General features: G+C 34.9%; 5 protein-coding genes across 40 annotated transcripts; 3 read left to right on the forward strand and 2 right to left on the reverse strand.

Moving 5' to 3' along the window:
- The first annotated feature begins 7309 nt into the window (after positions 1–7309).
- LOC18443996 (SH3 domain-containing protein) lies at positions 7310–25714 on the forward strand. Of its 5 annotated transcripts, none has more exons than XR_016051183.1 (11): positions 7310–8239; positions 14246–14362; positions 14520–14589; positions 14689–14837; positions 15635–15785; positions 22365–22466; positions 22577–22777; positions 23707–23769; positions 23878–24018; positions 24861–24935; positions 25338–25714. XR_016051183.1 is itself a non-coding variant. In XM_088860765.1 (10 exons), the coding sequence occupies exons 3-10, from the start codon at positions 14580–14582 to the stop codon at positions 25461–25463; spliced, it is 867 nt and encodes a 288-aa protein (XP_088716891.1). In that variant the 5' UTR covers positions 7310–8239; positions 9688–14362; positions 14520–14579; the 3' UTR covers positions 25464–25714. The 5 variants fall into 5 exon arrangements, 3 of the variants coding, with proteins under 3 accessions (XP_088716891.1, XP_006854237.1, XP_088716892.1); XR_016051184.1 differs by having other exon boundaries at positions 22365–22432; XM_088860765.1 differs by lacking the exon at positions 15635–15785 and having other exon boundaries at positions 9688–14362.
- A 5708-nt stretch (positions 25715–31422) lies between these two features.
- FEI1 (Leucine-rich repeat protein kinase family protein) lies at positions 31423–50872 on the forward strand. Of its 12 annotated transcripts, none has more exons than XM_088860768.1 (16): positions 31468–31646; positions 36748–36830; positions 37527–37769; positions 37861–37996; positions 38255–38326; positions 38569–38640; positions 39276–39347; positions 39941–40012; positions 40095–40166; positions 43478–43596; positions 43981–44154; positions 45125–45457; positions 47612–47857; positions 48094–48227; positions 50106–50354; positions 50463–50872. In XM_088860768.1, the coding sequence occupies exons 3-15, from the start codon at positions 37691–37693 to the stop codon at positions 50325–50327; spliced, it is 1803 nt and encodes a 600-aa protein (XP_088716894.1). In that variant the 5' UTR covers positions 31468–31646; positions 36748–36830; positions 37527–37690; the 3' UTR covers positions 50328–50354; positions 50463–50872. The 12 variants fall into 12 exon arrangements, with proteins under 12 accessions (XP_020528967.1, XP_020528968.1, XP_088716895.1 ...); XM_088860774.1 differs by having other exon boundaries at positions 50106–50276; XM_088860772.1 differs by having other exon boundaries at positions 43478–43572.
- A 4799-nt stretch (positions 50873–55671) lies between these two features.
- On the reverse strand, positions 55672–72212 carry LOC18443994 (putrescine-binding periplasmic protein-like protein). Of its 16 annotated transcripts, none has more exons than XR_016051193.1 (8): positions 71321–71943; positions 71064–71218; positions 60169–60417; positions 59593–59713; positions 59128–59207; positions 58761–58939; positions 58314–58475; positions 55672–56372 (listed from the first exon to the last, which is right to left on the reverse strand). XR_016051193.1 is itself a non-coding variant. In XM_006854173.4 (7 exons), the coding sequence occupies exons 1-7, from the start codon at positions 71721–71723 to the stop codon at positions 55956–55958; spliced, it is 1704 nt and encodes a 567-aa protein (XP_006854235.2). In that variant the 5' UTR covers positions 71724–72024; the 3' UTR covers positions 55672–55955. The 16 variants fall into 16 exon arrangements, 7 of the variants coding, with proteins under 7 accessions (XP_006854235.2, XP_020529033.1, XP_088716907.1 ...); XR_016051187.1 differs by having other exon boundaries at positions 59593–59727; XR_016051186.1 differs by having other exon boundaries at positions 58757–58939; positions 59593–59727.
- A 9614-nt stretch (positions 72213–81826) lies between these two features.
- Positions 81827–90816, forward strand: LOC18443993 (large ribosomal subunit protein uL30x). Of its 6 annotated transcripts, none has more exons than XM_088860783.1 (8): positions 81827–82062; positions 83929–84047; positions 87721–87910; positions 88075–88172; positions 89265–89322; positions 89396–89475; positions 89647–89748; positions 90383–90816. In XM_088860783.1, exon 8 carries the CDS (start codon positions 90434–90436, stop codon positions 90596–90598), a length of 165 nt encoding a protein of 54 aa, XP_088716909.1. In that variant the 5' UTR covers positions 81827–82062; positions 83929–84047; positions 87721–87910; positions 88075–88172; positions 89265–89322; positions 89396–89475; positions 89647–89748; positions 90383–90433; the 3' UTR covers positions 90599–90816. The 6 variants fall into 5 exon arrangements, with proteins under 6 accessions (XP_088716909.1, XP_011626987.2, XP_088716911.1 ...); XM_088860785.1 differs by lacking the exon at positions 83929–84047 and having other exon boundaries at positions 81827–82347; XM_011628686.3 differs by lacking the exon at positions 83929–84047.
- An 11901-nt stretch (positions 90817–102717) lies between these two features.
- KUF1 (KAR-UP F-box 1) lies at positions 102718–105757 on the reverse strand. The gene is made up of 2 exons (XM_020673426.2): positions 103836–105757; positions 102718–103205 (listed from the first exon to the last, which is right to left on the reverse strand). The coding sequence occupies exons 1-2, from the start codon at positions 105446–105448 to the stop codon at positions 103136–103138; spliced, it is 1683 nt and encodes a 560-aa protein (XP_020529085.2). The 5' UTR covers positions 105449–105757; the 3' UTR covers positions 102718–103135.
- Between the last annotated feature and the right edge of the window lie 38422 nt (positions 105758–144179).

Below are 144179 nucleotides of genomic sequence, written 5' to 3' on the forward strand. Positions count from 1 at the left end.
TATATATATATAGGAAGATGCTACAAAATGTCTATAGGCAAAAATGAACAGTGATTTCGCCTACCCTCATCACTGTCCAAAGTTCATCGTACGGTCACGATTTTCTAGTAGTGTTTCAGTTTTTTTTTTTAACAAATCGGAATGATATGAAATTTGGAGCATAGGTTCATAAAAACTAGGTGAATCCATAAAAAATATCAAAAAAATATTTTACATGAAATAAATTAATTAAAATACCCCCGAAAAGTTTTAGGGGTATTTTGATCAATTTATATTTTGCAAACAAAAATTTCATATTTTTAGTAGGTGCATATCACTATGATACATACACATTCCAAATTTTAGATCATTTCGATTTGTAAAAAAAAAAAAAATGAAAAATGAAACACTACTAGACAATCGTGACTGTGCGATGAACTTTGGACACTGATGAGGGTAGGCGAAATCACTGTTCATTTTCGCCTATAGGCTTTAAGAAGACTGGTCAATTAATATTTTACGAAATATTTTTCCATAATTTTATTAAGTGCACCTCACTAAGATGAACACACGATCCAAATTTCAGATCATTTTGATTTGTAGGAAAAAAAAAGAAAATTTAAACACTACCGTACAACTGTGACTATGCGATGAACTTTGGACAGAGATGAGCATAGGCGAAATCATTATTAATTTTCGCCTATAGGTGTTACGTAATATTTTCCTATATATATATATATATATATATAGGAAAATCTTCATGTTAGCCTAAGGGCTAACAGGAATATATGAGCCCAACGGCCAAGACTGAATTTTGGCCGATGTGACGATCACGGATGCCCAATAGTGTTTGAATTTTTTTTTTTTTTTTTCCACACATCCAAAGCACTTGAAATTTTAGGCATGTATTCATAAAAATTAGGCGAATCTTTGAAAAATATCAAAAAAATATTTTATATGAAATAAAATGACCAAAATACCCCTATAAAGTTTCAGGGGTATTTTGATCAATTTGTTTTTTCGGATTTTTTTTTATATTTTTATTAGGTGCGGCTTGATGAAAAGAACATATGCCTAGAATTTTAATTGATTTGGATTTTTAAAAAATAAAAAATAAAATTCAAACACGAAATGAGGTCGTGACGGTCAGATCGGCCTAAATTCAATCTGGGCCGTTGGGCTCATATCCTTCTTGTTAACCCTTGGGCTAACAGTAGTATCTTCCATATATATAGGAAAATCTTATATATATATATATATATATATATATATATATATATATATATATATATATATATAGCAATGATCCAATGCAACGGTTGTATCATAGTATAATGCAACGACACTTCTAGAAAATCATGTTTGTGGTATTTGTATGACCCCAAATTTTGCACACACACTCTTCATCTCAATAATCAATCTCCCCCCAAAAAAAAGTTCAATTTGAACAGTAGATATTGTCAAAATGAGTCCCCTCCGAAAAGGAATCTAGATCATTCATTTTGTAAATTTCAAGATCTTAGCCCTTATAAACTCAAAATCATTTTTTTACTTTTTAACATTGTTCATCTAATGATAATAAAGCCATTCAAAAAATTGAAAATGAAAAAAATCCTTCTAAATCCTAGATCTAAGCATCTCACCAAAATGAACGGCCTATGTTAATTGGGCTAAAAAAATACTTTCTAGGTTTTGTTTTCAATTTTTTCTTTTTTTGTGATTGTTTATTAGAATGAAAAGAGTGTATATTTTAAAATTTGGATCAAACAAATGGCCATAAGATGGTTTTTTAAGATTGTTGCATCATATTACTATACAATGGTTGTATGACATCATTACCCATATATATATATATATATATATATATATGAAAATTCTTTCCAATGCCTATAGACGAAAATGAGCAGTGATTTCGCTTACCCTCATCACCGTCTAAAGTTTATCGCATGGTCACGATTAGCCGGTAGTATTTTATTTTTCATTTTTTTTCTACAAATCGGAATTATCTGAAATTTGGAGTGTGTGTATATATTAGTGAGGCGTACCTAATAAAAATATATATAAAAAACAATTCGTGAAAAAAATTAATCAAAATACGCCCGAAATATTTTGGTCAATTGTTTTCATGTAAAAGTTTTTTGTGATATTTTTCGTAGATTTGCCTATTTCTATGAACACACGCTCCAAATTTCATGTCATTCTAATTTGTAGAAAAAAAAATTTAACAATGAAACACTACCAGACAATCATGATCGTACGATGAACTTTGGATGATGATGAGGGTAGGCGAAATCACCGTTCATTTTCGCCTATAGGCGTTTTGTAGTATCTTCCATATATATATATATGGAAAAAGTTTATGTAAGGTTGCAACCTTAAAATGTAGAATTCACGATGCACCTCAAAAATCCATTGAAAAGGGTTGTTTTAATGTTGAAAACCCTTTAATTGATCATCTCGACAATGAGATGTATGAATATGAAAAAAAAAAAAAAAAAGAGATTTTGAGTCCCACAAATAGTGCATCTTGCAACATATTATCTAGTCCGTCAGTTTTCAGGATTTTCATGTATTTATAGATTTACTAGATTTCACTATTATTGAAGTTTTAAATTTTATAATTAGATATAAAAATAGATTTTTTGGATAATCTTAAGAATTTTTTACACCAAAATTACATGTTATGATAAATTTTGGAGGTGGACCTTAATTAGATTGTTTAAAGTTGCAACTTTATAGAAACCACACCTTGGATTGTTTAAGGTTACAACCTTATAGAAACCACGTCCTATATGATTTTATGCAACGGTTGTATACTAATATAATGCAACAACCTTTAAAAACCATATTAGGCCCATTTGTTTGATCCAATTTTTGAAACATACACTCTTTTCATTCTAATGAACAATCACAAAAAATAAAAAATTGAAAACAGAATCTAGAAAGTATTTTTTGCACAATTAATATAGGGCATCTATTTTGATAAGAAGCTTAGATCTAGGCCTTAGAAGGATTTTTTCTCTTCCAATTTTTTTAGATGGCTTTATTATCATTAGATGAACAACATTTATAAGGAAAAAAATGATTTTGAGTATGTATACGTTAAGATTTTGAAATTTGCCGGATGAATGATCTAGATTCATAGTTGGAGGGGACTCATTTTGACCATATCTAGGGTCCAAATTGAATTCGTTTTTTTGGATAGATTATTGACATGGAGAGAGAGTGCACACAAAATTTTGGGTCATACAAATACCACAAACATGGTTTTCAAGAAATGTGGTTGCATCTTACTATGATACAATCGTTGTGCGCCCAAGTGCATACTGCTATAGTAAACGCCCACTGCCTAGATTGAATCTGGGCCGATCTGACGATCACGGATATCCAATAGTATTTGAATTTCAATTTTTTTTTTACAAATCAAAATCACTTGAAATCTTAGGCGTGTGCTCTTAAAAAATAAGCGAACATACCAAAAATATCAAAAAACAATTTTACACGAAATAAATTGATCAAAATACCCCTGAAAAGTTTAAAAGGTATTTTGGTTAATTTGTTTGCCGAATTATTTGTTTTATATTTTTATTAAGTACGCCTTGATGATAAAAATATACGGCTAAAATTTCAAGTGATTTGGATTTGTAAAAAAAAATTAAAATTCAAACACTATCAGACATTTGTAAGCGTCAGATTAGCCACATAATGGCCCAGATTCAATCTGGCCCATTCGTGTATGGGCGTATAGCAGTGACTCCCTATATATATAGAAGATGGCTAGGGTGAGCCCACTAGCTCATAGGAAAACATGAGCCCAACGACCCAGATTGAATTTGGGCCGATCTAAAGATCACGGGTGCCCGATAGTGTTTGAATTTTAATTTGTTTTCTACAAATCCAAATTATTTGAAATTTTAGATGTATGTTGATAAAAAATAGGTGAATATTCAAAAAATAGTAAGAAAATATTTTATATGAAAAAAATGATCAAAATACCCCCAAAAATTTTCGAGGACATTTTTGTCATTTTTCATTACGGATTATTTTTTTATATTTTTATTAGGTTCAGCTTGATGAGAAGAATATTAACCTAAAATTTCAAGTAATTTGGATTTGTAGAAAAAACATTAAAATTCAAACACTCTCGACTGTCAGATATTCTTGACTCTCAGATCGACCTAGATTCAATCTGGGCCATTGGGCTTATACTATTATGTGAGCTAGTGGGCTCACCCAAGATTTTTCCAGATATATAAAATATATTTCCAATGCCTATAGGAAAAAATGAACTGTAATTTTGCCTACTCTCTTCACGAGTTAAACTTCATCGTAATGTCATAGTTGTCTGGTAGTGTTTTACTTTTCATTTTTTTGCTACAAATACAAATTATTTAAAATTTAGAGTGTATGTACATATTAGTGAGGCGCATCTAATAAAAATAGAAAATTTTTTTTTCGTAAAATATAAATTGACCAAAATTCCTCTGAAAATTTATGGGGGTATTTTGGTCAATTTATATTTTACGAATTATTTTTTTCATATTTTTATTAGGTGCGCCTCACTAAGATGTACAGACGCTCCAAATTTCAGTTCATTCTAATTATTAATAAAAAATAAAAAATGAAACACTACTAGACAATTGTGACTTTACGATGAAGTTTGGATGGTGATGAAGATATGCAAAATCACCATTCATTTTCACCTGTAGGCATTGGGAAGAATTTTTCTCTCTCTAGATATATATATATATATATATATATATATATATATATATATATATATATAAAAAGAGAGAGAGTGAGAGAGAGATTACCCTGGTGAAAAACAACAAATGAATCAAAGTTGTTAGCACTTCTCTAGGGTATGAAGATTTCGAAGCAAAGGAGATTAGGGCAACCATATACAATTGAAGGAGATTTCTTAAATGTTATCAATTAGTGTAACAACAAATCTAGACCCGTTGCAGCTTAGGACTCAATGGATGTCTGTGATGGAGTTGGGCAATCAGTTGTATGTCTCCTATAGTTATGTGTATTGGGATATAAATAAAGTAGTTGATACACTTGCTAAGAGAGGTGTAGCGCTTCAATCCCTTCGAGTCTCTAATGTACTTTTTCTTTGAGTTTGTTGTAATTTATATTTAAACAATAAAATTTCAGTACTCTTGTCCAAAAAACAAAAAGATAGTGAGGAAGGGGGTTTGGGGGTGGGGGCTCCATTATTGCACTGCTAAGCTGGAGAAATGGATCTTTCTCTAGAAATATGCCATATCTTTTTATTTGTCTTTGGGTGCCACCCATAATTTCATGACTTTTATTTGACATAGACAATTTATTACTTCAATGGGACCGGACCATTACTGCTAATGACCTTAGCCAAAGCATCCAAAAAACAAATGAAAAGGAGAGCAAATCCTAAAGACTCTACAACTTCTGCCTATTTCAAACTCAATACATACCCAAGTAGGCTTGAAATTGAGAATTAATGGGAAGCTGGGAAAACTGCAATTCCAGTTCTGAAGGCACAAAACTTAAGTGACCATATACCTCAATTTTAATGAATAAAAATCTATCAAAATAACCTCTAAGCTGTATATTTAACTATTTAACTTGGGTAAATTTTAAAATCAATTCTGATGTGTTATTTGATAGGCTCTTTGAAATTTACTTAAATAATAATGGGGTATTTGCCATTAGATAAAAAAGTATGATTAAGGATTTCAAGTCCTATAATTGATCATCTCGACCTCGAGATTTATGGATATAGAAAAAAAGGATTTCAAGTCTTAAAAACTAGTTCATCTTGTAATACATTATCAATACCATCCATTTAAAGAAACGTGAAGTGTTTATAAATGGGGCAATGATTTCATGGAACAGTTGTATAGTAATATAATGCAATAATATTCAAAACCTATGTTAGAGCCATTTATGTGATCCAAATCTTAAAATATACACTCTTTTCATTCTAATGAATGATCACAAAAAAGAAAAAATTGAAAACCCTACTTAGAAAGTATTTTTTATTCTAATTAACTTAGGGCGTCTATTTTTGTGAGATGCATAGATCTAGACCTTAGAAGGATTTTTTTCTATTACAAAATTTTTAGATAGCTTTATTATCATTAGGTGAACAATGTTAAAAAAAAAAAAGAAAAAAAGATTATGAGTAGGTAAAGGCTAAGATCATGAAATTCACCAAATGAATAGTTCAAAAACATTCTTGGAGGAGATTCATTTTGACCATATCTAAGGTCCAAATTGAACTTTTATTTTTTTGAGATTGATTATTGAGATGAAGAGAGAGTGTGTGTAAAATTTTGAGTCATACAAATACCACAAATATGGTTTTCTTGAAGTATAGTTGTATTATACTATAATACAACTGGTGCATTAGATCACAGCCCTTATAAATGTGTTCAACCTACACCATTCTAGAGTTTTAAATTTTATATATAGGGATCAAAATATATCATAAGTCATATCAAGGGTTTTCAAAGGTGCCAGTGCTAGAAGTTAAAGGGCGGGGCCAGCCTTAGCCCTGGCCTTGTTAGGGCCAAGCTAGTGCTAGCCCTAGCCTGACCCTCAGGGCACAATTCGTGGCCCAGGTCCCACGTAGCTCATTGCGAGGGCTACTAAGTGTACATTTGAGTGTTTAATGCTGATGGGTATACAAACCGCACCCTGCAACCTCATGCTAGTCGTCCACCCAAAATGTGGTAAAGGGCAGAGTATATTATGATCCATGTGAATGAAGTTTTTATTGGGCGATGTTTTATGCAAATAAAATAAAGCCCCACGTCAAATCCTTATATGGAAAGCATTTTGGGAAACAGTGATCTCCAAAATGGATTTGAATCAATTTTGATAATAAATTTTGAAACTCAAAAAAAATGATACATATATTTTGAAACTCAAAAACAATGATACATATCTTGCGGATCTATAAACACTGCATTTTGGGCTGAAACGGACAGTCTAGTTAATTGATTACAATAGTAATGGGTCATAACCTTCCACAATTGGGGAGTACAAATGAACCCACGACATGCTTTATTGGGCCAACTTCCTCCATCTCCGTCAATCCCACTGACGGATGATGATAACCCTCATGTCTATAATGTTTCCATGATCATATGGAGCATAGAATCCTCTACCATCATTCTGTCGTGGAAGATTTCAACAAAAGACTAGGGGCAATATTGTCACCTATAGTTGGAATTTCTTCGTGGGAAATGAAAATTAAATGAAATTAAAAAGCTAACATTTCTTCCTCATTACTTTCCTACGCTCACTTTAAAAGTTCAAACAGTCTTTTGTTGTTGTTTTTTTGGGTGAGTGTCGAAACAGTCTTTAGATTCACGAACGGTCTTTCCTTTGCGCTCTGTTAAAAAAAATTCCGAATCCGGTGATCTGGGCTTCATAACTCTGCAATTTTTGAGAATATTCTCCAGTTTTGTTCTCAGAACAAAACATACTCGTGAATTATCATTTCGACCTTCAAGGAAAATGTTCAGTTTTTTATCTTCTTATGAGCTTTTTTGCTGATTACTCGATTCTCTTGGAGACCTAGACGGTGTCACCTGAACTAGTTTAATGATTGAAAATTTGGTTGAATTTTGTGACAATTTGTTTGGTTAATGAATTTCGTGGAGCTTTCAGGGTTTTATCTGAAATTTCGCTGATCTTTAGTGAAATTTGATTGAGCTATTTGATGAGTGTTGAAGTTGGAGGCATTCATGAATCTGTAGTCGAATATATAACTGAAATTGAGTTCATTTTTGTTGAATTTGATTGAGATATGACATTTGTGGAGATTTGCAGGATTTAATCTCATGATTACCTGAATTTTCTGTGGCTCAATGGAAATATTTGATGACTGGTTTAGGTTTCTGATAGTTGTAGAGATTTATTGGAGTTAATATGAATTTGTTTGTGGAGTTTTAACGGATATAATGTGAATTTTAGCTGGAGTTTCTGGAATTTCACTGAAATAATTGATGATTGGACATTCGTGGAGATTTACAGTAGTTGATGGACAATAACACAGACTATTCTAAATTTTTAGGCCAAGACTTGATTACTGGGTCGTGATTTGGACTATCATGAAACTTTACAGGATTTGACCTGTATTTGATCTGAATTTTGTAGAAATAATGATTGGTTCTGGTATGAGAGTTTGATTTGAGAGATCAACAAAATGGATACATTGAAGAGGCAAGCAAGCAAGTTCAGAGAGCAGGTGTCAAAGCAGCAGCAGGTATGCTTTTATTTATAAATTATAATGAATTTTTAATAGTGTTTAGCATAACTGTGATTTACTTTTACAAAGTTGGTTAGATATTATGGTTAATTGACAAAAACATCCTGGTTTCTAAGTTTTCGTTCTCACATTCATGTCTATTCCTTCTTTTGTTGGTCTCAGGGATCAAATCGACTTTTTGAACAGTCTTCTTTCAATGGCTCTTTTTGTAAAAAATAGTTTCAAATTTTGTCGTTATTGGTTGTAACTAGTCATGGTTTTATGGTTGGAAATGATATTTTGGATTAAAATTTCTTGTTATCAGATAATTTTCTTGTTTGAGCAGTTTCCCTTATTTTGGTTATAATTATCCAAATTTTTATGGATTTGGGGCATGAAGTCGCCTTTGAGATGAACTTATGATTTTTAGAGCAACGTAATTCTTGTAAAGTCCATGACAGTGCCAAGTGATTAATTTAATTGTAACTCGGAAATATGATTTTTTCTCTTGATCACCTGCTGTCTTTAATTTGTTTACTTGTAGTTTCTTGCTGGTTATGGATATTCAGGTTTCAGACTGATTTGTTCATCTCTAAGTAATTTCAACCTATAAATCATATATATATATATAGGATGTATTCGTTGGTTCGGTTGAAAATACATAATTCATAAAAGCTATATTCCAGCACCTCAATCTTTGTATCGGAGAACTCATTGAGCCATCTCCAATCAGCCATTGCCCTGTCAAGTTGTTCCTCCACTCCTGTGTCCAACCTGGCGATTGTCCCATGTCAAAGTTCTACCCCCATTTCCCGAATCCGTCAGGCTGCAATCCTATATAGCATAACAAAATTCCCTCATCTTCCTGGGATGTGGTGCATGTATCCCTCTTCTATTCCTCAATTGCAGTCACTAAAATCCCCAATTACAACCCATGGCAGGTTGTTTTGCTATGCCAAGGTTCTGAGGTGCTCCCATAGCTCCGTTCTCTCGATCTGTTAGATTACAACATACACAATAGGGCAGCACCATATATGCCATGAGATTCTCTCTGTAACTATGATAGTGAAAGACTATTTATGGCTGGATATGAGTTGCACATCCCATGCAACCCAGATTCTATCACCTGTGTCTGCATCATAGTTAAACATCCACCTGTATCCCTGTAACTCGGGCGCATTTGCATAGCCCTATTCTCCAAGGCCCTCGTTTCCGCCAGGACAATGATAGCTGGCGTATGTTCTTTCACCTTCTTCCTAAATTCCCCCCTCATCTCCGCTTTAACTAGTCCCCTAACATCCCAATAAAAAATCTTCATGAATTAACCGAGTTGGAATGGATGCTATCTTCTTGCCATTAGCCATTTTCTCCCCTCACAAATCTCGTGTTCCTGCCCTGCGTGGCCTTTTTCTGTTCTATTTTTTCTCTCCTCTGCCTGAGATCATGCCTTTTTTATTCTTGTGTAGAGCTATCATTGCTTGACTCTTCGTTGGTGGAAGCTGGAGGAGACAACAACAACTCACGAAGGCCCACACCATGGTGGCGTTTGAAAACAGGAGGCTGATCCGAAGATTGTGCTGAACGAACATCTATTCCATCTCCTGGGTCCTCTAATCTGTCCTTTTCTTCGTTGATCACATCCTCATGGGGCTCTACTGCCTGCGTGTTGACCACCTTCTCCTCCACTTGTTGAAAATCTCAAATCTCAGCTGAGATTCATGTTAGATTGGGGCTTATTTCCTCTCTCATCTTTGGGCCATGGTTTGGAGTATTCGTCAATTCTTTTCACATCGCAGTCCTATCTGGAGTGATCATTGATGCAGGCAATTGGGGGAGCGCCTCATCCAACAAGAGGCTGAAACCCTGCGGCTCCACACACTCCTGATCACGTGATGTGCACAGCAGGATCTTATCCGTAGATCCATCCCCAGTAGGTGGCGTGATCTTCACGAGAAGTGAGAGGCCTCCCCCATTGTATTTAAGGTTTTTGGGGGTATTCGTAACTTCTTCCCTATCTGGCCTTCCAAGCTGCCTTGTCTTTTGAATATCTGACATGGTGATCCCTATCCTTTCATTCACGTGTCACCGATCCCTATTCACCTTCCTTGCCGTAGGCACCAATAGCAATCAGGTCTAACTCCTATCGACTACTAGTCAGGATGGAGATAGAGATTCAATACCACACCACTGGAATACTGATCCCTGCTTTGGTACCATAGGAACTTGAGCAATGAGATATGACTCCTTATTAGATTGGTTCCTTCCTTACTCTATTTCTTGCAAGCTAGAGTCCACGAGCTGAAATAAAGTACCTTAGGAAGACTAAAAGAGAGGGTGTTACCCCTATTAAGTGGTTGTTGTGCCTCCTCCCTTTAATAGGACCTTGACTCCGGCTAGCCTAGCGCGAAAGTAATTGCGCTAACGTGGACTCGTTTTCTTGCTTTTCTTTGCTTGCTCGAAAGCCAACAAGCAATGGTTAGCGCGAAAGCCGTTGCACGTTAGTGCATCCATTTTCTTTCTTGTCTTTGGCTCAAAAGTCAACAAGCAATAGCTAGTGGGAAAGCTGTTACGTTAACGCTCATCCGTTTTCTTGCTTTTCTTCGCAGCTAGTGCGCCCCTACTAGTAAAGTAAAGAGTTTCTTCAGTCCCTTTTGCTCTTTTTTTTCTATTCGAAACTAGAACGAAAGGAAAGAAAGAGATTTGGTTCAAAAGCACAATCCCGTCTCTAAGAAAAGTAGCTTGAACTGTCAACATGAACGAGAGAAAAACAAACTCCGTGATCTAAGCCACTTGACTAAGAGAACTGGTCTTTCTATCTTAGCTGCTTTCCCTTCTACCGACACAAGAGGGACTTTTTCTCTAAAGGCTACGCCCTCTTTGTGATTTCCAAACCAATTTTGTGCTGGCACTGGAAGCCGCAGCTGACCTGGCCTATCTTTTTGATCCACTAGTACCGAACTGACCTGCCAAGCTTACGAAAAAGGGAATCTTTTTTTAAACTATCTACTCTCTTCCCGAAACTACCGTGAGTGACTGTTCTTTGTGTAGTGCCAACAGACCTCCTGGCTTATTGACTTGAACCACTGAACTTTAGAGCTAACGTAACGAACAAAAGGAACTTAACTAATGGCACCTGACAAACAGCAAACAACAAACAGCTTATCTCAACTACTTGACTTGAATCCCAGTATTAAAAGACGTAACTTCAGGAGTTGACTTTGGAAGGAAAAACTTTCTGAGCAAGGCCACTAGCACTTGCCCGAAGTATCGCTACCGCAAGACGAGAAATCAATCAATCGCTTCCCCTCTCTCCCTATAAAGCATAATAGGAGTTCAAAGCAATAAAAAGCGACAACAAATCCATTAAAGGTCCGAAGGACAGGGCACAAACGGGAAACCTTGGAGAATGAGCAGTGGCGGGAGACAGGGGGTGAAGGACAAACGGTAAAGGCGGCGCCGCTCTCCTTCATTGCCTGGAAGCAGTGAGCCTGCGAGGTTTCTATTAGCCCTTCCGGCTAGTTTAACGGCAAAGAAGAAGCTGTGAAACAAAGGCTTTGCTTTCTATTGTTCCCCGTGAGGGCTTGCTTCCGTCTAGAAAGAAGGGCCGACAATAGCTCTGCCCCTACTGCCAGCTTTCTTCCCGGCCTGCTGCTTATGAAAGAGAAGAGTTAAGTCTTCTATAGAATAGAATCAAATTGGCTCTGCCTCGCCTAAAAGGAGTAAAAGAAGAAGGGTAGGTTAGATGGTTCCTTCGCTATGCGATGTGAAGCACTTTCCGGCTGCCTGCCCACCTGGACCTTGATTCAACAACCGGCCTTTGCTCTTGCCCTACCCAGACTAGCCAATAAAAATGCCACTGCGCCCTGCTGAGACTGAATGCTAGACTGAGATTCTGCTATGTATATTAATTGAGATATCTTTTATAGGAGTGCGATGCCCCAACTGCCCACCCGCTCCCTGCCTTTCTTTCTGTGCTGATATAATAATCTGCATGTTATACTTGAATCTATTGAGAGAAGAAATCCTTACTTTTCCTTAATGCCCGAAGCTCCATCCCCGTTCCATCGAACTCCTAATGTAGTGAAGGGAGCCCTTCTTCACTTGTCAGCTCCTATCAGATCAGTAAAGGGTTCCAAAACTTCAGGCTCCCAATTCTCTGGCTGGAAGCAAGAATTGAAACCAGCAATCGCAATGGAATAATGGCCCTCTGCCTCCGTGTTATTCCATTTGTTCCGGGAGGGAAATAGGAAGCAAAGCAAGAGTTGGCCGGGGGACTTCTCTATCCCAGGCTGCCTGCCTTTCTTTTTTAGAGTTCACTACGCCCTTCTTCATTCATGAAAGGAGAAAGCGTATCTCAAAGGCTATTATAGGACTACATGCCCGCCTTTCTTCGATGGATGAAAGAAGAAAGTCTTCTCGCCACCTGAAATGCCCGAAGTGGTCGTGACCCCCTGTCCTTGTTAGTGAATGGGAGAGGGGATTGGCCACCATAGCCTCATAGACTTATGAGGGGAAAGCAGATGAGATCGGCCACATCATCCACCTTGTATCAGGCAGGAGCATGATTCAGTTAGGGCATCACATAGCCCTCCTTGTATAAGTCATCGGCTTAAGTCGCCTATAGACTCGTGCCGTGTAGCAAACTCCTCTCATTGGTTTGGTAGTTAGTTATAGGTTATTGAAGCGTTCGTCTACTTTAATAGGCATTGCATTGCAAGCTAATAGATAGCCCCCGTCCCCGTCACGAGCTTGTTGTAGTTGGAGAGCATACCAGTACCCATCGCGAGCTTTTTGTAGTTGGAGAGCATACCAACAGTTTGATTCATCGATAACAGACGATGATTAGCCCTTTCCTGTAGACAAAGTTAGGATTCTTAATTAACCTAGCTCATTCTGCTGCTTGGCTTGTTATTTGTAACAGAATTACCAACTCGCAAAACTCAAATTGTGCCTTCCAATTTCCAAATGTATAGTTCATCTGTATTCTAATAATATAACCTTATATTCTCCTGATTTTTAGAATATTTTAGTGTTATCTTTTGCTTGGATTGGTCTTACCCTTTGGTTTTGTTCTAAGCAAACCTGGGATGACGGATAGGGTAGACTGACCATTGCGCCAATCAAGGCAGGCCCTAGATTTCACCCTAGATTTTTTATATAAATTAGAAGAGATAAGTTTTTGATTGGATCATAGTTGCGGTGTCATTATGACACTGATGATGCTATGGGCTCTTTGAGGCTACATAATGATGTCATGTTGTAAGAGGAATAAATGGGCACAAATGCCATTATATGCAAGAATATGGATGTACATGCAATATTCACTTATACAGACATGTACATTTTGACTTCTAGACTCAATCTCAAGACAGAATGCCTCTAAATGGAAATAGGATCCTAACCCACTTTGCTTGGATTTGAAACTCATCCAAATTTGCAGTATTTACTATAGACTCTGTATAAATCTCTATGTACAAGATGCATGGCAATCCAATTTCGTGGAATCGAAAGGAGAAGCATTTCTAGCTGTAGCCTAATGTTTTTCTTATAGATCTTTGCGTGTGATATGCATGAACCTGTTTATTGGAATTGATAAGAGAAGCATTTCTATAATATCTTTCCCTGGCCTTTGATGTAACACAATCGGTTTGGAAGAGATCAGTCTATGATTTGAACTTCCCTCATGCAAGTCAAGCCAACCTTCCCAAAGAAAAGACAAATTTTTTGCAGTAGAGATAATGCAAGTCTTTGATGTCATCATGTGCTTTTCTTTAGATAGATGGTTGTGAACTCTAGTCACATATTTAAGTGATATCTGTATGGTTTTGGTGTGGCCATAAACTAGTTCTTCTTATTGTGATGCCTACTTTGATCCATGCTCTCTCTCTCTCTCTCCCTCTGTGTGTGTGTGTGTTTGTGTAAATAGGTGCACTTGGATATCCAAATTTGTAAATTTGTCTTCCTCTAGTGGCTCTTACATATTTCTTAAAATATTTAGTAAAACCTTTCTATGTGCTAGAGCAGGCTGTTTTGAGACAATTCTCCACACATGGTGGAAATGACACTGTCATCACTGATGAGGCTGAGGTTCGATGCCATAAAAAGCTGGAAAGCCTCTATATATCCACAAGAGCTGCAAAGGTATAGTGGTTGTTCTGCTTGGCCTTCCCCATGCTATAGTTGAGCTCCAAATACTTCTATTTTGAGTAATTTTGTTTTATGAATTCTTGAGGTTTAATTTGCCAGGATGTAATCTGAAACACCAAGTTTGAGACTTCTCTTTGAATTGTTTAAATAGCATTTTCAGAAAGATGTTGTTCGCAGTATTGAAGGTCTCATTTCTACTAGTTCAAAGCAGATGGAAATAGGTAAGGTTGGTTTCATACTCATATATTTGGATATTACTAGCATCGATTTGCATTTTTTAGTGACACTGTTTAAAATTGTTGGCCTCATGTTGTACCTAGCAACAAAGCTAGCAGATGATTGTTGCAAGTATGGGAATGAGAGCCACAGCTCAAATACTACTCTTGCAAGTGCATCACGTCAATTTGGGACTTCACGGAATTCCATGGAAAGTGAAAGAGAAAATTTGCGTAGGATCCTCAGTACTCAGGTGACATTTTGTTTTCAGTTTCCCTTTACTTATATAGGCTTTACAAAAAAGATATGCTTTCGGAGTCTGTCACAGAGAAACGCATGTTGTCGGCACATTTCTTTGAGGCATGTTGTAAGAACATTTCAGAATACTGATAACATGGTGAGGTTTTTGTTCTCTGCTAGTGGACATCTTATGTGCATTATCAGTAAAGCTTACATAATCTATTACTTTAAGGAATTTTGATAGATGTTCTTTTAAATAATTAGATCAAAGACATATAGTTTACATGGCCCAGATTCCAAGGAAAATCAAAATTTGTAAAAAGCTGCTAGGCAATACGTCTCCAAGGAGTTCCCAAATTCAGATATGTTGCTATGTTGGGGTACGGACTCAGCCTTGATTGGTTATGATCCTCTCCCCCCCCCCCCAAAAAAACAAAAGAAAAGAATAAGTAAAGACATTTTGTTGTGGATTTTTTCATCCTAGCAAAGCTGTCAATCACAAATACTGCAAAATTAGACTGGCCATATCCTTAGAAACATGTGCTTCTTAACCATGTTCAACGGGAACCACTAATTTGTGTATCATATTGTTTAGCAGAATGCTTGGAGATAATTTAAGGTTTTACATTGAAATCTTTGTGGGGAATCTTACAGCTGAAGGGCTCATATGGAAATTATAGTTCTTCTATGTTTCTCAAGTTGCTTCTTGAAGGATTCTAACTCCTATTGTAATACTGTATTTTGTTGCTTGAATCCTCAGCAGAACAGAGCTGAATGCGAATGATTGAACTTGACTTATATCACTTTTAGGTAAAAGGTACATGCAATAGGTTTTCATGTTCTGCAAACCTGCCCAAAAAACAAGCAGTCTGCAAATCTGTCCAAATAACAAGCAGGATGTGGAGTGGTCCTTCTTGTGCACTTTTGGGCACATCATGGGTTGGGATTCAGGAAGTTGCAGGTATTACAACCTCTTGCTCAGTTCTAGTCCTGAAGTGGTTTGTGTGGCACATGTTTTCTCATTTCCTAGAGGTTGGGAAATCAAACAAAATCAAACACACCATACTTGGGAAGCTTGGGCCTCCGTCCAGAACAGCAAGGTCACTGGCTGGGGCCATTAAAGTTACTAAAGGCTAAAACTTTAGTCCAAGGCTCAGTTAAGTTGTTCACATATTATTGTTGGCCCAATTTTGTGTGTGTGCGCTCAAATAAAAGCAAAACACACAACAAAAATGGGAAAACAGAACTTTTGAATATAATATAAAGCAAAAATGCTTGCAATTGTGTTTGGGTTCATAATCTCCCAGATCTGGTTAGCAGATCCTTTTAGGCCATCCGGCTTGTATCATGTCGGCAGAAGCCCCGACATATTTGGCTCTCTCTCTTTGCTAGGATTTTGGCTCAACCTTAGAGGTAGAGCTAAGTTTCTCTCTCTAAGGGAGTTCATCTCTCTAGTTTGTGTGTTCTCTCTCTCTCTAAGCTGCTTCCTGAAGTTTTCAACATCCAACCTTTATATGACCTAGGGCTGGGGTTTACATAGAATTGATACCTGGGTGGATAATCAGGTCAATAGATATTCTCAATTGGAATATCTCATATATGGATAATACACATTCCAATCCATGGGTGAATTCACAACTTTTTGTTCAGTCAGTTTCCCAAAGGCAAGGTTTTTGGAGTGATTTTGAAGAAAATATCACTTACTATCCTTGAAAACTTTGGGGATCCATATACCCATCAGATCCACTACTTATTTCGCTGTTTTTCCACTAGTATGTGGTCATTTTAGCTTTGTAGAGTCATAGAAAATTGATTTAGGACCATTTTGTCTCAAGTTTCACGTAAAAACTCCCAAGTATTGAGGGAGCTCTGAGCGTTTTTGTAGGTGTGGGTTGCAATTTCAGCAACATCAAAATTATAGCAGCAAATGGGCTTCAAAATCTCCCCCAATATTCAAATGACCTATGGCAAATTTTATATTGATGGAAAAAGGATTGAGTCAAGAGTTTGCACACCAAATTTCAGCTCAAGATTCGTCCCGGATTTGAGAAATCGTCCGTAGAGTGACCAGAAGTCATGCTGCCTGCAACAAGTGAAAATTTCCCAACATCTCTCTTCAAAATATACATATGGATGGAAAGCTCTCTTAACGAGGAACAACATATCAAAAAATCAGCCCATTTCACCATGGGATTTGGGAGAATGGCCAAAAAAAAAAATGGTGATTTTGTGTTGTTTTTGTTGCGTTTTGGGTGATGGTGAATAGTAACTCGAGTTAGCATATGAATAGTATGGTACAACGAAGTTCCTTAACTAAACGGTACTACATGATTTGGGATTGACCTCAAACTTTAAACTTAAGTTTTTGGAGGACTTTTATCATCCCTCAAAGTTTTAGCTCCGGGGGTCTCTTTTTAAATCGATCCATTTTTCCATGCCACTCAGTCCACCATCCATGCTACCAAGATTGTCTCTACTCTCTAGCACATATATTGGCCTGTCGATATTAGAATGCCCTAATTTTTGGGGGTTATCTTGGGGTTTCCTTAGATTAGATTTTCGTTCAGTTTGAGGTCTTCTGCATCAGTCTGGATAGGGTTTGACCCACGATCCTAACCAATCATGCATTTTGATTTGCAATTGATCCCAAAATTCATGACTCTTATTTGTGAGATCCCTTAACACAAAATATGAGGTCCTCCAAAATTGGCCTTGTGATCGTTTGGGAGCTTTCCTTTGACTTTCTGACTTTTTTGGGTGTTCCAGTGCATATGTTACTGGTTGCCTATGGGAGTGGACTATCATGTGCTGTCGCCAATGACAGGTCGCCTCTGATTGGGAACCATCATCCACCATGCCTTTTAAGGGTTTTTCGAGTCAGATGAGGCCAAATGCCCCCTTGGTTTTAAACCGATTGTTGGGAATGTATTGTACAATATGATCTAGTTCTGTACTCCATTTCTTCTGGAATTGGTGTTGGGGCTCTAATCGAAAACTACCCCCAAACAATTATCTGTTAGTTCCTTTCTTTTCTTTTGAAATACTAAAAATTTCATTTGAGAGCAATTTGGAAGTCTTGTTTTTTTAAATTTTCAACTGTAGCACTTTGCTACTCTTGCATTTGCTGATAATTGAGCATTTCTTTCTTAGTGAAAGGTAACATTTATCTGGAGTTATAATCGTTGAGAAGCATCCGTTACCTTGTTGGGGGAAAGTTGGTGCTTTGTGTTTTGTTTGGGCACATTTCCCATATCATTATAATTGACAATTATTAGTGCCCTACTTTAGTTTTCAACATTTTTTTTCCGTAAAAATTGATGACGATAAAAAGAAGTGTTTGTGATGACATTACTAAAAGGATAAAATCCTCTGAACAATATGTACCGTGAAGAATTCCTAACTATGGGACCTCCTTGAATACAAAACGGTCAATTAAGGCACCATGTTGCTCATCAGAAATGGAAGATCATTACAAATATTGCCCTTAGTTGTTGGGTTCTCCTACCATCGGTGGCGATATCGCTCTAGGAATCCCTTGCCTCTGGAGCACGATCGCAGTTTTGCCATGATCCCATGTTGGAGGGAGTGTGATGCCAATTCAATGTGGGTTGGTCAATAGGTCAACACACCCATATTCATTATATTTTAAAGGAAAAAAAGAATAGATGCATATCAAACAAAAAAAGAAAGCAATATATGCCAATAGATAAATAAATAAGTAAAAAATGCATATCAATAAAAAAAGTAATACGTATTCAAATCCATAAATTTTTCAAAGGGAAAGATTCTTACATCTGCACTGTTAAAAAGTAAAAGTTGTAAATGCAATGATCCTAAAATTGCATTTAATATAGGAAATGGTTGATCCAACTTTTGGCATATAGGAAATGGTAGACAAAGATTTAAAGGATATAGTAGTAGATGTCAAGAGAGTAGGTGATATGCTTTATTAATTAAAACTTGTGTTAAGAGAGGAGATAATCAATGTAATCAGTGCTTATGCACCACAATTAGAATTAGAGGATAGAATTAAAATACAATTTTGGGAGGGCATGGATGGACTATTCTAAGGAATACCTAATGGCGAGAGGACATTTTTAGGAGGAGACTTGAGTGATCATTTAGGAAAGATAGTAGAGGATATGATAGAGTACATGGAGGATATGGATTTGGGGAAAGAAATGAGATAGGTGATGCTATTCTTGAGTTTTTTCTATGGCTGACGATCTAACAATACACCTACTTTAAAAGCGATATGGACATTTAACAACTTAGTAAAGTGGATCACATAAAAGCCAGATAGACTTTTTTCTAGTTAAGAAGACAAAATGATCATCATGTAAAGATTGTAAGGTTATCTTACGAGAGAATTTGACCAAGCAACATAGGCTCATGGTTATGGATGTTTACACTAATAGATGAAAGAGGAATGATATTAATGGTTATAGGAACTAGGTGGTGGAACTTAAAAAGGGAGAAAATAGACTTAATTATGAATAAGTTGATGAAAATAAGGAAAATGGAATTTTGGGGACAAAGTTAATGTTACATGGAATGAGATGCTTGATTGTATTAAGAATGTAGAAAAAGAAGTTTTAGGAGAAAATAGAGGGAAAATTATTTGAGATAAAGAAATTTGGTGGTGGAATGATGAAATTCAAAAGACTATTAGCAAAAAACGATCATATTACAAAGCTTGATAAGGGAATAGCAATGATTAGAATCTAGAAGAATATAAAAATGGCAAGAGAAACGCCAAGAAAATAGTAAGGCTAAGTTTAAGGCATATGATGATCTATACAATAAATTAGAGACAAGAGAAGGTGAACAAATTGTCTGCAAACTAGCAAAAATGAGAGAGGAAATGTAGGGATCTAGATTATTTTAAATGCATTAAGAGTGAGGATCAAAGGGTGTTGGTGAAGGATGGCAAGGTCAATAAAAGGTGGAGGATCTATTTTCAGAAATTGTTAAATGACGTTCATTCTAGGAACTCAATATTAGGAGGAACCATTGAAATAAATGAGGTCAGAGGCCATATATACTTACATAGGATTAGGATATCTGAAGTGAAAGAAGCTCTGACAAAGATGAATATAAGAAAGGCTTTTGAACCTGATGGTATACCAATAGAGGTTTGGAAGTGCATGGGAGAAATTGGCATATTCTAGTTGACCAAGCTGTTCAACAAGATTTAAAGAACTATATGAATGGAGGAAAAGTATTGTAGTACCTATTTACAAGAATAAATGAGGCATACAGAGTTGTACAAACTAATGAGGGACCAAACTTATGCGCCACACTATGAAATTGTGAGATAAACTGATTGAGCAACGATTAAGACACGAAACGGGTGTGTATCAGAAAATTAGTTGGTATTTTTGCCAGGGAAGCCAACCATTGAGGCTATTTTTCTACTTAGGCAATTGTTCAGGGAGAAGAGAAAAGGCTTCCACATGGTTTTTATTGATTTAGAGAAGGCATACGATGGGGTACCTCCACATTATGAAGCTGTGGGAGGACTTATTGTGCAACAACTGTGACATGAAACAAGTATATTGAAAATCAGTATGGTTTTATGCTCGGGGGGAGGTCAACAATTGAGACTATCTTTTTACTTAGGCAATTGATTGAGAAGCTTAGGGAGAAGAGAAAAGACCTCCACATGGTCTTGATTTAGAGAAAGCATATGATATGTTACCTCGAGAAGTAATTTGTGGGTGTTAGAAAAGAAAGAAGTCTTTAAAGGATATATTGATATGGAGAGAGACATGTATAAGGGAGCACTAATTAGTGTGTGGACAATAAGTGGAGAAGTACCTAAAAAGATATTATTGTTTATATCTTAGGTCAATAATCCATGAAAAATGAGAGATTGAGGAAGTTGATGCTCATAGAATTAAAGCTGGATAAGTGAAGTGGAAATGCTTTTAGAATCTTATGTGATCGTCGCATGCCAATGAACTCAATACGATTGCTGGAAGACCAGCCATGCTTTATGGTATGGAATGTTGGACAGTCAAGAAACAATGTATCCATAGAACGACTGTAGCTAAGATGAGGAAGTTGCGATGGATAAGTCTCAAGACAAGGAATGATAGAATTGAATAATTTCGAGGGAACCTAGGATTAGCTCCAACAAGTGATAAAATAGGGGAAAGTACACTTAGGTGGTCTAGTCATATGCAGCGTCGACTTAGAACAACACCGTTTAGGAGGGGTGGTTCAAGTGGAAGGCTCCGAGAGGGCAAGGAAAAGGAGCCAAAGGACATGGATGGAAGTAATGAGAAAAGATATTGTGATTTATGTTTTGACTGAGCGTATGACCCTTGATAGAGCGGAACGACGGAACAAGATTCGTGTAACCTACCCAAATAGTTGGGATACGGCTTGGATAATGATGATGATCCATCATCTCTTCAAAAAATATGTTCAAGAGAGATCCATCATCTCTTCAAAAAATATGTACATCTCTCTCTCTCTCTCTCTCTCTCTCTCTCTTTGTCTCTCTCTCTGTGTCTTTCCATGTTTTTGCTCTCTGTACTTCACGCCTTTTCTTAAAAGAAATATTTAAATGAAGGGGCATATATGAAGAAAAACAGTTGGTCTTGTGTATCATTTGACCAAAATCCTTTGCTAACATTTACGAATGTTATATCTAATAAGTACCTTTAGCACATTATTTTCAAGGACTTATACATGAGAAGGCTCAAGTAAATATGATTTATTACTGTCAAATTTTATTTGATGAAATTTATTTGTAAGTAGAATAAGTATATCTTTAATTATTAATTTTTCATGAAAATATTATTTTTGAAAATTTGTGATGAATCCTTTATCTTTCAAATAATTAATTCTTTTTTATATATTTGTTGTAGAGGCACTCCCAAACTAGGGAATCCTAACATGCATCATTTGCACCAGCTCCCACCTTTTAACTACTATTATGCTACCTATATACTGAATCACAAAAGACTGACTAGCAATATACTACTTTGTTACACATAATGGATTATGTTTGTGGTTTTCTATGCTACTGTACTCATAACCATCTTTTTATCTTGGAGACTGTATCCCCTTTATGTGATGTGCTCAATTTACAAATACATCATGCTTATTCTTATTCTTATTGTGTTGCTGTTGTATGTACGTTTTCATATGTAAATATCATAAAAAACAAATAGGACATATTTGATTTGATTTGTTCCTCAGTGTATGGTTGGCCACTATCTTGAGTCTGCATCACTGTGGTAGGTCTTTAGAATCATTGATGATCAAGTACAACCTGGACATCGAGTTCCTCTGGTATCCATATTATTTTGGTTGTCATTTCATTGTCTGGATGTAGCAGTTCTAATACTTAATATTTTGATACTTAAATGTGCTTCCCAGTTTTAATATCAGTTTTAAAATAAGGAGACTTACTTAAGATGAGGAGTGCTTTTGAAAATTTTATTTCATAAAAACTTGTCTGGGTGGTCAATATTCTTCCATGGCCTCTAATTATGCTTGGTTTGTTAACTCATATGAATCTCTGTAGGTTTCTGAGCCATTAAGGGCAATGGTCATGGGGGCTCCTTTAGAAGATGCCCGCCTTTTGACACATAGGTATGACCGGATTTTTCAGGAGGTGGAAGCTCAGGTATCTTTTGAGGGTTATGTGATGTTTTTTAGTAGGATAAGTTTTGATATAAGATCGAGTTTCTTTTTCAGTTTATTTGATATAAGATTAAGTGAATATAGAATAACCAGGTAGCTGAAGTTGGAAGGCGTCAATTGAAGGCCAAGGAACCTGGGGCAAATGCAGACAGTGCATATAAACTACAAAATGCAGAGATGAAGCTATCAGAGCTTAAGTCCTCTTTGTCAGCTCTGGGGAAAGAAGCTACTGCTGCGATGATGTCTGTTGAGGCTCAACAACAACGCCTCACTTACCAAAGACTTATTACAATGGTATCACTCTCATATTAATACATGAATTTTTTGTGCATTAAAAGGACAACATTTTTTACGTATGTTAATGACTTGCATATTAACTTTTAGCATTACAGGGGCAGATTTAGTGTGTTGATAGCTTTTTTGTTATGCCTTCTCCCTTTTAGTTGCCTTACCTCTATTTGACTATTCCGGCTACGTTGTAAAATATCTAGAATTCTGGGGAATCATGTTTGCATACTCTCCAGCAGATAAAGGCTTTCAGGTTCATTTATCATTTGATTGTTGATCGACTCAATTTTCTTCCTTAAGCCTCTGCATTGGGATGGTAGTCTTTTTCACATACAAAGTCCCCTCATGGCAATTACTTATCGGTTTTGCACTTATCATGATGACCATCATCCTCATTGTCATCATCATGTCAAATATTATGTTGTATTGTTGTTATTGTTGTTACTTGTTCTAATATTTCATATTCATGGTAAACCAAAATATTGCATGCAAAGTCCAGAAGCCCTTGTCAATTTAGATGAGATTTACAAATACAGAATTATTGTTAGTGTTTGGAGTTAGTTTCTTTGAGATTTGATGTTTAGGGCTTGGACTTCCTGATTTCGGGTTCCAGATTATAGGTTTGGATTTTTAAGGCTTAGATTCAGATACAGATACAGTTCTCACAGGAGCGTGAAAAAATTGGATAAAAGACGTTATCTTCAATCAATGAATATTTATTTTCCCATATTGATATAATTGGTTAGTTGTCAGGCCTTTTGGATCTGAAAAAAAATCTCCCTCTCTCTGCTCAACTTTTAGCAGGTGATAGGGATGTTGAAATGTTTAAGCTTTTGTGGTTTCTTGTTATTTGATCCTATTGAGATTTCACTGGATGCCAAATTGATTTTTTATAAAGGTTTAGGGGCATATAGTTCTTACACTTTCTCCTTCAGGTTGAGGCGGAAAGGTCTTACCATAAAGCAGTTGCTGATAATCTAGATAAGCTCCATGCTAAGGTATGGCATCTAACCTTCGACTCATTTGGATTTTGTGGAGTGTGGGCTAGGTTCTTACACAGCTGGTTAAATTGTCTATCTTAAACTTTCCTGTTGATAACACGTCAGATGGTGGTGGAGAAGCAGCGTTATGAGTCAGGTGCTTTGGCAGATGTTTGTCTCTCTTCCCCGTCAAACAAAGACAAAACTGAGAATGGTTCTGGTGGCACTGCTAATGCTACTCAGAAAGCCATGTACTTTTTAGCAGAAGTAAGGGTCTTCCTTCAATCATAGTTTAGTTCAACTTGCATGAATTTTATTTTAAGTGTTTACCCTCTTTGAAGGATCTTACTTCAATCTTATGTTAGTTCTAGTATCTTGGCTTGAATTTTCTTGAGAATTTCTTTTTTTTTTCTGATTACACTCTTTTCTCGTCCTCCCACCCCACCACCGTCACCACCACCACCACACAAAAAAAAGAAAAAGAAAGGAAAAGAAAAGATCCGCTTATTGTTTTTTTCCACCATTTGTTATTTGTTCCTAATTTTGGGAATGTTCGTTGTGCTTGATGGTTCCTTTACTACTTTGTCCCCTCGCTGAATGAAGTGAGATAGTTCTACACTAAGGTGTGGAGTTCTTAAGAGGATTCAAGTGGAAAATATATCAAGCAAGGATGTCCAACGTCTATGCCTAGGGGTTAGGCAATGGATATCACCCTTTTCTTGAAGATGCCAAAAAAGCATCACGAGTCTCTATATAGAGAATGGTTTCTTATATATCGCTAAATTCAGCTTATATAAATGTTTTTCGTTTCTTTCTTTTTATTATTTATTTTTTCTTAGCCTTTTATAATTTTCCTATTTTCTACTTTTCGAGAATTTCACAAGGGAGTAAGAGTTTCGTAATATAAAAGGAATGTCGTCACTGTGAAATGCTAAAAAAAAGGAGATATAGAACTCTGGGAGCACGAATATTCACGGATTTTGGGAGCATGGAATTTGTAACACACTCATTTTCAACAGTTCGTGCAGCATGTCTAGGAAATTATGGTAAAGTTTTTGTATCAAACATTTTTTACATGTTCTCTCTTAAGAGATGCATTATATGTGCAGGTATTACATCCTTTTGATGCTCAGGCAGAGGGCGAGCTTAGTCTTTCTGTCGGTGACTATGTTGTGGTTCGCCAGGTACTTATTGTGGTTTTTACTCCTAGCCGTTTGATCTGACAGTTAAGGTTTCTGTTATTGTGACTCGCTATTTTAGAATCTATAACATGGGTTTGTTTCTAGACATGGTCACAAAACATGCACATGGTTGTGTGTTGTTTTTTATGTTTTCGGGGTTGGGTGGGGGGGGGGGGGGGGGGGTGGGTTGGGTTTGACAAGTTTGTCATTTATCAAGATGGTGCCAAAAAAGGTTTGTAAAGAACGAGTAGATTTTCTAGAGCTATTAGTTCTTCTACCGTGAACCTCCGAAAAGTGTGCCTGTGACTCTCTCTCTCTCTTTCATGGTCACTGTATGTGTGTGTGTGTGAGGGGGGGGGGGGGGTTTGTTTAATTGAAGTTGATGTAGTTCATTGCAATTAACAGGTTTCACCAGCTGGATGGTCGGAAGGCGAATGCAAAGGGAAGGCTGGCTGGTTCCCGTCGGCTTACATTGAATTGCGAGATAAGGCACCCGCAAGCAAGATATCTGACATTGACCCACAATCATGATTTAAGTTTCTGCTGTGGTAATTTTGTAGATCGGTACCTTGAAATGTAATTTTCTGGAAGAACCTACGGATTGTATTCGTTTTTTTTCTTTTTTTTTGATATTGTGAAAAGAGTGTGAAGATGTATGTTGTTGTTCTTGTTCTCCATTTTGCTTGTATCTGAACTTTTTCAGCTGCGCTTTCAGGTTGCCATTTTTCTCACAATTTGTATATTTGTAATTTGTGAAATATCAGTGATGTTCCATGTGTAAACATCTCTATATATATATATATATATATATATATATGTCTCTCTCTCTCTCCTTGAATAGGGGCATGCATTTGTTATCCCAACTGCTAGTCTCTCTGTACGTGTTGTCTCTTGAAAGGGTTGGCAATGGCAAGCTACGAATAGAGGTGAGAGCATCTTTCATGTGCCGTATTCACGGTTTTGCAGGGGGCTCCAAATTCCTTGACATAAACAACAAAAGACCAAAAGCTGGACAACTTTGCCTATGACTCTGGAATTGTGTTTGCAACGGTTTAATGTCCAACAAGGCCCCACTTCTATCCTTTTCTCGCCAAAACCTTTCCATGTGTTTGCCACAAAAACAACGCTCGAGGGGCCACTTTTTTTTCGTCCATCCTACTGATAATATCAGGATATTTTATTTGAGATGTGTTTTTTTTTTCTTTTTCTTTCTCTTTTACTGCACGCACTCGAGAAGCCCTTTCCCCAGGCTTTTTATGCGAGTTTAGCGGGGGATTTCCAATTCTAAACTTTGGATGGCAGAATAATAAAAATAGCTGTGTTTTTAAAATTTTGAAATACTATGCTTCAAAATTATAAGACCTGAAAATTAGTTAATTTTAGCCATTCATTAAAGTTGTCATTAATTATGATATTTCAAATTTTTTTTTTTTTTTTTATGCGTCAAAGTTGAGCTAAAATTTTGGGCTTCTTTACCCTCAAGAACCCATAAAAAATTTGTAAAAAAAATTTATGAAAAATATAAGGATTGAATACCATCGTCGACAGTATATTTGAATATTTCAGTTTTGTTTTATTTTTTGTACATCGGATTGAGCTAAATTTTTGGGCGTCTATACTTCCCCTGTACAAACACTAATAAGAAATATAAATATTATTAAATAAAATAAAATGATCAAAACACCCTTGAAACCCATACTATAGGTCACCTAAAATACTTTTAATCTCAACCGTCATATCTTTGATTAGACGGTCTAGAGCATGTCTGATTATTTTAATTTTAAGTTTTTATATATTGGATGGATCTAAAATTTTGAGTGTTTAGACGTCTAAATAACTCACACTTATAATATATATATTACAAATATTAAACGACCAATTTTCCCTTTAAACTTTTAGGGGTATTTTAGTTATTTTATTTTATATAAATTATTATTTTTGATATTTTTTTAAAGTACCCAATTTGGCGCACCTACCCTCCAACTTCCATCGGGATCCCATTAGAGAAAAAAAAAAAATCATTTGAAGTTTTGTGCACATATTCAAAATGATAAACATAGTAAAAATAATAATAATAAAAAAAAGCAAATCCACATTTCCTTTTTGACTAATATACTACTCCAAATATGGAGTGTTGAAAGTCCACATTTTGCATTTTTGAGAAATATAAACTTCCTTTCACTGCAACATTTCTAGTCGAAATGCTACAATTTTTCAGAAACTTGTGTCTGGCAACCAAAATTTTGGTTGCCAAACCGAGCCCTAGATGTAAGTTTGCACAAAGTTGAACAAAATCCATTATTGAATCCCATATACCTGTCACAATATTATTGTGTTAGCTGGAACTAACTACTGGCACTCCAATTGGAAAAAGTTCATATAAGGTTCAATCATATATCGTAGAAATAAGAAATCCACCCGAAAAGGTTGTTTGATGTCGAAAATATATAATTGATCATCTCGGTTTCAATATTTATGGATATAAAAAAAAAGATTTCAAGTTACAATAGCACACCTTGTAACATGTTATCTAAACTATCAATTTTTAAAAATTTGAAGTATTTATATATCTGTTCAATCTGCACTATTAGAACTTCAAATTTTTATAGTTAAGGCTAAAATAGTTGTTTAAGCTATTGTAAGGGTTTCTAACACCACAAAGTGCATCTTTTAGCAAGATTTAGAAGGTGCACTTTATTTTGATTATTTTAAAGAGTGCGTTTTGTATAGAGCCTAGGCTCTAAATAGTCAAATTAGAACCTACCTTCAAATAGTGTTGAGAAATATGGTTTCAATACTAAAAATCTTTGTGATAGCCTTAAAATATATTTATTTATTTATAAAGTTTAAAGCTTCAAAACTAGTGTACATCAACAGATCTAAAAAAACTTGAAAATCTTAAAAATTGACGGTCCAAAAATACGTTACAAAATACATTATTTTCAAAACTTGAAATCTATTTTTTTCTTATATCCATGCATCTTGATCTCGCGATGATCGATTTGAGGATATTTGAGCATTAAAACTACCTCTTCTAGTGAAATTTTTTATGTAAGCTCTAATTTGATGCTCTATATAAACTTTTCCTTTTTTTAAAGGGTTAGTATTTTGTGTGTCCCCGGTTTATTTATCTTTCGGTCTTCCCTTTCAAAATCCATCAACTTGGAGATGCACTTTGGATTCGAAAATTGGGGTCGCAAAAGGATCTGTGCTGGAGCCGACTTGGTCTAGTCACCATTGATTAGACTTAGACTGGGTCAAAATATGGAAAATTCCAAAAAAATACAGAGTAATGATACTATGAGACCATCCCACATCCATGTGAGTAAAACCCCAAATGATCACTATTAATTTTGACACAGATCTTTAGAAAACCCATACACCCAAGTCCCACATCCATGTCTTAACTTTTATAGAAATCTGTGTCAAAATTTAATGGTGATTCTTTAGGGTCCTACTCACATGGGTGTGGGAGGGTCTCATAGTGTCATTACTAAAAAAAATAGGGTGCGGTTTCTATAAGGTTGCAACCTTAAACAATCCAATTAAAGCGCACCTCCAAATTTGATCATAACATGCAATTTTGTTGTAAAAAATTATTAGGATTATCTTAAAATCTATTTTCTTATCTAATTAGAAGATTTTAAACTCTAAAAATAGTTAAAATCAAGGAGATCTATAAACATATGAAAATCATGAAAATGGACGGCCTAGATAATGTGTTTCAAGATGCACTATTTATGAGACTCCAAAACTTTGTTTTTTTATATTCATACATCTCGATGTCGAGATGATCAATTTTCAACATTAAAACAGCCTTTCCGATAGATTTTTGAGGTGCACCTGTAATTCTACATTTTAAAGTTTCAACCTTATATAAACTTTTCCCAAAGAAATATATTACATATATTTTGTAATAAAAAATACATGATTGTTAGTACGCAACAGTGAGCCAAGTAGCAATTAGGTTTCAGGTTGGACCAAACTTACCGACTCCCGGATCCATACTTTTGGACCTAAACCTGACCCGTTGGATCAAAAAAGTTGGACCCGAGTTGCTGAACTGTTCAATCCTCGGGTGGACCTAACCCAATGGCGGTCCTAACAAAAACCTACGGCCCTCAAAAATGTGAAAAAAAGTTAAAAATTTTAGGTTGCAACCTTAAATAATCTAATTAAGGTGCAGCTCCAATTTTTGTCATAACATGTAATTTTGGTGTAAAAAATTCTTAAAATTATCTCAAAATCTGTCTACATATTTAATTATATGATTTTAAACTCCAAAAATGGTTAAAATCAAGTAGATCTATACATATGAAAAATCTTGAAAATTGACGATCTAGATAATGTGTTGCAAGATGGACTATTTTTGGGACTCAAAATCTTTTTTTTTTTTTTCATATTCATACATCTCGTTGTTGAGATGATCTACTTGAGGGTTTTTCAACATTAAAACAACTTTTTCCGATGGATTTTTAGGTACATCTATAATTCTACATTTTAATATTGCAACCTTCTATAAATGTTTTCCTAAAAATATATAATTTTTTTATTTTTTTTTAGAAGTATTCATTTCAGTTCCGAAAATTATGAGACTTGCACAGGTTTTGGACCTCCAGGTTCATAAATCACAAGTCCCTGGCGAAAGATGCCACTCACTCATGAACGACTTTTCATTTTTCAATATTTCATATCCGCAAAGTTTAAAAAATAATTTAAAAGGTGTGGTTTTTATAATGCATAAGTGGCAATGGGGTTGAAGTCGTGGTAGCACCACTTGAGCCTCAACTAATGATCTAGGTTTTCATTCTCACTTATGTATTTGAAAATTGTTAATTATTTATTAAATTGTCAATTATTTTTTAAAAACGGGTACGGGACTGTATTCCCCATTGATCTAGTCAAAAAATAAGAAAAAAAGAAAAGAAAAAAGACCTTAAACAATTAAATTAAGATTTGCCTCTAAACCCCTAGAAGAAGGTCATATCAATACACAAATGTATAACTTCCCAGGAATTTCGATTGTGCTTACAATTAAATTAAGATTTGCCTCTAAACCCAAGAAAAAGGAAAACGGGACTATATTCCCCATTGATCTACTCAAAAAAAAAAAAAAAAGGAAAAAAGAAAGGACCTTAAACAATTAAATTAAGATTTGCCTCAAAACCCAAAAAAAAGGTTTTATCAATACACAAATATATAATTCCTAGGGAATTTCAATCGCGCGTACAATTAAATTAAGATTTGCCTCTAAACCCATGAAGAAAGAAACTAATTGGTGTATCAAGGGACACACTTTTATAATTACGTCCCCTGACGTACTCAACAGTCATCTTGTACATGGTTGTATATAAACAGTGGCCCCATATATACTTAAAGAGAAATGATCGTATAGGATATTCTCCTATTCATGTGTGTAAGGCCCCAAAGGATCACAATTAATGGCACGAATCTATACAAAAGTCAAGTCCCACACCCATGTGATAACTTTTCCAGATATTCGTATCAATTTTAATGGTGATCCTTTGGGGTCCTCCATATATGGATGGGGAGGGTCCTGTAGGATCATTACTCATATTTAAAACTAAGGGCTATATTAAAAAAGTCTATTTTCTTTTAGTATTCATAGTTATCATGGTTTAGATTTTTTATCTTTGATATTATAGATCCAAAACCCATCTCTAAGATAGATTTTGAAGAGATGTTTCATTTAAATAGGTGAGGTCGGTGACTAATAGAAATCTTGTCAATTTAAAAATATAATTCCAATACCAAAAGCTCTCACCCGAAAAAATATTATTACCAACCAATTATGAGATTTAAAGCTAAAAAAATGATCTAAATCAAGTAAATACATAAACACTTGAAAATCTTAAAAACAGATGGTCCAAATAATATGTTACAAGATATATTATTTTTAAGACTTGAACCTCATTTTTTCTCTCATATCTATATGTCTTGAGGTCGAGATGATCAATTCAAGCATTTTTCAGCATTGGAAAAACCTGATCCCTAGGGTTTTTGAAGTGCATCATGCTTTTATATATCCCTAGGGTTTTTGAAGTGCATCATGCTTTTATATTTATAATATAAGACTGACCGCCTTGTATAAAGTTTTTTTAATTTTAAATATATTGGTTATCACTTACGGAAAATAAAAGTTTGCAGTTAAGTATAAAATAAGGGAATTTTTATTTTGTTTAAATAAAAAGTAAAGGACTCGTTTTTCCATGATTTTCTCAAATTAAAATAACCACTCCAAATTAAGTTCGAATTTTAATTAAAAACCAAATATCAAAAGACAAAAAAAAAAGGATGTTATGGAGCGTGAAAACGACGGTGGCAAAGCGGCTGGCAAGAGAAAACGATTGGAGGGCATTATTGGCATTTTCGGAAAAAGGCAAGCACTTTTTAGTCATTGTACGCTCCAGCCAGCTCGTGAGCGAAGCAATCAGCCGCTCAATAATCCACACGCGTACTAACGCAACGTGTCCTGTAGGCATCCTTAACTCGTGCCGCCTCCTCCCATAAATACTGTCTTTAAAACACACACACACACTCGCTCTACTCTCTTCGAATCCCCTTTCCACAAATGGCAATAATCTAGGGTTCCTTCTCCGCCCTCAGAATCTAGGGTTTCGTAACCCCCTATATACCTGCAAAAAGAGGACAAACTCCATCTTCGGTATTGTGCCTTTCAGATCCGTTTTAGAGGTGCGTTTTTGCTTGTTTACTCTTTGCGTTTTTTGCTTGTTTACTCTTTGTTTCCCCATTTTTAACTGATTTTGCTATTCATTTTTGCTGGACATCAAGGTGTAGTGCAATGTAGTATGGAAAATTAGGTAGTGACGTTGAAGTAATGGAGTTGAAGTTCACGGTTTAGGATTTGAAGATGAATTTCGAATTTTTTTGGGATGAAAGTGAGGTTTTTGGGGTACATTTGTGAATTTTAGGGCTATTGAAGCTGAGGAGCTGAAGTTTTTAGAAGTAGAGGTTGAAAGTTGGATTCGGGGTGTCTTTTAAGTCTACTAGGTTTTTGAAATTTAGGGGATGGTTTTGAATTCATGTATGTTGAATTTCTCAAAATTTTCTGACTTCGAAAGTTGGCAAAATTGATACGGTGATGGTAATTGTGGGCATTGGTTGAGTAGATGTTGTGGTTTTTGGCTTCTCAGGTGGATTTATGTTCCTGCATTGAACTGTAGATATTGCAGTTATGGTAACTGCACTGTGGTCATTTACTTATAGACAGAAACTGTGCAGTGCTTTTTTAAGGAAATATTAATACATTATTGATAAAGAATGTGTCTTCTTTTACGAAGGTCCTTGACACTTTTAGACCTCAAAGATGTGATTCCAGCTTTTCTTTCAATGAGGATTCCTTTTTTTTGTTCCAAAAATATCCTGGGCTTCTATTGGCTTCCAAGAACTATAAGAACCTTACCTTACATTGTAATTTGGCAGCATATGTATTTCCTGTTATTTGGTAAACACAAGGAACAATGTTGAATGATAAGGTTTCAAGAAAGGCTTTCTTGTTTCACGAGAAACTCATAGATTTTCTGGTTTCCAGAAAAAACTTGCTTAAGATGGTGTCTGATCTCGTTCTTCAATCCAGTGAGCTCTGCTATTTTATACTGCTCAAGCCAACTGCACAGCGTATCAAAAATTTAGAAGTTCTATGTCCACTGTTCCTTCAGCAGAACAAGTGAGGAGACTGGTTCTCCCCAACATGTATCCTGCCCACTGTTCCTTGAGCGAAACTCAAGTTCTATGTCCAATCTGTATTCTCATGACAAACAAGAGGCAATATAGCTGCACTTGCAAAACATATGGTGATGTTAGGATACCCAGATATCCTGATTGGTGACCTAATTATATCAGAAAGTACCGTTCATGGATATCTCCTATACACACTCTATATTTTAGCATTAAAGGATTGGCAAAGCCTAAGATGTGCTTAGCTTACCACTTGCAAATAGTAGGCGCAATCCAAAAATTTGCATATAGATAAATATGTTTCAAAGAAGATTTTGTGTTGATTGTCACAAAAACTTGTTGTCAGGGCCGCACTGTAACAATCCAGCTAACAAGTCCTGCCCATTACCTATGTACCCCGAACTGTTTTTGCTTTGGAGTTAGGTGGGTATGCACCATCTGCTAGAGGTTTAGAGTCTTACTAGTCCACAACCTTTGTGATGCACAAGCTCAAATTATGTAATGAATAATTTTTGAGACCATTTATTTGAATTTTTTGGATGTCATTATTTAAGAAGTTGTAACAAAAATAAGTATTCAATTTGAGTATTTAGGATGAACGTATCAGAGATGAGGATGTTGAGAGAGATGAGTGGCAAGACAAGAAAGTATAGAATTCGGAATGAATACATATGAGGGAACTTAGGTGTGGCTTTAATAGGCGATAAGATGATGAAAGTAGACTTCGGTGGCTTGGCCATATATGGTGTAGACCTAATACAACACAACACCGGTTAGGAAGTATGATTTGGTTTAAATGAAAAGCGTTAAAGGGGAAGGGGATGGATAGAAGTACTGAGAAAGATAATGCAACTTTTGGTCGTACTGAGGGTATGGCCCTCGGTAGAGAAGAATGAAGGAACATCATTCATGTAGCCGACCCCAATTGGGATAAGGCTTGGATGATGATAACACAAATAAATAAAATATTCAATAATTAAAATATTAGAAAGTAATACCTCTTACTTAAATTGATGGAAAATATGTTTTAAACAGAAAGTTTGTAGTAAACAATTAACAAAGAAACTAATTTGGGAATTTATTTTCATCCTATTGATGTAAAGAAACCTTATAATTCGGAAGCTACTTTGTGAGGGTAAATTATTTTTCAAATCCGTTAAATCTAAATTATCAATATTTTTTTTAAAAGGATTTATAGTTACTATAATGTTATACCATTTAAAGGTAAATTATTTTTCAAATCCCTTAAAATCTAAATTATCAATGTTTTAAAACAAAAAGATTTATAGTTACTGTAATGTCAGACCATGTAATTTTATTTGCTAAATAAAAATATAAATTTCTATGAATCTTTTATATGCACGGAAATCATGTTTTTTAGGACTTTCTAAAGAGAGAATTTTTCAAACCATATGTTTAAATTACTAAAAGTAAAAATAAAACAGAATTAGTAATTAAAAATTTTTAAATTTAAAGAGTGTCATATTTTTGTACTTTTGTGATATATAATGAAAACAATTTTTATCTTAATCTTTTATGCACAAGGTTTGTAAATGGGCAAAAATATAAGCCCATTTTTGTAACCTCATTGTTAATCTATTGTAATCGGGCAGATTGATAAGCTCATTTTTTTACAAGGTCGGCTGATCTATTTTTAACCGAGAGATCCATCTAGTGGGTACTCTCGGATTAACCCAAACTGTATTCCTACTCTTTGCAGCAATACACAAGTAAACTTTTATCAAAAAAAATAAAAATAAATCTTGTATGCACAAGGGAACCTTATTTATTAGGACTCTATAAGGAGAGATCCTGCTTTCAAATAATAAAATAATCAGGAGAGGTTTTGCTTTGAATGGGAAAATATATAACCCATATATCAATTGCCCTCTTGATTAGGATTCTCATTAGCAACTAAATCTATACTCTCTCTCTAATAGGTTGAGCTATATGCTCCTCTTGATTCTCAACTGGCAACTAAATCTATACTCTCTCTCAATTCTCCTCTTGATTAAGCTATGAATCTTTTGTTTCAACGGATTTGATCAGATCGATTGAAATGAAAATCTATTATTGCATGATCGTGACAATGCATATACGTTTCAAGAATTTTATGATCTGTTGTATAGTTTGCCTTGAATTAGCATTTTCTTTGTTTTATTCAATGGAGTAGTGCCAAAAAAGACGAACAAACTTGTGGAAGATGTGTTTTAACTCCAATGAATTTAATTTTACTAATAGGATTGCGTAATTCTAATTTACAAAATGCTAATTTAGTAGTTATGCGATTCTAATTTTCAGATTAAACTTATAAGTCACAAGTAAATTTATGCATGTATACAGGAAAATGTACTTGTAACTTGAAACTTATATTAAAGAGTAACTTTCCAAAAAAAGAAGAAATATCATATATGCCATTTCTAGAGTGCACATGCCTTCAACAGAATATGATGCAATTTGTTGAAAGCCGCTCTCATACTGTGGGATGGAGTCATGGGTACTTCCCGTGTGATATGATTATGACATAGTTGTCATATGATCTTGAACTTTGTAAATTTAGGGTACCTAGCTTGATTATTGGCTACCTGTAAGTGATCTTTCTCTTTGTTTACTTGTGATGAAAAAGTTAGTAAGATTTGTGATTCACTAGTGTAGCTTAGATTGCAGTATAATGGAAGCTATTACCCATGAACAAGAGGTATTTTAGTAAAAGGCTGCTTAACAAATAATTCTTTGAAAGCCTCATTTCGAAGGATCAAATTTTGGGAACAGATTATTATTATTTTTTTCATGATAATCACCTTGCTAGGTCCACTCCTATATTCATGGGTGATGGACCGTTTGTAACCTTGCTTGTGATATTTCCGTCCAGGATCTTTATTTTCGTCCAGGATCTTGTAATAAATAGTGATATTTCCGTCCAGGATCTTTATTTTATAAGTTTTGTGTGTAAGTGACCTCATTGTCTCAAAAAATAATCCATTCTTTTTAAAAATAAAATGAAATAATTATTTCTGCTTATTATCATGAATTTTAGGCGCGATAAATTTTATGCGCACACGGCCTCATTATCTTGAAAAATAATCTTTTTAATAAAAATTGTGATATTTTATCTATGTTAGAAATTTTAAATGCTGTAAATTCTTAGAAAAATAAATTTATTTATTTTTCTTGTCTATTGTTAGAAAATTTTAGATACTATCAAATTATTAGAAATAAATGTGATATTTCTGCTTTTAGTAAAATTGTGATATTTCTTTCTACTGTTTTGAATATTTAGACATTGTAAAATTCATGTGCAAATGACTGCCTTATTATTTAAAAATTGACATTTTTGCAATTGATTATAGTATTGTTGTGAAATGTTTATTTGTGGATTGATATCCCATATATTGTGATAATTCCGTATTCTTGAATTTTTATAAGAGTTTTTCTATACATATTAAATTGGCAATTATGCTAGAATGGCTTTACAAACTGCTACCTTTCTAAATTTGAGCCCAAAATATTTGATTGGTTATTTTTGAAATGTTATAGAGAGTGACTGTTATTAATGGTTTAAGTGAAATTCATATTAATGATTTCAGTAATATGTTGAGTACATGATATTGCTGCTTTCGAATGTTTAAAGAGATTTAGAAATAATTTAAGTATGCAAGTGGACTCATCCGGTTCGCCGGTGAGGTATAAGTGGACCTATCTGGGACGCCGGTAGGGATTAAGTGGACTCATCCGGTACGCCGGTGAAGTATAAGTGGACCTGCAGGGATTAAGTGGATTTATCTGGGACGCCGATAGGGATTAAGTGGACTCATCAGGACGTTGATGGGGTATATAGGTGACCTACTTGGGACGCCAGTAGGGTATTTTGTGAAATCCTTTGAATTATGCACTGCCGTTAAAAGTGTTATAAGCATTTCAATTACTCGGATTATACTTAATTATGCATTTATTGAAAGTGAAACTGTTGATGCATTTCTGTTAATAGATCTCATTTTAAAAAATATTGATATCTTTCAATCATGATTATTTTTAGGATTATGATGATCACTTACTGAGTAGCCAAACTCATCAAACTATGGTAAACTTTTTTCAGGATAACTGCGGATTCATTTTGAGTGCTAGTCCAGATCAACCTTGGAAGATATTGTTGTTGTGCTAGCTTTCTTTTGTTACTTTGTAAGACCTCGCCACTGTAAATTTGTCCTATCAATAGATGTATATATGTTTTGTCTGTCACATCTCAGGAATAACAGTATTGTAAATTCTTGGGGTGTGACAAAGTAGGAATTGTTCCGCTCTCCAAATAGGGTCCAAGGCCTGTGTCTACATCTTAGTAGTCATATCAAAGAAATATTCCTAATTACCTTTATGGGAAATCCTGAAATCGGTCGCCTTAAGCACTCATAGTCATATTAAAGAAGTTCCTCGTTTTTGAGAATGGTGGAAAGCAATTTTTTCTTTTGTTAGTCTTACGGTTGTTTAAATGGTGCTTTGGCAATAGGCCAGGTTGCAAAAGATATGGTCTCCACTGCATGCGGTGGGCCAGTCTGGTACATGTAGCACTCTTAAATGTTTGTAACGGAAAACAGAGCTATTTATAGAACAATGTGCACCCAAATGGGATGTAAATTTATTCGCCATTTAAAACTTTAGATGCGCTGAAAAACATTGGGGTGCTCTAGTCTTGCCTCCCTTGTTTTTTCATACAGAAACTATGGCCAGCTTCACAGTTATCATCCTTGTAAAACAGAAAGCTTTTGGGTAGTTCCATAACTACTGAGTTAAAAATTCAAGAATTTTCAAAGATGCAAAATTTAGAGTTATGCAGAGATCTCGAACTTTGCTAATGCACTTCTTCAAATTTTTTTGCAGAGTAGTCCTTCAACTCCCTACTTTCTGGGAGTGGCATATTTCAAGCTCCATAATTCTTTCATATTGCGGTCTTTCTGATGTTTGGACAGCTAAGTAGTATTGCTTGTGGCCTATATGATATTTCCTCTAATCCTGGTGATGATCATCGATGAGCTTCTGTTCCAATGAAACCTTGCGAAGTCCTTTTTTCAATCATACTCATTTCTATTTTGACAAAAACAGGCCATTCGATGTCTCCTGATGGTATGAAATTTGTGGATGCACATTATCTGTTATTATTCTGTTATGTTTGGAGGTGATATCATTATGAATTCACCAATGTTTTGGTTAGCAGGTGAAGTGCTACTAAGTATTAAGTCAGCCATCACTGATACAGAAGGTGTACTTGCACAATGGAAAAGTGAGGATCCAGATCCATGTGGCTGGAAAGGAGTGAAATGTGACCCCAAATCCAAGAGTGTGGTGCATCTGTAAGTTTTATTAGGAACCATCCTGTTATGCTCTTTGTGTTCAAGGTGCAAATTGCTTTGTGGAATAAGAAAGCTCTGGGGCAATTAAGATTCTCGAGTCATTACTGAAAATATGTACACCCTTAGAGTTTGTACTTAGGAGACCTGCTGCATTTTGGATTTATTCTGCATCTTCTTGTCAGATTGCTTATGATTCTCCTTTCAATTTTTATGTGTGATAACTATTCTAAAACTTGGCCAACATGTCCTGCCTTACAGGGGCCTTGCATATCACAGATTACGTGGATATCTATCACCTGATATCGGGAAGCTTCGGCACCTAAAGATTCTGTATGTATTTATTATAAAATTTCATTGGGCTGAAGAGAACACTTGCTTCATGTCTTTGCTCAATTTTCTTCTCAAGGAACTAGAGCACATTGCTTTTGAAATTCAGTTGTTTGTCGGTGTTTTAATATTATCTATACTATTTATGTAATATAGAAATTTATTCATTCAGTCTGACCTAAAATATTGGGTCATAAACAGGTCATGGAATACATCATAATGCGTATATTGTTGCCCTGTTACAGAGCTCTTCATGATAACAATTTTTATGGAACGATTCCATCAGAATTGGGGAATTGCACAGCATTAAGAGCTTTGTAAGTGATCAATCAGCTTAGTTTTACAATTACAGGTGTTCTATCATTTCTTTATATGTTTCTCTAGCATTAGCATGTCATTTCTGCTTAAGATAGGGCTACAGTCATAGTTTGATATTTGCTTGGTGCATCTTCTTCGCAACATGTTTATCCTACCTAGCTGGCTATATTTTGCTTTAATGGATGCAGTGATATTGACCTGCTGCAGAAGGCATGCTCTATTCATCTTGTTTGTTTATTGGTTCACCTTCTGAGAAGGGTTGGAAAGAGGTCTTCCTCTGACATAAGCATCGTTTGTCAATTAACCGAGGGTGCATGCAATTGTTCAACAATGTACTCTTGATTAAGAACTTATTTCACTGACATGGTACTTCCAAAATATTGGGCTTGACTTTTTACCTGTGATATTGGGAAGGATTATTTTTGCCTCTCTTGACCTTTTGATTAATCGCTGACTCACAAAAACTGTCTGCTTTTGTGCATGTTTAATAGCATAACTCTAGTCTTTCATAGAAAAATTGAACATACATTTCAGCAACACTTTATTTTGTCCTGTGGAGTTTTATTTTAGTTTTATTCCTAATAAAATACTTATGCTTCTCTAAGTTGGAAACTATTTTATGTGAGTTTCGCAGATATCTGCAGGACAACTTTTTAAGTGGATTTATACCCAAGGAGTTTGGGCAGCTTTTGGAGCTTGAGATTCTGTGAGTCATATTTGCTGTAAAACACTTATATGTTAGTGTCTGGTATTGATGTAAACATTAGTTTGGTTGTATTCAAGATCATACTGAATAGGGAGTAATTAGAATTTGAGAAGCTTAGATATTCATATTTTTATGTACTTGCTGATATCATCTTTGGAACTGGAAAATTCATTCCATGTATGAGTCACTTGGATTTATTATACATCCCATTAAAAATAAAATGAGTTCTGTTTAACACCATTTCCATCTCATGTAAACTATCTCCAAACATGTACTTGGTCAATTTAGATTACGAGGAAATATTTTTTACTTGATTAGTGCTGTCTGAGATAAAATAAATGTGTAGCTTGGAGTTGCTTTAGTTTGACATCTGAGAATGATAAGGCTGCACATAATCTAAGTCACTTTGCTGGTTGGGAGTTGGGACTAATTTGACTATCTACACTAAATATGCTTTATCAAGTAAACAATTGAATAGAAATTCTTTGCTGAAGATGATTTTACTAGAAGATCTGTTGTCCTGAAAGATCATCATAGTACTTTGGCTAGATCCAACACCAAGGTCTCACTCTCTCCTCTTACTGATTTTCCAGGGATATTTCCAGCAACACTCTCAGTGGGACCATTCCTGTGTCCCTTGAACAGTTGACCAATCTTTCGACATTGTGAGTTCGTAAAGTCCAGTTGATTTCTTGCTGTTCCTTAAACATGACTTTATGTAATCCTTTTTTTTGTTTGTTTTTGAAGCAATGTTTCAACCAATTTTTTGGTTGGAAAGATACCCTCTGGAGGTGCTCTCAGTAAATTTACCGAGCAATCGTACGTACACTTTCCTCTTTGACTAGATGAAATTTCCGTCACCATAATGATTTTTTGTGGGTTGTTCCTGTTTTTTTTTTTCTTGTTCTTATTTTTTATTTGTGTTCTTTTGTCAAGTGTTATTCATATGGAAGTTTGAATTGCTAGTTGAACTTTTTCAGTTATGTGATATAATGTTTCCATAGCTTAATTATTTTTAGTTATAAATAAATTTGTGAATTACAAAAAGAATTTCTTATTTACTTGGCCTAAAAAAGTTGCTTTTTTAGTTTGAAATATTATGGTCTTCTGTTCTCCTGTGTTATAGTGATCATAGTTTTTGGGATCAGGATTGGGATTGGGAGCAGGGGATTGTGAAAGGCTAGAGCTCTCTATGGTTGGGAGTGCTGTCGTTACAATGCATATGTTAGGGATCAAGATCGCCAAATGTTTGTGATCTCGATCCCCTTTAGGTGACATTGGTCCCAATCTTTCGGGGATTTTGCTCCAAACCTTAAAGAGTATATATAGATTACGATTGCGTATACTCTTTGAAGTAGGGATCTTTTTATTTATAGCCAGCAAGCAATGCAACTATATTAAAAGTGTAGTTCTATAAATAAAGGAAATTATCTGTTTGGTTGTTATCTTGGTCTTTAAGGTGGGGACAGAGATGTCTAACTTGAAACTTAAAATCAAGATCTCTTGAAGACCCTTTCTCGAAGGGCTAGAAAGAGATTCTACAGTGGGATCGACACCAAGGTTGGAGATCCCAGTAACTAGGGCAGTGACACAGCAATAAGCAGGATACCTATTGTCACACCCCAAGAATTTACAATACTGTTATTCCTGAGATGTGACAGACAAAACATATATACATCTATTGATAGAACAAATTTACAGTGGCGAGGTCTTACAAAGTAACAAAAGTAAGCTAGCACAACAACAATATCTTCCAAGGTTGATCTTGACTAGCACTCAAAATGAATCCGCAGTTATCCTGAAAAATGTTTACCATAGTTTGATGAGTTTGGCTACTCAGTAAGTGATCATCATAATCCTAAAAATAATCATGATTGAAAGATATCAATATTTTCCAAAACGAGATCTATTAACAGAAATGCATCAACAGTTTTACTTTCCATAAATGCATAATTAAGTATAATCCGAATAATTGAAATGCTTATAACACTTTTAACGGCAGTGCATAATTCAAAGGATTTCACAAAATACCCTACTGGCGTCTCAAGTAGGTCACCTATATACCCCATCAGCGTCCTGATGGGTCTACTTAATCCCTATCGGCGTCCTAGATAGGTCCACTTAATCCCTGCAGGTCTACTTATACCTCACCGACGTACCGGATGAGTCCACTTAATCCCTACCGGCGTCCTAGATAGGTCCACTTATACCTCACCGGCGAATCGGATGAGTCCACTTGCATACTTAAATTATTTCTAAATCTCTTTAAACATTCGAAAGCAGCAATATCATGTACTCAACATATCACTGAAATCATTAATATGAATTTCACTTAAAGCATTAATAACAGTCACTCTCTATAACATTTCAAAAATAACCAATCAAATATTTTGGGCTCAAATTTAGAAAGGTAGCAGTTTGTAAAGGCATTCTAGCATAATTGCCAATTTAATATGTATAGAAAAACTCTTATAGAAATTCAAGAATACGGAATTATCACAATTTATGGGATATCAATCCACAAATAAACATTTCACAACAATACTATAATCAATTGCAAAAATGTCAATTTTTAAATAATAAGGCAGTCATTTGCACGTGAATTTTACAATGTCTAAATATTCAAAACAGTAGAAAGAAATATCATAATTTTACTAAAAGCAGAAATATCACATTTATTTCTAACAATAGACAAGAAAAGTAAATAAATTTATTTTTCTAAGAATTTACAGCATTCAAAATTTCTAACATAGATAAAATATCACAATTTTACTAAAAGCAGAAATATCACATTTATTTCTAATAATTTGATAGTATCTAAATTTTCTAACAATAGACTAGAAAAATAAATAAATTTATTTTTCTAAGAATTTACAGCATTTAAAATTTCTAACATAGATAAAATATCACAATTTTTATTAAAAAGATTATTTTTCAAGATAATGAGGTCGTGTGCGCATAAAATTTATCGCGCTTGAAATTCATGATAATAAGCAGAAATAATTATTTCATTTTATTTTTAAAAAGAATGGATTATTTTTCGAGACAATGAGGTCACTTACACACAAAACTTATAAAATAAAGTTCCTGGACGGAAATATCACTATTTATTAAAAACAAACTATTTTTCAGGAAGACGATGTCACTTACCCACAAATATTTGAGAGGGAGCTTCCGATAAAAATTCGGTTCGAGAGAGGAGTTCACTACGTTTCGACCAGAGAGTGAGAGATCTCAAAATTTTCTAGGGTGGGAGTGCTCACCTCCCCTATTTAAATTCTTATAACGTATTATTATATTATTTTATTAGGCTCTACCTCATACCTGAGGTGTCGCGTTAATAGTCTGTTTTTAACATATGAAAACCACGTCCACTAAAGGACGTGGCAAGCAGCAAGCAAAAGTTTAAACCAAGTAAAAACTTTTGAAAATAGTGATGGTCCCCAAGGACCATCATACTCAAACAGACCATCACCTATTTAAAAGTATCTTTTCTCTTTTCTTTTTTTTTGAAATTTTAGGATTGTTACACCTATCAAGTTTGGATAATATCCTAGATTGGGCCCCCTTCCAACCTTTGTGATTTGTTGAGCTCCAATAACAGATGCTGTAGAAAAATGACCAATTTAGAACAGAACTGCTAACCTCAAATCTCTAGTACATAGTTCTTTAAGCAGATTTGGCTATTTTAAACATCAGTCACTTTAACAATAAAAAGAAGACCAAATATTTTTGCCGGATTTAATCAAGGAACTTTTGTATCCTTACTTTCTGGATTTTGGATTACTTCATTCTTGATATGGATATTTATATTTGGGAGTGTGATTCGCATGTAAATTGCTAATAAAGAGTGTTCAGTATGTGCATGATAATCATCATCAAGATATTCATGTATACCAGTCATACCATTACGTTAGATTTACACCCTATATATGTTACAGATGGGCATTTATTTCCATGATTACTGTAATATACTATTAACAGAAATGTAATGGTGGATGTATATCTCTTCAATTTGTACACAAACATCTACCATTTAGGGACTTGGATGATGTGTATAGATGACCATAGATTTTATGAAAAGAATTCAGAATGTTCTTTAAGGTATTATCTACATTTTCATGTTTCAGCTTTGTTGGCAATCGTGGCTTGTGTGGGAAGCAAATCAATGTTATATGTAAAAGTGAGCTTGAAGGTCCGATCAATTCAGAATCTCCAGTTGCTGGTGGATATCCTTCTCCATATGGTGGTATTGTTTATGGCTTTAGTTTCAAATATTCATCAGGATTTACTTTGCCCTTGTATTTTCCTGAAATCTCTCTCTCTCTCTCTCTCTCTCTCTCTGCATGTGTCACATCAACTCTGAAATGTGCGCCCTACATTCAGTACATTTTCTCCATCAGGAAAAAATTCTAGGTTTTATTTTTTGAATTTCTTTTCACAATCTTGTTCATCGGATCCAAGAGTTTGTGGAAATTTGGCCCATGCTATGGTTTCAAGCTTGCTAGGACTTTGTAGCTGTCTTCTTATATATGGGCACACATTCTGAGCCCTTATTTTCTGACCTGCATTTGTAAAATAGCTGCCATCTGTAAACCTAATATGACACAGCATACATGTGACTATGTTTCAGTGATATACCAAGGGGCAAAGAAAAGGTCTGCGAGAAACTCAACTAAACTCCTGATAAGCGCTTTGGCAACAGTTGGTGCTTTACTTCTTGTAGCATTGATGTGCTTTTGGGGTTGTTTTCTTTACAAAAAATTTGGTAAAAATGACAAACCTCATGCAATGGATGTTAGTGAAGGTACTTAGTATCATTCCCGTTCATAAAACATGAAGTTATTTTAATATTTAAATTATTTTTGTTTCTGCTTTAATAGGAACCCGACTTATCTATGTGATTCCACTTTCGCATCGTCGTGATGGTGTTGTCATCTTGTACTTTCAAGAACTTTCCAATAAAGGTCACTTATCAATAAAAATGCAGTTAGTTTTATCTAGTAGTCCTGTTGAGATGTGACTTCCACATTAAATTAATCATCATTATCGTCATCATCATCATTTGAGCCTTATCCAAAGTCTTTGAGGTTGGCTACACGTATCTTTTCCGCCAGTCTACTCTACGAAAAGCCATATCCTCAATCATCTACATTATATTAATCAATGTTTAAAAAAACATCGGGTTAGATTGAAATCAGCTGATCGAATCCTAGAATCATTGGGACGGTCCTGGTTCCCTTAATATATCTGGAACTAGGCGGTTCTAGAAGGAACTAGCTGGTTCCTTGATAGAACTGATTCTAGCCAGCTCACCCAGTTCCTTAATGAATTTTTTTATTATTATATTTTTTTCTTTTTCTTTTTTTTTCTTTTTTATTTTTATTTTCCTATTGCTCTGGCCCACTTTGACATGTGCAAGTGGGGCCTTGAGCATGCGTTACTGTTTTCATTTTCAAAGGCATGCCACCCTTTTTATAGTCCCTTGGTTCCCCTTTCCTTCCCATATCTACGACGTGGGACTAAATTTTAACATCCTTTCTGGTGCTTTCTCTCAAAAAACAAAGAATTAAAACATTTTTTAATACTATTTCAAAATTTTTAAGGCCAGGTTGGGCCAATCCGCCAATCCGGACCGGTTTACAGGATGGGCGATCTAGGTCTCCAATCTGTTTTTTTAAACATTGATATTAATTATTTCAAGTTCCTTACTATGTGTTATCATTTTGTTGTCTTTTTGGGAGCCATACAACTAATACCAAGATCTATTGTTTCAGGTGCGTCTATTATAATGTTTCATGGCGATTTGCCCTACTCTTCGAAAGATATCATACGAAAAATAGAGGCTTTGAATGATGAAAACATTATAGGTTCTGGAGGCTTTGGAACAGTTTACAGACTTACAATGGATGATGGCAATGTATTTGCATTGAAAAGAATTGTAAAAACAAATGACGGCTTGGATCGATTCTTTGAAAGGGAGCTTGAAATACTTGGGAGCATAAAGCATAGATACTTGGTCAATTTGCGAGGATATTGCAATTCTCCTTCTTCTAAATTGCTGATCTATGATTTTTTACCCGGTGGAAATTTAGATGAAGTACTTCATGGTGAGTGTATTTCATCTTTTTAATACAATTTCTTTTTTCCTCCGATATAATCAAAATAAATAAATTCGATAAATGATATTTCTAGGGTCATCTGCTTTATGCATTTCCTTGTTCCTTATAGGTTTGTTCTTGACAAATAAAATTGGTGATTGATTTCAACGACATTTTTTAATGGAACTGATCTACTTTTACTTGCAAGCGTGCAGGCTTCTGGCCATGATTCAGGGGTCGGTGCTCACAGTTCTATAATGTTACATGGAACTTCAGATGCATCAGATCTCTTGTGTATCATTGCACTTCCTTTTAAATTGCTTCTCTACTGAAATGCCTCTCCATTCATGCTTTGAGTGTTTTGGTTAATGATGGAATCATGCATGAGACCTTCATTATAATATAAATGAAGCTTGTGCTTTGACGCCAAAACTTCTATGCAGTATGCCGAAGAAAGTACTACCATTTTGTCATGCCAAAATTTCTTGCATGTCGCATGCCAGAAATCTTGTAATCCATCACCAGGTGACCGTTGGATATTTTTCCTTGCCCAAGAAATGCCTTTGATAAGCTGTTGTGATGTTTCTAAGCGCTTGCTCATCTATGCAAATTTTGTGTGAAATATATATCAAGTAATGCCCATGATTCATTTCTTACCAGGACAATAAATGTATTGTGGTTTAGAAACCACAAGCATGAAGGATAGGATCATAAGTTCATTTATGCAAGGCTAATACTAGATTGGTGACCTCGAGGGATGCCCTTATGATGCCATTCTTCCACACTAGGCAAATGATAATTATAACAACAACAAGAATACCAACAACACCACCCATATTGATGATGGTTTTATTGACAATAAATGCACATTAGTATCGATATCATTAGCACATGTTGGGCACTTACCTAACCTACATTACTGAGGGACAATAAATAGGCGCCTGACTTTTGATTCTAAGTTATGTTTCTGTTTCCTCTTATTCTCCTAAAATTTCCCTCTATCCTATAATTAAATAGGTAAATGATCTAACAATTTTCATGTAAGAGTAGGTTAGTTGGAATGTGGAAACTGGTGCCAATCCTTTGAAAGTTGAAACATTTGGAACATTTACTTGCTATGAGCTTCTAGATTTTTTATCTAAAATTTACCTTAACATCTAGTCTTTCCTAAATTTCACATCTGGACACCCCTTTCCATATCCTACCCAAATAGACCTTATCCTAAATTTCTCTTTTCTGGATAATCTTTCTCCCTAAACTTTGACTATGTCCTTAGATTTCTCATGACAGCATATATCTAAATTTATCACAAAATTTGGTTATCTCATTCTTGGAATAGTCATTTGGAGAGGTTATATAGGATATTTCTTTCTTGAGTAATTAATTTGATATTCACCAAAATCCTACATTTAACCAAACAAACTCATAGACCGGAAGCCATAACCACATGGTGGCGAAGGACCCCGATCAGGAGATCTGAACACGGGCGAAGTTATATCGTGGTGCCATCATTTCCTTTCATCTTGTTAAAGAGTCAAGACAAGATATCGGCCGAAATGACCGCCGGAAAGGAATCAGTGGCAGCTTGGAAATCAAAGAAACGAGTTCCCTCAAAACCTTCAACCTACGAAGAGTGCATGTTTGGTTCAATGTGCTGCCAGTGGGCAACTATGTGTGCTCGGTCGGGGGGAGTGGAAAGCTTGGGCCTACTAGCAAGTTTATTTTATAATTAAATTTATTATTTTTCAATAGGAGATTTTTTTGGGTAAGTAATAGGAGATTATGTATTATTGCAGAAGCAATAATACATAACTTTTCAAAATAAAATAAAATAATATACTTAGTTTTTCATTTTAGAATAAATAACCCTATTAAAATAAATCCCCACTGACTTACCACTACTTACCCAAAAAAAACTCCATTAAAATAAATATAAAAATTACGTCTGATTTTCATGGCATCATGCAATGTATGTGCCATAAGCTAGTATAACATTTAGGATTAAGGGTGAAATGATCAAGCTTCCCTATATACATGATATTTCTATTCTGTACAGTACAATTTATTAATGTAAATAGACAAGCATATACCCTTGTACCATGTTTCTCGCCATTCCACTATGGTTTCCTTTTGTTAATACACTTGATGTGTTGTTTTCTGTAGAACGATCCGATCAGCTGGACTGGGATGCTCGTGTGAAAATCATTGTGGGAGCTGCAAAGGGGTTGGCATACCTGCACCACGATTGTTCCCCTCGAATCATACACCGCGACATAAAGTCTAGCAATATATTGCTCGATATGCATATGGACGCTCGTGTTTCTGATTTTGGGCTTGCCAAACTACTTGAGGATGAAGCATCTCATATCACTACTATAGTTGCCGGAACATTTGGTTACTTGGCCCCAGGTATCTTCTTCAAGAATGAACATATGAGCTAGTTAGACATTCTTGATGGTCTTATTTTTTTTGTGTAGTATTTTTTTGAAGGGAAGGTATAATTGTTAGGGCTCATGGGACATTCTTAATAGGTTTTACTTTTTGGATGAGTATTCTTCATGGAAAATATAACCAATAGTGCTCATTAGAAACTCTCAATACTTCGACAAGTTCTGAGCCTCCACATGCAATTTTTGTTATTGCAGAGTATATTAATAGTGGCAGAGCGACGGAGAAGTCCGACGTGTATAGTTTTGGAGTTCTTGTGCTTGAAGTTTTGAGTAGAAAGCGACCCACAGATTCATTGTTTATTGAGAAAGGCCTCAATATTGTTGGCTGGGTATGTTTTTCCCCACCTTTCTGTAGGTGTAAATTTATATGTTATCTTGTAGAGAACAGTGTGTCTGTCATGAGCTGTCTATTGTTGTGCAGTTTGGGTGTGATATTGTCATATGATGATAATTAGGGATGGAAGTGGGCCACCCAGTTAGGCCCGGCCTAGTTGTCCTGGGCCACAGAGGGCCAGGCTAGGTCGGCCCGGCTCGGTCCTCTTTTTCTTTTCTTTTTCTTTATTTGTTTTTGGTCCGGCCAATCTCGTTCCTAATGGGGCCTGGGCCAGTCCTAAAGGGACAAGAGTGAGGGTAGGGCCAAGGGTGTCCCAGCCCAGGCCTGGCCCATTGCAACCCTTAGTGGTAAAAAGAATCCACAAAATTGCTTTTACATACACCCCTTGAAAGAATGTGCTTATCACATTTTTGTTCAAGAAAAGCCCCTATCCATTTATTGGCAAAATATTTTGGGTATAGACATTGAAATAATTTTATAAAGTCAATGTTTAGCACATGTTCATGCTAAGCCACTTGTGTATTTGTCATTGCCCCTGGCAAATGAGCAACCCAAGAATGTCTTGGAACATGACTTTGTCAAAACAACTGGGGCATCTTTTCTTAAGGTAACCGCTTTAGAGGTGCATTATAGAAAATCCCATGGTCGTATGAAGTAGAATTTTGGGGAGTAGATGCAGTCAAGTCAAATTCTCTCTCTCGCGCCTGACATCAAACCTAACAACCGGAACTGGAGTGCACTGTTTGACTTGATCAATTCATCCCATGGGTTAATCATCAATAGAGTAGGATTCCAGGCTTTGTATGGAGCAAGCTTGTGCCACTTGTGTCTTTTTCATTCCCCCTGGCAAATGAGCGAACCATCTTTTACCCAAGAAAGTCTTGGAACATGACTGTCGAAACAGGCTTGCTCTAGTTCATGCCTGTGCCACTTGTGTATTTGTCATTGCCCCTGGCAAATGAGCGAACTTTCTCTTACCCAAGAATGCATTGGAACATGACTTTGTCAAAACAACTGGGGCAACCTTTCTTAAGGTAACCGCTGTAGAGTGCATTATAAAAAATCCCATGGTCGTATGAAGTAGAATTTTGGGGAGGTGATGCAGTCAAGTCAAATTCTCTCTCTCGCACCTGTGACATCAACCCTAACAACCGGAACTGGAGTGTACAGTTTGACTTGATCAATTCGTCCCATGGGTTAACCATCAACAGTGTGGGGTTCCAGGCTTGCTATGGAGTAGGCTTGTGAGCTAAGCAGCTCACAGATCTTCCGGAACACAACTTTGTCAAAACAAGTGGAGGACCTTTTTTCTAAGTCCACAATTGCAGAGGTGCATAACAGAATATATCTCATGGTTGTATGTGCATGTGGCGAAGAGTAAAGAACTGCCACAGATATTTACAAAACTGCATACCACAAGTTGCAAATATATTTTAAATCTGATGAACCAAGTTAAACTAACCCACTATGAGAGAACTGTGACTCTCTTACCAAACAATATAATGCACATTACAGATATATTTTGAATCTGATGATCCATACTGAACTAACCCACTGAAAAAAAGGGCTATGATTTGGTTCAAAGATACTCACGCTAAGCAAACAAAGTTCAATACACATTACAAAGGTATCCAGTTAAATTCTAAATCCCATTCTTTTGGCTCCACCTCAAGACATACAGACATGCTTGCTTACTTGTAGATATGCTTAGAAGAAAGGGTATTTCCTTATCTTGAGCGTACACCTGGCCCATCGAAAGATATATGTAACTTGTATTGTCCAAGTTCCAGCTGGTCATTCCTTTGAATTTCTGGGTTCTCCTGCTTTGTTTCACTCGAGTATAGCATGACATGCATATCCTAATGTTTTGCAGTTGAATCACTTGGTGGAGGAGAATAAGCAGACGGATATAATCGATCAGCTCTGTGAGGGAGTGCAGCCAGAGAGCTTTCACACACTGCTCTCCATTGCAATTCAGTGTGTCTCACCCAATCCGGAGGAGCGGCCGACGATGCACAGGGTTCTACAGATACTGGAATCTGAGGTTCTAACTCCTTGCCCCAGTGATTTCTACGATTCAAACTCTGACTCATAAGTCGATATGCCATGTTATTTTTTGAGTGTATGTCCGATATCCTCTCTCTCTCTCTCTCTCTCTCTCTCTCTCTCTCTCTCTCTCTCTCTCTCTCTCTCTCTCTCGAATTGGGGATAAACTGGAATTCGATGTTAGTGATGCAGCCATTATACCCCTAACCACTTAGCCATGAGGATGAACCCCTGGTTTCAGTGAAGCAATGAGGATGAACCCCTGTTTCTGTGGAGCAAAGACAATCACACGGGTTCGGAATGCCACAAAACCCCAATTTTGGCTATAAAAACCGGAGAGGCTTGGAATCTACTTTGTATTCTTTAATTCATTGTGGAGTACGACTGTTTCAGTCGCACGTTGTTAATATTGTTGCTATTGATTATAAAAATAAGTTGCAGCATTTTGTACAAGGCAAGTGAGGAGGAGAAGAATCGTTTTGAAGAGATGGAAGGGGGAAGGATCAGAGTTGTTTTGCTGATGTAATATTTCTGAGGCTCTAGCTTGTATGAATAGTATATGTTATGGCATGTGCTTAGAAAATTTTCCACTTCCTTCGTCGTGACTAAAAGTTCGATATTGCATGCGTTATTAGCCAGCTATGGTCAAGAATTCCCCCATTTTTTTTTAAGAGAAAAGCTAATTAGCCTTTGTCTGTCACCAGGCATTTGAGAATAGCGGATGTTACATTTTGTTTGGTGGCAGGAATATTCAACGAATTGAGTGTGGGATGCTCAACTAAATATATAAGATATGATCTTGAATAGGGTGTAGCTTCTGTAAGTCCTTGGGCATGGGAAATCATTTTGATGGCTTTAAAATCAATTTGCAACACTAATTATGAAATTTGAAGCACAAAAAATAGTACAAATCTAGTGTATCCATGAATATTTATTTTTAGGGCAAAATGGATGGTCTAGATAACATGTTATAATATGCACTATTTTTAGGGTTTAAAATCTCTAAGTTCTATTTTCCGAAAAGGTTTTCGAACGCCAGAACTGTAATTTTCAGCGAGTTTTGAATTGAGGCTTAACTTACGCTGTAGCCCCATCAAAACATTTGCCCTTTGAATGTATCTAGCAAACTAAACTTTTGATAAATTCTGTGGGGTTATCCAGACCCTTAAAATGCATAAAGCTACTTGCATATGGCATGTTCTTTTGTACTTGCAAAAGCTGCCCCTCTCCTAGGGTCCTTGCAGCGAAAGGTGTGCTTCTCTCACTCTCGCACTTACGAGTGTGGTTTTTTACACGATGGTTAAAAATGGATAAAATCACACGATTATTACCTTCATAATATTAGTATCTTAAAAACAGATTATACGAACCGTTACCACATGATTTCTACAATTAAGCTTTGATTTTTATTTACTATCAATCTTAAAAATAGGATTATAGGTGCATAAGCTCATTCATAATTCTAATAAAATCTACCTGTGCAATTTCAATAAATCGTCCACAATTATACATTATGCTCAAATAAATATAAAACTTCATGAGCGCAAGAAAATCAACCGATACACAATCCTTTCCATTCTCTTTTGACCACTCCATGTATTTTTCTGCATTCCAAAATATAAGGCTCAATGCTCTCATTTCGCCTATTTGTTATTGATTCTCCGCGAATATGTCATCCATATCATGCATCTCATTACTTCAGCAAAGTATAAAAGGCCTGGTACTACTAATCTGACCTCAAACTGTGGAGCTAATAATCATCACTGCGGTGTATGTTTAGTCCATTCTTTAGTTACCTATTTGCTATTTTCATATAGACGTTCATTTGCTTTGCCTTTTGTTATCTTTAGATGCCAAATAGCAAACACCTATATGAATATCAGAGGTGGACATATGTGGGCACAGCCTATGACATGGACCTATGTAGTTGTTGATGTTTCTTAATTTTTTCTAATTTTATAACTATAGATACACCAGATACTGTATTGCTCAAGCTTGATGAGGTATAGTTTTCTCCCTTGCATATTTTATTTTTGTGACACCTTTGCTGCTATTTCTAAGTTCCTAAATACCTTTCATCAAATTGCCTTATTTAATGACTCTAGAGTCTGCATTTTTTTAGTACCACTGGGGCTTCTTGTGCATCACCCATTTTGCATGTAAAATGGATTAAAGTAGTATCGGTGACATTATCTAGCTACTCCCTCACACCCTCCCATTCACTAGATTATACTTTTCACAAAGTGCACCTGTAGTTTCATTATACATAGCAACATCTATTTACAATCTGTCCTCTAGAACTCTATTTCTTAGCTTCAAGGTCTTTCAAATTTCCCTCCTTGCAATGAGTATATAAGAGCATGCCATAGTGACTTAATCAAGCTTGATAGCCCTTGTACTATCTCATCAAACAATTTCAAAGCCTCTCCCATATTCTCTTCCTAACCATTCCATTAATAGGTGGGTATAGTTACTGCTAAGGAGGTTTTGAATCTTTTTTCTTTTCTTTTTCCTTCTTTCTCTTCCTCTATTTTTGGCCTTTTTTTTATTCTTGGAGAGTAGCAATTTATTTTTGTAAGCTTTTGTTGACTCTTTATTTCACTTTCATTCTTACTTCTAAGTCTCTCTACTTCTTATTTGATTTCTTGTACAAAAACTGATGTGTTATTCACCTAGAATTGCTCATGCTCAAAAAAGAAAAAGAATGAACTCTTCACACTCAAAAGACTACGTCACTATCTAATTCCGGTGGCTTGACTCCTGCACTACATTGAATTAATTTTTTCTATGTGTGTGGCCATGGGCCTCATCTGTGACATTTTTTTCTTTATCTAAATTATTTTTTAAATATTATAGTTTATTATGTAAAGAATTTTAGAGAGAAAATATCTTCTAAATAGTTTGCGAACAACTCCCATGCTCTTTAGATTTTGAAGGTTATTTTCTCACCAGGGACATCCTTGGAGTAACCAAAACCCTCAATAAAAGAGAATTATCTGGGTCATAAAAGACCACCATAAAAGCTTCATTAGAGTTTTGGTAAATACTAGGTCTCTACAATCTACAATTTAACGATATTGCTAATCAAAATCTAATCATATTGAGGGTTCTTCATCTTTCTTGCTTCGACTTGTTTGTTTAGTTTTGTAAGGAGTATGGTATAATTCACCAAACTACCACACTACAATAACATCACAACAAAATGGTTCAGTTGATAAAATAAATAAAACTCTCATAAACAGGATTAGGTCTATGATAAGCCATTCCTGTTTATCTCTTAATTTTTGGGGTAAGACTATCAACATTGCAATTTATATTTTTAATTACTTTCCCATCAAAGTGATACTCAAGTATATTCAAAAAGCCAAAAACTATGAATTGTGCTTCCAAGCCAATAGTTTAGACGTTTGTGGTTACATGATGCAGATTTTTCCATAGACCCAAATAGTAGAAAATTGACCTTTAGATGTCTATTCGTCTTTGGAGGTGGATGCTCAAGAAACAAGATTGTGTAAATCAATGTATTACAAAAGCTAAAGTGCTACCACTTATGCCATCTGGATTAGATGCTTCATAAAGTTTTGAAGCAAGATACAACCGATGGACCAGTCAAATTTTTCGAAGTTAATGTCAACCGATGGACCAGTCAAATTTTTCGAAGTTAACGTCAACCGATTAAAAATAGAGCACCGAGCCCCAAGGATAAGTGCATTGAAAGTGAATAACATTATATTTATGACATTATAAAAATAAAATAGAACTGTAAATTATTTTGACAAAGGCTAATATGATTGTTGACCCCTTAACATAAACGATTAAGAGCTGAACTATTTTCGAAGCATGTGAACTTGATGAGACTTAGAAACATCTTAAAAACTCCTTTAAAAGAGCGAAAAAACAATCTTTCCAAATGGTTAACGGATAACTCCCATACTCCCAAATTTGGAGGGTCACTTTCTTAGATATAACAAGGACAGTCAAACGATGGAGTAACTGAAACCATCTATAAAAGAGAGTTATTCGGCTTATGAAAGATCATCATTAACACTTTCTTGAGAGTTCTGGCAAATGCTAGGTCACTGTAGTCTATAGTCTCATGACATCGCCCATCAAAATTTGGTCAAATTGTAGCGTTCTCCATCCTTCTTATTCCTTCAATGTCAAAGATACATCATCATCATCATGCCTGCTTGGTTTTTGTCATGCAAACACAAATACATAGTGTCCACAATCATAGACCCACTTTGATGTGACCCGCATGAAAAAAAACACGTAGGGGTACATGTACACTCAACAGACACAAGTAAACATTCTCTGCATGCAAGTACATGCACAACTAAACACTCTCTACGTCCAAGTACACACGCAAGTACTGATGCTTATGCCTACCTCGCTTGTGCCTGGCCCAAACCTGGCCGGGCCTTGACAGGGATGTGACGGCCTTCACTCAAGCCCAGGCCCGACCTTGGCCTAGGGCCCGCAGGCTGGCCCAAATGGACTCAACGAAAGAAAATGGCGAATACGAAAAACTCATGGTTAGGACAGATAGGTCTCGTGCCATATTTTGTAGCCCAAGCCCTAATTTTTCGAGGTGCCTCACATACTCAAATCCATAAACATAAGTGCACTTAGCTATTAGGGAAAGCTTTTTATATGCCCCTAGCTACTAGCCCTGCCCCCTTCCAAGCCACTGTCGAGATAGCTTCCGCCATCATGTCACAAGTTATCTCTGACCATACATTTTTTATCTAATAGATTAGAGAAGTTTATATTTAGCTTTTCTTTTTCTTTTTATTATACAACATTTTGATATGAAATTTGAGGTCTACCTACTTCTCAAGGGAGCACCTAAAACAAACACATAAATAATTTTTTAATAAAACAAAATGACTAAAACCACCCTTAGAACTTGCAAGAATATTTTGATCATTTTATTTATCAAAATATTCTCTTTTTTGTTTGATGCACGCTAGTGAGTAGGTGAGCAAAATTTCTCAATATGATTTATTTTAAAAAAAAATTGACATTACAACTACAACTATCCTAGCCATCCATTTAAATCAAACTAACCATCCATTTAAATCAAACGGTTAACCATTCATTTAAATCAAACGGTTAGGAGTATGGGCCCTGTATAATTCACCCTATGGTATATAATTTTCCCATAGCAAGGTGGGTATGGATAAGCTTTTCCTATTTACTGGGACTCCCAGTACAGACGAGCTAAATTAAATGGTTATGAGACGTGAAATAAGCCAATGTACACGTACAGAAAATACACACAGGACTTTGTTCATACTACGCAAATGTCGTAAAATCCATGCAATTTGGGACTATAAATCACAAGTCTCCTCCTATAAGTACAACAATAAACCCATGGCAACTTCAACAAATTAGAAAACCTCAAGAAATCAATACTCATTGTTATGAAATCAACTCTCTCCAGTTTTATTAAGATAGCCAGGCCAGCTTCACCAGCACGTCCGCCATCGACAATTTCCCAAACAGAACCCGAATTGATCTCATGCTTCCTTGTATACAGATAATTTAATATATCAACAGAAGTATAAAAAACAAGTTTTCAAGGCTCCAAGAACTCTAGCTCTCCCTTTCATTCGATTGTGCCTTGTTTCTAGGTAGAGAAACTCAAGAAACAATTCAAGAATGAACCATCCAATTATCTAAAAGGTGCATATTTCAAATGCTGAAGTGTGGAGGTAAAGAACTTCATAATGCTGCCAATCCATCCATCGCTTGTTTTTGGCGAGTGAGCTATCAGCCACTGGTAATCCACAAAAGCCTCTTTCGATAGGGGCTCTAAAAACTCGCACTTGCATAAGATCTCAGGAGGCGGTAAACCTGCAATGAGATTTGTTTCCAGCTTGGGTGCGCCAGAGGTTGTTTCCAGTGACTCTATGAAGTTATAAGGGCGAGTAAGGGCCAAGGGGGAGGCTCCAGGGACAATTTCTTGGCAGAATGGCAATGCCCTTGCAGGTTGTAGACAGAATTCAATCCATTGGTGGATGAGAGGAGATGGACCTCGGACCCGTCCCCCAATCCTATCAGTAGCAAATGTTGATGCAGCTGGAATCGCCTGTTAACAACACGTTTCATCTCTAGGCCGATGTAATTTTACATTTGATAGTAGAAGTACTAAGTATTCCAAGTAGCTGTCTGTTATTTTGTGTGTGTGTGTAAGCATGTGTGTGGGTATGTGAAAGTGAGAGAGAGAGAGAGAGAGAGAGAGAAAGAGAGAGACTCACAAGAAAGGGTATAGAAGAAAGGATTTGGGTACAATTGCCGATTTTGTTTAGGTAAGATTTAGGAGTCCTAAAGGGGCGGAAGTTCCCAGCGATTAAGATAGCCAGGTTTGGACCTCATTAAGGTTTTATAATTAGGGCAGAGATACATGGTATGAGGTCTAAATGAATTCGAACCAGAGTTAGGGTTACAGGGAAGGGCTTGTTCGGGTTAGGGCAAGGTGTACGATAGATTTTAGGGTTTCTAAAGGGGTTAAAGCCAACAGGTCTAGCAAATAGGAGGATTACAAGATTGATTCCAGGGTTGAATTAGGGAAAATTGGAGTTTAAACTTAAATTTGAAGGCTGTGGAGGGTAGGTAGTTCAGGAAGCTATTGAGCTAGTTTACCTAGAGTTTGGAGACGTTTGCCAGGGTTTGTGAAAGCGTTTGAATGGGAGGCAGGATAAAGAGAGGAGAGGAGAGGAGATGAAGATGGGGAAATGAAGAAAGGAGCAGAGTACAAGACTAGCCTGGGGTTTGTGTTCTCTCAGCGAGAAAGGGGCCCTAGTTTTCTGATGGTATCACATCAATCAAATTCTAGGGTTTGTAAAATCACACCACTAAGGAGCCTAAAGGAATCATTCTTTAGAGATGAGGGAATACTCTCTGCTCCAAACCAATCTTCGATGTCCGAATTTTATATCTCAACACTTGATTTGATTTGACCACAGGCCTACATTGTTATTTATAGACGAAGAAACCTCTATTGTGTTTAACTTGGAATGGAAGCAATCCCTTAATCTATTTAATCAATATTATGGAACTAGATCCTTCATAATTTTAAGAAACTACCTCTTTTACAATATTAAGAAGGTAGCATCTTGGAAACAATGTTATCAGAATCGGGCCGGCTACTATACTGTATTTAGCCGGTCAAACTAGTAAAAACCTGTCAAACACTAGTTTTGAGTTCGACCAACTTTTCATCTAACCTGATTTTTTCTTTGGGCTAGACTGGCTAAGGAATTGGTGGTGGGTCCGACCGGCCAGACTGGCCGCTCTGATCTGGTCTTGATAATTATGCTTGCAGAACAATTCAAAATTAGGTAATTTACCTCTTTAGGAAACTAAACCTTAAAAAATATGAAAAGAATCTTTTCTAGGACTGTTAAATGAAATAAGGGACAACCTTTTATTACCAGATTTGGAATGATCTTAATAAAAACTAAAGAAGATTCGAACTTGTCTAATTAAATTAAACCAAGACTCTATTCCTATAAAAATTTGTGACTGAACTTCTCACCAGGATTTCGACCATAGAATCCAAGACATCCGAATTAGAGAAAAACTACGGAAATAGTAGTTGTGGGTCTTAGGGATATCTTTGATTTCAATTGCTGCAAACTAACACCTAGGTGAAAAGTTATGCCTATAGAAAGCAATCTGCTTCATGAGAGAGAGAGTACAATCACTTTTTTTAATACATCACAATGCAACCAGTGATCGAGAGAGAGCAGTAACCCTTTCTTGTAGTTTGAGTCTTAAAAGGATTATAGAGGAAAAGATGGGATCCTAAGATTCCACCATACAACATTCTAAATGGCATTTCCTTGGTTTGTTTTTTTCTTCTTCTTTTTTTCTTTTTCCTTTTTTTTAGGTGGGTTGGAGGGAGGGAGGGAGTGAGGGAGATAGAGGAGAACAGTTGCATTATCAACGTTGAAACTATTTCACTTTCTTTGAAAGCCCAATAGATACGGATATGACAAAGATTAAATACAAGAAAATCTCAAAATACCCATAGGTCCGCCCACAAACTGGTTCCTGACTTTGGGACAACTACTGTTACATTGGGCATGCGCTTGGCTGCAGGGAGAACATCACTACTCCATCCAACTGCAACCCAAACATCGCCTGCACCAAATGCCTTCAAATAGTGCATGCTATCAAATAATCGAACCTGCATAAGCAAATAGATAAGTGGCAACTAATTTAGATGTCCTTTTTTCATGTAATCTGCAAAATTATTTCAGTTTATCCACCTTCATTACAATATTGTCAGTTAAATTTCACAGGCAAGAAACCATTGAACAAAACCATCACATTAGATATGCCACAACATTATAGAAAACATTCTCCAGCTGCAAAAAATGGGTTAAAAATCATGTCATGTATCAAGAAGTTCTGGTGCATAGATTTACAAAAAGTTCCAAACAAAATAGAAAAGTAAAATGGGCACACCTGCCTTCGCAAAGCTGAAAATTTTTGAAGGACAGCTGTTCTTCCACCACTAACTTGAGAGCTGAAATCATTGCTATTATATGAGGCCCCCATATACTTCAAAACTGCACCCAAAACTTCCCTAGGAGCATCCACCATTGATATCTTTCCAGCAAGTTCAGGCCTCCACAAGTCTTTCCAGTCCTAAAATATTTATATGATAAGCTATAAATGCAACTGTACACATTGTAATATATAGTAAGTTGCTATAATGATTAGAGTTAGGAGTGCAAGTACATAAACAGTAGCAAGTTGTGTATACACACAGATTATGTGTGTGTACATCAAATTTGCTAAGGACAAACATAAAGGGAGAAATGTGTATATCCTACCAAAGAGTGACACAAAATGCCCGTTGTTCTCTCTGTCGTCATTATAAGTTAAGGTGTTTTTCATCTTCTGTTATGGTTATCTGAAATTCAGCATTTGAAAGGCATTCTGAGTATTTATATGCCTGGCATGTCTTTACACAACTAATTGGCCCTTATGTTCTCATCAATGGCCTGGTAAACGATTATAAATGCCCCCACCCCAATATCACCAAAAATAGACAACAATGGCATTAAACCAAAAAAAAAAAAAAAAGGTCATACTGAAGGTTAACATACTACAATCTTCATGGTGAAGATTAGAAAATCTATAGCAATTAATCTACACCTTGTTATAAAAAAGGGGGATCACATAAACAGCAATAATAATTGCCAAAGGGCAGCAAGTTAGAAACATAGATTTCAATACTACCAGGATAAATAATCAGCAAAAGAACCTGGCCAAAGGTCAAGGTGAACATGGTTTACCTCAATTGGAGCTACATTATGCCTTTCAAATTTAGTCTTGTTATATGCAATCACCATGCTTCCCCATCGATATGGAGCACCCCATATTTTTCCTCTTGGATCCAACTGCCCATTCTTGTTCCTGCGTAAATAAACCTGAACGAGATGTCAATCAAACTAAAATGTGCTAAACAATATTCATATGCTTCAGATAAATTGACCATGTTAGCACTTCACTGCTTTTTCCTTTTTTTTTTTTCCTTTTTTTGTTACCTTCCAGGATAATACAAATTTTCCAGTTGTATCACTAATCCCAGCTGATCCAATGAAAAGGAAAAGGTCAGTTTGTAGATTGTATGGCCTAGTTAACATGAATAAAGAGTCAAACCATCAATTGCACATTATTGGGAGTATACAGAAACACATGGATTTGCTATTCCTGAAGCCCAACTTAAATGGTAACCAAATCTCCTTTATTTCTTATTTTAGTTTTACGCTCAAACTTCCAAGCAACTTAATTTCCCAATTATCTAAAGAGCTCTAGTAAGATTTGTGCATGTTAGTATATAAGCTCTCTCTATCCAGTCTTAATCATACCTTCCATTTGTCAGGCAAGCTACTATACCAGTCTTGTTCTTCTGCGTCAAGAATAGGTTCAATAATACCCTCACAAATAGCCAAATTCATCCATGAGTCACCAATAGTTATGAGATCAGCTGCCATGGTAGACTGGGCCTCAATTTGATTCTTTTTAGAGGCCGAAGTCAGTTCAGAAAAGATGGCTTCAAGACTGCTCCGGAACTCTGTCCTCAACTTTAACCTCTTACCTTGGACTTGCACAAAATCCTACAAGCATTTTTGAATGACCATTTTAGGTCATTTAAAACCATGAGATAAACAGTGTGCAATATGAAGTAGAATACCAGATCAAGAAATTAACATAAAATGTATTTTACAAAGCAGGAGATACATTGCCAATAAAATTAAGTCAATAATGCCTATGTTAGCTCCACGTTGTGGAACCTGGAATGGTTTCAACTGAGGACTAAAAAATGAACACTAGAACTTGGTCTTTCAAAGGAAAGCCAAATTGGGCCTTTAAAAAAAATAGTGAGCTAGTATTTAAAATTTCAATATAATTGTTCTATAAAAAAAGCCCAAGGTTTAGCTTCCCTTGAAAGAATATGGCTGAAATATATGCTTGTAAATGCAGGTCACTTTTCTCCAAAATATGGACCCAATTTGGGTGGATGAACCAAAAAAGGAATGAAAAAAGGCCAACAAAATGAATGTCAGCCATTTGATCTGTCAATAATATGGAAATGCAGAAATTAGATTTCAGCCATAAGTGCCTGGGATTTGAATGGGATTTTTAAGTAGTAGGATAGACAACGTTTCTGGGGATTTCTATGTGATTTCCCTCATGAAAGAAAAGGGAATGGCAAGACCAGCAGAGTATACAGTACCATGAGATATCATGACCAGATCAATCTCCATCTTAGAGGGGCTAGATCCACATGGTCCAACAATAAAGAGGATTCAACACTGACTAAGTTTGACAATTTCCTCCACCCAAGGGATTGGGAGGATCACTTTTCAGGAGTACCACTATGTGCCCTTCCAAAGCCCATGAAAGATAATTGCGCCAATCCAGTTGGAACATCATTGTTCATAATGGAAATATCCCTGTTAAGATCAAATATGGGACTGGAGAATTGGAGTTTTGGGAATTTATAGATATTGCTGGTGCAAACAATGCTATTTCACTTATTTTAATCGACTTCAAAGAAGCGAACTCATGGAAGAAGTATCATGCTTGCCGGAGACCAAACCATCTTGTCACAGACAGAGCTAGGGAGGGAAAAAAAAAAATTGATCCAGAATACAACAAAAGCTAATGCCGAGTGGAGGACTTTCATCCCTGAGACTTCTCCTAAATCAAGAACAATTGACAATGCACCTTGCTATGGGACATTAATGAAATGACAGCAGGAAGCAAGTAATTTTGAAATGATTATATACAGGATTCGTACGGAACCATCATTGGTAAGTCCTTGATATCCTCCGCCCCCCACCTTAGAGATTAAGGTACCAAAGTAGCATCAAGGCATCTAGAGCAACCAATAATATAATCATCATAACATCCTTGTGAGCCATAGCTGGTGTACAATGAATAACATGGAGAACAGGGTCCTAAGAATTTGTAGATGACTGAGAAGAATGGATAATTACTAAGCCCTCTAGAACCATGAGATTGCATCTTCATAAATATGCAACTCTTGTTCCAACTAATAAAATGGACATTATATCTGAAGATAGAATCAGTTTAAATGATAATGTAGTACGGTGGTTAAATTTAACAGATCTTGTAAATCCAATATCAGTAAATTGCTCTTTGAACAAGCAACCCAAGCGAATGAGCAGTAACTTCAGAATATTAGAAATCCATTGAATTTTTTAGCTTGCATTCTCTGTTTTGAATACTTCACCTGTATTCAAAAAGTTCAGAATATTAGAAATCCATTGAATTTTTTAGCTTGCATTCTCTGTTTTGAATACTTCACCTGCAGTCAAAAAGTTCTAATACTCATGTGGGAGCATAATATCCATTTACTCCCTTGGGTAAAACCAATCTAGGAGTACTTTAAGGACCGCTGATGTTGGGGATGCAACCACTTCAACCTAGTGAATAACTTCAGGGAGAAAATATTGCACTCTCTATGTATGTGCTTGAGAAAAATAATGTCCCAAGACTGAAAAAAAAACTAGCCAGTTTTTGGAAGGTGAGATCTAAATATTGAAGAACTCAAAATCCTTTCTTTTTCTTAAATAGTCATCTGGTGATTCTCATTGGATTCCCAAATGTCTGACCGAAAAAATCATCAGAAGGGAGTAAGCGGAAAGTATGCTCCGGGGGGACCATAGTATACTCGCTATTAATTCTGTCAGTGTAGAATGGCATCCTTTACCAATCTAGGGCATCCCATTGTGTATTGTGTCAATTTTGAACAGGAGCTGAATAAAAAATCTTCTGCCTAATGCCACTGATTCTACCTTATTTACCTTTAAAAGGCCATATAGAAACACCTTCACTGCTAGAGTCCCATCCCAAGAGACTAAAAATTGTTGGGTGAATGTGGTCATTAAAGGCCTTATGAGTACTTGTAAAATGAAATGGTATAGTGGAACATGAACTCAGTGGGAGTGTGGTCCCTCGTAGATCATACTAAGTAACGATGTTTGCTGATACCTGACTGAACTTGACAAGCTAGGCCAGTGGGTTGGGAAAAACCTTTGTTACATGGACATAGAAAACTATCTGATAAAGGTTCTAATAGGTCATCCCTTGGTGAGGTCGGAGTATGTCCGGATAAGTGAGTCGAGGAACTGCGTGACCCTTGTGCGCGATGGTGGCCTTCAAAGACGGGGGCCAAAGCTTCATCCGCGAGCCATCACACGGCATGCATAATGATAGCCATTTCGAGAAAGTGAACCACCTTTTAGGATGAAGCTTATGCATGTGCGAGAGATACCCCTATGCGCCATAAGAGCAGTGATCGCATCAAGTCTAGGTGAAATTGGTATGTCTCTAGGGGAGAACCTGAAATTCACAAACTAAGATTACGACCCCTTGGCTCATTGGCCAGACTATGGTGACTCACTACCCATTAATGAGCCCCTGCATGGACTATAGTTCATGGAAAACACTGGGTCGGTTTGATAAAGAAAGTGTGGACCGTAGTCCACAGTTGAAGGTGGAGTGCTCCAGCGTTTATTTATTTAATTCCTAGACCATATGGATCATTTTCCCATCTAATGAAGTTAATTATATTTGTTTTGATGATATATGATTTTTAGAATTATTATTTGAATTTTTGTAGATCTCTGGATATTTTATTTATCAAATTTGGATTTATAAAAACAGAGATATTGATTTTAGATTGATTTAAATATTCAAATTTGATTTTATGGATGTCTAAAAATCATATAATTAATTTTAATAATTTTAATATTGCATGGGAGGCCCAATATGTTAATGGGCCCACCATTGCATGTGGGTGGGGCCCATGAAGTACCACCTAGGGTGGCACACCCCACCCTAATGAAATTTTCCTTGTACTAGTTCAAGCTTCAAGCTTTGGCTTGAAGAGAAAGAGTTGAAGTGTTTTAAAAAGATTTTGCTTTAAGGAAGCTTTCAAAAGGATTTTTGGAAAGCATGAGAAGGCTTGTGCATAATTTTGGTAAGCACCATATTATGAATGGAATTATTTTATTTAATTTCTATTGATGAGAAAATGGTTTAGGAATGGGGGATAAAAGGTTCTAGCACCTTTCATAATGTTGATGGCCCATTTATGGAATGGATGTTTTAAATCTCTCACCCCACAAGTCACCCAAGATCAATGGTTCATATTCAATCTCGCAAGAGAGACAAGCCAAGGAAAACCCTAAGAAACCCTAATCTTGTTCAAAGCCTATAAAAAGGGATTGTCTCTACCCAAAATCTCTACACCTTATCTCTTACACCCAATTCCCATCTCTCTCTGAGCAACCCTATTCTTGTTCAAAGCCTATAAAAAAGTATTGTCTCTACCCAAAATCTCTATACCTTATCTCTTACACCTAATTCCCATCTCTCTCTCATATCCCACAAAAGGGCACGCCCCACTTAGAATTTCTCTCTCTCTCTTAAGAAAGTTTCTCTCTCTCTCAAGAGACCCAAAGGGGTACGCCCCACTCTCTCATGGTGATTCTCTCAAAACTCTCATGATCTCTCATCTCTCATTGGGATTTTAGACTACAGGGTTGTGGTACAAAAGAGAAGTATTTCTCTCAAACTAGGTTGCTAAAGGAATTCACCTAAGGGTTTGAGATTTGTGATAAAGGAGTTCATAGTTTCATTAAACTTGCTTTCCCAGTTGAGATTGAAGGTTGATCGTTAATCCCGCACCATTGCATGGTGGTGACTCGACGTGGGGTGTAATAAGCCCGGTTGAGGTAATTTCCGGCACTCTCTTTTTGTTTCTTGTCATATTTAATTATATTGTCTTTATATGCCTAAGCATAAGAATTGTGTATATTTTTTTTGTTTACAGAAAATTGGTTTAATAGCATCAAGGATTTTAAAATCTTGGATTTGTTAGTTTTATTTCCTTTGAAGCAAAGCAAGAGTTGTTATAATAAAACTACTTGTAAGTGATCTTTGCCGAAAGAAAAGAAAAGAGGTGAAAAGAAGAAAAATGAAAAAATATATTCTCCGGAAAGATCGCATTAGTCTTTCTTTCATTGGTATTTGAGCTATTGATACATGATGTCAGCAGCTGTCGTTTCTCTTTATTGAGTCTAGATCAAGCTTGGGAATGAAATATAAGAAAGCCAATGACCTTTGTGGTCACGTAATACACCTATGGTTAAGAATTATTAGAATATTCAAACACCGAAATAGGCATTCTGCAGAATGGGTATTCCAAGCTATTTTGGAGCAGTGATATGAAGAAGATAATAATATATTTTTCTATTTCATACTTCAGTGATATTGTATGTCTTTGAGAATAGGATCTACTTGCAAAATTTGAGTGGGAGATCTTATGGGAATTGAGAGTTATGGACTCATTAATGAAGGGTGTCAGTTCTGACCCAACAAAATCCATGAACTATCCATTGAGTTCCGTGATTTTTCCCACCAACCATATGACTTTATTTCTAGGTGAAATTTTACTATAACTCATCAAATTGAGTCTACTATCAAACAAAAATAGTTTCATCAAGAAATTCCTCGTGATTTGAAAGATATAGTTTATTTATTGAAGGGTGTGCAAGTACTGTTTTCTGCAACGAAAACTATTTTAATGACTTGAAAATCATGATTTTATTTCCATTCTTAACAGAATGTTTTATGGCCCACACCTAGTTTTTACACTTCCATTCTGAGTCTATTTTCTAATAAAATTTATTTGAGAGAGAAATATCTATGGGAATAGAGGAATAAAAATTTTGGATTGAAGAGAGGTTATCTTGAAATTTCTGCAATTTGGTATGTTCTTCATTAAGATATGAATAGCTATATTTATCAAGCCTACTTAACAGAGTGATATGAAGCTTGTGTTACTATTATGTGTCTAATTTTAAACAAAATTAGTTTGAAAGGGAAACTCCATGAGGGTAGAGAGAAAAGACCATTTTACAAGATAGTGTTCATCCTGAAATTCTGCAGTATGATTTATTTTGTGACGTAAATGTCACTTATTTATTTCTCTGAAGAAAAGGATTATTTGGAAACATATTTTTTATTCAGAGGTGCTCAACCTGATTTTGTGCTGAGAAAATTGCATTGTGACGCAAATGTCATTAAAATGAAGACTCACTAAATGATATGATTTAAGGATGGAACTTAGCACTATTTTATATTTTTGAGTTTATTTCAATATTCAAAAGGATTCGGAGATAAACTCTTTATGGGTTGAGAGATATCAATTATCATGGGATACTCAAGTTCCATTATGCAGTAAATTAAAAAATGTGGCATGATAAGACACATCTTTGGATTCCTAATTATGGAGACCTTTTTAGGGCTCATTTAAAAAGGTTTTATAGTGTACCATGAGTATGGTTTATTATAGTAAAACTTTAGAGAGATGTAATACAGAGTTGGTGAGATATGACACTCTATATGAAGAATTTTCGATCTGGGAATAACAGAAAGAAGAAGAAACACAATACCTATAAAAGCATCTTGGTTTCTTCAAAATGAAGGGATAAATAGAGAGACTTGGTGGTAGCAAAAAAAAAAGCTAAAGATCAGTGGGAGCATCAAATTTTTGATATTTGAAATGATGGGATGAAGAAGAGAATTTCTTCATGGTGTGAGACAGGGAGAATCCAAGTGCCAAAGAGATGGACACTTCGTGACATGTGAAATCGATGACCAATATATTATCTATCAGTTACGTGCTCTTCCAAGATCACAAAAGCTTGTCAAACAAATAAAAACAATGAATCAAGAAAGCCCAGGTACCACACTACATGGTTTTGAGGTATGAAATTTATCCCACATTACATGGTAAGGTGATATAGGGAAAGAGTATTGAATAACTGTTTATTTTATGTTTAATATGCTTTGGTTATATTTTGGCTAATTGTTTTATGAATATGTATGGAGTATATGGACATTAAATGATGGGTGCTAATAATTTGAAAGAGCCGATTTATGAATACCCTGTGCTTTAGTGCCTCCTTGTGCTAGAGCATGAACTACTTAAGGTAGTGATACACATGGAGATGTAATTTGATCAAGGGCTTTGAGCCCTAAAAATGAAACACGAGAGATGGGTATGGCTCATTCAAATATGTAAGAACGAAGGGAGTGTTCTGATAAAACTCGATCTTAGTGACCATCCTCCCAATAATGTCTATAATATGATGTGTTGCATGTGATGATAATCTCTTGATAAGTTCTCTAATTTGCCAAAAAAGAAGTATTTTGTCAAGGATTTAATAACCATTATTTAGTAATGCTTTATTTTGAATAAAATTATAAGATGATATATATGATTTGTTTTTTATGGCCATGAACTTTACTTGGTAGGAAATTAAAGGTGAATGCAGTAAAATGATTTATGAAGGCTAAGCATGTCTTTTAAAATTAAATCGGATGATTTGAGAAAAACCTAAGTCTATGAATATGGTTTTAAGAAAATTACATAGTCTTGCAAGGTCCACTAAGTCTTTATGAAAATTATTTTAAACCGTCATACAATATATACTTAGTCGATAGTTTTTTTTTTATTAAAGAGAAAAACATTGTCTTGAGGTATTTATAAAAATAGGAGAAAAACTGACACGCATTGGTTTTTAAATACCCATGTGCCTTGACACATGTATCTAATTATTTAGAATCATCGATTACCTAAGACCTTTAACCATAGGGAATGTTGTAGGAAGGCCATCTTGCTAGGCTTCCTTGACACATATTGTGTTGATTAGATAACTTGGTTTGTATGGATTTACTACCAAGATGACTAGTATGGTTGAACCTTTGTGGTTCATGAAGGTTTTAAATATTGTAAAATCAACGGGGTATTGAATTACTTATTGCATAAGAATGCTAAGAATGTATATATTGTATGTGCAATAATTGAGTGGGAGCTGCTACAATCCCACTTTTTTTTATATGCTTGGATATTCAGATATACAGGTGGAAGCTATCTCACGGATATAGATGATGCAAAGTCTACATCTGGATATGTGTTCATGCTTGGAGGGGGTACAGTTTCTTGAAAATCAAAGAAACAAGATGTGATGGCATTATCCACTATGGACATAGTACGTGGCGTGCTATTTGACGGCCAAGGAGGCTATATGGATTAAGAAATTTCTTAATCGACTTGACTTCCACCTCGTGCATTGTGAGGCAATAACGATTTTCTGTGACAACATGGCGATGATATGCGTGTCAAAGGAGCCACGATTCCATAAGAACTCCAATGATATAAAACCATATTTCTATGACCTGAGGAATGAGGTGAGATTGCAAAAGATCGAGGTCCAGATAAACTAAATATTCCAGTGGGAACACCTACTTGTATTTGAAAAGCTAGATGGAACAACAGACTATAATGTTGGTCACCCATGGAACCCGAATGTGTGGCGCTGGTTGTATGGCTATAAAAGAGAGCAGCTTATTTGAAGAACTCCTTTGAGCCCATGAACATAAGACCCTATGCGATGAGGGTACGTGACGGTCTTCTGCGACAACAGGACCATGATTCGTGATGGGATATGAAAGAGAGGCTACGAAAGATAGGCTACGACCACTTTTGGGAGAAGATCCGAGCAACAAAGAGAAAAAGGTGTTGCCTCTATAAGCCCTTTTGTGAAATGATTAATAGCGAAACCCATGATTAATGTATTGAGAGAGAATAAGTGAAAAATACATGAAACAGATTGTTTATGAAAGAGAGAGATGAGAATGAGAAAAAGTGAGGAAGAGAACGTAAGGCCGTCAAAGGCCAAGTGGGAGATGTTGGGTGAATGTGACCATTAAAGGCCTTATAAGTGCTTGTAAAATGAAATGATACAGTGGAACATGAACTCAACGGGAGTATGGTTCCTCGTGGACCATACTAAGCAAACGATATTTGCTGATACCGAACTGAGCTTGATAAGCTAAGCCAGTCGGTTGGAAAAAACCTATGTTACCTGGGCATAGAAAACTATCCAATAAGGGTTCTAATAGGTCATCCCTTGGTGAGGTCGGAGTATGCCTGGACAAGTGAGCCGAGGGACTGTGTGACCCTTGTGTGTGATGGTGGCCTTTAGAGATGGGGGCCAAAGCCTCATCCACGAGCCATCACACGGTATGCATAATGATAACCGTCTTGGGAAGGCGAACCACCTTTTAGGAATGAAGCTTATGAATGTGCGAGAGATGCCCCTATGTACCATAGGAGCTGTAGTCGCATCAAGTCTAGGTGACCTTGGTACGTCTCTAGGGGAGAACCTAAAATCCACAAACTGGGATTACAACCCTTGGCTCATTGGCCAGACTTTGGTGACCCACTAATGAGCCCCTGCATAGACGGTGGGTCATGGGAAACACTTGGTCGGTTTGATAAAGCAAGTGTGGATTGTAATCCACAGTTGAAAGTGGAGTGTCCCAGCGTTTATTTATTTAATTCCTGGACCATAGGGATCATTTTCCCATCTAATGAATTTAATTATTATTTTTTTAATGATATATGATTTTTAGAATTATTATTTGAATTTTTCTAAATCTCTGGATATTTTATTTATCAAATTTGAATTTATAAAAATAGAGATATTGATTTTAGATTGATTTAAATATTCAAATTTGATTTTATGGATGTCTAAAAATCATATAATTAATTTTAATAATTTTAATATTGCATGGGAGGCCCAATATGTTAATGGGCCCACCATTGATGTGGGTGAGGCCCATAAAGTACCACCTAAGGTGGCACACCCCACCCTAATGAAATTTTCCTTGTATTAGTTCAAGCTTTGGCTTGAAAAGAAAGCTTTGAAGTGTTTTGAAAAGATTTTGCCTTGAGGAAGCTTTCAAAGGATTTTTGGAAAGCATGAGAAGGCTTGTGCATAATTTTGGTAAGCACTATATTATAAATGGAATTATTTTATTTAATTTCTATTGATGGGAAAATAGTTTAGGAATGGGGAATAAATGATTCTAGCACCTTCCATAATGTTGAAGGCCCATTTATGGAATGGATGTCTCAAATCTGTCATCCCACAAATCACCCAAGATCAATGGTTCATATTCAATTTTGTAAGAAGAGGCAAGCCAAGAGAAACTCTAAAAAACCCTAATATTGTTCAAAGCCTATAAAAAGAGATCTTTACCCAAAATCTCTACACCTTATCTCTTACACCTAATTCCCATCTCTCTCTCATATCCCACAAAGGGGCACGCCCCACATAGAATTTATCTCTCTCTTAAGAAAGTTTTTCTCTCTCTCGAAAGCCCCAAAGGGGTACACTCTACCCTCTCATCTTTGATATCTCTCTCATGGTGGTGCTCTCAACTCTTTCATGATCTCTCATTGGGATTTTAGACTATAGGGTTGTGGTAGAAAAGATAAGTATTTATCTCAAACTAAGTTGCTAAGGGGATTTACCTAAGGGCCTAAGATTTGTGATAAAGGAGTTTATAGTTTCATTAGAGGGCTTGGCTTAAATTTGCTTTCCTGGTTGAGATTGAAGGTTGATCGTTGATCCCGCTCCATCGAATGGTAATGACTCGGTATAGGGTATAATAAGTCCGGTTGAGGTAATTTCTAGCTCTCTCTTCCTATTTTTTGTCGTATTTAATTATATTATCTTTATATTCTCAAGCATAAGAATGGTGGATATTTTCTTTGTTTAAAGAAAATTGACATAATGGCACCAAGGTTTTTAAGATCTTGGATTTGTTAGTTTTATTTTCTTTGAAGCAAGAGTTATTGTAATAAGACTACTTGTAAATGATCTTTGCCAAAAGGAAATAACAAGAAAAGAAAAGGGGTGTAAAGAATAAAAATAAAAAATATATTCCCCGACAAGATCGCATTAGTCTTTCTTTCAAAAATTGCCCCAACCCCATAGAATGCCTGATTAAACTCTAAAATAGAAAGGTCGTGATATGCATAAATCCCCATATTAAACTTATTATATCGAGGGAAATTAACATCTAACTTATCTACTATTTAACATTTTACCCGTTTTCAACTGTTCCAACTGGTCATTCATGAGTGTTTTGACTGGCATTTTGAAATTAAATCAAAAGATATTGTTGAAATATTAAAACTCAAATATTGCATCTATTAAGGTACATTATGATAAATTTCCCTTACATCAATTACCATGACCAACGTAGTACTAAAACCAATATGCCTACTGCTAAAAATATTCCAGATTCACAACGATACACTAGTCATCATGTGTTTGAGTGTGAAGAAAAGTAGAGCGCTGCACCTCACCTTAATCCATGAAGGCGGCACTGAGCCCCGTAGAGTGATTATCCTTAGAGGCACGGTTAAGGCATAAGTCTTAGACTTCCACTCCTCAAATGCAGCTTTCATCTCCTCATTTGCCAAGTTATCAACTCCACTATAGCTTTCCATGAACTGAGTCCCTAAGAAATAAATAAATCCCGTGAGAACCTATACCATCAAATACAACAAAATATTTGTTATATTTAAGTTAAGAAAAAAAAATCCGAGAAAATTTTTCGCACCTCTTCCTCTCATGGGCTGTGACTTCTCCGCTTTGATTTCACCATTGTCAAGGTTACTGCTCTTGCATAAATCAATGACACCAATTGACATTGAACAGAAACAATTTGTAGGCAATTGCCTTATTTTGGGAGGAAAAAGAGAGAAAGAACAAGCCGTGACCCCAAAACCCATTAAAAGGACTGTGGAGGTGACGAACCGAGTCAGCGAGGGCGGCAAAATTAGGGTTCCTGAAGGATTCGTGTGTGGTTCAGGGAAGAATTGAGCTGAATTTGAAGACTGTGTGCAGCATCTAGGGGTTGAGAGAATCAGGGCTTGCGAATTGTGCTTGTTTTGGTGGAATGTGTGACTGATTGGAGAATGGCCAGTTGGGGGTATGGGATTCTGGAAGAGAGGAAAGGCCATGGGAAACAGATGTTGTATGAGAGAGAGAGTTTTGTTATTTTGAACTCGTGCTATCTGCCATGGATAGTAGGAGAGAAGATAAAAGCAGACCCACTTCGTTTGAAGCCGAGTTTGATTGAAAGATTGGCTCTGATTTTTCCCGGTAGGCTTTTGGCGCGGCTACCCTTGCATGCAACAGCGATGAAATTTTTAGGGAAATTATCACAAATATATGTGAGGCGCAGTTTGGATGTCAAATACAAAATATTTATTTTTTTCAACTTTATTAATAAATATATATATATTTTTTTATTAATTTGTTGGACAGAATAAATGGTGTGGACATATATTAAAATGAGTTTCGTGGAGGGACAGGGCTAGCATTTTTTCTCTCTTCATACAAGTCCTACCGGCTCCATTTGAGAGAGAGAGAAAATGGTTGCCTCACTTGATGCTGGTGTTATAATTATGTAGGCAGCCAAGTATGGTCGTAGATTGGAAATGAGTTGCAACTGACGTCTAGAGAAATAAAATGGCACCATGGCCAAAGCGCAAACCCTAGTTTATGCAACTCTTCTTCTTAATCCATTTTCTTCCATTTCGGACCATACAATTCTTCTTTTTCAGCCATTTTCTTCCATTTCTACAACTTTTCTTCCTCATCCATTTTTTTCTATTTCTGCAATTGAGGTCAGGCTTAGAATAAAAAGAAAAGGTACGCCGGTTCAAGGATATAGGGTTTTTTTTATAGAGATTGATGGTTTTTTTGTAGAGATGGGATTTGGGGTTTTTTACAACCAAGATGGATGGTTTTTTTATAGAGATAGGATTTTGTGAGTTTTCGGTTCTTTCGCTATTGATGCTTGGAGCAAGATGGATGTTTTTTTTATAAAGATGTGATTTGGGGTTTTTGGCTCTTTCGGTGTTGAAGCTTGTAGTAAATGACAAATGGTTTTTACAGAGATGGGATTTGGGGTGATTGGTTTTTAGTGACCCAAGTTTAGAGAGAGAAAGTAGAGAGATAGGGTTTGGGTTTTTGGGAGTTTCTTTGTTCATGAACCGGCGAGAGATAGCCCATCTGAAAAAATTCAAGTCTAACTTGAATTTTTTTAAAATTTTGCCTTGAAGCTGAAGGATTTTTTATTGCAATCTAAAAATATTGCAATTTTAGGTGGTTGTCCAAACGGATGAAATCTATTTCACAAGATTTTTGGATTGCAATCCAAAAATATTGCAATTTTGGGTACATCCAAACTAGCCCTTACTTTTTTTTTATTTAGAAAACATCTTTCTTTCATAAACTTCGCCCACACCCTTCGAAAAAACCTTTCATGGTAGTCGTATTACCGTAAAACCAATTACTGTACTTTAAAAACTAAATCCATGTTATACGGTACTTTTAGTATTATAAAAACTAACTCATTTTATACGTAAAAACTAACTCACGTTATACTGCATTTTAAGTACAGTAAAAACTAACACACGTTATACGACACTCAAAATGTCATAAACTCTTTTCTCTTATTCATATTTATCTCTTTCGTCACTCTAATTTTTTTTATATTTATATCTTCTTTTTCTCTCTAATTCCTTTTAATATTTATCTCTTTTTACTCTCTCTAATTTTTTTAATCTCTTATTTCTCAGTCTAAATCTTTTCTCTCACTAACTCTCTTTTTCTTTCTACTTACTTCAACAACTCAACAAACACGATTCCAATACAGTACAAATCTAACTACATCTAATTTTCATAGTCACTAGCTCTCTTTCTCTTTCTACTTACTTCATCAACTCATCCGTCTAATTTTCATAGTCACTAGCTCTCTTTCTCTTTCTACTTACTTCATGAACTCATCCGTTTAATTTTCATACTCACTAGCTCTCTTTCTTTTTCTACTTACCTCATCAACTCAACAAACATGATTCCAACACGATACAAATCCGACTTCATCTAATTTCATAGGGATGGGGTTGAAGGGAGTTTTATAGGGATGGTTGAAAGAAAGACCACCAACAATGGTAAAGTAGGCACAAGTTGTTATACAAATCTCCTTGAAGAGAGAAAGAGAGTTAGAGAGAAAAAGAAGAGATAAAAAAGAATTAGAGATAGAAAGCAGAAATAAATATTTAAAAAGAATTAGAGATAGAAAGCAGAGATAAATATTAAAAAGAATTAGAGAGAAAAAAAAGAGATAAACATAATAAAAAGAAATAGAGAGAGGAAAAAGATAAATATAAACAAGATAAAAGAGACAAATATAAACTTACTTTTTACAGTACTTAAAATGTAGTATTACATGGGCTAGTTTTTACGGTATTTAAAATGTCGTATAACATGGGTTAGTTTTTATGGTACTTAACATGTGGCATAACATTTTAGTTTTTAGGTATAGGTTTTAGGTAATACGACTACAATGAAGCTTATTTTGGTAAAAAAAGCCAAAAAAAGGTGTGGGCGAGGTTTATGACAATTAAATGTTTTTTCTAAATAAACGAAAATTGATATATATTTGTGATAATTTTCCAAATATTATTGTTTTTGAAATTTGGATATGTCATTAATATTTATATTAGATTTTGCTATGGCCTACAACCTAACAATAACAAATACTCGCTTTAAAAAAACGAGACGAACATTTAATAACCTACAAAAGTGGAACACATAAAGCCAGATATACATTTTCTTAGTTAAGAAGGTAGATCGATGATCATGCCCAGGAGAATTTAATGGGCAACCAATAACTAGGTGGTAGAATTTAAGAAGGAAAATAGACCTTTGAGCATGATGCCAATATAATATGGAATGAGATGCTTGAATGTATCAAGAAAGTGGAAAAATAAGTTTTAGGATAATCTAGAGGGAAAATAAACTTCAATAAATAAACATGGTGGTGGAATGAAGAAGTTCTTAAGGCCATTAGCGAAAAACGATCATGTTATAAAACTTAACAGTGTAATAAAACGATCACAATTTAGAAGAATATAAGAATGCTAAGAAAAGTGCTAAACAAATAGTAAGTAAATCTAAACTTAATGCATATGATAATCTATACAATAAACTGAGAACAAGAGAAGGTGAAAAATATATCTTCAAATTAGCTAAAATAAGAGAGAGAGAATGTAGGGATCTAAATCATATTAAATACATTAAGAGTGAAGATCAAAAGGGTCTTGCTAAAGGATGGTGAGGTCAACGAAAGATGAAGAGTCTATTTTTAAAAATTATTAAATGATGAACAAAATGGGAACATAGTGGTTAAATGGACTGTTGGTACAAGTGATAATGGAGGTCATAGATACATTCGTAAGATTAGGATTAGGATTTCGGAAGTGAAAGAAGCTTTGAAAAGGATGAAGATAGGAAAAACTTCAGGGCCAAATGGTATCTCGATAGAGGTTTGGAAGTGTATTGGGGAAATTGACATTGACTCACTGACAAAGCTATTTAACAAGGTGTTGAGAACAATACAAATGCTAGATGAATGGGGAAAAGTATTGTGGTACATATTTGTAAAAACAAATCAGACATACATAATTGTGCAAACTATCGAAGGATCAAGCTTATGAGCTATACAATGAAGCTCTAGGAAAGAGTGATTGAGCAAAGGCTAAAGCATGAAACGAGTATATCTGAAAACCAATTTGGTTTTAGGCCAGGAAGGTCAACAACTGAGGCTATTTTCCTACTTAGGCAATTGATTGAGAAGTTAAGGGCGAAGGAAAAAGACCTCCAAATGGTCTTTATTGATTTAGAGAAAGCTTATGATAGAGTACATCGATGTTTGATTTGACGGGTGTTAAAAAAGAAAGACGTTTATAGAGACTACATCAACTTGATGAGAGGTATGTACGATGGAGCGGTAACTAGTGTACGGACAATTAGTAGAGAGACATGTGAGTTTGCAGTGACAATATGTCTATATCAAGAGTTAGCATTGAGCCCTTGCTTCTTTGTCTTAGTTATGTACTACTTAACTAATCACCTACATGATGAGGTATCGTAGTGCATGTTGTTCGCAGATGATATAGTTTTGGTTGATGAGACCCGAAATGGCGTCAACACAAAGTTAGAACTTTGGCGGGATGCTCTGGAATTTAAAGGTTTTAAAATTAGTTGGACTAAGACATGGTATATTAAGTGTAAATTTAGTAATAATAGGAGTATAGACAAGGAAGTAGTTAAGATTGATGGTCAGGAAGTATAAAAAATACCACACTTTTGATATCTTTGATCGATAATTCAAGAAAATAGAGAGATTGAGGAAGATGTTGCACACAGAATTAGAGTTGGATGGGCGAAGTGAAGATGTGCATCTGGAATTTTATGTGATCGCCACATACCAATGAGGCTGAATGACACGTTCTATATGACAATAGTAAGACCAACTTTGCTCAATGGGGCAGAATGTTGGGTAGACAAAAAATAATATACCTATAGAATGAGTGTAGCGGAGATGATGATGTTGAGATGAATGAGTGACAAGACAAGAAGGCATATAATTCACAATGAATCTATTCGAGAGAATTTAGGTGTGACACAAATAGGCGATAAAATGAGAGAGAGTATACTTTGATGGGTTGGCCATGTGTGTGAAATCGACCAAGTACATCACCTGTTAGGATGTCCAAATTAGTTCAAGTGAAATGACTGAAAAGGCCAAGGGGTAGACCAAAAAAGACATGGTTGGAAGTAGTCCGAAAAGATATGGGGACTTATGACCTCACTAAGGATATGCCCTTTAATAGAGGAGAATGTAGAACCAGGATTTATGTAGCCGACCCCAATTAATTGGGAAAAGGATAAAATGATGATGATGATGATTTATATTTGAAAAAAATGTATTAGGTTGCAACCTTAAAATGTAGAATTAAGGTGCACCTCAAAAATCTATAAAATAAAGTTGTTTGATGTTGAAAAACCATCCAATTGATAATCTCAATATCGAGATATATAAATATATTAAAAAAATTCAATCCTAAAAATAAGGCATATTGCGACAAATTATATAGACAAATCCATTTTCAAGATTTTCATGTGTTTATAGATCTGTTTGATCTTAGCCGGAGTTGAAATTTTATAATTAGTTATGAAAATGGATTTTTGGGCCGTCCTAAGAATTTTTAACACCAAACTTACATCTTATGATAAAATTTGGAGGTCCATCTTAATTTGATTATTTAAGGTTGCAACTTTATCCACAAAACCACCCACTTTATGTTTTAGTTTAGGAAGATGTTTATATAAGGGTGAGGCTCTAAACAATCAAATTAAGGAGCGCCTCAAAATTCACCAAGAGAGGTTGTTGTGCTACCCAAAAATCCTCAAATCGATCATCTCGACCTCAAAATTATAGATCGGAGAAAAAATGGATTTCAAATCGTAAAAATAGTAGATCTTTTAACCAATTATGCGGACCATCTATTTTTAAGATTTTCAAGTGTTTATAAACATGCTTGGTCTACACCGTATTTGAAATTTTAAATTTCATAAATAGGGTAGAACATATACTTTTAAACCATCATAACATTTTTGACACCAAAACTATATTTTTCTGGCAAAATTTGGAGGTGTGCCTTACTTGCATAGTATAAGGTGAGCACCTTATACAAACCTCACCCTTTTTTTATAAATCTTATTATTTTTTTGTTTATACTTTCTCATCATCAAGCATATGTAAAACATTATAAGAAATAATTATATAAAAAATACAACTATCAGAATATCCATACCAATTTTGGAACTATTTTGGTTATTTTCTTTATTGAAAATTATTTATTTTAATATTTTGTACATAGATATTATGGTGAGAAGTATGAACACTAAAAAATTAGGTTTAAAAGAAGGGTGCAGTTGGCATACGAATGCATCAATAGTTGTAGAGGTAAAGTGCACCTTCAAATTTTATCATGGTATATAATTTTGATGTAAAATGTTCTCAGGGTTATTTCAAAATCTATTTTTATATCTAATTATAAAATTTTAAATTTTAAAAATGGCTAAAATCAAGTAGATCTATAAACATATGAAAATCTTGAAAATGGACGGTGTAAATAAAATGATGTAAATTGCACTATTTCTGAGACTTAAAATCTTTTTATTTTTCATGGTCATACATCTCAATGTCGAGATGATCAATCAAAGGGTTTTTCAACATTAAAACTACCTTTCGGAATTTTGAGGTGCATCCGTAGTTCTATATTATGAGGTTGCATGCTTATATAAACTTTTTCCTTTAAACAATGTATAGGAAATTTTAAATTAAAGTATAATACATGCTCTTAAAAGCTACGATATGAGTATAAAATATGAAATATTGATGACTATTTTTTAACTATGCATAATATAAGGGAATTTTAAACAAGTTGAAAGTTCTATTGAAATTCATGATGTCAAAGTTTGGGATGTAATCTCTTCAACTCAGACACCAACTTTAAAGTCAAAAAAAAAAAACTGCAATGCGCTTTATATTGGACAAAAGAAGTCTTAAAATTCAATAGAGACTACCCAATTTTTTTTTGATCAAGTATAATTTAAAATCCAAATTCACTTTTTAAAAATAAAAATTTTTTATATAAAGTGTCAACCTTAAATTATATAATTTAAATGACGTGCATTTCAAAAACCCATCGACAAAAGTTCATTTGATGTTGAGAAACTCTAATTGATTATGTAGAGAAAAAAAATCAAGTATTAAAAACAATGTATCCAGTAACATATTTTATTTTTACACCATCCATTTTTGGGGTTTTCATAATTATGGGGTATACATTTTCAGGTTTTCCTAAGAGTTTCGGGCGCCGAATTACTGCATCTTGCATGCGAGGTTACAAGGTGCGCCCACTTTGATTATTTAAGTGGACCCTGTATAAATCATATCCTTTAAAAATAGCCAAAAGATTTCTGCTTCTGGCGGAGTATACTATCCAACTACTCCATCAGGCAAAACTTATACTAGGAATACTTTTTAGATCCCAAAATTTAGAGAAGTGATCTCTAGAGCCAGTGACTAAACTTAAAAGTAAAAAAAACCACTTTCTACATGCCTAAAAAAAAAGTGGCATCCCAAGATTGCACAAGAACTTGTTCAACTTTACAAGAGAAAGAACATGATGTTCAAGAACTCAAAATCCAAATTTTTTTCTTGGAAACTAATCATATAGTTATATACTTAAATGGCAGTTAAAATTTTTTTTTTTTTTAAAAAATCCAAAGTATGTCTTTCGGCTGAGGTATAAAATATATGGTGTGCTCCTTCTGAAGCATAGTATACATGCTCTTAAAAATGCATTTAGTGATTATTAGATGGACCCCAATATTTCAAATTTCAGTTGGAGGTTAGTTTTAATTGCTTTTTTACGAACTAAAAAAACAAACTTCAACTTTTAAAAATAATCATCTCGTGATTATGAAATGAATCCTAAAATTTCAAACGGGAAAGAAACTCTTAACCATTGTTCGCAAAATCGCCCGATCCAACTTCTAACTGCCTGGTTATATCGGAACCGGCCAGTGGCCAGTTCCGGTTAGAGTGATCAACCAGTATTTTTTAAAAAAAATATATATAAATTCTCAAAAATAAAAAATTTGATCTGTAATGCATTTTTAAATATTATTTACATCATGGTAAAGATTAAAATTTGTTTTGATCATTAATACTCACTTTTATATTTTTCCGTCGTTTTTAGAAAATTTTAATTGCCCTTGGCAAATATAAAATGGGCTAAAATTTATTTGTTTCATTAACTTTCAACTTCATTTGAATGTTCTATTTTAATCATTCTTTATATGTTTTTCATATTTTAGTAGATTTTTTTTGTATTTTTTTCAACACTTATTAGGTTAAAGTGGTTGAATCGACCGGTTTACCGATTAGGTTGGTTAAACCGTTTCCAGGCCCATGTCCAGTTAATCGTTTTGGTTCGATTTTGCGATCACTGCTCTTAACCACTTGATTACAAAAGTATGGACAAATAGTGTTCTTTTTCTATAATTTGCAATCGGCTAAACGATGAATTGGTAAATCATCTTAGCTCTCTATGGGTGTTAGATTGTTATAGTTAGAATAAGAGGTTGTTATTAGGTGGTGTAATAGTTGTGGTGGTAATGATGGTGGTGATATAGTCTGGTGGTGGTGGCGAAGCATGGGGTTGGAATGGGGCAAGAAGCTGGCGCAGGTTGCTAGACCCGGCCATAAAAAAAGCTAGATCATCGGCCACAAAGTGGTACATGTCCGAGTTTGGGATAGGGCCATGACATAGTCAGGCCATCCCGGCCTAACCCTTCTTCTCTTTCATTTGTGTTTTTTTTTTCTTTGATTGTATTTGGCACGGCCACGCCAGGGTTGACTCATTGCCCGCTTTAACAATGCAATGGTAGTGGTAGAGCCAGCAAAGAGATGGTGATGGTGGCAGCAGCGGCAGGTGGAGGTTGTAGAGGCGGCGGTAGAGAGGCAGTGGTGGAGTGGCGGTGGTGGTGCAGATGGTGGTATTGGTGATGGTGATGGAGGCAGTAGTGATGGTGCCCAAGCGGTCATGATGGTAATACATATATTGGTAGTGGTGTTAGGCAATGATAGTAGCAGCGGTGGTAATTTTTCAAACAAATTCGGCCAATTTCAGTTAGCACCAATCCAATTTTATGAATTAATTGTTTCTTAAAATCAAATTTATGATGAAAGATTTTCAAATAGGCCTACTTTGTAATTTGGCTAGGAAACGAAATAGTGCTTCTTTAACCTGAGGGATCAAGTGTACAGGCTGCGGGAGCACAATATACGAGTGGTAAATAGGAAGGTGTCGATACCGCTAATTCCTCCAGCCTCAATAAAGGGTGCCGTTTGTATAGAGTCGACGCTTTAAACAACGAAAATAAAGCGCACTTTCAATTAGTGTCAAGAAATATAGTTTTAATATTGAAAATTTTTGTGATTGCCTTAAAATATATTTTTATTTTTAATTATAAAATTTAAAGCTTCAGAAATAAGCAGATCTATGAAAACTTGAAAATCTTAAAAATGAACGGTCCAAAAATACATTGCAAGATGTACTATTTCTAAAACTTGAAATCCATTTTTTTTCTCATTTTTATGTATCTTGATGTCGAGATGATCAATTTGAGGATATTTGAGCTTCAAAACAACCTTCTTCTAGTGAAATTTTGATGTCGAGATGATTAATTTGAGGATATTTGAGCATCAAAACAACCTCTTTTAGTGAAATTTTTGAGGTGGGTTCTAATTTGATTGTTTAGAGCCTATGCTCTATATAAATTCTTCCCTTAATAAAACTTCTAGCATACATAAATGTATCATTATCCCAAAGACCCGGTTTCTATGCGGCCAAGCCTGTATATGTAGAAATGCGGGCTTCTTAATAAATCTATTTTTGAGATGGTTTTTAAGACTTGACATTTAAGGACATGTAATCTCTAACATGGAGATCATGAATATGAAAAATTAAATAAAATTTAAAAACTAAAAATAATATTTCTAGTAAGAAAACATTTGGACGGTTACTTTCTATAGTTTTTAGATGGAACACCAACTTGCATCCTCCATATTTAAGATGGATGCTTTACACTTTTAGACCGCATATGTAGAAATGCGGTCCAACTCGCATGAAACAACTTTTCTTATCTCAAATCATATGCATTTTATAAAACAAAGAACAATTGTTTCATGCAGGTTGGACCACATTTCTATAATATGCGGTCCAGAAGTATAAAACATCTATCTTAAAGATGGATGCAAATAGGTGGTCCATCTAAAAGAATTATAACTAACCGTTCAAATGTTTTTTTAATATACTTATTATTTTTAGTTTTCAAAATTTTTTTTTTCATGTTCATGATCTCCATGTTTAAGATTATATATTCTCTAAAAAGTAAGATCAAATTATATTTAAAAAATATATTTGTTGTGAAGCCCGTATTTATACAATATGCGGCTGACCGCATGCTAACCGCGTCCTTATGAATGCGCCCATAGGATCAGATAGCGTTCATAGCCGTCCGATCGAGGTTTTTTATTTTCAATTCAATTCATCTTCAAATTTCTTATTTTTTGGACCAAGAGCAGAGAGTGCAAACACTGAAATATAAATACGCGGGGAAGTATGTTTGGCCCGGGTACTCCGGTCGACGACCCGCGCTTTAATTGAGTTTTTTAGTCCAATCGAACCAGAGGTCGCAAAGAACCAGGTTGCTAAGCCCTAAGACTGCAAAAACCCTAGTTTATCTCTCTAAAACCCTAATTCTCATACTCTAATTAACCATGTCGTGAGTTATTCAATCAAATACCTAGTTTCTCTCTCTGAAACCCTAGTTCTCATACGCTGTATCCTGGATCGTTCCTGCAAAATGGTGGTTTCTATTCCTTATATTCTAATACTCGGACTCGAATATATGAAATTATGATTATGTTTTAATCCATAGTTATGTACTTTATTAGGCTTTTGCTGAATGTGTACAATGTTTAAGTGCAAATGGTGTTTACTCTGATGTCTGACTTGTTTCTTGTGTTTTGGATTTCATGTATCTTTGTTTCGATACCTTTGGTGCATTAGATCATTTTAACCGGACTGTATGACTGATCTATCTGGATGATTCTGTTTTTAGGGATTTCAAAACTTTATGACGTGAATTCATGTACGTTTGGAGCAATTTACATGTTTTTTAAGTTTTTGCAGTTTTATTCTATACGGTCGATTCTTGGGTATTCCTTGTAAATATAGGGTGTTCTGGGATGTTAAAATGTTCATAATCCTTCATAGATATTTTGTTGTGTTTTATGCTTTGAGTTTCACATTGTGTTAAAAAGCTCTGATATGATAATTGCATGCATTGATGCATTCTACAGTTCCATTTTGTACCATTAATTTTTGGTAGTCCTTGTACATGTGGGTTTTCTAGGATGTTATAATGTTCACAATCCTTAATTGAAACTAAGATATTATGTTGCGTTTTATGCTTCAAATTTGCAGTGAGAATTTCGAAGGATGTTTCATGTTGTAGTATAAGAATTGGAGTATCTGGCACGTTGGTTTGTTAGCCTGTCCAGTATTAGTCTCAAAGTATCTAAACTTAGTATTACGAAAACACAATGAACAAGCATGCAAACATTGCAATGGAGGGGTGCATGCCGAAAAATTAAGTGATCACTTCGACCCTCAATTGTGAATTTCTTGGCAATATTCAAGTCTTTGCAACCTCTTATTTGGCATAATGAGCAAAACCATGACACGTCAATGACTTTTATAATGGGAACAGGCCAATAATAAAGAAAAGAATGTATCTGTACAACTACATCAATTTCTATGTATTATTGTCTGATAATTTTGATTCTAAGGTCTTCATTCCAAAAAAAAAAAAAATTTTTTTGGACTCTAAGGTCTATGTATCATACCAAAAGATAAGGTAGGAGCGAGAGCTTGAAATGGACATTTTAAATCTACTGGAGATGCACCAGGCAGCTATTTCCTCTTCTAAGTTTGATTTGGTTAATCTAAAAGAGGTCTATTGATTATGTGGCATATTAATCTGAACTATAATACTTGAAATTTGGCACTTTTTTTTGGTATTTAAAAGGTCCACCCTCTTGAAACATCAAAAAAAAGAAAAGAAGCAAAAGAGCATCTTCCATTGTTACCCCCCTTACATTTTATCTTAAATGGAAGTATAAACACATTACATCGTTGTGCCAAGATATCTGAAATGAAGATTCCATATCTGCCAAACTAGTGTGATGACTGCATTCTATATGTAAAAAAAATAAATAGAGAAAAGTAAAGAACAATAAAAAAGTGAATCAGCACATTTCTTAGTGTAAGTAAAAACTGTGTTCTTCACCTTCTTGCCTGAATGGCGGCCCGTACATTGGTTGTCTCCCATCTCCAATTCCAAGTTACAGGCCTCCTATAAGCGGTAGTCACCCTCCTGCTGCCCCTTGTCAGGCTGGTTGTCAGCTAGTAGCTAACTTCTAACTTCCATAGTACATTATATGATTCTTTTGTTCGGGTGCCATAACCATGTCGGACACATATCAACACTGACAACACATATACCAGTGCATTCTTCTGGATTCTTCTTCTTGTTTATAGTTGATCTTGTTCTTCTGAATAGGCACATGTGAACTTTGAAAATATCCATGGAACTTTGGACATATATATGGATTGAGCTCACTGTGGATTAGTTGTTCTTATGTCTACTTGTCATGATATGAAATATTAGCAAAGCATTGTTGTATTTGGTGGCCTCTTCTGCTATAGCCATGAGAGAATGAGTTGGGGCCTTGGCGGTAGTACCAACGAGCGCTATGATGAAGTCTCTGACTCCATTCTCACCAAAGGGTAGGGGCCCAAAATATCCCCATTGACTTACCCCTTTTTTTTTTTCTTATACTGAATCCTCCCCTTCATGGCATGAGGAATTTGATGCGCCACGCCGCATACACATACTGTTGTCGTAGCAATGTTTCCTACGACGTTTTTAACCTTGATCTTTACTTCTCATGCTCTGCATTGGTGACTTCTTAAGGGATTGTCCTCATCCTTTGAAAAAGTCTTCTCCTACAATCAGTTTATGTGTGAAATTGATGTTATTGGGGATGTTATTTCTTACATGAGGCTAAGGGGTTCACCAAGCTTACTATATCGCACAACTTCTTGGATGCCAATTAAAATTGCCCTTCGGTCCAAGTTGTGTTATTCATTTTTAATTTTCAAATTTACGTAAAATTAGTCTTCTATAGAGCATGTCTAAAATTGATGCACGCCTGTTATCTCAGGTGCTTGCTTGAAGCCTGCCTGGCACATCTAGGTAGGTGCGATGCTGTCGACAAGGTTTCAAGGCACCCCAACCCCTTATATATCTCTGTGTGTGTGTGTGTGTGTGTGTGAATGTGTATGCGCGTGCTTGTAAAACTATGCAAATATACGCATATAATAGACGAAATGCTTGTTAACTAATTACATAGTCCAGATAATAAACTGAGTACATATATATAGTGCATATAATAAACTAACTCACCGAGAACATATAATACATGTAATTTTATATAAGGTTTATGTATATGTGTAATTTAACCATGACTAAGCTTTGTTGTCTGATCTAGAAGCCTTGACGTTTTTAATGTACTTTAAATCACCAAAACGCTCCACTTGTAACCTCCCTTGATCAGTGTTCAAGAAATCGGCAGAGGCGACTGCTACTTGGCTGAGTTACTTGGCCTCGCAGGGTGCTTAGGCGAGTCTTGGCCGCGCAGGGCGCTTAGGCGAGTAATATTTTACATAATCATGGGTTGGGTCCCTATATAGTACCCAGGTAACTTGCCCAAGTAATGTTGAACTTGGGTGTCGCCCTGGTTTTACAGTACATGGGAGAGTTTGTACAGTACTTGCCTAGGCCTTTACAGCGAAATGTAGAATAGAAGTGGGGCAGATCTGTCCGCCCCCTCCAAAAAAAAAATATTCTCTCTCGCTCTCTCTCGCTTTCTCTCTCTCTCTCTCTCACACACACACACACACACACACACACACACACTGAGGAAGATCTCTCTTTTGCGATTACATGTTCTCTTCTCTTCCTCCAAGGGGTCCTAAACCCTAGTTTAGGAAACCCTAATCCACGAAAGTGTAAAAGAAAACCAGACAACTTTCTTGTCATTATGTGCGAGAAGTCATAAAAAGAAATGAATCCAACACCAAGAGAAGCTTGAATGGTTTTTACCATGGAAGTTCTAGGAGTTCTTGAGAACTTGCAAGGATAACATGTTGGACTGTTGGATTCTTCTCTAGTTCTCTCTCTAAATAAAACCATGAATGGAGAGAATTTGAATCAGAGGTTAGAGAGATTGGATTGAGATTGAAGTTGCCATTTGTAGAGATCTTGTGGGAGATCATTGTAGATATGTTAAAAGAATTAATGTCTAAGAGTGACTCATTATTGGTCTTTTCACAAAAAGTCCACTATTTTTATAAAATTGTAAAACAAGCCTCTTGTGGCCTCTGGCTGGACTCGAGCAAGTCCACTTGGACTCAGCGAAGTTACTTGGCAAGGGTAGATGCCGAGTCCCAAACCTAAGCCTAGTAATTGAAGTATTGAACTTTGCTCTTGATGTTTGATCATTATTTTGAAGTAATTGAAGTATTGAACATTGCCTAGTAATCAAGTCTAAAGAGACGTGTGTCCTAGACCTACCTAATTTGATCATTAATTTGAACTTCCGCCTTGGAAAGTTAAGCCAGGCCTAGGCGAGATGGCCTATGGCCTTGTGGGCGTTTAGGCGGCCTCCAGTGTTTTAGAAAACACTTGGCGGCGCCTAGTCGGCCAGGGGTCTAGGCTGCCCAGCGCCTCGGCGGGAGCTCAGAACCTGGGTGGTGGTCCTGTAGAAAGGAAAATGTTTCTATAGTCTAACAATATAAGTATAATTGTATAACACATAAGAGTTACAGACTTAGGGCACATCAAATGTATAGTACACAAGTCCACCTAGCACACACTCCTCCATACTCCATAAGTCCATATCCAATTATCCATAGTCTAATTGTCCACACTCCACACATAGTTAAAACTTAAAATTTATTTCAAGGAATTGAAATGAATGCTTGCGTCATAAAACCATCTAGCAATATATTGTGCCACTCTATCTCTCTCTTCCTTCTTGATTCTATTTTCAATGGTGGTTTGTTTCTTTGTTTTCTTGTTTTCTCTCTTGCAACCTCAGGGTCAGGCTGGGGCAAAAAACAATCCATAGTCCCTCTAACCTGGGGCCTCTTAGGCCCCTCACTCCCAAAAGTAATTACAACTCCCTTTCTCTTCTCTCTAATCATAGATTGTTGTTGTTCTATTTTGACATCCCTCGCCGTCCTCATCACTGTCATCATCATCATAATTGACCCGAACCCTAGAGCTCATCTATGCTATGGATGCCTATCTCTCATCTCTTTTCATTTTTACAAGACTCAAAGAAATTTTTATCTCCTCTTTAACAACATTAGGAGTTTCTGTACATGTGGCAACATCCCCCTCTGATACCGGCAAGATGTTTCTTGAACCGGTTTATGCCCCTTTTGTATCATTTTCACAAAAAATGCATCTTATGCAATTTTTATCCAAAGGATTCGGGTTGTAGCCATATTTCCAACCCGGATCTCCACTTCAATTAGATTCCGAAGAAAACATCTCAAAATAATACAAGCAATAAAAAAAAAATCACTAAGTTTGATTGCTCGATCTCCAAACTTCCGCCTCTGAGATGTTTCTAAGGACTCAAAATCTTCAACAAGACCCTCTAATAGATTATATAACATCCAAAGCTACTCTAATATCAATGAGTGATGCTTAGTTCAATTTCTTGTAACTTTAAGAAACCCTTCAATCTTATGGAAATCGCAAAAAACTACTTTTTTTGGGTTTTTTTCTCCCAAAAATAGGTTCTAATGCAAATGAACCTGAAACTCACGATTTTGCCCTTTTTATATTTAAAAAAAGACCAAAAACTACCCTCAACATGGTGAATTTGCACCCCACGGCATTTGCGCCCTTGGGCAGGGGACGGCCCGCTTAGGTGGGCGCCCAGGGACAGACCACCTAGGCGGTCTGCTTTTTAAAACAATGGTGGCCGCCTAAGCACTGGGTGAGCCATTTTTTAAAACAATGGAAATTAGATGGGAGAGTGTTCTGCTATGATTTCCTTTGAAGAGTACTTTGTTATTTAGACTTCAATTGCCACAACTCTTAATATCATGGTCTGCCTTTTCGAATAAATATGACATTCTAGTGTCAAGAGGTTAATGTGAGTTCTGATGGATGCAGTGTGGTAAGCATGCTATTGTTTTCAAATCTCCTTTGTTACTTTGCAAAATGGAAATTGGGACCCCATAAACTGGGTTTTGGCAATTGGTTGGGTGAATAGGACTGGATGATGGAGAAACCGAGTGTCTTCTACCTTTGTCTTAGGATTTTTGGCATTAGGTATTTTGCAACCCAGGCTTGATATTTTTGGTCTCGCTTCCATGATAGGAGAGGAATGGGGGAAGAAGTCAAGGGTGGTCCTGTGGTTCCAGAATCTGTACTTAAGAAGAGGAAGAGATCTGAGTCTTGGGCTTTGGCAAAGAAGACCGCCCTTGAAGCCAAGAAGAAGAAGAATGCAGAAAACAGGAAGTTGATATTCAAAAGAGCTGAACAATACATGAAGGAATACAAACAACAGGCAAATAATTGCATGTGTTTTTTCTCTTTTCCTTCTGTAATGTTGATACATTATTATAGAATTATTTTCTACTTAATTAATTTTTGCTAGTCTTTTGTAAACTTCAGCTACAAATTTTCCATTTCTTATTGAAGTGATAGAATTTATGCCTCCATGTTTTCTAGGAGCTAGAACTGATTAAGCTAAAACGGGAGGCCAAGTTGAAAGGTGGATTTTATGTCAACCCTGAGGCGAAATTGCTTTTTATCATTCGCATTCGTGGGTATGTTTTCTGTGATTTCCTTTTCTGTTTAGCATTAGGCGTGTAAAAAGGTCCAATTTAAGTTTTTGTTTATATTATAAGTTTGTACGTGGCTTCTGACTACTGTTTGGTTATGTTGCAAATTGTGATATGGTAGTAATGGGGAAGGAATTGGAGTTCTTTCTTGTTCCAATTTCGACTTGTCACAAAAGGCACCTGGGATAACTTCCATTTATCGAGGAATTAGAGTTGGCATGTCAATTTAAATTAACCTTAATAATGTGTAGTTGATAAATATGTGATAACTGAATGATGACATCATCATCATCATTAAATTACACAAAAAAAGGAATGAATAGTCTGACATCATCCCTCATCTAGAAGTGGATGATTCCAAAGGAAAATGTGCAAATATAGAATGCTGCATTTATTGATGAAAAATAGCCCCTTGTATCATTGAAAGAAATAGTTGAACGGAATATTTGCAATGGGAAACCTAAATTCATGTCATCCTGTGAATTTCGATTAGGAAATAGAATATGTTCTTTATATTTTGGCATGCTAAACAGTAGAGGTTTTGCTACTAAATGGGACCCTTTTTATTCCTCTTTTTGTTTTGAAATATCTTTTTGTCTGCCAAATGTCTTCGGAAGATCTTAAAATGCTTCGGTTGCTATGGAAATTGTCGATGAATTGGAGAGAACCAATAAGGTATAGAAAGTGTCGCTCAAGTGAAATTCAGTCTGCCTTCAGATACATCACTCTTATATAAGGCCAATTCAGCAAATTAACGTCACATTTTCACTGAACACACTCATTGTAAGACGGATACTCGTCATCCATGCTTGGACAAACCTAAAATTTCATGCACACAAACTGATGCACTCTGCATTTCTATATTAGAAAACAAACAAACATGCATAACTTAACAAAAAATTGACAAATGTACATGTATTTCATGCATTATTAGATAACATGGGATTGACATATACATGCATACATACATATTACATAGTTGTCCTGCCAACTGCATCCTATGTTGCAAAGGGGACGGTTAGTTATTGTGTTGTTTCATTTTCTCTCTGGTATCTGATTTTTGTACTTGACCTCCAGTATCAATGCCATGCACCCGAAGACCAGGAAGATCTTGCAGCTCTTGCGTTTGAGACAGGTAAGCTTTTTTTCGTTGTACATTTTATTTACTTCATTTGCTTCGCTTATGTCCTTACTTCATATCGCTGCAGATATTTAATGGGGTCTTCCTCAAAGTGAACAAAGCTACTATGAACATGCTTCATAGGGTTGAGCCCTACGTGACATATGGGTTTGTTTCATTTCTTCACGAATCATTTAAGCAACCTTGAATCTCTTGTGCTACCCCTATGGTTTACGTGTTTAAATGAAGTAATTGAGGGAACTTAATGTCTAATAAAATCTATGATAAATAGGGTTTCACAATCCTATTGCTTTTTATATAAACTCGTGTGTGGTGTAGGTATCCTAATTTAAAGAGCGTTCGGGAATTGATTTACAAGAGGGGCTATGGAAAATTGAGAAATCGAGAACTGCTTTGACTGACAATTCCATCATTGAAGAGGTACGTTCATGTGAATTGATAGTAGCTAGCTTCTTTTCCAAAATCATGTATTAATAATCGGGGGATTTAATGAAGACGAAATTGTGTCATGACATTGATAATGTACTGTTATGTATGCTATGAAGAACATCAACCCTTTGTTGTCAACAAGGGATGCTCGATGTGAACCCTTCATCTGCTCAAGCCTCTCTAGTTCTGTTTGAGCTGAGGAATAATTTACCTCAGCTACAAATAGTTGAAAGCATATGCCTAATGTTGCTTATAGCATAACGATCTATAAGCAGTAAGATTTACAGCATTTTACAAGTATCACTGCATACAAATCTTTAAACAAATGATATCCTTAAGACCGGGTTTTTCCTCGTTTTACCAAATCATCAAACAAATGATCTCTAAGACCCTAAGTTTTTCCTCCTTTTACCTTATTTATTTTTGCAATCCATGTTTCTATTGAAAAAAAAGGAGGAAACCAACTTTAAATAAATTTGTAGCGGATAATATCATCTCAAGATTGTGATTTTTGGATAATTTGCAGATTTGTACCCAATTTTTTTATTGTAAATCTTTGCTTTTGAAAGAAAAATAAAGAATATGGTTATTTTTGGTGCTCCTTATCCATCTAAGATTGTCGCAGGCCTTGGGGAAATACGGTATCATATGCGTTGAAGATCTCATTCACGAGATCATGAATGTTGGCCCTCATTTCAAGGAGGCCAACAACTTCCTCTGGCCTTTCCAACTCAGTGCTCCCCTGGGGGGTCTTAAGAAGAAAAGAAACCATTATGTGGAAGGTGGGGATGCTGGAAATCGTGAAGATTATATCAACGAGCTCATCCGAAGGATGAATTAGGGATAGAGAGTGCTCCTAAAATCTTTTCTATTGTTTTATTGAGTTTAGACCATGAACTGCAGGTGTTGTTTTCTTCTTGTTCTAAAGCTATGAGAATTTTTGACATTTACTGTATTATTGGGGCTCCTGCCATTTTGTGGCAGCCGATTTGTCAGTAACAACCATCAAAGGAACTATGAATTTTGGCCTGTACTTGAGAAAATTCATACATTCAGAAACAGGCTGCGCATCTCTCTCTCTCTCTCTCTCTCTCTTACAGAGACACACTGCTGTTTCTAATGCAAGAACCCTTGTTGTTCACCTTTCTAAAGTAAGTCTCTTACACACCGTCTCTCGCACAAACACACACATGGATTGTTGCTGAAGCATCTTCTCTTTTATTGCTCACCAACCTTAACAAACTCTAGCCTTTCTCTCTCTCACTCTTGCTGTGTGCACGTGCCCCACCATACCCACCATGCCCTTCTAATTTAATGAATCACACAGTAATGCTGTTTTCTACGCAATACTGACGGGTCGCAATCAACTTTTTGGGTGTTGGTTTTGTCTAGGTGATCGGTTCAGGTGCCAATATGGAGTTTTAACATCATAAATGATCCAAATTTGTTATTAGTTGTGGAGAGGGAGGAGTTTCTTTGCTACATTTGTTCCAAATTTGTTATTAGTTGTGGAAAGCGAGGAGTTTCTTTGCTACATTTGTCTCGAAAGATCTTTAATGGTGCTTCATCATCATTGCCATCATCATAGTTTTTTTTTCTAATTAATTAGGTTCCGTTACACGAATTTTGATAAGTCATTCTACTCTATTAAAAGTTACCCTCTATTAAAGGCTACTTTCAATGAGGTCATAAGTCTTCATATCTTCAATAATATTTGTCGGTGTAAATTTTTTTGCTGTGTATGATTACAATTATGGCTAATTTTGAATTTTTATTAGGGAAAATTATAAAAAACCCCATGACAACACTATTTATGTAACTTATCCCCCAACCAAACTTTTTCTCTTAGTGTTTTTTCCCTACAACAAGTTTTCTATACAAATAACCCCCCAACTTAAAAAAATAAAAAAAAGACTAAACTATCCTTAACACTATTGCACGCGCCTCTCTCTTTGGTAGTAGAACTTGTGAGGCACAGTGCTCCGGTAGGCCTCTCTCTATGGTAGTAGAACTTGTGAGGCACAACGCTCTGGTAGTTGCAAAGCGTGCTCCTTCAGTTGCAAGGAGCGCTAAAAGACTAAATTACCCTTAATACTATTGCACACGCCTCTCTCTCTGGTAGTAGAACTTGTGAGGCACAACGCTCCGGTAGTAGCAAAGGGAAAGACTAAATTACCCTTAACACTATTGCACACGCCTCTCTCTGGTAGTAGAACTTGTGAGGCACAGCGCTCCGGTAGTAGCAAAGGGCGCTCCGGTAGTTGCAAGGGGCGCTCTAGTAGTAGCAAAGGGCGCTCCAGTAGTAGAACTTGTGGCACTTGCAAAGGGCGTTATGGCGCTCCGGTAGTAGAACTTGACACAACGCTCCGGTAGTAGCAAAGGGCGGTCCGGCGGTAGCTCTCTGGCAATAGCGCTCCAGCAGTTGCAAAGGGCGCTCTTGTGGCACTTGCAAAAGGCCCTCCAGCGGTAGAACTTGACACAGCGCTCCGGTAGTAGCAAAAGGCGCTCCGACGGTAGCTCTCCGGCAGTGGCAAAAGGCGCTCTAGCAGTAGAACTGGTGCGACGTCAAATCTTGTGAAATTGATTTTTGTTGTATGGGAATGACATTTCCGTCTAAAAAAATGAACTTTTTACTTTGGGGGGTTTTTGCATAAAAAGTTTATTATGGAGAAAAAAGTGAGAGAAAAATTTTGGATGGGGTAAGTTGCACAACTATTGGGAGGTTTTTTTTTTTTTTTTTGTAATTTTTCCTTTTTATTACGTTAAATGTATGACCTCCTAAAAGGAAAACTTAACGTCAACAAAGATAAAAAGTTACCCATGTGAAAAAGTTTACCAGAACGGGACCCTAATGTGCGTCAGCTTGACAATCTTAAAAGAAGGTTGATATTCGTTCGAAAAAGGTAGACGTGGAGTTTTGGGTGTCTTTGTTAACTGCGTTGTCTAAGTGGGTGGAAGTTTGAATGGCCTTGAAATGCAGGCCAACACTGGATAAACTTGATGTAAAATCAAATATTCGTCAAATTGTGATTGAAATAGTGTTCTTATCTGCTTGGCAGTAACTATCATTGAGAAATTTCAGTTGATTGTGCTGAAGTAAATACAAAACTTAATTTTCAAATCTCTTCCCAGTGTTGCTGCCAATCCTTGGAATTTGAGCTCTCTGAGGTTTTAAGAAGCATTAGTTTGCTGTTTTTTTGGGTGAAACCTTGGGAGCTTTGAGTTTGGTGTTGAGGTCATAATATGTCTTTGATGTAATGGCTCTGTGATTGATATTAGAATAAAGGAAAATATCTCCATACTTTTCATCTTTAAGTTTTATACGTCAATAGACCTAATATTTTAAAACTTATCTTGATTCATAAAAATTTTAAGTTTTATATCTTTTAACCCCTTAAGCTAGCTTTATCATTTTTAAATTTGTTTTTTGCCTCCAAACAAATATAAAAAAAACATACCCTTTTTAAACGTCATCATTTTTCTCTCATCATGTGATTTTTCTTTAATCTCTCTCTACCTATTTTTCCACTCTCTCTCTCCCATATCTCTCAATCTCTCTCTCTCCTGTATTAGAGAGACAAAGGGAGAGAGAAAATTTGAGAGAATATATAACGTAAAGAAAAGAAAGGTTTAAAATGAGTATGTCTTTTTTATATTTGTTATGGTTAAAAAAATAGTTAAAAGTAAGTAAAGTTAGTCAGGGGGTTAAGAGATATATTTTGAATGTTTGAGTTTATTGAGATATGAAAACAAAAAATAAAAGGTACAAAGATATTTTCCCTTAAAATACAGATTTTAATGTTTCTCAAAAAAAAAAAAAAAAAGGTAAGAATCTGTTTTTTTTTTTTTTTTTTTTTTTCTTTTAGATATTGTAGTGGAAACGGGGTTTTCTACCTGTGGTAGGAATGAAACTCAATAAGTGATAAACCACACCACTTGGCTTTGAGCCCGATCCTCAGGAAATTGCCTTTCAAATCTAAGCAATCAAAAAACTCCTACAAAAGAAGAAGTTAAGTCTCTATCGAGAGAAACTCACTTCAACTTCACTCGTAAAAGGATCCTGTCAAACAACAAAAATCGGAGCAGCAACTAACCTTGCAGAATTAGTAACGGTGTTTTCCAAATAGAGGGTTTCGCGGAGAAAAATATTTGTTGTGTTCTACCACGAACCTAGAGTTAATGTATGGTGCCACTATCTTCCTGGCAGAGCATCATAGCGATGAAAGATTTGTGATGCATTGGAGTCCAAATGGATATTATCGCTTCCATAAAACTGAGTTAAGTAAAACATTTGTATAAATTCTCTTACAATTAGATTCTTTTATACATTTTTGGGAAATACACTAATGCCAAATTTGATTTGCCTTCTAACTTGATTGTCTTGAAATATGTTAGCAAATATTTTATGATATTATGACTTCATATCTGATAAATAAATTAGATAACTAATTTATATATATATATATATATGAAAAAATCTGGGGATAGCCCACTAGCTCATATGAACATATGAGCCAAACGGTCCAGATTGAATTTGGGCCGATCTGACGATCACGGATGTTTGTTAGTGTTTGATTTTTATTTTATTTTTTTAGAAATCTAAATCACTGAAAATTTTAAGCGTGTGTTCATAAAAAATAGATGAATCTTTGAAAAATATCAAAAAAATATTTTACATGAAATAAATTGACCAAAATACCCCTAAAAAGCTTCGGGGTATATTTTGTTTATTTTATTTTTGGTGAATAATTTTTTTTATATTTTTATTAAGTGCGTCTTGATGAGAAAAAAACACACCTAAAATTTTAAGATATTTGAATTTGTAGAAAAAAAAAAAAATTCAAGTACTACTGGACATCCGTGATCGTCAAATCGGCCCAAATTCAATTTGGGCCGTTGGGCTCATGTGTTCATATGAGCTAGTGGGCTAACCCCAACTTTTTCTTATATATATATATATATATATATATATATATATATATATATATATATAGGGCAGTGATTTCTTGCAATGGTTGAATCATAGCATAATGCAACACACTTCTAGAAAACCATGTTTGTGATATTTGTGTGACCCAAAATTTTGCAAATACACTTTCTTCATCTCAATAATCAATCCAAAAAAAAAAAAAACGTTCAATTTGAACCTTAGATATGGTCAAAATGAGTCCCCTCTAAAAACGAATCTAGACCATTCATTTGGTGAATTTCAAAATATTAGCCTTTATAAACTCAAAATCATTTTTTCTTTTTTTATCATTATTCATCTAATGATATAAAGCCATCCAAAAAAAATGGAAATGAAAAAATCCTTCTAAGGCCTAGATCCAAGCATCTCACCAAAATGAACGGCCTATGTTAATTGGGCTAAAAAATACATTTTAAGTTGTATTTTCAATTTTTTTTTTTTGTAATTGTTCATTAGAATGAAAAGAGTGTATATTTCAAATTTTGGACCAAACAAATAGTTATAATATAGTTTTTGAAGGTTGTTGCATTATATTGCTATACAACTGTTGCATGAAATCGTTGCTTAAATTTTTTTCTTTTTTGTGATTGTTCATTAAAACGAAAAGAATGTATGTTTCAAATTTTGGATCAAACAAATGGCTATAATATGGTTTTTGAAGGTTATTGCATTATATTACTATACAACCGTTGCATGAAATCGTTGCTCATATATATATATATATATATATATATATATATATATATATATATATATATATATATATATATATATATATATATATATATATATATATATAGTAATGATCCTATGAGACCCTCACACACCCATGTTTGTAGGACCCAAGGGATCACCATTAAATTTGGCACAGATCTCTAAAACAGTTATCACATGAATGTGAGACTTGAATTTTTTAGAGATCTGTGCCAAATTTAATGGTGATTCCATGGGGTCCTACACACATAGGTGTGGGAGGGTCTCACAAGGTCATTTTCTATATATATATATATATATATATATATATATAAACTTCACAACCCTTCAAATTACAAAGGTTTAAGATAGAGAGAGTTATGAAGGATGGATTTATTAATTTTGAAGTCTATTTTTTTAAAAAAATTACTTTTGTAAGGCAATTTTGTAAATATTACTACAAGACAAAGAATATTTTTGTCATCTCCATAAGGGGTAAAATTGAAATTTTAATTAAATGACAATGATACTTTACAAATAAAGTTTCAGGATACTAACTTCCAAAATGCCATTATATTTTTGTGAAAATTTTAAATTTTCCCTTGCTTAATGGTAAAGTTACCTATTTAAATAATTTTTTAATAAAAAAATAATCATTGTTTTGATAAATACACCCATCACAATCCGTTCTAACTTGAACCTTTGTATTTTGAGGGGTTGTTAACTCTAGAAAACCCTATATATATATATATATACACACACTGAGGACGTAAGGAGTTCTAGGAACTTCGAATTCCTGTTACAGTTTACATCAACCCTCTGTATGAGGTTGAATGCCCTTAATTTGAGCATTGAAGCTTATATATTCACAATTCTAAAAGGAAAATATACAAACAAATGGAGAATATCAATGCTAAGGGACATATGGGGGCCCATATACCTCATTATGCGCAGGGGTATTGTCTATAGATATGCTCCTTCTTGAACTGAGGCTTCAAGTGAGTCTCGTAATTAATAACTTTCTCTCTCTTTGATGATTTTCACATCCACATAGCAAATGATGACACTATTGAGGGCCTCTCTCTTGATTATTAGTGTAGTAACTTGATGATATACAGTTACTCTCATCTCTCCTTCTCACTCTATCATGTACAGAGATGGAAAAAAAATGCAAATGGGTCATGTATGGATTCAGTGATTGCTCGTTAATCCCTGAGACGTAGGCTTAAATATGTCATTTGATATGATAAGAATAAATGTTGATGAAGCATATCCAAATCGTTGACCAAATTCAATCATCTCTCATAATTTGGTTTGAAATGATAAGTTCAGATCCTTGTTCAATTTTGAAAATACTTATGGTGGCATTAATGATAAGTTCTATTCTTGTTTGATCTCGATCATGTCCTTATGTTTGAATTTGAATGTATATCTGCGAAGATTAATCACGATATTTCATGAGAAAATCAAGAAAAACGGTTATTCTTATCCGTCGTTTGTCAGTTTGCATAACAGTTCTAACATGTCTAAGTATTTTCACTACCGCTCTATGGTGACGAATTCATTCCTCATAAAATTTTGTAGAATGATAGAGTACTCAAAGACAAACACAATAGTTCAAATCTCACCTCAAATAAATCACAAACTAAGGATATATGACTCGTCAAGGTGAACTCATTTCTGCTACAAATTTCGACAATATATTTGAGGATTGCGAGCTCAACCAGTCTCACTGCAGGGGATTTAGACCCTATAAATATGATAATTTTGGATTATGATACGTATCTCCACAAAATTTGGGCTCGAGACTCTTCATATCTTGGGAGAAATCATATATAGGTGACCAAGATTTTGCATAGTTTTTATAGTTACTATTGTAAAGCTCGCCACTCTCATATGAGAGATTGATAGGATGTCGTAGCTGATAGGGCATTGAGTCAGAAATCCAACAGTCTAGGTCCCACATAAAAACTCTTTATAGATTGGGAGAAATATCAAATTTAGTGACCGAAGGTCATCCAGGCTATTTATCTGGCAGACGATGTGTAACGATCTGGTTGTTGATGAATATGGACAAGGAGTTAAGTCATCTCCAAATGACCTGGAACTTTGGAATGATGAATATGATGCCTCAAATATAATTTCTCAAGAGTTTCAGACCAATCCCCAAAATATCATGTTTTTGGCTCGTCAGTCAAGGCATATTATAGCAGCAGACAAATTATGGATGATGCGCCAAATGATATCTAATTTATATGGTTCTTGAACTAGAGGCATATGATGCCTCATTGAATGTATATGGAAGGACACACCTCAATATGATATCTTATGATGAGGTTTCCTTTTGATCCGACTATCAAATTCTCATTCTTTGGTAGATGAATTCGAAGACATACCATACTGCATCCAAACTCTTCCAATATCATGTGGAGAGGTATATTATGACCTCGGGGATATGTGACCCCGAGCTTGTTTCAAATTGAGATGGACAAATAGTCTTTTTGACCAGCCGTTAGCCAAGAAGTACATATTTGAACGACAACGGGTTCAAAGGTGTATCGCTTCATATTTCCAATTTATATGGAAATGCATATATTGTGATCTCAGGGATATATGTCCCAGAGCTTGTCTCGAATGGAGAAGACTTGATACCCTTTGTTATTATTGGTTGTTAGCCAAGGTATATGAGTTGACCGACGATCATGATAGTTATGGCATATAAGGGCCCTCATATGACAAGTCCTAGGCACATCATATTCCTTATACCGGATCACGTATTGCAAATATTTTTCAAAAATCATATCCATTGGGTTTGTATAGTGACTTACTGTTTGTCAAGATATATAGATCTGATGATTTATTTCATGTATTGCACCCTCGGGCGTGTATGTAAATTTCTCTAAGTGTATTTATTCTTGTATTATGATTAAAAATACACCCAGCATAATAATAAAAAGTTGGGAACTTGATCTTGAAGAAAGAGAAATAAATTTAAGTATTGCCATTATGATAAATCATGATGTTTTACTCATGCTTTCACGAATATGCCTATCATGATAAATATCAATAATTTTCATAATGAGGATTTTCATGTTAATGCAGATTTGTCACTCATGATTTTTCATGCTAATACAGATTCGCCACTCATGATTTTTCATGCAGATATTTCATTCTAATTGAGCAGATTTTAATTTGAAAATCTATTAAATTTGCATTGTAAACAACCTGCAAAAGGTTGGGCAAGATCATCAAGTCGATCAAAGGGATCATAAACTATAAGACCCACATTTTTAAAAAAAATTCAAAAATTATTTTCTATAAAATACTTTTCAAAATTGTTTTTCAAAATTGTTAAGAAAATAGTCTACAGCAGCATGAACCTAAATTGTTAACTAGTCTGTTTTTCAAATCTCCTTTTCAAAAATTCTAAAGTGCAGTTAGTGAGTTTTTAAAAGAACCTTAATTTTTTTGTTAAAAATGTTTGCCCCTTTATATTTTCAAAAACTCTTTATGTTTTCAAAATTACTGAAAATATTTTTTAAAATGAAGGAATGGGACAAATCATACATGTTATAACTACGTTGTCGCCTTCTTTGAAGTTTTGAAGAATGGGCTAAAAACCTTAAAATCTCCTCTTTAAGAAACATTCTTAGTAAAATACATACCTTACAAAACCTTATCCTGAAATTGTAGACCTATATTATGGAAGGAACAAAGCAGTCAAGTTTTCAGGGGAAGAAGGGGAGATATCCAAACATGAATACTTGCTTAAGAGAATCACCTTTTATGCCAAATAAATGGCAGACGCTAAAGCCTGGACCTTTCACCTGTCAGATAAAACAATAGTAGACAAGTTTCAAATCATGTTGCACCAGCAGAAAGTCAAAATCTCAATTCCGGTTGCATAGCCATTTCCTAGTCTTAACTACTTCAAATTAAATGTTGATAGGGCTTCATTTTAGAATTATGAGCTTGTAAGTTGTGGAGGAGTTCTTAAAAGTAATGACGGTTCTTTTGTTGTTGCATTTGTCAATCCCTTATGAAAAGCTCCAAACATTTATAGAGCTTCACGCCTTGCAAGTAGGGGTGAATTTGACCATCCAGCTTAGTTGTTTTCCCTTACAGATAGAAAGTGATTCCTCATTATTAGTCAATGTAATCTAAGATCAATGAAAAACTCTATGGGCGCTCAATATTGTTGCTGCTAACTGCCGACATAAACTTTCGGATTGTGTTTGGTCCTTAGACTATATCTTTCATTAAGAAAATATGGTGGATGATTCTCTCGTTAAGAAAGCCACAACATTTTCATATGCCACTATTTGGCAAACTAGACCACTTGATTTTCTCTCTCTTGCACTATTTTATGATGTGGCACAAATGTCCTATTCTGAGGTTGTAACTTTATGAGCTGTATATTTATTTTCTTAATATTAAGGAAAATTTGTGTAGGAGGCCTTCTCCCTCACTGACTTACCCAAAAATTATACATTTCATTTAGATTCCACAATCAAACTTATGCACTGGGATACATGTTCATTATGAGCTAAATTGTCAGTAGACAAGGGTTTGCTTCTCCAACAACATGACTAACACACGTAGGGCGTGTGGGTATCACCTTGACATGACATTGAGAGGAGATTTCATGATTGAATTAGACAAGATCAATATGAGTATGTTATCTTATCGAATCGTGTAGCGTGTATGATAGCTACGTGTGACCATCAGTAATGTTTAGGTTAAACACATGGATACGACCTTAGGGCACTTTGGTTGTGATGGGACACATGACTGCTGCTGAACTAAAATTTGAATGGTGTAATTTCAATGTAGATCCTAGTATTGTTTATTAGTTGCACGATGAGTTATGACTTATACTACACGTACTTAGTGAGACATGACGTTGCTTAAAAAAGAGATGTATAGGATAATCCATATTCTTTATTGTAAAATAGCTAATTATTTAATAACTTTTAGTATAGATCCTGTAATTATATTAAAAAGTGGATACTTGATGCTTCTACTAGGACCCAACCCCTCGCCACTCCAGGGTGGGAGTTTCTATTGATATTTTGGGTATTTTGATGTTTTAAGATTTATATGATTTTTGGGATTTTTTTGGTAACTTTTAGGGATTTTCTAATTTTTAAGGGTATTTTAGGAATTTTGACAAAGTTGAGGGGAGTTTGGGGACTATGGGATGAGGCAGGGGTAATTTGGGAATTGTGAATTTTATATCTCTAGGGCAAAGGTTTTTCTCTCTAGGTTAAAGATTAATTTTCCAACCCTTATAGGCATGAGAAGATATGGATGGAACACTAAAAGTTGATAGGTGGAAAATCAAAAGCATGGCTCGAAGGGGGATGGATGAAATTGCCCAAAAAAAAAAAAGCCTCAACATTGAAAATTTCAATGTTTTGCTCTTAAGAAGGCTTCCTTTTTTGTTTACCATCAGAACCCAAGTTGAATTGTTTTTCTACCATTTCGGCCAGAATTTCTTCCATGAAATCATGGACCAATCAACCATGATTATTTTGCAACAAATTTGATTGAAAATTGTAGTCGATTAACGAAGTTCCACTCATTTTAAGTTTCGGTTTTTTATTTTCGATAAAAAATGGCATAGCCATTTTTACACCTCCTCATTGTGTTCAAATTTGGCCGTTATTTGACGATCAACCGGTGGGTTCTTGTGGAAGATACAGAGACCGATGTTCGGCAAAAATTGCAGCTCGTGATGAAGCTGGATTGGAGAGATATGGCTATTTTACTTCTTTCTATTTTTGGAAACTATAATGCCAAAATATTCAAGCAACTTCTCTCTATAATTTCCCTATCAATTTGAATTTTATCTTCAAATTTCTTTATATTAATATGAGTAGCATTGAGTCAAGAATCTCTCTTCCAAATTTGAACCAAAATACTTGTTGGATCTTGAGATATTGATCTATGAATGATCGGAGGTTATAGGGGCTGCAACTTTTTCAATGACCTCAATCACCTTTCTTTTTCCTTTGAAATAGTCATGATTCAGTTAAAGAATTTCCTGAAACAAGTAAGAATATACTTAAATTTAAGCCCATTTGGTCATGTTATCTATAAAATATTTTCCAATCACTTTGCCCAAAAAATTTTTTGGGCTGCTGCAACTCCCATGGCCTGTTCAAGAAAGGACTGATGGTCCATTTGTGGTATGACCAAGAAAGCCTTACAACATGTATATTTAGATACTGAATCGGATTGGAATTTGGGGAATATAGTTTTCTTATTTATATTTTCTTTTCATAAAATTTATAGCCCCTTTGGTTGCTTATTTCTCAAGCATTTTTTGTAAAAGCAAGTCGAATAATGTGCACCCTCACTGAGTTTTACGTCGTAATGGTCATATCTCATTAATTTGGCTTCGTATCGAACTCAAAATTTGAACCTAGCTCATTCATAATATGTCCTTCCTTCCATAAGAATTTTAGAGCATTTGAATCTATATTTCTTGGGCCCCTATGTAAAATGTACTGGCCCCGCTTGAAATTTCAAACTTGTTAGATTTGTATATTGACGATCTGAAATCGGATTAGTCTCAAATTTGAGATTTGAGCTTTTCACCTTGGTTCCTACCTTTTATAAAAATATTGGACCATTAATACAAATTTCATAGGATTTCTTTGTAATTATAGGGTCATTTTAGAGCATCACATTTCGGTTCTTGACTTGATAGATCTATATATTTATCATTCAAGGTTGGTTTGAATTGAAATTTGGGGGATGGGTTTGTGGTATTTCAGATTAAAATTTGAAAACTTAAAGGAGTTTTTAGGAAGATTTGACTGAAGTTTGACCATATGGTATGTTGGGCTATCTAATAATCAATTAAGGGTGTGTTTGTTTGAATGCTCCTCATTTGTTCAATAAAAAGGCTCTTCGCATAAATTTTTTTGATGTCGCCGTACCCTGCAAATGCCTTTTTTTATCTAACACCATTTCCTGAGGAGAAGTATTGAGACAAAATACCCCCAAACAAATATACGGCTTATAAAAAGAAAATGATACACTTTACTAAGAGTCTCCATGTCTCTCCTCTCTTTCTAACCTTTTGGTTTTCTTTCCAAACCTAATTTCATCCATAAAAAAACTAATTGTCTATTAGATTATTAGAAAAGTTCATATCTATCAAATAGCTAAAGGGATTTGAATTATGTATATCTAGTAATCAAAATTCGATCACTGAGTATTAAACTTTTGAACGGGAGGTACCATGTTTAGTAATGAATAAAAGGATCACAGCAACCACAAAAGAGAAATTAAATCTCAAAAAGATATCAGACATCTACGTGACACTTTATTTTTGTATTTATACTGCTTTTAGGTCTCATCGATGTGTCCCACATAGACACAGAGAGAAGCCCATTTGCATCACAGTTAACTCTCATTATATGCAATGCTCAAACCAAATAATGAACAAAACTGAATGAAAAATAGGACTTGTAAGTTGTGACCACCTCTTTCTTATCTTACATTAAAAAAAGCAAGAAAATAAGGACTGTAAGCCTCAATAAAATGAATCCGTCCATAACCCACTGTACCCAGCCAGTCTTCTGCATTCTTCAAAAGGGTGCATGCTTACAGCAAAGATCACATCCCAAATTAAAATGGGGAAAATTATAATTGTAAATTTCTTATCTTACATTAAAAAAAGCAAGAAAATAAGGACTGTAAGCCTCAACAAAATGAATCCGTCCATAACCCACTGTACCCAGCCAGTCTTCTGCATTCTTCAAAAGGGTGCATGCTTACAGCAAAGATCACATCCCAAATTAAAATGGGGAAAATTATAATTGTAAATTTTATGTAGAGAAGACAATGGTAAGGGTTTCGAAGCTTTAGAAGCCATCACTACTCAAAAAAATGAAACTGTAGAGAGACATTGCTAAGGACATTGAAACTTCAGAATTTAGAGAGATGAAACATGGGTAACCTGGGGTTCGACTCCCGGCAACGGAAAGTTTTAATTTTCAAGAAATAGAGAGATGAAACACAGGTAACCCAGGTTCGAGTCACGGCAATGGAAAGCTTTAATTTTCAAAAAAATAGAGAGATTTAACACAGGTAATGATTTTGAAACTTTTAAGAGAGATGAGAGATGATAATAGAGAAGTTCTAATAAGGAACAAACTTGAAATTCGAGGGATGAATCCATTGCCAAAGATCATGAACACTTTATAGAGAGAGATGAAACACTGATAAGGATTTTAAATTAAGAGAGTCGGTGACAGTCCAATATGGAAGAAAATTGAAACACCAGAGGGGAATCCATAGCTAAAGATCATGAAACTCTAAACTCTCGTAAGGATCATGAAACATAGATATAGATTAAAAGAAATTCAGATAGAGAGAAAGCCAAAGTCCCACATCGCCTCACCTCCATGGGACGGCAACCGGCCCCATCCTCGGCAACACATGAACCGCCACCATCCTCCGCCTGGCAGGAGGCCTCACCATCCACACCCTCCGTACCTCCCTGGCCACTTCGACGACCACGCACACCCTTCCCCCCTCTCCGATCACGCACACCCTCCCCCCTCCAGCCGCTGCCCCCTCTGCTCCCCTCATCTCCTCCACCTTCACCACCTCCTTCCACTCCCCCCTCTCCTCCTCATACCTCTTCAGAACCCCCTCCCTCTCATCCACACCATACATTTCATCACTTCCCTCCATCCCAACCACCGGCCCAGCCGGCCACCCCGTCAACATCCCCTCCGGCATCGCTTCCCACTCATCCCGCCCCCCATCATATACCACCCCCTCACGCACCAACCCTGCCCTCACATTCACCATACATAACCTCCCCTTATACGCAGTTGCCTCAATGGCCTCTCTCGCAAAACGTGTGTTCTTCATACAGGCAACCTCCCTCCAACACCAGGGTAACTGATCCATGGACCAAGCCAGTGTCGACCGCGCAACCGTCTGGTTAAATTGGCAGCCTGTCCCGCTGGCAACTACGACAGTGGGGCCTAGGGCGCCAGTTGCACACCACCGGCGGGGAGCAGGGAGGGCAGGCCCAAACCGCCAACAGCGCGACTGCGGGTTAAATGCCAGAGGTCTTGGGAGGGCGGGGAGGAGGGGGGAGGTGGTGGCTGCGATGGTGAGGAGGTGGCCGTAGGCAGTGAGGGTTTGGATTGGGAGGGTTCGGGAGAGGAACGTGGGGGATCGAAGGAGGAAGGGGCGGTGGGGTGGTGGAGGGGGTAGAGCCTCCCAGTGTCCTGAGAGAGGGTCGAAAGCGGTCCATGTCAGATTGGTCGAGGAGTGTTGTGTGTGTTGCTGTTGTCTCTCTCTTTGATGGTGGTGGTGCGTTCTTTCGTTGATCTCTTCTTCATCGATGTGATTTCTCTGGTGGTAGAGGTGGTGGTGCGTTCTTTCGTTGAGCTCTTCTTCATCGATATGATTTCTCTTTCTGAATTCTCCTCGTGGGTGATGGCGCTTTCTTTTACCGAGCTCATGGTAATGGTGGTGATAGTCAAATTCTGTGCGATAGCTTTCATCTGCAATTTCTTCATAGTCGAGATGTTGGGTTCCTCTGAATTCGCTTTGGTGGTTCCTCTCTACAATTTGAGAGGTTCTCTTTGCCTCCCCTGATTCGAAGAGGTGGTTTTCTGCATCCTCTGATGAATCATAAACGGTAATATCCGCAACAGCTTCTTCAGCTTGGTGGTGGGTTTCTTCATCTGCTCTTCCATAAAAACATTCGTTCTCTGCAACTTTTTGAGAAAGACTTCGGTTCCCACCATGAAAATGGCCATTTTCTACAAAATCTTCAGAGCAAAGCTCATCACCAAGAAGAAAATATAAACACAGAAAAGCAGGAAAAGATGGAGAATTGTAAAGCAATCGCCTCCACGATTTGCACACAGAGAACAATACAGGAGCGGGCACTTTAGCCAAACACAACTGAGCTAAGTGGTTCGGCAAACCGGGCAATAGATCATCACCATTCCATTCATTGTCATAACAGGGTGTTCCTCCACCTCTCATTTCCCTGTTTTCAGACCGAAAAATGGGACGCTTTGTCCCTGGATCGACTGTTTTCAGTCTAGTAATCGGTGGCTCCGCCTCCTGATGGGCTGTTTTCAGGCAAAATATCGGCGGTTTGGCAAACCAATTGACCGTTTTCAGCCAAAAATCGATTCACTAGTCGGCCATGGAGATGAATCCTTTTTTGAGTTTTTTTTGCAGGGATTGTGAGGGTTTCGTTTTTACAACTGCAACGAGGAGTCGATTGGTCCGGTCCCTCTGCGTTGCCATTTTCTTTTCTTTTGGACGAAATTGCCTTCAATTTTGTTCAACGTACTAATAGCCCCAAGGTACTTATAAAAGGTTGCAACCTTAAAATATAGAATTAAAGATGCACCTCAAAAATCCAAAATAATATTATTTTAATATTAAAATTTGTTCAAAATATATAAATTTTAAAATATATATATATATTTTGAGTTCTAAAAATAATCCATCTTACAATACATTATCTAAGTCGTTCATTTTTAAGATTTTCATATATTTATATATTTACTTGATTTTAAACATTTTTTTAGTTTAAAATTTTATAAATAAATATAAAAATAAATTTTAAAATAATTCTAAAATTTTTTACAATTTGATAGTGCACCTTAATTGAATTGCTTAAAGTTGCAACCTTATAAAACCACACCCTATAAGTATAGCATTACCATGTGTCTACATTGGGCTTTCATATGAAGTCTCAATATATCTAAAATAACTACCCCTCCTTTCTCCAATTTTTTTTCAATACTACCCCTCCTCTATCTGATTTTCTTTTTTATAATAACTTTTGTTAACTAATTTAATCCTATTATTTTATTTTAAGTATACTCTCAGGGCGCATAGAGTATGCTCTTACACTGGGAGGATTTTTTCAAATCTATAATTTTGGGAATCATATAAGAACTACTAGATAATTAACTTTAAAAGAAAAAAATGAAGTTTTAGTTATCTAACGTTAGATCTCACTTTCTAAAAAAAATGGACATCCTGTTTCAGATGCCATTTTTTTTTTTTAAGTGCATAGATAGTGTAATTATGATTTCTTTTTTATATTGGGATTAGCCTATGGCTTTAAGAGGTTACAACTCCAAAATTTGGAGTCCTAAAGTTAATCCCGGATTGGGTTTTTGCTGAGCTGAGTAATTGGACAATATACTCCCAATATAAAATATAAAATGTTTTGGGTTTTATCTAGACCAGGGCATTAGTAGGCTTTTGTGAGCAGGTACACTATGCTCCCCGCGGAACAAATATGCATCCACTCCCTCAATTTCAAGACCAACTTGGGAGAAGTTTTTCAATCTTAAACTTTGAGAACCGCCTAAAAGTCACTACATGATTATTTTCGAAAGAAAATTTTGAATTTTTTTGAGTATTTTAGCACTTAGATCTTACCCTTCAAAAATTAGAAAGTTTCAATCTTGAGACATTGTTTTCTCAATTACATTGAGTGTGCAATTTAGAATTGTTTTTACTCGAAGAAGTTACATCTCTAAATTTGGGGTCTTAAAGCTACTCCTGGAATAGATTTTACCCAAATGAGTAAATGGATAATATACTCCCTAGCGATCCACTCTTGAAGCTAGCAAAAGGCATGTAAGACATTTCTTTTTGCCATGGGCAGGGATCTCCTTCAAAAATTCGCAAAAAGTTTATTTTAGTTCGATTGAGGGTAGCCTGAAATTTGTGAGCCAAATTGGGGGCATATAATTATAAGTGACTTTAATTTCGTTGGGTTGGTGATTATATTCATTCCAAAAAGGTTCGAATTAATGTTGTAAAGGTGGGAGTTGTGAAGGAATTCAATGCCATTAGGATAAATAAGAGCCGCTTGTATTGTTTAATTATTTTTTATTATTTATTTGTGGTATAGTGTGTTTTGCTAGGAGTCAAGAAGACCATTTCTTATTTAAAGATATTTATTTGGGCCCAGCTGATATTTGATACTGAAGCTTTTTTGTATTATTTTGATATCAAAAGCCAGAAAATATGAAAAGGAAAATGTCTCTATCAAAAAAAAGTAAAGCATTGTCTCAAAATTCATCCATAATTGTACTTCTTTAGGTTGTATAACCATCAAATGGATCATTTTGGCCTTGCCTATTATGATTATCGAAGAAAAAAAAAAAATTTTTAAATTTAAAAATAGTTTAAATCATGATAAATTATTTAAGCTGTTTATTTCACTTTAAAATTAAATATTTAATAAGATTTGTACAAATTTTTTAGCTTCAAATTTTATAACCGGTGTTGAAAATTGATTTTAGAGTCATTATCCGACGAGGATTTGTGGTGAGGCTTTACTTTGCTTTGATTACGAGGTGAGGCTTTAATTTGCTTTCGTAAAGTCTAGCTCTCATGAAAATCTACATCCAATTAGCGGCCATCTATTTTCCTTGACTTCTATCCCGGACTCCGTGAAATAAATAAATATCGGAACTCTGGCTCTTGGGACATTTCACGGTCAACATACTACCATCTTGTCTCTCTATTGCCAAAAAGGTTACTTACTTATGTGGGAGTATATTGTCTTTAGTCTATTTATTTTCTGAAATGATATTATTTTCTAGTCATACACTTCGGAATCTAATTTACTCAGCCTAGCACCTAACCTAAAAGAAAAATAAAACCTAGTGATATTGTATATATGCCTAGGAATTTATAAAGTTGACTAGAGACCTTATAATCTACACCATTCCCATCTACTTGTGTAGAAATAGGGGTGGCAATGGGTCGGGTCCAGTTGGAACCAAACTCGCACCTGAATAGCAGTCGGGTCTAAATTTTGGACCATATTCGGATCTATCAGCTCTTGGGTTTGGTCAGGCACCCAATGACCATGGACTTTTTTTTTGTCCATCATATACCTATGACAATGAGTTTTTTTTTATTTTGTCAACAATACTGTAAATGTTGCCAATATTGTGACAATATGAACACCTACTGTACACCTAAAGACATATGATTGTCATCATATACCTTATGACAATGGGTACAGGTTTGGTCCAACTAAACCCGACCCGGACCCGAATAATAATAGGTTCCAATATTTGGACCCATACCGGGACCCGAGGTCGGGTCTACCTGTCAGGTTGCGGGTATGGTCTGGTCCATTGCCACCCCTATGTAGAAACTCAAAATCACACTATTTGTAAAAGATAATCGTAGAATGACTTGTAGATGCCAAGGTTTTAGATGGATTCAGTACTTGCTAGGGGTGGCAATGGGTCGGGTCTGGCTGGACTCGGACCCATATCCAAATGTATTCGGGTCAAGGTTTTGGACTCGGACCTAACCCATCGAGTCTAAAAGTTGGACCCATATCCGTATCTGTCGGGTCCCGAGTCTATCCCATCGAGTCTTGGGTCTAGCCAGGTTCATTGCCATGCTCACTATGAGCTTTTTTTTTTGTATCCTACAATGGTGAAAACAAAGAACCGATTTTTAAGAGGTGGGCGATTAGAGAGAGAGACATTCCCAGAGAGAGAGCTATGTCTCTAAGAAATGGAGAGAGGGAGGATGACGATGGGTTTTGGCCTTGTGGAACCAATGGAAGATCAAAAGTATTGAAACAATATTAGGGTTGGGGCTTTGGCATTTAGGTAAACTAAAAATTCGGATCTAGGTACCCATCAAGTTGAGTATAGTAGGACCCAGGACTAGCCGGGTATCCTTCATTGGACCCGGATCCTACTTGCATTTCCAAAACTTGGACCCACACTCGGATTCGTGTCTGGTATAACCGGCGGGTATGGGTCGGGTCCGGGTCCATTGCCACCCCTACTCCTTGCCTGAGCTTTTGCTCGAGGGAGTACATATACAAATGGATTTTTTTCAAATACGTTTGGAGGATCAGTAAAAGTGTTTATAATTTTTCCTCTTTCAAATACTTTCGGAGAAATAGCACAAAAACTTCACTATCTCTTAGTAATAAGAATTCGTCTGTACGTAAATTCTAGAGGAAAATTTGTCAGATGTATGCTAGGAAATAACATATTGAACATTATCTTGTTTGTACGTATGCATAACTGGATGTATGCTAGGAAATAACATATTGAACATTATCTTGTTTGTACGTATGCATAACCAGTTAAGTTAAGTAGGATCTAGAGCACCAGAGTTGTCTTTGATACGGCGAGAAAATTCATATAAAAAAGAAGATAGTTTGAAATCTGTTTATAAAATTATATATAAAAGGAAAAAGTTTATACAGAGCTGAGGCTTTAAACAATAAAATTAGAGCACACTTAAAAACTTTCACTAGAAGATATTGTTTTGATGCTCATATATCCTCAAAGTGATCATATCGACATCAAGATACATGGACATGAGAAAAAAAATAGAGTTTGAGTTTTGGAAATAGTGCATCTTGTAACGTAATTTTGGACCATCAATTTTCAAGATTTTTCAAAATTTCTATAGATCTGCTCGATCTGTACTATTTTTGAAGCTTTAAATTTTATAATTAAAGATAAAAATATATTTTAACGTTATCACAAATATTTTCAGTACTGGAACCACATTTCTTGATATCATTTGAAGAGGCGCTTCGTTTAGATTGTTTAGAGCCTCAGATCTATACAAACCGCACCCTATACAAAAAGAGGAATATTTGAGTCCAATAAATGGAGAGAGAATGCGCCCTTTCAACTTCACTCAATATGCTCGTTCAAATTGCTCTTTTTTTATCAACTTTTTAATCTTGGTAAATGAGCCCCATCAGCTGAACTAGATGCTTAAATGTGTATTGCTTCATGGTAACTTTTGGGTTGTGGTTTGCGAAAAGTTAACCATTGCACTCAAAATCGTAACCATGTCTTTATGGGAAATTTTAAACATATATATAAATATTAGGTTAAATATAGAAATAAAGATGCACATAATATTGTTTTAATGTTGAAAAACCCTCTAATTCAGCATCTTGACATTACGATGTTTGAATATATATATAAAAAAAAGATTTTGAATCTAAAAAATAATGTATCTTGCAACACATCTAGACCGTCTATTTTCAAGATTTACATATGTTTATAGATCTACTTGATTTTAACCATTTTTGGATTTTAAAATTTTATAATTAGATATAAAAATAGATTTTGAGATAATACTAAGAATTTTTTACACCAAAATTATATATTATAATAAAATTTGGAGGTACGCTTTAATTAGATTGTTAACGCTCCAACCTTATAGAAACCATACCCTTATTTAAATATTATAATTAAAAACATATAATTATTATAATTAAAATTTATAATTATATTTATTTTAATATTATTAAAATATTATATATTAAATATTATTTAAATATTACTACTATTCAGGTTGGTTTGGGTCTACATACCGCACCCAAATAGTGTTCCGTCGAACCACCCGACCCTACAAGTCCAATGATTTGACGACCGGTCCTCGGTGGGTCCTCTGCCTCAACTCGGCTTATCCCTGTACAAATGCAAAGCAACACTTCGTAAAGCCTTAAAGTTGAAAGGAAAAAGTTTATACCAGCGTTTTAAAAATCGCCGAGTCGAACCGGACTCGCCCGGTTCGACTCGGAATTCACGAATAAGGGACCGGATCGGTTCAAAAACCGGGAATCGTCCGGTTCTAGAGAGAACCGGACGATTCCGCACAGTGACTCGCCGATTTACTGTGCGGAATCGGCGAGTCCGTGAAGAACACGGGTTGCACAGTGTTCTTCACGGATTTTTTTCAAATTTGTCATTTTTTGATCATTTTTTTTGTTTTTTTCGGCACGTGATCTGTTTTTCAGGCTGTAAACAGCTTTATTCAGCTTTTTAAACGATTTAATGGTGGAAAAATTGGTTGTTTTTGGATCAAGAAAAATTCGGGGTTTAGGGTTTCCGCCATTTTTGAAATTTCATGCCAAATAGGGCATGAATCTTTCAAAATTTGTTGGCATATTGATCTTAAAGCTGTGAATCAAAAGATTTTGTTACTAATTTGTGAAAATCGTTGAGAAAAACAGACTTTTTTGGAGATTGAAGGCTTCGGTTCACAAAAACAGGTAAGAACTTTGGGTTTTTTTGTTTTTCCGCCATTTGATTTATTTCATGGCATATTTTGAACAAAATGAGTTCAATAATTAGGGTTTTTAATCTTTATTGTGTCTAGTATGATTTAAAATTTTTAATTTTACGTAATCTGGTCAATTACAGCAAGAAATTTGATATGAACAGTGAGATGTCAGGGGAAAAAAATTCCGCTGTTTTTTTTTTTTTTTTTCCGCCTTTTGATTTTGTTTTCATGATATATTAGAAATAATGTGTTAAAAATTTAGGTTTTTGATTCCTTATATTGTTGTTTATCAGAAAATATAGTCAATTGGATGTAATTTATTCACTTGGAGGTGAATTTTTGAGTTAAAATCGCTTATGTAAAACGACTCTGTGAAGAACAAATTTTTTTTTTTTTTTTTTTTTTTTTTTTTTTTTTTTTTTTTTTTTTGTAGCCCATGATAGAATTTTTTGTAATCTATGATCGAATTTTTTGTAATCCATGATCAAAATGTTTGTTTTTTTTTCTTGTAATCCATGATCGAATTTTATTTTTTATTTTTTATTTTTGTAACCCATGATAGAATTTTTTGTAATCCATGATCGAATGTTTTGTAATCCATGATCGAAATGTTTGTTTTTTTTTGTAATCCATGATCGAATTTTTTGTTTTTTGTTTTTTATGTAACCCATGATAGAGTTTTTTGTAATCTATGATTGAATTTTTTGTTATCCATGATGTAATTGTTTTTTTCTTTTTTAGTAATCCACGATCGAATTTTTTGTTTTTTTTTGTTTTTTTTTTTTGTAATGCATGATCGAATTTTATGTAATCCATGAACGAATTTCTTGTAATCCATGATAGAATTTTCTGTAATCCATGATCGACTTTTTTGTAATCCATGATCGAATTTTATGTAATCCATGATCGAATTTTTTGTAATCCATGATCGAATTTTCTGTAATCCATGATCAACTTTTTTGTAATCCATGATCAAAATGTTTGTTTTTTTTACTTGTAATCCTTGATCGAATTTTTTGTGTTTTTTTTTTTTTTGTAACCCATGATTGAATTTTTTGTAATCCATGATGGAATTGTTTTTTTTTGTTCTTGTAATCCACGATCGAATTTTTTGTTTTTTTATGTTTTTTTTTTTTTTTGTAATCCATGATCGAATTTTATGTAATCCATGATCGAATTTTATGTAATCCATGATCGAATTTTTTGTAATCCATGATCGAATTTTTAGAAAATTTATGAATTTTTTTTTTTAATCCATGATCGAACTTTTTGAAAATTTGTTAATTTTTTTTTTAATCCATGATCGAATTTTTTGAAAATTTGCTGTACTTTTTTTTTTTATTTCTTTTTATCCATGATCGAATTTTTTGAAAAATGATGATTTTTCGAAAAGATGTGAAAATCGTGATAAAGTTTTGATTATCATGATGTATTAAACATTTAAACCTAATTTTTAATTTTTATTGTTTGAGTTTGCTGTAATTTTTTTTTTTTTTTTTTCCATGATCGAATTTTTTGAAAATTGATGATTTTCCGAAAAGATGTGAAAATCGTGACAAGGTTTTAATTATCATGAGGTATTAAACCATATTTTAAATTTTTATTGTTAAAGTTTTTGTTGAAAAAATTGTATGTTGATGGATTATTTATGCAAAAAAATGCATGTTATTATATTTTCAATACAAAACTGTATTTTTTTTATTTGTTGTTCATGGATTTTTAAGTTGGAATGACTGATGTTAGCCGGCTCTTTGAAGAATTGTTTTTATTATTAATTTTTTAATGCAAAAAATGTATGTTCTTGATAATTGAGTTGTAGCCATGTTTGGAGCTTGCATTTTGTATTATTCTAAATGTTTGTAATTGATATGTACGAAATATTATTGTCAAAAAAGGTATTTTGCAATAACAAATAACAACGAATATGACTACATGAACTACCGCAACATATTATCACTACATATTGTGATTATTTTTCTTTTTGAACTGTCAGGTTAATTTAAACTTTTTACATCTTAAAACAGTTGAATCATGTCAAGATCTATAGAAGACCCTGCATGGCAACATGGGGTCAGACTTGATCTCAACAAGAAAGACAAAATTATTTGTAATTACTGTCAAAGAGTGATAAGTAGTGGGGTACATAGGTTCAAGCAACACTTGGCAGGGGTTAAGGGAGAAGTTTCTGCATGCACTAGTGTCCCTAGTAATGTAAAAAAACAGATGGTGGCAATTCTTAATGCTAGCAAAGGTAAAAAAATTGCCAAACATAGGACATATCAATATTCGCATATTCATCCAAAAACATGAAAATTCTTAATGGAGTACCCTCATTTTTTATTGAATTCCTAAAAAACAATATTTATAATGAATTTTAATAATTTTTTCGGATTTTTTTGAAGCTTTATTCTGACCGATTCACCCGATTCCGATCCGGACCGCCGATTCGCAGATCCAGATCGCCGATTCGCCGATCCGGATCGGTTTTTGAAAAGCCCGATCCGGGTCACCGATCCGGTTTTTAAACCATTGGTTTATACAAATGCAAAGCAACACTTCGTAAGCGTCAAAGTTGAAAGGATAAAGTTTATATAAGGTTGTAACCTTAAAATGTAAAATTAAATATCCATATAAAAAATCCATCAAACAAGATTATTCTAATGCTGAAAAATCTTCTAATTGATCATCTTGACATCAAGATGTATGAATATTAAAAACGAAGAAGATTTTGAATCTAAAAAATAATGCATCTTGCAACACATTATCTAGACCGTCCATTTTCAAGATTTTCATATGTTTATAGATCTATTGGATTTTAACCATTTTTGGAGTTTAAAAGTTCATAATTAGAGATGAAAATAGATTTTAAGATAATCCTAAGAATTTTTGACATCAAAATTACATATTATGATAAAATTTAGAGGTACACCTTAATTGGATTGTTTAATGTTGCAACCTTATAAAAACCTCACCCAAATTAAAATGATTTGATAGAACTACAACCCTATCAAAATAATTAAAGCTTCACCTTATAACACATCAAATTTGTAAGGGTAGAGGTAAGGTGCACCTTCAAATTGTAAGGTGCACCTTCAAATTTTATCATGGTATATAATTTGATGTAAAATGTTCTTATGATTATCTCAAAATCTATTTTTATATCTAATTATAAAATTTAAAATTTTAAAAATTGTTAAAATCAAGTAGATCTAAAAACATACAAAAATCTTGAAAATGAAGGGGTATAGATAATATGTTGTAAAATGCACTATTTATGAGTCTTCAAATCTTTTTATTTTTCATAGTCATACATCTCAATGTGACCAATCAAAGGGTTTTTTCAACGTTAAAACTAATTTTTTCGGTTGATTTTTTAGGGGGGCATCGGTAGATCTACATTATAAAGTATCATCTTTCAATAAACTTTTTCCAAATTGTAATTCAAATGTTGGAAAATCTTACATCAATCATCTCGACTAATAAATTTAAGGTCACAAACTCTAAAAAAATAATATATTAACAAATTATCTTAACCATCTATTATTCTCTTAAAAAAAATTAGGTGTTCGAAGGGCCTCAAGATTTGTGTTATTTATTGAGTTTCAAAATTTATTTTCGGTGGTAATAAGTGCCTGTCCCTTTGTGGCTTCGACCCCGATGCCAGTGGTTTATTTATGTACATGTACGTCAATTTAATAAATTTAATGTCATAAAAGGAGGTGTTTGTCACTTTTTGAATTTAATATTCTTTTGGTTTTTACGGCAGGCCGTGAGGTACGCGACGAGACTGCTCGTGAGAGGATAAACCCGGGAACGATTAGACGCCGCAAATGTAGCCAATAAGAATTGTACAAGTGTCCCATATTGTCACATCAATAAAAAGCTACTTTTGTCTTCTTTTCGCCAGCGCCACGTGGCATAGTGCATGCGCGTTTGGAGGCCCCTCTGCTGCTCGGCTCAGTAGCTGACGCGGTGCCACTTTTCGCAGGCAAAGCCGAAAAGTCGTTTTCCGCACAAAATTTCGCGAATTTTTGTGTGCGGCAACTGCCATAATTCACTGTCTTTTAAAAGAAAAAGTCTATATGGGTGTGAGGGATTGTAAGTTGGAGACTATCAATATATCCGCTCACCATAATCTCGTAAATAAATCGTTTATATTTTATAAAATTCGATTAAAAAATTAAGTAAAAATACGGATGGATAAAAATACTTCGTATAAAGATACTGCTAATGTATCGGGTTAGACTAAAAAAATTGGATAAATTTATAATGTTAAAAATTTTTGAAATTCTAAAAAATAAAAATTATGTTTATGCCAATTAGACTAATATAATTAAATCAATTAATTTAGATGATCCAATTATCCAATATTAAATATATAATTAATTAGTATATACCAAATAATTGTACCATATAAATCTACCCACTAAATGCTTTAAGAAATATCACACCTATCTATTACATACCAAAAACAAATATACTATATAAATTTATTCATTAAATATTTTAACTATGGTACGGTGATAAATATACTATATAAAATTATTCATTAAATGCTTAAACATCACACCTACTTAGTAGGTACAAAAAAAAAATTTATTTTCTCATTACAATGATTTAACCATAGTGTTGTGGCTATGGTCACTCCATAACCATGTAGTAAGATGACTCCATAACTATGGTTAAAGTTTAATAAAGAAGAAGCTTCACAAACCTTGCCATTAGGGTTTACAAAAAGAAGAACGAAGAAGCTTCACAAACCCTGCCATTAGGGTTCATAGAGAGAAAAAGAAAGAAGCTTCACAATCCTGCCTTTAGGGTTTACAGAAAGAAGAACGGAGAACCTTCACAACCCTGGCCATTAGGGTTCTCTAGTGTTTATAGAGAGAAGAAGGAAGAAGCTTCACAAACCCTAATGGAATACGTCCAAACTAATTTTTAAAGAGAGAAAAAGAAAATAGGATACTGATTTGGGATAGTTTGAAAAGGGTTTTTCTCTTTGATTTGGGATGTTGCTTGAGAGAAAGCCCTAAGTATATTGATTTGTGAAGAGTTTGTGAAGAGGCCCCAACTTATTTTTAGAGAGGGAAAAGACAGGGTTTTTCATTTTTTTAGAGAAACAATCAGCATGATTAGATTTGGGGAACTAATTGTGTATGTACAATTGCTTGCTACTGTAAGTTTAGATTTTAAAATATTGATTACTTTTTCCTTAGTCACACTCTAAGCTTCTCATTCAGTAAAAGACTGTTTTGAGCTCTAATTTGTGTCATAAGTAAAAGACTATGTTTTGAGCTCTGATTTGTGCCATAAACAATGTTTTCATAAAAATAATTATCACAAATAATCACAGAAATCTGCATGTATATGATTTTCTTTACAAAATGATTTGCTATAAACAATATTTCATTTACACAATGATTTTCCATAATAACAACTTAAATCTGCATCTACTTTTTAAAGTTCTTTCAAAAAAGGGAAAAAAAAATTCATACCTTAAATCTTCAACTAGTTTTGAAGAACATAGTGGGGATAAAAATTTATATTTTAGATTTCTTTTGAAATAATATTTTTTTTTCAAAAGCATGAAAGTAGCAATGGCTGCAATACACAAAACATGAAAAGTATATATATTTCAAAAAAAAATATAGGTAATGGTAAAAAAAAGATATGATTTTTTGGCCTGATTTAAATTGTATTATAAAAAAAAGTGCGTTTTAAATGTTTTTATGAATACTACATGATTTTTTCCTGACTTTTTTAAAAAGATGTCGTTTAAAACGTTTTACATAAGAACAACGATTTTTTTGAAAAAATCACTGATTAACCGGCGATTTGCTAACTATGGTGTGAGGTGTGAAACAATCAATTTATGACACATCTCAAAACTTTAGAAGAAGAGGTTCTTTAGATGCCCAAAAGTCTTCAAATCAATCATATTGATCGCAAGATGTATAATTATATGACAAAATTTGATTTTCGAGTATTAAAACAATATATCTTGTAATTTTTTGGACGGTCAATTTTCAATATTATCAAGTGTTCTTAGATCTGTTGATCTGCACTATTTTTCAAGCTTTAAATTTTATAATTAGAGATAAAAATAATATTTTAGGCTATCACAAAGATTGAAAGTAGTAAAATAACGGGTGCAGTTTGCATGCGGATGCATCCGTAGGTGTAGAGGTAAGGTGCACCTTCAAATTTTATCATGGTATATAATTTTGATGTAAAATGTTCTTAGGATTATCTCAAAATCTATTTTTATATCTAATTATAAAATTTTAAAGTTTAAATTTTAAAAATGGTTAAAATCAAATAGATCTATAAACATATGAAAATCTTGAAAATTTAACGTGTAGATAATATATTGTAAAATGTTCTATTTTTTATACTTAAAATCCTTTTATTTTTCATAGTCATACATCTCTATGTCGATATTATCAATCAAAGGGTTTTTCAACATTAAAACTACATTTTCCAATGGTTTTTGGAGGGGCATCCGTAGTTCTACATTATAAGGTAGCATCCTTATATAAACTTTTTTTTCTAAAATAATAGCTTTAGATTCTATTTGAAAGTGTGTTTGATTGTTTAGGACCTCGGCCTTCTACAAAAGACGAACAGGGGTGTGGTTTGTCAAAAGTTGATAAAAAGTAAGGGCACCTCCCACTCCGATTTGCCCAGAGACCTGTTTGCGGAACATTTTCATTTATGACGGCCCTCAAAAATCTATTTTTTATCCTTAATTATAGAATTTAAAATTTTGTTTCTCCCCATCTAAAATTTATAAAAAAAATACTAAAAGATAATTTAAAATAGCCAAAATATCTTTTAAATTTTAAAATTTATAGGGGTATGTTGGTTAATTTTATTTAACATAATTATATTTTAGAGAAAATATCTCCATACCACTATTTTTAGGTTTCTTTTCACAATAGACACAAGGTTTTTAAAGATAACTTATGACATAAAAATTGTAGATTTTATTTCTTTCTAAACATTTTTTTTGGGCCAAACAAACCTAAAAAGACATGTTTTTTCTAAAAGCTATCCTCCCAAACTTCGAGAGAGAGATAAAAAGGGGTTTACGGAGGTGAGAGGTTACCGGTAGGAGAGAGAGAAGTATTTGGAAAAACACAGGAGGAGAGTGAGTGAGAAAGACACATGAAAAGAGAGAAAGAGAGAAATTTGTATACAAGTGAAGAGAGAGAAATGATTGCGTTTAAAAATAACATATCTTTTTCACATTTTTTTTGCTTAAAAAATAGATTTAAAGTCGCCAGATGGTTAGGATATATCTTGTGAAACTTTAGGTTTATCAAGAAATAAAATCTAAAAATAGAAGATATGAAGTATTTTCCCTATATTTTATTAATATCTTTTTCCAATTGTATTATAGTCAGAAATATGGATGTTGAGCTTAATCAAATATATTGAAAAAATAAAATTAAAACATAACATTATAAAATAAAATAAAAAAAGTACGGTTTGTATAAATATGCAATCTTATTTGTAAAAATAAAGTTGTGATACCCTACACCAATGGTTTAAAAATCGGATCGGTGACCCGGATCGGGCTTTTCAAAAACTGATCCGGATCGGCGAATCGGCGATCCGGATCGGAATCGGGTGAATCGGTCAAAATAAAGCTTCAAAAAAATCCGAAAAAATTATTAAAATTCATTATAAATATTGGTTTTTAGGAATTCAATAAAAAATGAGGGTACTCCATTAAGAATTTTCATGTTTTTGAATGAATATGCGAATATTGATATGTTCTTTCCCTGCATGAACCTCCATTCAGCATTTAATTTACAGTATTTCGTGCTCATCCCTACACTGTTGTTGTTGGGACTCGATATGTGAATAATATGGCTGGGATAGGGTGGCCTCAGAATCATCATCTCTCTCGTTTTCTCTTTGAATAATATGGATTAAAAAAAAAAAAAAACAAATTTTCAAAAAAATCTATCATGGATTAAAAAAAAAATCACAAATTTTCAAAAAATTCTATCATGGATTACAAAAAAAAATTCGATCATGGATTAAACAAAAAAAATCACAAATTTTCAAAAAATTCAATCATGGATTACATAAAATTCGATCATGGATTACATAAAATTCGATCATGGATTACATAAAATTCGATCATGGATTACAAAAAAAAACAAACAAAAAAAACAAAAAATTCAATCATGGATTACAAAAAAAGAAAAAAATAGTTCGATCATGGATTACAAAAAATTCAATCATGGATTACAAAAAACTCTATCATGGGTTACAAAAAAAGCAAAAAACAAAAAATTCAATCATGGATTAAAAAAAAACAAACAAACATTTCAATCATGGATTACAAAAAAAAAACAAACATTTCGATCATATATTACAAAACATTCGATCATGGATTACAAAAAATTCTATCAGGGGTTACAAAAAAAAAAAAAAAAACAAAAAAATCGATCATGGATTACAAGAAAAGAAAACAAACATTTCGATCATGGATTACAAAAAATTCTATTATGGGTTACAAAAAACCAAACAATTCGATCATGGATTACAAAAAAAATCTATCATGGATTACCAAAAAAAAAAAAAAAAAAAAAAAAAAAAAAAAAAAAAAAAAAAAAAAAAAAAAAATCCGTACGGAATCGCCGATTCACTATTCGGACTCGCCGATTCCGTACAGTGAATCGGCGATTCACTGTACAGAATCGTCCGGTTCTCTCTAGAACCGGACGATTTCCAATTTTTGGGCGATCCGGTTCCTTTTTCACTATTTCCGAGTCGAACCGGGCGAGTCCGGTTCGACTCGGCGTTTTTTAAAACGCTGCTCTACACAATACATTTTCTTTAGAAGATGCAGATGTCACACTTCTTTAAAGATAATATCAATATATGAATCGTCTTCTAAGCTAGTGTGCAATCTATACCATCCAAATATGATGGATAACACAGATTAATGTAACCTTATTTTTACGATCTTGTATAAATTCTTTCCTTCTTTAAGTTCCAAAAAAATAAAAAACTTTTTTGTTAATTTCCTAAGAGGATATAATGAAGCTTTTGTTGGCCTCTTTTCCAAATTTTAAGAAAATGATATACCAACACACATGCTAATACACAACAACAAACTACTATAAATGATGGCAAATTTTTTTGGGGTAATTCAATTGGGAGTACATGCTCATTCCTATATTTTCAAATAAGTTAAAAATTATTTTTTAATTTTTAAAAAATTATTTTTTAATTTTTAAAAAATTATTTTTTAATTTTTAAAAAATTATTTTTTAATTTTTAACTAGGTGTAGAGGTGCTGTCAACGACGATTCCATGCCCTTTCCGAATGCCGCAGATTTCCACTACACTCGTATACACCATTATGTCACGCATGATGCATGTCTCGTAGATTTTGCAACGACCTACGCCGAAACTATCAAAAACAGCCGCCATTTCTGAATTCAAGCAAAATTTTGGAAGCCTCGTACATGCGTCAATAATAAGATTCACCATCCTCTTTGCTTATATAAAACTTTTCGTTTTAATTGATGCTTATATTAGTTCAAGGAAAAAAATAAAAAGAAAGCTGTTTGATAGGGTCGCAGCCCTATCAAAATAATTAAAGCCTCACTTCATAGCTTATAAAAAATTACAATCTAAGTGCTCAAAAACTTTTAAATCAACCATCTCAACAATTAAGTTTAATAATATGGTCGTAAAAAAAAAAAAAATTTAATTTTTAAAAATAATTTATATTATAATAAATTATCTAGACCATCCACTTCACTGTAAAATAATTATTCATAAATCTACATATATTAAAAATTGATTTTAAATCCATAATGAAGATTTCGTGCTCCTATGTGATGATTTGAGGTGAGGCTCTATTTTATTTTCCTATATCTTGGGCCCCATGAAAACTTCGTCCAAAATTAAAAATTCGGATAAGCGCCGAAATTCAATAGTATTCGGCTTGCCTAGTCTGCGGTGAAGACAAAAGCTGCCAGACACAATTGATGCAATTAACAATTTGCTTTTTGCATACATGCATGCATCCATTGACCTTTTTGTATTGAAAGCAATGCTTTTACTTCTATGCCACGTGGCATATCTTAAATGGAAATCACACTTGCCAAACGCCGCGATCTCATAACCGCGGTCTTATGCAGAGGGACTCTGAGGTGCGGGTCTACCATTTCAAGGAAAAAGTTTTTGGTGCGTACGTCACATTTGATGTTTTGCAGCCCCGTCCAAACTTTAGCTTCACGGTGGAGTTTCGATCTAAATTTTAGGGTTTGTTAATCTCACGTGATCATGAACCTAGAATTTTCTTTTCCTAAATAGTCGGCTTTCAATTTCTTTTTCCACCTAACTTTTTAGTGGTTGCACCATTTTTTGATATCCAACTTCACACACATTTGGTATATGGGAAAATAATTACGTGAAAGTATATTTGTGTAAATTTTTGTTTTTATGTGATTTGGTGTGAGAACTTTTTACATCAAATGGTTGTCAAGTGGTATGAAAAATATGTTGGGATCAATTATTGTGAAAAAACTCTGCACCTACGTACATGAAAGAATTTTTTTTTAATAAAAGTATTTTCACACGTATCAAACTTTCCCATAAAGATGAACATGTAATACACAAACGACCACACAACGGCTCCAAACTTGGAACGTTCATGTCCGCTTAAAATCTGGGCTTTTGCGAGAGTCTAGAGATGCAGATCTATGCAAGGGTGCCATTTGTATAAGGTCTCAACCAGTCTAAGCAAAATTGAACCGAAACGGTTAATTGGATATGAGGCCTAAAGTGGTTTGAACCGGAATTGGACTAACTAGGTAATTAACCGGACTAAACTGTCTCATAGATTTTTTTTTTAGTGAGTCAAAAATACCAAAAAAATAAAAAAAATGAAAACAATTCTATGAGAGACACTTTTCAAGTTCAACCCTCTAAAGATGGGTTTCATTCGGTAGATTAACCTAGTCTTTTGTAGTGTATTTTGTTATTAATGACCCAACCCATATTGCTAAATGTGGGGGATGATTTGAAATTAAGATCACTTTTGTAAAACACATACACACACACACACACACACTCTCTCTCTCTCTCTCTCTCTCTCTCTCTATATATATATATATATATATATATATATATATATATATATATATATATGGAATCGGGCCAGATTGGGATCGACCAGCGACCGATCCCGAGTAAGTGGGCTGATTTTTTAAGAATCGGCTAATATTTTAAAGACTCTTCCCATAACATTCCAAAAACCTTGATAGAAAATGAAAAAGAAAAAAGAAAAAAAGAAAAAGAGAAGAACCAAACACATACAAGACGATAATGTGTTTCATTGAACATAAGGCAACCAAAAATTTTGCATGCACTTAAAAAAACAAAATGTCCCGTTTCCATTATTACAAATATAACTATATCATGCACTTAAAAAACCATAATTAAAACAAATCGAGCAAAAGATCAAGTGATATTATCTTGTACTTATCAAAAAAGAGAATCAATTTCATCAAAACAATAATTTATTAAGCAAAATAGAAAAATACTTCCCATCTCATCAAAAAACATAATTTTGTTAAAAAATCATAATTCGATTAAAAATAATTTTTATTAAGAAAAATAGAAAAACACTTCCCATATTCATCAAAAAACATAATTTTATTAAACAAAATAATTTTTTTAAAAAAATCGATTAATCTAAAACCCCTAAAATCGAGCAACATTTCAAGCAAGAAACGACCCTCAATGTTTTGATAATCAAGCAAATCAATATACATGCATTGTATAGGCTTCGATCACCTTCCAAATGCACCAAATCTCATAAAAAAATATTCGGTATTTTTAATTTAATTGAAAAATGACGGAAATTCCAGATCTATGAAATTTTCATGATATCATATAACAAAAAAATTCATATAAAAACATTTATTCAATCATAAATAGACATACCTATTTTATTTGAGAGATTAAGCCTTGATGATCAAAATCCACAACTAAATTTGATAAAAAATGACTAATAAATTGATAAAAAAACTGTGTTTTTTGATTGAACACAAGTTTTTTGAGCAGCAACTTTTCAGGCCAAAATCAACTCATAATCTTTGGTTTTTTGAACAAATTGAAACATGAATCTAATAAATACTTCAATTATCTATCAAACCAACCAAATTTCTTCAAGAACCATTGGGTATTGAACAAATTATTGAAAGAATGGTAGAAATTTTCAAAAACATAAAATCTCCACCATTCCAATCCAAGAAACTCTTTTTTATTTGATGTTTCAATCTAAATTTCTTGTTTTATAGATTCTAGATAGAGATTTATGGCAATAAATCACGAAAAAAAGACAAAAAAAAGGCAAGAAAGCGAATAAAAAAAACTGAAATTTTGGATTTAAGAATGCCTACTACAAAGAATGGCCCCGATTTCAAAATAACGGTCGTAACAGGTACATTACTGTTATTTCGTAAAACACCCGTTCTATCGTCTAACTTGTCAGGTTAGCATAAAATCGGCTGGTTTAACTTAAAAATGGCCAGTTCAACCTCTACCCGGCCGGTTTTGGACCGAAATTTTTTTTGGGGTTGTACCCTAAGCTACTAGACACCCAAAACCGGTCCTAACTGGACTCAGAACCCTAGCGGTTCCGATCTAACTGGCCGTATTTTCTAACACTGGCCGCAACCTTAAATAATTAAAGTAAGGCAACTTCAAACTTTGCCGAAAGACATAATTTTGATGTCAGAAATTTTCAGAATGGAGGGAAAATCTATTCCAACCTCTTATTATAAAATTTAAAACTACTTCAAAATTGGTGGTATTTTAGTATATCTATAATCACTCGAAAATCTTGAAGATGGCCATTCCAGATAATGTGTTACAAGATCACTATTCTTATAACTTGAAACCTTTTTTTTTTTTCCATATCAATACATATTGCGGTCGAGATAAGTAATTGGAGGGTTATTTAGCATCAAAATAACTTACTTTTTCCGAAAGGGGTTTTTGAGGCATGTCTTACTTCTATTTATATATGGTTGACACCTTATATAAACTTTTTCCGTTATTATGGATTACTCTGGATTACTCAAGGTGAAATATTTTTCATTTTTAGTTTCTTTTGATTTCAAAAACCCATCAAAATCATAAGTTAGAATAGTTGAAAATACATAAAATATTAGATAACTGACAAATTTAAGTATGCCCTATTTAATAAAGGGTGCGATTTGTATAGAGCCGAGGTTCTAAACAATCAAAATAAAGCACTCCTTCAAATAGTGTTGAGAAATGTGACTTCAATATTGGAAATCTTTGTAATAGCCTTAAAATATTTGTATTTTTAATTATAAAATTTAAAGCTTAAAAAATAGTGTAGATTGAGTAGATCTATGAAAACATGAAAATCTTGAAAATTGACAGTCCAAAAATGCGTTACAAGATGCACTATTTCTAAAACTTGAAATCCACTTTTATTTCATGTTCATGCATCTTGATTTCGAGATGATCGATTTGATGATATTTGCGCATCAAAATAACCTATTCTAGTGAAATTTTTGAGGTAGGCTCCAATTTGATTGTTTAGAGCCAAGGCAATATATAAACTTTTTTCTTTTAATACAGGGTGCGCTTTGTATAGAGCTGAGGCTCTAAACAATGAAAGTAAGGTTTACCGTCAAATAGTATCGAGAAATGTGGTTTCAATATTAATAAAAATATTTATAATAGCTTTAACATAAATTGTGATCTTTAATTATAAAATTTAAAGCTTTAAAAATATTATAGATCGACCAAAAGTATTAAAACTTGAAAATCTTGAAAATTGACGGTCCAAAAATGCGCAATAAGATACACCATTTCCAAAACTTGATATCTATTTTTTTCTTTATGTCCATGCATCTTGATGTCTAGATGATCAATTTGAGGATATTTGGTCATCAAAATAACCTCTTCCATTGAAATTTTTGAGGTGGGCTCTAATTTGATTGTCTTTTAATAAATTTTGTCATTCAAAATAATAGAATAATGTAAGCCTCCTGTTGGTTGATCTGAGATATTTCTCTGTACATTTAATTTATCATTTAAAATGAATTAATATGTTTCACTTTCACAGTTTGGAGCCCTATCTCTTTTATTTGATTTTTTGAGCAGCAAAACTTCAATAACGGCTGACCTACTGTTGGCCCCACGGATTTGGGCAGGTCGTTATGTCCTTGTCTATGCACCGTATTGGTTCAGCTTTCTATATGTAGGGTCCCAAAAGAGCCACACGGGGATTGATTGAGGGGTCATTGTTAACATGAATGTTCCTATTGGGTGCATTGGGAAAGGCAAAACGCAAAGCGATATTCAGGGGACCAAGCGCTCCATTGATGATGCACTTCATCTACTCTTTGGCCTACTTGACATTCAAGACCAGGCGTAGCCCATACGTTTGGGTCCACAACTAACAAATTGAGTGAATGAGAAAAGACGGAACACGCTCCTCTTCTTTTTCTTTCTTTTCTTTTCTTTTCTTTTCTTTTTTTTTTTTTTTTTTTTTTTTTTTTTTTATATAAAAAAACTATAGATACCCCCAATTTGGCAATTTGTACTTTCAAGACCTAACCAACCCCCCCCTCCCTCCCAACCCTAAAAAAATCACTTTTGTTTAAAAACTTTTAGACTAAAATACCTCTTTTTAATCACATTTCTCTCTTTCTTTCTCTGTGTGAGTAGGACACAAAGTGTGTGGGATCGACACAAATGTGCCGGGCTCTATATTCAACTTGTATAGAGCCTATCGGACCAGCTCTATATTTAACTTGTTTCGGTCCTTGTACATTTTTGCATTGGATTGGTTCAACACATTTTTGGGCGAGAGGGACACATGTTGGGTGTCATTTTATGAATATATGGGATAAAATGGGGGGTATTTTGGTCAAAAAAATTGATTTTTTTTAGTTAAGGATGGTGCAAAGAAAAATACTATTAGGGTTAATAGTATAATATCCAAATCGTTGGTAGGAAAAGAAAAGTAGAAATTGGGGCATATCTATGGATGCGGTTTCTATGGGGCCTAAGTTTTTAAGAAAACAAAGTAGAGCATCACTTCAAATCCTCACCTAGAAAGAACTTTGGGTATCGAAAATCTCCATTATGGCTCTAAAATCAATTTTTAATGCTGATATAACTCTTGAGGATCCATGAATACTTATTTTTAGAATGAAAGGGACGGTCTAGATAGTATGTTACAATATATACTATTTTTATGGTTTGAAATCCTCATTTTTATTTACAACTATAATGATCGAGGCCGAGATCATCAATTTGAAGGTTTTCCGACAGTAGAATTGTAATTTTTGGTGAGTTTTGAGATGATACTTATTTTAATATGGTCACAACCATATCAAAACATATTCGGTATCTATAATTTTCCCTTTTTTTCGTCTCTCTTTCGTATGTGTCTGTGGGGTAAAGAAGGGGATCATGGAGCTGCGGCGAGATGAAGAAAGAAAGGACCGATAATGGGCTGTTAGTGTGTGAAAGGGAATTAAAATGAAGTAGAGATAGAGAGAGAAATCATGCGAGACCCCACGTGTGAAAGAAAGTGGAATGGGTCGTGGGGGTAGAGAGAATTAAAGCTTCTTAAATTAAAAATATTTTGTTAAAATATTTTTGAACAAATTATTTTTAAGGACTAATATTTGATGGGTGTGTTTTGTATAAAGCCGATGCTCTAAACAATCGATGTAAAGCGCACCTTCAAATAGTATCGAGAAATGCGGTTTCGATACTAGAAATCTTTGTGATAGTCTTAAAATATATTTTTATCTCTAATTATAAAATTTAAAGCTTTAAAAATAATGTAAATCTTATAAAATTTAAAGCTTGAAAAATAGTCTAGATGGAGCAGATGTATGATAATTTGAAATAAAAAAAATTGACCATACAAAAGGGTAACTTGAACTTCATTGAGACTCGAAGGACTTCCATGCTTCAATTGTTGGACTTGGTGGCACGAGATGCTCTGGCAATGTTTGAAGTATTTAATACCCACAACTTACAATGCAATTCACAAAGGGCCTGCGGGGAGAATACCCCAATTATAAACAAGCATACTATTAAAACCCTTGAATAACGCAATAATTTTGTTTTAATTTGCCTCGATCAAATATCGCTTGGGACAAGCTTTGATTTGGTCCAAGTTTGGATAACTGCGTCGAATGATTGCTGTTTATCAATTAAAGTTGGTGAAAGCAAAACAATGGAAGAAGGAACTTCAAAGTGGATTTTGAATGAGTATACATGCAACCTTGGATAACACTGGAGAAATAAAATATTGGTTCTTGAAATCATGAAGTCTAGTAATTCCTCACCTATTTCAAAGTAACCACTCTAAGGATACTTGGTTAACTGAGAGTTATCAAGGTACAAGGCGTCAGGCTCTGATGGTTTTCCCCTTGCATTTTTCTAGAATTTTGAGAAATTGTGAAAGAGGATATTATGGCTTGGGTGTATCAGTTCTTTGTGGATAGTTTTGTCAGGAGTGCTATCAATTCCACATTTCTAGCCCTGATCCCCAAGAAGAGCACAATTCAGGTTCTTTGTGATAGTAGGCCGATAAGCCTGCTTTCGGCCTTATATTCGTATAGTTCTTAACGAAGTTGTTGAAGGTCCTCAAATGGCCTTCATTAAAGACCGTTTTTTTATGGATGGAATCCTTATAGCTCTAGAGATTATCTACTCGACAGAAACCTCCGGTTCCAAAGGCATACTGTTGAAATTAGATTTTGAAAAGGTTTATGATAGGGTGGAATTTGACTTCCTCCTTAAAATCATAGAGCTTATGGGCTTTGGGGTTATCTGGAGGAAATAGATTCAAGGTTGTTTGTCTTCAGCCCATTTCTCGGTGCTTGTCAACGGCAAAGCTAGTAGTTATTTCCAAGCTTCTAGAGGTTTAAGTCAAAGAGATCCCTTGTCGCCCTTCCTTTTCAACTTGGTAGTAGAAGCCTAATGTTGCAGGATACGGTGGATGGTGGGCTTATACATGGCTTACCGGCCTATCCATATGGGATTGTTCTAAGCCACCTACAGTATGCAGATGACACTCTACTCTTGATGAAAGGTAATATCAAGAATATTCAGAATGTTTGGCTCTTCCTTAAATTGTATGAGCTTATCTCGACAGCTCGAATTAACATGGATAAATCCAAAATCATCGGTATTAATTGCCTCTCTACTGATTTGTCAGATTGGGCCTCGTGGTCCCCACTAAGTACCTTGGCTTGCCTCTTCTTAATGGGTCGGCTCCTAGATCCCTATGGGATCATCCCATTCAAAGAGCCTTAGTCAAGTTGGATGGATGGAAAGCTAGATTCCTATCTTTTTCTGGCAGATCGGTTCTCAATAAAGCCACCTTATCCAACTTGCGTATTTATTATTTGTTCCTCTTTATCCTGCCTATTAATTCATAAGATTGAATCACTTATGAGAAACTTTTTGTGAAGTGGCTCTCAATTAAATAAGAAGATTCATTTGACAAGCTATACCTCAGTCTGTCTCCCTAAGGAATGAGGTCATGGAATTCGGAGAATAAAGACAGTTAATGAATCCATACTTACTAAATGGTGGTGGAGACTTGCCAATAATAAGGATCAACTTTGGGCAAAGGTCATCCTTGGTAAATACGGGAGGGAACCAGATGGCTTTATTGCTAAAGAGTGTCCAAGATTGTCCAGATTATCCACTTAAACTCATTTATCTTGACCTCTATAATAGATCTACACAAAAACAGGAGATGCTGGTAAATTTCGCAACCATTTCTAGAGATCATCTGGTTTGAGATACCAGGATCAGTACTTGGAGGGTTGATGCTAATGTTGACAAACAATTATAGGCCTTATTGACATCATTGTATGCCTTCTGTTACCATCCTCGGAAACCAGATATGATTATCTGGTCCCTGGAACCGGATGGTCAGTGCTCAACCTCTTCTTTGTACCACGTGATCTATAGAGACTGCTATATTAATGACATGCCTTCCCTAGCTAAGTTCCAGAAGTGCAAAGTCCCTCATCGAGTCAATACCTTTTTATGGCTTATTGGTTATAAGAGGCTTCTCACTATTGATTGGCAGAGGAGAATGGGGTTTATCCTCACTAACATCTGTTTGAAGAGTCTATTGATCATCTCGTCATTCACTGCCCTTTTGCCATAGTGTAAGGACCGAGATTTTTTTGACATGGTAGAGCTCGCGGCAGTAAGCGCTCACGTGGCAGTGAAGAGACGAAGAGAGAGAATGACACGCATGGTGGTAAAGAGACGAAGAAAGAGAATGATGCCCGAAGAGACGCACGCGGCAGTAAAGAGAAGAAGATAGCGTGTGACGCGCACGGCAGTGAAGAGACAAAGAAAGAGAATGATTGCTGTATCTATCATATTCCCCAACCCAAGGGGTATTTTATTATCTCATAAATATAAGTCAAAGATATATGGATATATCCATTTCATGTAAAAAATAGATCCTTATTTGTTGGGCACCTTGTGAAGTCCTCTTTTAGAAATAGAAAAATTACCCTTGTCTCTGTTTATGTCTCGGATTGGAACAAATTACTATAATTCGTCCTCGCCTACGAATCAATCGACATTTTTCACAAATCTTACGAACATAGGCTCTTATTTTCATATGTGTCGCTCCTTACTTAATTCAATTCTGAATTTCTTCCTTGAAGTTACCAAGTTTTGAGCAATTGGTATAAATATAGTTCCTCGAACCACATTTTTCAAACGAATCAGAGCCAATCCGAATTGATCCTTTAACAGATCTGCAGCGAAGAGATGCGCGAGGTAGTAAAGAGAATAAGAGAGGGTGACGTGCACAGTGGTGAAGAGACGCACACGGTAGTGAAGTGAAGAAGAGGGAGAGAGACGCGTGCAGCAGTGAGAGGCCTTCGTGCGTATGCCACCGCGTACAACCCTGACGAGCCCACGCCTGCTACTGAGATGCCATTTGTCTACTGCATGCTGTCATGCATGCCACTTGTCTACTTGCATGAGGTGGTGAGTACCACTTGGCTCATTCGGACTGCCACCTCCCACTCTTGGCTTACTTAAACCCCTTTTCTCTCCTTCCCCAAGCTGTTGTTCTTTCTCTCACTCTTGGGAACCCTTTCTCAACACTTAGAGTTTTCACCTTTTTGAGCCATTGTTGAGGAGCTTGGAACTTGACTGTGTGGGGGATTTTGGGACATATTGGAGCACAAGTAAGTGGATTTAACAGTCATGTTTTCATAGTTTTAAATAAAGCATGAAAATTAAGCAAAGTATAAGTGTGATTTTGATAGTAATATGGCTGCATACTGATGAAATTGTGTTGTTTGTGCACTGTTATTACAGAATTGTGGTCCTCATTGGCATGATGAATTTAATACTGAAAATAACTCCGTCGGTCATGAAAATCTGTGAAAGAGTTCCCCTGTATGTCTAAATTAAGATGAAAAAGGTTTTGTGTTAATATCTATTTTAATTTGGAAGTTATTGATTATTCTATAAGGTATACCAAAACTTTGCAGTGAATTTCTAAGGACCTTACATGTTTTTGTAATGAACTTTAGTGTCCAAATAACTTCAAACCACTTTTAAATGAAAGATAGGCGTGTTTACTTGAAATTTGGTTTTGAAACTACGTCTAAATTCCTCATAATTTAGAAGTTATGCCTCTATTTGTATAGAAATGTCACTGTTATCAGTTGCAGTAGTTTCCAAGACTGTTGCTCATTTTGTACTGAACTTTTGACTGACCAAATGGTGTTCAAATGACTTCAAACCACTTTTAAATGAAAGAAGATGTATCGACTTCAAATTTTGTGTTGGAACCAAGTTGAAATTCCATATGGATTACTGTTTATATGTATATGTCACTGATGTGAGTGACAGTAAATTCCAAGACTGTTATATGTTTCATGAAAGGTTGTGAATATGGCTAAACCACTTCTAAAAGATAGGTGGATGAGTTTACTTTCAAGTTGGTATGTGGAACCACGACTAAAATCCCCAATGGAATAGAAATTAGGCCAAATTCTCTAAGAGGCCTTCATACTAAAAGCTCTGTTATGAAGTATTGAATATGTATGCTTATGATATTATGAATACTCATTAACTCTTGAATAATTGTGATAAGATTGTGATATGAACCACTACGCAATGGGACATCCATTGGTAGTGGGGATCTGATATAATAAAACTATGATGTGAACCACTATGCAAATGGACACCCATTGGTAGTGGGGATCTGATATGATAAGACTGTGATATGAACCACTTCGCAATGAGACACCCATTGGTAGTGGGGATCTGATATGACAATACTGTGATATGGACCACTACGTAATGGGATACCCATTGGTAATGGCGATCTGATATGATAAGATTGTGATATGAATCACTATGCAATAGGACATCCATTGGTAGTGTGATATGAGACTCTGAGATTTTGTATAAGGCACTACGCAACGGGTCATCCGTTGGTAGTGCAATCTATTATGATATAATAAGAAAGTTATGCTGACTGTTAAGATCTTCCATAACTCCCCAAGATATGACGAGAGTTAAGATGTGAATGTGAATATCTAAGAGGATCGTGCCTCCCGAATCTATATAGGCACTACGCATAGGGTCACTCATCGGTAATGTAGAGCCCTCTTGCCTGAAAGACATAAGGAGATGGTCGTGTCTTGCAAGGCCACAGCCTATAAAAAAACCCCAAGCATGCTGGGGATTGTGTGTGAAGCCATTACAAAATGGGTAACTCATTTGTCATTGTCTTCACTCTTGAGTAAAGGTAGAAGTTCCAAGTTCAGGATTGAGCTTAGTTTGATCAATGAGATTTTTACTTTGGGAGTAGGCGACACTGGGATTGCCTGTATGCATTATGTGTTTCGTCTGAAATTCTGATATGTTACTGTGATAAAAAGATGGGGTAACTATTAGCTCATGCGATGTGTGATATTCTGATATCTGATTTACACTTCTTTCACCACTGTTAAAGAATTGTGATACATGGCTTCATGTTATGACACCTGCATAAATTTTGGATTATGTTTATGAATATCATTGTATAGGTCGGAATACATGGTGTTGATCTGCTTACTGGGCCTTATAGCTCACTCCTTTGACTTTCTTTATGTAGAGTGATAACCTACGGGTTTTTAGAGCGGGCAGCTGGGCACTCGGGGGCTAGCAGTTGAAGTTTCTGGGCTTGACGAGAGAAGCTTTATCTAGACTGAAGGTATTGGATGGCGGTGGTCATGTAGTTGTTTTGTTGAAATATTGTACTTTTGATGTTGGGCCTGTAGTGCCCTGGACATGATTGTAATTAAATTTCTTTTGAAGCCTTCTGTTCAGTTCTGTGAACCTTTGTGTATGGGTCTTTTTTTCTTTCTTTCATGGTTTGCTTTGATTCTGTCTTTCTAAAAACGCTGAGCACACTCATACTTGAGTGGCATTCGCTACCTCTAGTCGCGGTCCCGCACTCTGTTGCCCTCTGGCTCGTACGGTAGGGGTCGGGGGTGGGGTCGTGACACATAGCCTTATGGGATTGGTTGTTGAGCTCTGCTAATTGGATTGGACCCATACATGTTGAGACACATGCCTGGCTACAACAACTGTGGATCCTTCCTTTCTCCACTTTGGGAAATTAGCTCTGGAGGATCTCAGTTGCTATACTTACCAAGAACCTATGGAGAGAGTGGAATTTGAGAACTTTCGAAGGGAACAACAGATAATTTCTTTCCATTATTGAAGCCATAAAGCGATGTATCACTCTCTGGGTCTGTACTTTTCTTCCCCTAAAAGCTATACCCAAAGACCTAATATTCTCAAACTAGTCACAGCTGCTGCTATTTAAACCCAATCGTCCCACCAACATTTTGTTTAGGTAGCCTATGGGTTATCCTTCGAGATCACTTAGGCTCACTTCTGTGGACTTACTCAGGTAGGTTGCATCAATGTGGGGCCAACGAAGCTGAGCTTTGGGCAAGTACGAAAGGGTGTTGCCCTTTGGGATCCCTCTCTCCATAGGGTTATCATTGAGGGTGACTCAACCAATGTTATTTCTTAGTGTTCTAGCCTGGACTCCACTGCTTGGAGGTTGAGCAACCTCATGGACGAAATCCTGTTTTTGCTTTCTAGGATCGTGATCACCTTCTCCCATGTTGTTCGTGGTTATAATTCTACTGTGGATTCTTTGGCTAATGAGGCCACCTCATGAATGAGACCAGGGTTTTCCCTTTCTTCTTTTTTTTTTCTTCCCTATCTCTCCTCTCTTCTCTTCCTCCTTTCACTTTTTTTTTTTTTTTGTTTTCTTTCTCCTTGTAACTTTCATTATCTTAATGAAGCCCGCATTTTCTCAAAATAAAAACCACTCTCATATTAACAAATTAGGAAAGACAACTAGCACAAGGGAAGATATTTTAGAGATGAAAACTTTTATATAGTGTTATTTGGAATAATTACTAGGACAATTAGTGGATTAAACTTAAATTATGTCCAAATATAATCCAACCTTTTGCATACCATAAATTCTCTCTCGGGATTGTGGCATTGGTAGCAGAAGTGTTGACATCAGTAGTGGTATCATCGTCAATTAGTGGCCCCAATTGTACATAGTCCATCGAAACAATGTTCACATTGATGAGAGGAAGCATATTACACATGCCCTAATAATTCACTGATAGTGATGCCACTATAGAAGTGATTTCAAAATGATTCATAGTGCTAAATTGGTGACGTTGCAAATTGATGGTTCAGATTGACTTGAAAGTTGAAGCTTTACAACACTGTTGAATGGTCGTTTTTCTACAAATAGGAGCCCTAAGCTTCGATTTTGAACCCCTAGCTCCCCTGAGACTTCGAACCCTAACCGAAACTCTGCCGCACTCGACACTACAGCCTCAGATCCTGAAAATCCTAAGCCCAACATCCTTAAATCCTAATCCCAATACCCTCGCGCTTTAATTCCCCTGATACCGATCACTTCTACCCAATAGACTCTAAAGGATCAGAAAATTTCAGCACACCATGCTGCGATTCTGAATCGGCCACTAACTCGGGGTGCCGGGTAGCTTAAGGTTAGCTTTCGTTCTTTATCCTCATTTTATCTCCGATCTATTTCTAAAGAAACCTCCCTCTCTTTAACCGTAAATTTTTTTTCTATACATTCTAGTGGACTCTTGATTTCCTTGCTCCTCAAGCCGGTATTGTTGGTAATTAATACGAGATAGGTCCCACAACCGATCCCTCATTTGAATTATAATTCGACAAGACCCTTATCCTCTATCTACTTATCGACAAGTTTGCACGTGAAAACAAAGCGAAGATCGCTTTTCGTCTATTGAAATTTTTACATATAAGTTTTTAAATTTATTTTAAATTTTTAAGTTTTTAAATTTAAATTTTAAGTTTTTAAATTTAAATTTTAAGTTTTTAAATTTAAATTTTAAGTTTTTAAATTTATTTTAAATTATCCTAGAAAAAGAAAAAAAGAAAAAAAAAAGGGAGGGATAGGGCCGATTCAAATAAATATATGGCTAGGGCACGCCATCTAGTTGGCCAATGTTAGACCAGGGACTTTGAGTCTGCTCCTAGCCTTGGTCAAGCTTGGCCTTGTTTTAATTGCCTTGAGAAAGAAAAAAGGGGCGGGACTAGGCTAGGGCTAGCTCAAACCAATATGGGGCTAGAGTGGGCCACTTAACTACCAATATGGTAAGCTCAGGTCCTTGAGCTAGTTCAAGAGTTGATAGGGCGGAACTAGCTCAAGGACCAAACGGCACCTTTTGGATGGTGTAATATTATCCCAATCAAGTAAACTTTCTCTCTCTTAAAATCAACATAAATTCTCAAAAAAAAAAAAAAAAAAAAAAAAAAAAGATGGCCTAAAATTTTAGAAACGATAAACCAAATTGATAGATTTTTGGGTCCATCTATAAATTTTTCAAAATTTTATTATCTTGTGTGGCGCGATAAGGTCCCAATAATTAAACGCTATTTCTCTCTTTTAACCTTTAGAAACTATAGACCAAACTGATAGATTTTTGGGTCCATCTATAAATTTTTCAAATTTTTATGATCCTCATCAATGTTTTTGGGTGTTGTATAAATATTTTCCTAGAAAAAATGTCTGTAAACACTTGGCACGAAAATTTTATTGCAAACTTTCTTTCTCCAGGTTTGTTAGCATGTTTAAAGAGCATTTTAAAATGAATTTCACATGTTTGGTAATTTGATTTGAATATATTTAATAAATATATATTTTTAATATTATATATATATATATATATATATGTGTGTGTGTGTGTGTGTGTGTGTGTGTGTGTGGGGGGGGGGGGGGGGGGGGGGGAAGGTCATGTCTGCCCATGGGCTTATGGAACAGTATAAGCCCAATGGCCGAGATTGAATCTAGACCGATCTAAATGATCATAATTGTATTTCGTAATTGAATTTTTTTTTTTTTTTACAAATTCAAATTACTTGAAATTTGGAGCGTCTATTCTTCGATAATAGTATAATCTAATAAAAATATCAAAAAAATGATTCACATAAATTAAATTGATCAAAATACCACTGAACAGTTTCGGGGATATTTTGATCAATTTATGTTACATGAATTATTTTTTTAATATTTTTATTAGGTGAGCCTTGATGAGAAGAGTTTATGCTCTAAATTTCATGCTATTTGGATTTATATAAAAAATCTTAAATTATATTACCAATATGTAGTCCTGACCTTCAGATCGGCCCAGATTCAATTTCCGCCATTGGGCTTATACTATTCTATGAGCTAGTAGGCTCACCCTAGCATCTTCTATATATATAAGGAAAAGTTTATATAGAGCCGAGCCTCTAAACTATCAAATTTGAGCCTACTACAAAAATTTCACTAGAAGAGGTTGTTTTGATACCCAAATATCTTCAAATTGATCATTTAGACGTTAAGATGTATGCATATGAGAAAAAAATGGATTTCATATTTTGAACATACTATATGTTGTAATGCATTTTTGGATCGTTAATTTTCAATATTTTCAAGTTTTCATAAATCTGTCTATCAACACTATTTTTGAAGCTTTAAACTTTATAAATAAATATGGAAGTATATTTTAAGTCTATCACAAAGATTTCCAATATTGAAACCACATTTCTCGACACTATTTGAAGGTAGGCTCAAATGTTTAGAGGCTAGGCTCAAAGCATTTTATAATTGTACTCAACAAATTTTTGACATTTATATACCTTTGTTTTGTACCTGGACATTTTTTGTCACTAGGAGAGGTGTGATATCACCCACATAAAACACATTAGTGGTATTTAAATGTGGATGGTATGACACCCCATGGATGATGTCACATCCCTTCTAATTACCAAAAATACCATTGCTAAAAAAATATTGTTCTATGAAATAAAAGTACATAAGTGTCCAAAATTTATTGAGTACAATTATTAAAATTTCTATAGTGTGAGCACCCTATCATAAATAATCTTCTATATTATTTTAAGCTAGAAGAGGCCCTGTCCTATTTCTATGACACGTGCCATCTCCCTCATTCTTTGCCATTTGTAGTTTTGAATATCTACTTATTATTTTGACATGTGTCCTCTTTCGAAATTTGAAAACATGCAACTCCCTTTTTTTTTTTTTCTTCTCATGTATCATATCCTCTCTCTTTGCAATTGGTAGTTATGAATATCTACTAACTATTTTGATATGTGTCCTCCTTCAAAATTTGAAAAGGTGCTGCAACTCCTTAAAAATCTCCCATTTTTCTTTCACCTATCTCATCTCTTATGTATCTCTCCTATCTCTCTTCTTAAATTTTTTTTCTTTATTTTGTGCCTAAAATCTCTCATTGTCATATTTGTACATGTATTTTTAAATTCTAAGTTTTTCCAATATATCGGGCCCTTATGGCCAAGTGGAGATGTTGATACGTATAGGTGGTCATGGGCCCTCAAACATGTCATATTTCTCTCTTTATCATATATTTTAATATTTATCACTAAAAAAAGGCTTCATAGAAAGATAATATCCATTTATCCAACAGGTAGAAGATAACTACCCACCTCTTAGGAAAATAGGGCTATGTTTATCAGAAATTTCAAGAGGAAAGCTGAATGTTGGAAAACGGCCTCCTCCGATCCCTCTTTAAGAAGGGTTTCATGGCTATAGAAAGGAACATATAGTTCTCAATTGTTCTGGTAAAACTTGATCTCTGCGATCCACAGTCTTTCGACATTGCCTTTTGACTGTTGGGACGTTGGTGGGTCCATCTCTTCCCTTAAAAGTTCAACATTATGTTGGTACGTATGGGGGGCCATGCGGCCCTCAAATATGTTATATTTCTCTATCCTTATCTTTATTATATATTTTAATGTTTATCACTAAAAAAAGGCTTCATAGAGAGAGAAGATCCATTTATCTAATGGGTAGAAGATAACTACCCACCTCTCAAGAAAAGAGGGTTACGTTTCGTATAAATCAAGTTTTACCAGAACAATCGAGAACTATATATTTTCTATGTTTTCCTCTCTATATCAATGAAACACTTCTTAAAGAGGGATGGGAGGAGACCGTTCTCCAACGTTCGGCTTTACTTCTGAAATCTTTGAGAAACTTTGTCATTTTCTGAATATATATGAGGATCATTTTTATGGTTTGCTAATGAGCCATCCTAGGATTACTCTGAAATCTACTCACAAGACCATATGCATAACTCAAATCAGGTCTTGTACACAATATGACATAATTTATGCATCATACTACTTGAGCATATGGAATTCTTTCCATTTAGCTTTATCATTATCATTTAATGGAAACACATTTTCTTTGATAATTTCAAGCCTTTACAAACTGGTGTATTTACAGGCTTACAATTTTCCATTTTAAATCTTTTTAAAATAGTTTCTAAATAAGTTTCTTGAGATAAACATAGAAATCTATTGAAATCTCTTTAAAAAAGTTTCTAAGTAATTTTCTTGAAATAAACATAGAAGTCTCAAACTTTTATCTCTTGTTATCTTAATGGCAAATACATATGAGGCTTCTCCCGTATTTTTCATCTCAAAATGAGAACTTAGCTATGATTGTTATAGTTAATCATGCCAATATCATGATCGGCTATGAAAATATCATCTATATACAATGATAATATAAAAAAGTTGCTCCCACTATTCTAGACATATACATAATGGTTTAAAAAGCGGATGGGTGACCCGGATCGGGCACCTCAAAAATCGATCCGGATCGGCGAATTGGCGATTCGGATCGGGAATTGGATGAATTGATCAGATTAAAGCTTCAAAAAAATCCGAAAAAATTATTAAAATTCATTACAAATATTTTTTTTTAGGAATTCAATAAGAAATGAAGGTACTCCATTAAAAATTTTCATTTCTTTGCATGAATATGCGAATATTGATATGTTCTTTCCCTGCATGAACTAGTATTTACCATTTAATTTACATCACACAAAGGGATAAACATAGAACTATTATCGAATAAGTATATCAAAAATTAACAATAAAAATTAAAATTATCGATTAATACCTCATGATAATCAAAACCTGGTCACGATTTTAACATCTTTTAGGAAAATCATCATTTTTCAAAAAAATCGATCATGGATAAAAAAAAAAAAAAGAAGTACAGCAAACTCAAACAATAAAAATTAAAAATATGGTTTAATACCTCATGAATCAAAACCTTGTCACGATTTTCACATCTTTTCGAAAATCACAAATTTTCAAAAAATTCGATCATGGATTGCAAAAGAAAAAAAAAAAAAAATCGGTTTTTCACAGAGCCACTTTACATTAGCCATTTCAACTAAAAAATCCACCTCCAAATGAATAAATTACATCCAATTGAGTACATGTTTTGATAAATAACACTATAAGGAATCAAAACCCTAAATTATGAACACATTATCATCAATAAATCAAATCAAATCGATTAAATTGAGCAAAAAAAAAAAAAAACGCAGTTCTTCACAGACAACAGTCATTGAATCTAAAAAAATAAAGCTCAAATTGAATAACTCAGATCAAATTGAATACATCTGATTATAAACAAGACTATAGTGATTCAAAACCCTAGAAATCTAACACATTATTTGTAATATATCGTGAACAATAGATCGAAAGGCGGAAAAAATTTGTAATATTTGTAATAATTTTTTTTTTCACAGACATCACTGTGTTCTTCTAAAAACTCAGGCTGTAATTGAGTAAATTAAATAAAATTAAATATGGTAAATGATAAAATACACGATAAAGATTTAAAACCCTACAAATTTAACTGCTTATTTTCAAAATATGGACTGAAATTACTCAAATGGCGGGAAAAAAAAAAAAACGCAGAGTTCTTACCTGGTTTCGTGAACCCGTGGCTTCAATCTCCAAATTAATCTGTTTTTCTCAAAGATAATCACAAATTCGTAACAAAAATTTCTAATGAACATATTTACGATCAATATGCCTCAAACTTTTCACAGATTCATACCTTATTTGGCATGAAACAAAATGAAAACCCTAAAACCCGCAACTTTCATGATCCAAAAAATTGAAATTTTTCCACCATTTAATGCATAAAAGGCTGAAAAAAGCTGTATAAAGCCTGAATATTCGATCACATGACAAAAAAAGAAGGAAAATGATAAAAAAAAACAAAATTTGAAGAAACCCGTGAAGAACACTGTGTAGCCCGTGTTCTTCACGAGACTCGCCGATTCGGTACAGTGAGTTGGCGATTCACTGTACAGAATCGCCCGGTTCTCTCTAGAATCGGGTGATTCCGTGTAAAATATCGAAACCGGCACAGACTGTGCCGCTTCTCGAGTCGAACTGGGCGAGTCCAGTTTAACTCGACGTTTTTTAAAACATCGGTCTAGCCTATTGGCTACATAACCAATTTTATTGATTGCATTATGAAAAGTAAAGCACCACTGCTTAGAAGACTGCTTTAGACCATATAAAGATTTTTGAAGTTTGTAAACTTTGTCTTCTTAGCATTTAATTATATATCCTTCTGGTTGTTATATATATATATATATATATATATATATATATATATATATATATATATATATATATATATATATATATATATATATATATATATATATATATATATATATATATATATATATATATATAATTTTAATTCTACATTTAAGAAAATTGTTTTGACATCCATCTGGAATAATTCTATATCATAATATGCAACTAATGCTAGGATGATCTTAATAGATGAGAATTTTGTTATTGAAGAATTAATCTTTACATAATCTATACCCTCCCTTTGGGTGAATCCTTTTGCTACCAACCTAGATTTATATTTATCAATGGATCTATTTACATTAAACTTTTTCTTTAAGACCTATTTGCAATCAATAGCTTTTCTATCTTTAGGGAGGTCAACCAATTCCCAAACTTGAGTTCTTTTAATATAATCAAGTTCGTCATCCATGACTTGAGTCCACTCAGCTGAGTCAAGTGAGATAATAGCTTCACTGTAGTTTCGAAGTTCATCTATTGAATCCTCATTCATTGAAAAATAATTATCTTCATTTATAAATACATAAAATTCTTCTAAAGTCGAAAGTGGGGCTCTAGTTCTTTTAGGCCTAACTAGTATAGTAATTCAATTGAATCATTCTCACCAATTCTAGAGGAAGTATGTGAAATAGTATCTTGGAGACCCTTATCTTTATCAATTTCGTGTAATTCAAGAAGCTTACTAAACATATTTTCATCATCAATATTTTTAAGAAATGAGCATCACAACTCTTTATTAATGATCTAGTATCATGATTATAAAATCTATAGCCCTTAGAATGTTCGGAATAACCCATAAAAGAATATTTTACAGTTTTACTTTGTAATTTATCTCTATTATTTGGTGGTATAAGAACATGTGCCCAAAACCCCCAAACTTTCAAAATAGTAAGGTCAGGTTTTCGACCGGTTCATAATTCGTATGGGGTCAAGTCTGTAGATTTAGTTGGAACACAATTAATAATATACATTGTAATGTCTCACCCCAAAACTGAGGTGATAAGCTGGAATGACTCATCATGGACTTGACCATATCCATTAGAGTTTTATTTATTCTTTCAGCTACACCATTTTGTTGTGGTGTATATGACATGGTTGTTTGGTGAATTATACCATGCTCCTTACAAAATTTGGTAAATAAAGTGGATCAATATTCACCTTCCTTATCTGTTCGAAGTATTTTAAGATGTCTACCTAATTGATTTTCTGCCTCAGCTTTACATTCTTTAAATATTTCTAAAGTGTTTGATTTTTAGTAGTTAGGTATACATATCCATAACGTGAATAATCGTATATAAATGTTATGAAATATTTCATAACTTTGTGTGTTCTAACATTTAATGAGCCACATATATCAGAGTGAACCACACTAAATAGTTCACCAGACCTTTTCCCTTTAGGGAACTGCTTCTTAGTTAATTTACCAAAAATACATAGCTCACATGTTTAGAATACAATTTATCTTAAATTGGGGAGTAGGCCTGTTTTAACCATTTGATTCATTTTGTCTTTATCTATATGTCCTAATCTTAAATGCTATAAATATGCATTATCCACACACAAAAGCATGAATAGGGGCATCGGAATAACTAAAAAGATATGAACTTTCATTAATATTCAGTCTATACAAATTGTCAACTTTAGTACTATACACCAAAGCTCAAGAATTCTTCCCAATGGTGATCTGACCAAACCTAAATCTTATTACATAACCTTTGTCGTCTAGCATAGGGACAAAAATCAAATTGCGCCTCATATTGGGTTCATACAAAGTATCAGTCAATAAGAGATTGGTTCCTCCTGGTTACAAGCTGGTTACCTGCTGCGATCTCCTTCAACTCCGTGAAAAAGTCCTTAGTCCTCGAGACATGTCAAGTGGAGGTTGAGTCGACCTACCAATTTTTTAGATCATGCCAGCAACTAAAAATTATAGGACTATGCAATTCAAGTTTTTTCTTTTATTTTAATTATTTCAAGTATTGTTGCTATTCTGGTCATTGTTCTTGTTTTTCAGCTTAGGACAATTAAATTTGATGTCCCCAATTTTCTTGCAATAAAAACATGTCTTCTCATTTCCCTTATACCTATTATCATTCTGATTATTGTAAGGTTTATTAGGAATCTCAACAGTTTCTATGCACACCTTTTTATCTAAATAATACAATTTAATATTTATCACTAAAAAAGCTTCTTAGAGAGAGAATATGCCTTTATCCAACGGGTAGAAAATAACTACCCATCTCCCAAGAAAAGAGGGTCACCTTATCAGAGATTCAAGGAGGAAAGCTGAATATTGGAGGAAAACGGCATCTTCCCATCCCTCTATTACTAGGGTTTTATGGCTATGGAGAGGTACACAGAAAAATACAGAGTTCTCAATTGTTCAGGTAAAACCTGATCTTTGCGATCCACAGTCTTATGACATTCCATTTGATTCATAGGACTTTGGTGGGTTCATCTCTTCCCCTCAAAATTTCAACATCAAATGAAATGTCTTAAGATTGTGGATCACAGAAATCAGGTTTTACCTGAACAATTGAGAACTCTGTGTTTTCTCTGTGTTCCTCTTTATAGCCATGAAATATTTCTCAGAGATTTCAGGAGGAAAGCCGCACATTGGAGAATGGCCTCCTCCAATCTCAAAACTCTCTTATGTCTATGTGACACAAGTGTCAAAAATTAGAGTAGATACCCCAAATATTGAGGAAGTTTAGGCCAAAGGGTGTATTTGAATGTGAAAGCACGAGTAACTCTTGATGTTGAAAAGGTTTTGGCCAAAAGGTGCATCCCTATGCAAATAAGGTAATTCAAAAAGGCTAAATTATTACATAAATTAGAGTGCCAAATAAATAAGGAAGTAGATTAGGAATAGAGAGAGATACTGAAGAAAGATAGATAAGTTAAATGTAGTAGGTCAGTAAAGTAGAAAGAGAGATGATCTAGAGAGAAAGACGTGGGGGAGAAAGTGAAAGAGAGATGGAATTAAAGAAAAAAATGAATGAGATTTCTAAAGAAAGAAAATAAGTGATTTTAAGAGAAAAATAAGAAAGAAAATTACAAAAAGAGAGGAGATATTAATAAGAGAAGAATATATATGAGAGAGAGAGATAATTAAGAAGAGATGAATATGTGAGAGGAAGAATTATGGAAAAATATACTAGTGAAATGCACATGCCCTGCATGTATAATAAATATTAGTCACTAAAATAAAATGTTAATCTTAATCGATCATATTCAATTATAAAGAGTTATAGAAAAAGAGAGAATTTGTTGGATCCATCATTACATAGAGGCTTCTATTAGAGAATAATTTTAATATTATTCTAAATAATTAGAAAAATAAAATACAAAAACATATCACATAAACTTTCAAATATGATAATAATTCTATATGTGACTTGTATTTTAAGGTAATTACTTTTTTAAAAGTAATTTCAATTACATTATTTACATCTTTATTTTGCATTTACCGTTAATTATTATCATGATTTCCTTTTATATATATATATATATATATATATATAGTAATGATCTTATAGGACCCTCCCCCACC

This window comes from Amborella trichopoda, chromosome 3 (assembly GCF_054954075.1).
Source record: "Amborella trichopoda isolate Santa Cruz 75 chromosome 3, AtrichopodaSantaCruz75HAP2 v2.0, whole genome shotgun sequence".
NCBI lineage: Eukaryota > Viridiplantae > Streptophyta > Magnoliopsida > Amborellales > Amborellaceae > Amborella > Amborella trichopoda.

Excerpts from the sequence above, each read along its gene's own strand:
- LOC18443996 (XM_006854175.4), top strand. The coding sequence starts at position 8,180 with ATGGATACATTGAAGAGGCAAGCAAGCAAGTTCAGAGAGCAGGTGTCA. Across the intron at positions 14,590-14,688 it reads TTCAAAGCAGATGGAAATAG|CAACAAAGCTAGCAGATGAT; the intron begins GTAAGGTTGGTT and ends TGTTGTACCTAG. Across the intron at positions 24,936-25,337 it reads ACTATGTTGTGGTTCGCCAG|GTTTCACCAGCTGGATGGTC; the intron begins GTACTTATTGTG and ends TGCAATTAACAG.
- FEI1 (XM_088860769.1), top strand. The coding sequence starts at position 37,691 with ATGAAACCTTGCGAAGTCCTTTTTTCAATCATACTCATTTCTATTTTG. Across the intron at positions 37,770-37,860 it reads CCATTCGATGTCTCCTGATG|GTGAAGTGCTACTAAGTATT; the intron begins GTATGAAATTTG and ends TTTGGTTAGCAG. Across the intron at positions 37,997-38,254 it reads TCCAAGAGTGTGGTGCATCT|GGGCCTTGCATATCACAGAT; the intron begins GTAAGTTTTATT and ends CCTGCCTTACAG.
- LOC18443994 (XM_006854173.4), bottom strand. The coding sequence starts at position 71,723 with ATGGCCTTTCCTCTCTTCCAGAATCCCATACCCCCAACTGGCCATTCT. Across the intron at positions 60,418-71,063 it reads TGCCGCCTTCATGGATTAAG|GATTTTGTGCAAGTCCAAGG; the intron begins GTGAGGTGCAGC and ends AAATGCTTGTAG. Across the intron at positions 59,728-60,168 it reads GCTTGCCTGACAAATGGAAG|GTTTATTTACGCAGGAACAA; the intron begins GTATGATTAAGA and ends CATCTCGTTCAG.
- LOC18443993 (XM_011628685.3), top strand. Across the intron at positions 87,911-88,074 it reads TGAAGGAATACAAACAACAG|GAGCTAGAACTGATTAAGCT; the intron begins GCAAATAATTGC and ends CATGTTTTCTAG. Across the intron at positions 89,476-89,646 it reads GAGCCCTACGTGACATATGG|GTATCCTAATTTAAAGAGCG; the intron begins GTTTGTTTCATT and ends TGTGTGGTGTAG.
- KUF1 (XM_020673426.2), bottom strand. The coding sequence starts at position 105,448 with ATGAGAGGTGGAGGAACACCCTGTTATGACAATGAATGGAATGGTGAT. Across the intron at positions 103,206-103,835 it reads CCGGTTGCCGTCCCATGGAG|CATGCACCCTTTTGAAGAAT; the intron begins GTGAGGCGATGT and ends CTTTGCTGTAAG.